Source organism: Gorilla gorilla, chromosome 4 (assembly GCF_029281585.2).
Source record: "Gorilla gorilla gorilla isolate KB3781 chromosome 4, NHGRI_mGorGor1-v2.1_pri, whole genome shotgun sequence".
Taxonomy (NCBI): Eukaryota; Metazoa; Chordata; class Mammalia; order Primates; family Hominidae; genus Gorilla; species Gorilla gorilla.
The window spans coordinates 153,916,202-154,038,097 of NC_073228.2; the positions used below are offsets into that span (position 1 = coordinate 153,916,202).

Below are 121,896 nucleotides of genomic sequence, written 5' to 3' on the forward strand. Positions count from 1 at the left end.
GAAGGCCCCTAAAAGAGCCCACCATGTGACCATCAGAGGAAGAATTTTCCAGGAACAGTGCATGGAAATGCTGTATTCTTGACATGGGAATGATCCTGGCAAGTTTGAGCTATAGGAAGGCAGCCATCATGGCTTGAGGGAAGTGGGGGGCAGGTTCCAGAAACAGGAAGGTCTTGAGGGCTATGATAAGGTGAGTGGGTTCCCTTTTGGGATTTTTTTTTTTCCAAGACAGGATCTCTGTCCCCCAGACTGGCATGCAGTGGGGGCAGTCTTGGCTCACTACAGCCTCGACCCCCGAGGTTCAAGCCATCCTCCCACCTCAGTCTCCCAAGCAGCCGGGACTACAAGCATGTGGCACCACACCTGGCTAATTTTTGTAGAGACGGGGCTTTGTCGCAGCCTAGGCTGGTCTTGAACTCGTGAGCTCAAGCAGTTTGCCTGCCTCGGTCTCTCAAAGTGCTGGGATTACAGGCATGAGCTACCATTCCTGGCCGGGCAGTGAGAGACCCTGAGAGTTTGACACAGGTGAGTCACCATCTGACTTTTTTTTTTTTTTTTTGAGACAGAGTCTTGCTCCTTCACCCATGCCAGAGTGCAGTGGCATGATCATAGCTCACTAGGCTCAAACTCCTGGGCTCAAGCAATCCTTCTGCCTTGGCCTCTCAAAGTGCTGGGATTATAGGCGTGAGCCATCACACCCAGCCTTGACTTTACCTTTTTGAGAGAGAAAGAGAGACGCTGCCCACTAGATAGATTCTGGAGGACCAGCACCTTTGGAAAGACCCGATTTCCTTCCTTAGGCTCTCCATGCTGTTACCACCCAGCCACGGGAGGCAAGCCCTGGGATGTGGGGAGGAGGAATGGCTGCCCCTGTTTCTTGCCCAGGGGTCAGCTGCTGAGGGGGAGTACCATGCTAAGGGTTGCCCATAAGAAATGCTGATGGAAGACCAAGTTGAGGGGGAAAGTGGAAGCTGGGCTGGGGCGGTGGAGGACACTGAGGCCCTGGGTCAGCAGAGCAACTCTTTCCGGCCAGGCCTTGGGGATGGGACAAGCTTGGCTGTGCCTGCAGCTGGGCTCCTTCCCTGGGCACCCGAGCTAGAAACTTAAAGGAAGTGTGGACCGGTGCTGGGGAGGAGGCTGGCCTTTAGCTGCAAGTCCTGGTTGAGAGAGAAGATTCCAGTCATGTCCTTTGCAGCAACACGGTGCAGCTGAAGGCCATTATCCTAAGCAAATTAACACAGAAACAGAAAACCTACATACCGCATGTTCTCACTTATAAGTGGGAGCTAAATATTGAGGATGCATGGGCATAAAGATGGCACCAACAGACACTGGGGGCTACTAGAGCAGGGAGGGTGGAAGCGGGCGAGGGTTGAAAAACTGGGTGCTATGCTGAGTACCAGGTGATGGGATCCATATTCCAAAGCTCAGCATCACGAAACATACGCATGCAACAAACCTGTACATCTATCCCCTGAATCAAAAATAAAATGTGGACATTTTTAAAGAGAGAGACAGGGAGAAAGCTTCCAGCTAACCATCAGGAAGAACTTCTAGCTGGTAGTTAGGGAGAAGAGACTGCAATTAGAAATTGAAGGAACTAACTTCCAGGCTCTGATTCTGAAGGGCGGACTGCAGGTGAACTTCAGAGCCTCTGTGTTATAGCTTGGGAGAGAGTCTGAAATGGGACACAGAGAGAAGAACTTCCCAAGCCTCTGAGGATGCAAATCCTGCCCGTCGGTGCCTTCCCAGCCCAAAAGACAGCAACAGGGCGAGGAGGGGATTCTTCAACCTCTCCTGGCCACTTCCATCTCTAGGAGCCTCTGTGGCTAAGACTGTTTTTTCTCACCACTTCTTGTTCCTCTGTCCCTCTGCAGCTGGGCTGAGTCAGCCCCTCCCTGCCCCCAGCTGGGCAGGGGGCACTGTTGAAAGGGAGGGGATCAAGGAGGAAGAGGTTTGGCTGGATTCTCAGATTTCTGAATCCTAGGCTCCTAATTCCTGGAAGTGGACCAAGCTGCCTTCTGCCTGCCTCAGGAACCCTCCCCTGCCCCTGCTGGGCATGTAAACCTCCCAGGGCACCTGTGCCATCCCTGGAAAGGGCTCATGGGCGTCTACCCAGAGGCAGCCTCTCTTCCAAAGAACTATGAGTGAGAGGTCAAGAGGTGGGGATGGGTGAGGCTTCCTGAGAAGGGTGGACGTAATTGTCATGATGGCAGCGAGTTCTTCCTGAGCTCTTCCTGGGAGTGGGGCGCTGGGCTAGATGCTTGAAGCACATCACCCCATTCATTCCTTGCAACGGGCCTAAGCCCCAGGCCCACCCCCCAACTTCTTCCCTTCCTCCCGTCCTCCCCACCAAAGGGGGCATGGAGACAAAGTCCCGGTCCCCTCCCCATCTAGGCCTGCTGGTTCTGGGTGAGTAGATGTTCTCCATCCCAGGAAGGTGGAGATCTGAACAATTCCCAGCGGAATCTTTGGGGACCCTCCTGTCGCTCCTCAGAGCTCAGTTCCAGCCCCCAGAATCGTAGTCTTTCCAGCAGCCTCCCTGGACCCTCCCTTCCCTGCTGCCTCAGCCATTTCCCTGTGCGCCTCCTCCTCCAGGGGAGCCTGCTGACTCCTGCCCTTTTCTCTTCCCCCACGGCCCCCCTTGTGGTCACTCTGGGGGACAGAAAGGTGATGACTCAGCCCTGAGGCAGAACAAACACTCCCCACAGACAGGCCACTTCTTTCCCCAGGCCTGGGCAATGAGGAGAGGCTGGGCTGAGTCCCCAGTGAAGGGGCAAGGCTCCGAACCTCATGGGGCAAGGCAGAGGAGGATGGGAGGGCAGGCACTTAGCACGGGCATGACCATCCTGACCCCTCAAAGTCCGGTCCCATGGGTGGACACCTCGGCCTGGAGCTAAAGGGTCTGTGAATGGGTGTAGGGGAGGAGGGTAGCTGCAAGTCTTCTCGCAGCCTTGCATGGGCTCCAGGGGCAGCTGAATTTCCTGGACAGGAAGTGTGGAGGTGACATGTTCCAAAAATGGTCCCGTGGAGAGGGGATACAGAGTTCCTAAACCACAGCCAAGGGGGGCTGGCCAGCCCAAGGTAGAAAGGGCCACAGGGGGCCCTAGGCCCTTCTCTGGAATCTCTGCATGACTGTCCTGGCAGCTCTGTGGGCACTGCGAGGCAGTTTTCAGTTCCATGTAAGGAAGAACTTTGCAAACATTGGAGCTGCTCAGAGAAGGAACGGGTGGCCCCGAGAGTGAGTAAGGTCCTGTCCCTGGAGGTGGGTGGGCTGGGCCAAACAACTGCTTTGGGTATGTAGTCAAGGAGATGATGCCCAACCTCAGGCCTCCCCCTCCTTCCACCATCCCAAGAGGCATGAGCTAACTCTGGTTCCCCAACGAACTTCCTCCTGGGACAAGAGTGTGCAGCTCCCATCACAGAGACTGTCTCGTCCAGCACCCCGCTCAGTCCTCTATGTGCGTTGTGGTACGGAATCCCTCACAACAGGCTGTTAATGATCCCATTTTACAAATGGAGAAGAGACTTAGACACACCAACTTTCTCATCATTCCATAGCCAGAGTTTGGCAGAGGCAGGATTTGGACCCAGATTCACTGAAGTCCAAGTTTCTGGTTCTTAAACTAGACCACCAGTGGGCTCTTGGCATGTCAGAGGAGGAGGGGCTGTTAAAGAGCACCCAGACCCATGGTACAAGAGGGGAAACTAAGGCCCAGAGAGGACAGCGAGTCAGCTGAGGTTACATGGCAAAACAGTGTCAGAGCTGGACCTAGATCCGGAGGTATTGACCAGGGCTGCCCTCAGAGCAGCCTTCTCATGCTGGGTGCTGGCAGGAGTAGAGATCCCGATCCATGTGCCCCTGGGGCTCCCCCAACATCCTTCCCACCCTGCCCACTTCAAGCCCTCTTCTCACAAAAGCCCCAAGGGGGTGTGGGGAAGAAAAGGTAGCCAAGGGGACACAAGACGGGTCATTCAGTCCTTGATCACACCACTCCCTTGTTCAAACCCACTGATGGCCTTGGACCGACAGGGTGGGGTCCAACCCTTCAGACCCCCAACCCCACCCTGGTCCTCCCCTCACCTGCACCTCTGCACACTCTGCCCTCTCCCCCAGAGATACCCTTTCCCTTAGTCTCATCTCCCCTGCTGCATCCCTCATCCTCCAAAGCCCATCCCACCAATGCCAAGCCACCTCCTCCAGGCAGTCTCCCTTACCCACCAGCCTGAAAAGTCCGTCCACCTCTGAACTCCCACAGCCCTCTGGCCTGGTCCTCTCAGCTTCTGATCACATTGCACATGGTCTTTGTGTGGGCAGGCAGGCAGTGGAGGCCATGGGCTCTAGGGACAGAAGCCCCTGGGGCCGAGTGCCAACCCTATCCCTCAGCCCCTTGGGGTTTTTTTTTAAACCTTGCTGAGCCTCAGCTTCCTGATGGGTAAGATACTGACTAGTATACTTCCTGCCTCCAGCTTCTTGTGAGGGTAAAATAAGATGAGTCAATGTTTCACATAATGATTGGGACATGCTTTGGAGTGAGTCCTCCTTCAGGGTTAAAAACCAGACTCTGCCTTTGACCAGCTGTAGACAAGGGCAACTGTCCCAACCTCTCAGAACCTCAGTTTACAACTCTGTAAAATAGACTAATGCTAGCTGCATACAATGGTTGCTGAGGGCATTAAATGAGATGATGTAGGTAACATGCTATAGAAAAATGCCCCTCAAGTCACTGTCATATACTGAGCAGGCAGTGACAGGAAGCACACTATACGCAACATGCACTAAATTGTGGCTTTAGCTAATAGGACAGTAACATGAAATAATGAAGAGGATGATGGTCTCAGGCCCTCGTCTTCACTAGACCATGTGCTTCTTAGGGCAGGGCTCAGGCCTGGCCCAGGGGACACCACGCTTGTATATCCATTTCCTCTGCCCCGTGCTGGGTGCCAGGACACCCCTGGGCTGAGACAGGATCCCAGGGCTGCGCTGCCTCAGAATGCCATTCCTCTCCTCATAGCCTCTCACTCTATAATCCATGCTCTTGCTTTCATGGCTTTTTGTTTGTTTTTTGAGCTGGGATCTGGCTGTATCACCCAGGCTGGTCCCTAACTCCTGGCTTCAAGCAATCCCCCTGCCTCAACCTCCCAAGTAGCTGGGATTACAGGTGTGCCCTTGCTTTAATGGCTATTTGATTAGCACCTGTCTCTCGCACTAGACAGTAAACGCTATGAGGGCAGAGCCTCAGAGGCCACCCAGCAGCCGGCTCATGTTGGCATACAGTAGGCACCCACTAAAGAGCTGTTAGCTGATGGACTGGCTGAGGAGGAGGAAGGGTGAATCCATGCAGCCTGGGGGTACCATCCAAATCTGGCTCACTCAGGCACCTGGCAGCCCCGCTTCGCTCCGGCTCACCTGCTTATACTTGTACAATAGCAGCAGGAGCAGCAGCAGCAGCAAGGCCATGATGGACATGCAGGCAACCACCACTGGTGTGAAGAGGAACTCATCCAGGGGATGCGTGTGGGCTCCTGGAAGGCATGAAGCAAAGCAGTGAGCAGGCAGGGGTGCCTCCGAGCCCCCTGAGGTCAGGCCTGCACACTGCCTGGAACACAGTGGGTGCTCAATAAATGCTTGTTGACTGAATGAAGCATCCTCCACTGGAAGCCTCTGGAGCCTCTCCTGCACACCCTCCCAGAGAAGGGCAGAGAGGACGGCCTCTTCAGCTCTGCTCATGCCCAGCCCCAAACCCTGTCCAGAGTCACAGCCTCCTGTGGCTGGGGGTAGGGAGCCTCTGGGGTCATGCAGTCTCACCCTCTGCCAGTGCAAGAAACCTTTCTGCAGCGGCCTGGCCTGGTGCCCAGCCATGGCTTGCATGCACACCCCCAGTGACGGGAGGCAAAGAGCATGCATTACACCTCCAGGAAGCTCGTTCAGAAAGGCCTTCTGGAGGTCACACAGCAACCTTCCTCTCCTGCATTTCCCCTGCAGCTTCTCCACATGCCTTTGGAATCATACAGCCCTTCTGAGGGCCTAGCAAGCCAGGCTTGTGGCCCCTGAGTCTCCTCTTCCCAGAATCTCTACTCCTAGTTCTAGCGATGTTTTGGAGAACATAATTTCCACTTCGTTGCTCAGATCAGTAACTTAGATCTGCAGTCAAGTTTCACCTGTGCCACTTGGGAGCTGTGTGACATTGAGCCTAGGGAAAATTCTATTTATTTCCTAGGTTTGTAGGAGTTAATCGAGATAATTCCCATAAAGAGCTTAACACAGTGCCTGGCGCAGCAGAAGCCTTCAACAAAATGTTGGCTTTATTATAATATACAACCTCCAGCAGTGAGACCCAGCGTGGCCGCAGGCACCTGCTTGCAGTTGGACCCTGGTAGCAGTTGCTCCAAGGCCAGCAGCTGGGGACATGAGTGACCACCTCTGAGCCAGGCAGATGCCAGGGTCTGGCACACAGTGGGTGCCAGAGCCTGGTTGTCAAAAGCCTGAGGATGCTGTGGGCCTCTGAGAATCACAGAACTAGCTGGTAAGGAGTCTTTGTGTAAAGCAGAGAGGCAGCCTGTGTTGTGCACAGGGCCGGGCATCATCCCCCGGGGCAGCCTCTTGCACAGCAACCTCAAATGGATAGACTGTGTCTGGAGCAAGAGGGGAGAGTTGGAGAAGGCTGTCCTGAGCTGGCCCTGAGCTGGAGATGGACTGTTTCCTTGCTCATTGCCTGCCTCCCTCATCAGCCTCTAAGCTCTGGGGAGGCACTGCTTCCCTGCATAGGGCACGTCCCTGGCACACGGTGCATAATGCCTGCACATACTTGTGAATAAATGCATGAGTTAGAGTGCAGGGACAAGAGTGGGGGCCAGTTTCTTCAGGCTGCTTTCTCTCTGCTTTCTCAGAGACTACCCTGTCCTACTGCTTCGGGGGACCTGCCAGGCAGGAGGGGCTTGGACTGGCCCAGAGAGGTGGACCTTGGTATTGCTAGGATCTGCTCCAAAGGTGGAGCTGACCCCAGCTCCCTCGGTGGGGGGTGGGGGAGGAGCCGCGTAAAGGAGCGGGGGCGGGGGGCGGGGGGGCGGGGGGGTGGTGCGGGTGGGAAGGCTCCCACTCACCCGCAGAGATGGGTATGAAGGCCCAGGAGTCACTCCCCACGCTGTTGTGGGCCCTGCACTCGTAGGTTTGGTTGTGCTCTAAGGTCTCAACAGTCAGCAAGCTCTGCACAGTCACCTTGTGGAAGGGCTCCTGGCTCAGGACCTCAGGGTATGGGTCATCCCAGACCTGCAGCACTTGGGCCTCATCACACCTGGCAAAAGCAGAATGTGGCTCAGAGCTTCAGGGTTGCCAGCGCCAGCATGTCCCTCCCACTCACAGGGTGCCCAGCCCCTGAGCCCAGGTGAGGGAGGTGAGTGGAGCCCACTTACCTATCAGTGTGGCCACTGCACTGCAGCCATGTCACGTTGGGCTGGGGGTACCCAGAGGCAGCACACAAAAGGGTGCCAGAGCCGTTGATGAATGTCCATATGACGCTTACCTCTGGGGGGTCTGAGGAAGAAAGGAGGAGCCCCAAGTCACACTCTCCCCGCCACCTCCCAATCTCCCAGTACCTACTTCCCTGTGCCCTGCCCCAGTCAACCCCATCCCTCCAGGCAGTCCCAGGGCCTCCGCCCCAGGCGGCGCTCGGCCCCAGCACTCACATCGAAGGGTGAGCTCAAACGTCAGAGCTCTCCAGCCTCCTGGGTTTCTGGCCAGGAAGGAGTAGCGGCCAGCCTCAGAGGGCTTCAGGCGGGGCAGAGAGAGGGTGAAGGTGTGCCTGCAGGAGAGAATCAGGTGGTGTTGGTGAGCCCCAGCCTAGTATGTCCCCTACCAGGATTGCAGTCAGATAACAGCCTTAAAGGGGTTTATTTTATTTTTGGTAAAATATTCAGGGCCCAACGGCCTTGGGTAAGCCAGATACTCAGGCAGGGTGCCATTGAGACATGCAAAAACCACCAATCCCATTTCCTTAGTTGGTTTTCTTATCTGAAAGTGTTTTTTTTCCTGAGGTTTAATAGAGATGATGTCTTCAAGGTGCTGGGAGGCATATCACAGGTCACCTACGCTGACCACTGTCACTGGACTAAGCTTTCATGAAAGCTGCAATCCCTGCTAAAAATCCCTGAAGTGCCAACCTTGCCAAGAGGGACTGAGAAAGAGACAAGAGGCAGGATGTAGGGCCCTGGGTTCTGAGCCATGTTGCTGCAGAGACTGGGGTTCAAGTCCTGGTGCTGCTGTTTCTTGGCTGTGTGATCTTAGACAAGTACTTAACCTCTCTGATCCCTCACTTCCTTTGCTTTGAGAGTGATATCGATGGTCATTAATTCACAGGCTTGGCCTGAGGATTAAAGGGCTTTTTTAGGGTGCTTGACACAGAAGTTGAATCTTTGTGGGCACTCAATTTAATGGTACCCTTTATTACAGAAAAGGCCCGGGAGCAAAAACTAACAATAAAAATCATCTTTGGCTGATTCTGGGAAATTTTTTGTTTTATTCTTTCTTTAATCTCTATTTTACAATTTGTCCATAATGAACATGTGTTGTTTAGGTAATAAATACATTTTTTAAAAAGTCCCCCAGTTCACTGTCAAAATAAATAAAATTTTAAAAATTATAGCAAATGGCCAGTTCTTGCTTGGGAAATGTCTGCGGCTACTACTAGACTAAAATCTATGGTATTCAGAGAGCAGTCTCATCCAGCCAGACCCTGGGCATATACAAGCCCTCTGCCCAGGTCACTTCTTGAGATAACTAACCCCTTTAACTAAAAATAATTTGACTTTTTTGGATAATTGAAAGTCACCATTATGAACAACCCATCACATGAACTAAAATTCTGTGGCTGTTTGGTGTCTGGGCTTGTCTGCCTTGTGCTGAATGGGCCCAGACTACTGTGTTTTAGGGGATCTCGTGTTCCTTTCCTCAATGTCTCTGTGGCTTATGGACCCATTAAACCGACCCATGGACCAACCCCCTCCAAAGGGCCTGCAGATTCCAGATTCAGAACTTCTGCTTTAAATGAGAGGAAGACAGAGACCTGGCCAGAAAGGACCAGAAGGGAACTGAGAGGAGGAAGATGAGGACAAGAAAACATCCTTGTTGCTTCTGACAACTGACAAGCAAGATTGTGGGAATCAATGAGGTTTGGGCTTCCAGAGCTAGAACGAGAATCCCAAAGAGTTTTGGAGTTGTCTAAGGGATCCACACAGGGATGACAAACAGATCTCTCACGAGCCAACTATGCTGGAAATACTGCCTGGGGCCTGTGTTGAGGAGGACTCTGAGGCCGCATCTACACTCTGCAGAAGAGAGTTGCAGAAACAAGAATGAGAGTGAGTGTGGCATGCACACCACGTATTTGCTGCCCTTAAGCTGTACTGTCTCGTTCTGAAAGGGCAGGGTATGAATGATTATTTCAGGCCAGGCACGATGGCTCACACCTGTAATCCTAGCACCTTGGGAGGCCGAGGCAGGCAGATCACCTGAGGTCAGGAGTTCGAGACCAGCCTGGCCAACATGGTGAAACTCTGTCTCTACTAAAAATACAAAAATTAGCTGGGTATGGTGGTGGGCATCTGTAATCCCAGCTACTCGGGAGGCTGAGGCAGGAGAATCACTTGAACCCAGGAGGCCGAGGTTGCAGTGAGCCGAGATTGTGCCATTGCACTCCAGCAAAAAGAGCAAAACTCCATCTAAAAATAATAATAAAAAGAAAGGAAAGAAAAGAAAGAACTATTTTAATACCTGAGTTAATACCTGATATACCTGGTATGAGTGTTCCTCTTAGGCACAAAGCTTTCTTATTTAGAACCTACCTGCTTAAGCCACTTTGGATGAGAAAGCAAGACCCCAAGAACACAGTTCACAAGCAGACAGGAAAAAGATTTCTAAAATGTGTGTGGAATACACAGGATTGTGGGAGTGGAGAGACGGAAGAAGAGGGGTGTGGAGTTATTATAGATTGCACTTCATGGGAAGAGTTTTGAGCTTGCAGAGAAGAGCAGCCAGTGAGAAATTCTTGGGGCTGGGTGATCACAATCCTTTAAAGAACATTTCATGTATCTGTGATTGTGTGATCTTAATTCCCTCTTCCCCTCCCTCCAAGCTTTTGTATGTAACAGATAACTTGTGCAGTCATTATCAGGAGTGTGTCTATGAGTGGGGCTGTTTTCTGCATTTAGATTGGCCCCAAGAGAGGAAAATGAATGAGGCTGAGGGTTCTTGAGGGACCAATGAGAATGCACACTCCCAAGAAACGGTAGAATCCTTGGGTGGGGCATTGACTATCCCAAGGATGTGGGATGGAGAGGTAGGTCAATTTCATCTAGATCTCAAACACAGATGACCAATATTGGGATTCCATGAAGTCAGGGAAAGCGAAGCCCAGAAAGGGGCAGGGACTTGCTCAAGGTCATACAGCAAGGTTGGGACATGAGCCAAGTGTCCTGATGCTTGCTGAAGCATACCCCATCTGGTTGTCGGGCTGTGTAGACGGGAGCTGATAAGTGGTACCTGTATGTGTCCTTGGTGGTAGCATTAGCAAGCTTGGGCTCAGGCTGGTGGTCAGAAAAGGGTCCCAGGTAGGTCCAGTTAAAACCTTGCAGGCCTGGGTAGGCCTCCACCATGACTTTGAGGTTGAGCCCCTCCCCCACGGTCACCTCCTGGATGAGGTTCTGCTCAGAGCTCAAGTTCAAGTAGGCACTCTCTGGAAAGCAGAACACACAAGCATCTGGCATTAGTGGGAAGATGTCCTTGTTTATTTGTCCATTTTGTCATCCACCCATTGATCCAGTCCCTGAGCAGCTACGTCATAGGTACATAGTCGCCACCACCCAAGACAGGTCCTCTGACACCCCTCTTCTCACCACCCCCTTCAGAATCCCTGGATCAAAACTTTTCTCACTGAAGCCCTAGGAGAACCTGGGCAAATTCCTATCCCCATTTGTGCCTCCATCTCCTTATTTGTGTAATGAAGAGATTGAATATATCTGTGATTTTCCAAGTTTTTGAAAAATTTTTGGCAGCAAGAAAACACACACACACATACACACACAATTTCACATGTCCTCATCCATTTCCCTTTCTTCTGGTCATAAATCAGTCAATGCAGCTTCCAAATATAGCTCTGGAGTAGGTGTGTAACCCAGGCCAACCAATGAGGGTACTCTGTCCCCTCTGGCCCGGTGATTGGTTTGGGTTATCATGAATCCATGAGTCCATAACACTCAATTCTATGATTTTTGTTAAGACTCTGGGTAAAGAGAAGCCCTCATTTTACTGGTGTTGCTAGATCAGATACTACAAGGCGGATAGTCGGAGTCCTACAAGGGGAAAGCCTTCCTGGCAGAGCTGAGAGTTGGGGAGTCATAGATTCTTTCCAGCATCAGCTGAACACCTGGATCCAAGTGTTCCTGAAGCTGATATCCATGAGCTTTTTAGCTATAAGGAAAAAAAAAATCCTTTTAATTAGGCCAGTTTGAGTTGGTTTCTATTACTTGTATCTGAAAGAGTCCTGACTAGTTTTTTTTTTTTTTTTTTTTTTTTTTGAAACAGAGTATTGCTCTGTCATCCAGGCTGGAGTGCAGTGGCACAGTCTCTGCTCACTGCAACCTCCGCCTCCCAGGTTCAAGCGATTCTCCTGCCTCAGCCTCCCGAGTAGCTGGGACAACAGTTGCATGCCACCACGCCCAGCTACTAACTAGGTTCTCCTAATGAAATTTTGCACAGATTGTAATCCAGCTGCTCTTGTTGAATCTCAGGCAAGGGAATTGTGGCAAGAACCCCAATTCACTCAGCCTCTCCATGCCTGTCATGGTAGCCCCTGACATGCCTTCTTAAAACCTCAGGGCTCTGCCACAAGCCCTGGACTAGATGATTTCTAAGAGCTCCTCTCCTTACTCTATTCTGTCTAAATATCTGAAATTCACCCTTCTACACTGATATATGTCTACTCAAAAGCCCTCTATGGCGTCCCATTGCCTCCATTATTCAGCGTGGCATTCAAGGCTCTCCTCAATCAAATCAGGTCTCACTGTGCTCATCCAGCCACCTCCCCTCTTCCTTCCTACACACACACACTCAACGCTCCACCCATCTGGGTCTCCTAACATCCCTGAACACACCATAGTCATTCCAACCTTGGAGGTTTTGCTCAAGCAATTTCCTCCACCAGAAATCCCATCCTCCTTTTCATTATAGAAGCCCCTTTATCCTTTAAGATTCACCCCCATGAGGGAGTCTCTACTCAGTGCTCCAGGACACAGGAACCTCTCACTCCACTCGACTTTTGCTGCCCTTCCAGACTACACACTCATTAGGCACCACATCTGCACTGCTTCATGCATCTGGTTCTCCCTCCAGGTAGCTTTCTTCTCTCTCCAAGTAGTCTGTGAGCTTTTGGGGGCAAGGCTTTTCTCTTCTCTGTCTCTCTCAACAATCCATCTATCTATTATTCATCCATCCATTCGTCCATTCATCCATCCAAACACCAACCACTTCCTGCTGCCTTCACCATTACCACTCTAGTCCACCCACCATCAGCTCCAGCCTGGACCACTGTGGTAGCCTCCTCCTTTCATCTCCCTGCTTCCATCCTTGTCTCCCTACAGACAGTACTCAACAACACCCAAGAAAGCTCTGTTAATTCTTATTACATCCAACCCCACCATGTCACTCATCTGCTCAAACCCTCCCACAGCTCCCCATCTTTCTCAGGAGAAAAAGCCCAAGTTTTTACAGTGGCCTCCAAGGCCCTGTGGGATCTACCACCTTCCCACTTTAGCTCTCTGACCTCATCTGAGACCACTTTTTTTCTCACTCTCTCCCCGCAGCCACACTGGCCCACTTGTCCCCTGAACATGGCAAGCACAGTCCTGCTGCAGGATGCAGCTCCCTTCTCCAAAATGGCCGCATGGCTTGCTCCTTCAGCAATTTAAGGCTTTGCTCAAATATCAGCTTTCTAGTGCGATCTTCCTTGGTGAACACCCTATCTGAAGCTGCAAATGCTATATAATTTGTTTTTTAATAATTTACTTGGCTCATTGCTTGCCCACTCCCAGCTAGAGCACACACTTCATGAGGTCGGGGGTTGTTGTATCTGTTTCACTTGCAGCTGTATCCTTGATGTCTAGAACAGTGTCTGGCCCAAAGTGTGAATGAACATAAACATTTATTGAGTGATGACTGTATGCCTGTACTAGAAAGCAGACAGGATTAGAAGCTGTAACTGAATTCTTGTGCTTTTGCTCTTCTTCCCCTTTACCCTGCCAAAGCTCCCAGTGCAGATTGGGGTCCACAGCAGAGCTCACAATCTGCTGCAAGTCCAGTGCCTTGTACATACTCTAGGGGTAGTGATGCTCATGATTCTCATGCTCCTCGCCACCTCCATCTCCCATAACATTCAACACATGAGGCACGGCCAGACCTAAATGTCTCAGAGCCTGCTCCCACTCCGATGAGCTCCTGCCTTGCTTCAGGGTCTGAGTCCAGTGACTGCCACTGCCTGCACCCAATCACCATAGCCAGAGACCTGGAGGTCATCCTTATCTCCTTTCTCTTCCTCATCCCTGCATCTCAGACTCTTCCACACACCACTGGCCATCTTCAGCCCATTCTCCAGCCTCCAGGTTCCCACCCAACCCACATGGTGCCAGACTGAGCCTTCTCAGATACTATCTCCTGGTGCACACTTGGACAGCATTTCCTGTGTCAGACCCTGTTCTAAGTACTTCCTATCTATCTATCTATCTATCTATCTATCTATCTATCTATCTATCTATCTATCTAATCTATCTTCTATCTATGAAGGCAGTTACTGTTAATATCTTCATTTTACAGGTAGGAAAACTGAGACACAGGGTGGTTAGCAACCTGCTAGTCCTTGGCAGACTCAGGTTGGAACACTGCCCTGGAGTGTGTGCTCCTGACCACCACGCAGTGCCTCCTCTGTACAATCTGACCCCATCACTCTCCTCTTTACAATGACCTCCCAATAGGTTAAGATGCAGTTATTCTTTCTCACTTTAAGATACCTTTACCTCCGGCTTCTGCCGCCTCCTCTGCTCCCCTGTGGCCACTCCTCACACCACTCCACATCCCAGCTGTTGTCAAGTTCTTTCAGTGTTCCAAATGATCTATGCTCTCTTTGCCTTTGAGCCTTGCATATGTTCCTCCCTCTGCCAGAAGCGTTGTTCCCCTTCCTTTCCCACCCTTCTGCCCGGCCAACTCACCTTCTTTCTTCCCATCCCAGTTTAGAGGCCACCTTCTCGAAGCCTGGGTTGGGGGGACTCTTCAGTGTTCCCAGGACACCTTGTGCTTCCCCCATAATCACTGGGTGATCATTGTCTTTTCATGTTTCCATAAAGGAATGCATGAAAGAATGAACAAATGAAGTCCAGTAGGGAGCTACTGGACCCCAATCCCCAAATAAACAAAAAATGGCGCTAAGGTGCACCCAATGCAGCCATGCACTGTAAGAGCTCCAAGATGGGAGAGAGGTCCCAGGAGAGGGTAAGGGAAAGCTCCTGGAGAGTGGCCCTTAGCCAGGCCTTGGATAAACAAACTCCAGCAGAGATATCCTCGGCAGGTCTCCTTCCCTGACATCAGCTTCCTCCTCAAAACCCTTCTGCTCACACTCCTGCAGGATCCCTACTGACTGTCCACCATCACCCTGATGCTTACCTACCACCCGGAAGAACATGGAGGTGGAGTGCTTGCCCTGCACGTTGCTGGCCACGCAGGAGTAGTTGCCGGCATGTTGGAAATCTACTCGATCCAGGTTGAGGGTCAGAACTTTTTGGTAACGGTTATTATGAAAGTCAGATTGTTGAGGGATTGCGAGCTGCAGCCAGAAGGAATGGAGATGTTATACCAAGGTAGTTTAGGGATTAGAAAGATCTGGGTTCCAATCCTCAGCCTTTAAGGATTACTATCTGCCTTTCCTCTGAGCCTGTTTCTTCACTTGTAAAGCGGGGCTAATACTGGCTCCCTGCCCCAAGACTGTAGTGAGGAGTAAATGAGATATGCATGCAAGTGGCTTAGGGCTGTGTCTGGAACACGGCAGGTGCAGTGGGAAGGGAGGAGGCTCTTAGAGGCAGCCCAGCATGATTCCCTCGTGGAATCCTCCCTCCTCCTCCCTCTCCCAAAGTCTTTCTGAAATAGCTGTTATATTCCTGGGCTTCAATGGTGGCCTAGGAAACCCTTGCTAAATCAGAAGTGAGCTCACCTCTGGCTTTTGTCTAAAGGCTGGGGCAAAGGCCATGTGTCAAGGCGACAGAGAACCACCTCCCCCCACCCACCCCCACAAAGTTCAGCGGCACAAGCATGAGTCCTGGTTCTGCGTCAGCTACTGACTGGGAGTGAGATCTCGGGCAAGTCTGCACCCCTCTCTGGAGTCTGAGCTGTGCCTTCAGCTAAGACAGCCAGTTTGGAGTTGGGGTCCCAGGACTCCACTGTGGGAAACCTGGTGTACTGGAAGGATGGCCAGACTTCACCTTGTGATCTGCAGGGACTGACCTTGGTGTTGTTGTGTTGGAGGAAGACATCAAAGTTAACATCAACGCTGCTGGCTGAGCACACGATCTGGGCAGCCTCCCCTTGAATCCGCACCAGCTCTGCAGGCACCAGTGTCAAGGCTGGGGGCCCTGGGATGACTGAGACCGGGGGAGAGACCCCTGAACACCCAGGCACCCTGAACATGATAGAGATATTGCTCTCCTCCGTGCCATGGGCCAGGTCACACTGGCCAGGGTCCCCACCACTGCCCCATCCCAAATCCTGGGAGGCAGCCTTGATGCTCCCAGTCCCCCCACTGCAAGGCCTGTCCTAAAGAGACCTTGGAAAGTCTACTTTCTCCATCACCTCTACCCCTCCCCAGTCCCATCACCATTCTCCACTCTGGACTTCTGCCCCAGCCTCCTCAGAGACCTCCCTGCCTCTCTCCAAGCCCCCTACACCTGGATTCTTCACCAAAGTGACCTCTTACAAATATAAATGGGACCATGCCTCTCTCCTCTGTAAGCATTTGGGGCTTCCCATTACTCTCAGAAAAGAAGTCAAAGTCCTTCCACACCCCAACCTGTTTCTGACCGCCCTGATAACCCCACCCCTTGTTTACTGCACTGCAGCCCACTAGACCTCTTTCCTACCACAGGGCCTTTGCACCCACCTTTCCCTCCTGGAATGCCTTTCCTCCCACACTTCAAATGGGAGACTGTTCTCATCCTTCAGATCTTTAGCTCAAAAATTCCTCAGCAAGGCCTCTGTGACCAGCTGATATGAATTAGCCTCCCCAGCACCTCCATGCCCGCCACTCCCCAGCTTGGTTTCTTGCTCATCACATTTGTATTTACTTTCTATTTAATAGTTAGACTCTAGTCGAATGTCAAATCCGCAACAGGAATATTCCAGCAGCCAGCAAGATGCCTGATGCACAGTAGGCCTTGAATTCATGTTTATGCCTATTGCTGCTGTTGAAAGATAATCTAATCTAGATTCCTAAGGCCCAGGGACATGAAAGGACTCACCGAAGGTCCCTGAGGGGGGGTCAAGGCAGAACTAGGGCCCAGGACCTTTGGCTCTTGGCCAGCCCAGGGCTCTGCAGGATGAAATGCCAGGAAAGAGCCCTAATGGCCTCCTCTGCCCACACAGCTGGGGTCCTTTGACCCCCTGGGCAGGTTTAGTGGCTTCAGATCCCAGTGGCATTGGGCTAGCTGCTTCACTCTGACCCTGGCCCTCGTTACAGGGACTGATTGCTGTCTCAAGCCCAGGTCCTCAGCCTGGGGTCCTGCTTGCTCTCACCAGTCCTCCCAGAAACCAGAATCCTGCCTGCCATCCCAGCAGGGTGAGACTCCACCTCCACTGTTACCTGGCCACCGCGAGAGCCGTCACATGCGCCCACCATCTCCTCCCTGCCTCTTGGCTCAGCATCCCTCCTACACATGCCCAGCACCTGGCCTTAGGCAGGCCCCCAGTGGGAAATCCATGTCTGAGGCTGAGCTTCCGTCCTCTTTCCACACCTAGAACATTCAGAGCCTGTCCCCACCTCACCACTTGGTACTCACTGTCCCCCTGCTGAAGCAGATCTTTGCACAGCCACCTTCTTCATGTCATTCAGATTTCCGCTCTAATAAAGTGTTTCCTTCTCAGTGAGGCTCCCCCGCCCCACACACTCCTTATTCAGCTACCCTGTTGAATGTTTATTTTTGTAGCATGTCTAATGACCTGAGATGACCTTGCCCACAGAGTTATTTGCTCACATGTGGTTTGTCTCCCTGCCCCGACACCTCGTCAGTCCTGCCCCATAGATGATCGTGGACCCATTGAGGGGAAGAAGTGAAAGAAAGAGGACATCCCACTACCCCCCCATCACACCCAGTCCCCAGTCACCACCCATGTGGCCGCCGGCTCTGTCCCCACTCTTCAGGCCTGGCTGCCAGTCCCCATGCCCCACGCACCTTTCTGCACTTTCAGCCGGATGCTGATGGACATCACCTTCCTGCCACCCATCAGGGCACTGCATTGATAGTCCTGGCTCTGAATGAACTTGGCCTTGTGGATGGTGAAGCCATGCCAGGGCGAGAAGGAGTAGTTGGTGTGGCGCATGAGGGGCCGGCCACGCACACGCACCAGCGAGACGCCTGCTTCCAGCACCGGGTCTGTGAGCAGACAGGGCAGTAGTGCGTCCTGGTCCTCGAACACGACCACCTCCTGTGCTAGCACGTTCCAGGGCCGGGCAGGGTCTAGAGTAGAGGAGGGCACAGGGTTACAACTGCCCTCCCTCCACTGGGCCAAGGAGTACCTGGACATAGGTGACAAGGAAGCTCAGAGAGGCTGATCATTCATCTGAGGTCACACCACGCCAGGACAGTTCAGCGGATGCTTCAGCGTGGTGGCTCCAGAGTCAGACGCACCTGGGCTCCAGTCTAGTCCCACTATGTGAGGCTGCATGACCTTGGATAACCTCCCTGCACTTCTAGAAAATGCATCATCATAGACCCGACTTGCAGGGTTGTTGTGAGGACTGCATTACATTAGCAGCTCTTCCAGGTCCTTGCTCATAGCCAGCACTCAGTAAATGCAGAGCTGAATTGTTACGATTGTTAATTTTAGGGCCCATTGTAGTGGGGCCTGCCGGGCCAGGCCTCTTGGGAGGAGGCTCAGACTCCTCACCTTTGACGTAGAGGTGGATGGTGGCGCTGCCTCCCAGGGGGTCTCCAGGCTCAGTGCAGCGATAGGTCCGCGTGTTTTGGAAGGTAGCGTTGTTGGTGCGGAGGATGCTGCTGGAGCCATCAGAGTACAGGGTCCAGTGAGGTGATGGGGGGCCATCCCATTCCACGCTGCCGTTGCCCACACATCGCAAGGTCACCGTTGCTCCTGGCTTCACGACCAGCTCAGGGACACTGGGCTCTATCACTGGGATTCCCTGACCTGGTGGGAGGGAGGGACAGCAGACAGAAGTGAGGTCTAGGATGCGCCCCTTGGGCCGTCCTGACTCTGAGATGGGTGGTAGCTTAGCAGGGATGGTGCTGTGCCATCAAGGGACCACCTTGAATGAGCCCCTGCCCCCTGGTCATTTGCTCAGCTCCTAACCCTCAACCTGCTCTGAGAAAGCAGAGCAGACTGATGTCTCTGATGTCCAGGAGGTCCCTCCTCTGAGAAAGGGGGCTTGCAGCTTGCTCAGCCTCTCACCCAGGCCTCTGTCCCCCTGGGGTCCTCAGCCTCCTGCCTCAGTCTTCCCTGCTGTGATGCCATCTTTCTTCTCCCCAGGAATGGACTCTTTTAACCCTGTGTACAAAGTGGACATATTTCTACCACCGAATGAAGAAACAAATGAATGGAATGTTCACGGCCAAGTCCTCAGCTTAATTCATATGGGAAAGAAAAAAAAGAGATGTAGGATCTTAGCCCAGCAGAGTTAGAGAGGTCCCAAGAATCTCCTGGTGTGCCCACTCCCACCAATGGACATCTGGTCTGCAGCACGGTGGGATGGGGAGGTGCCATGCCTCAGTTTCCCCACCTATAAAACAGGGACAATCATCGTACCCACTCATTGGTATGTTAGGCATTTTAAATGCATGGGAAGCCTTTAGAACATCACCTGTCACCAAATAAATGGCTCAGTAAGAGTTAGTCACTATGTTTATTACCTAGTCTACACCCAGCAGCTCACTCCTGCACCCCCACACATCTGTGTTTACTGGGAAGCCAATCTCTTTTAAGGAAAATTTTCTTGAAGGAGAAAAGAGAACTTGAAACCCCTATCAGGCTGTCCGGGAAGAAGGCCCGTTGCCTCTGCAGCGTCAGCATTTTTCCAGGGCCTAAAATAGGGGCAAAGGAGGGAAGTGAGAGCTGATTCAAGCCTCCGAGGGGCTGCCAGGCGCCCCCCAGCCTGTGTGGGCGGAAACACATTGTTGGCGTCAGGCTCAGCCCCTGGTTTCCGCTCAGCCTGTGGCCCTTCTACAGGGATGTTCTCACTTCTGCTTCCCCAGCCTCCTAGCCACTGTCCTCTCTCCAGGCAGGGAGAGGGAGTGCCACTTGCGGGGCAGCTGCGAGGCTGGGCTCTGACGCTGACCCACTGGCTGACCCTGGCCATCCAACTCCTCAGCTCTGGCCCTTCCTCTTCCCAGTGATGGGGGCACAATGACAGGCCAGCCCCGAGGGCTTTCAGTCAATTCAGGGTTTCTCCATTGTTCTCTGCAAACCCCCTTGAAATGGAAATTCCCCCTGCCCCACCATAGATAGCCCAGAATTGGAAAGGTTTCCTCTCTCAAGTCCTTTCAGGATGGCTTAATTCATGTTTTGATTTTGTATTCATCAGAATGTGCATCCCTTCTCCCCAAGACTCTGATCAGCAAATGGGATTGAGTGAATTGTGAATACTGCCAAGCCTGCCACCTGGGGTTGTAGCCCTCCTATGCAGTGCAACTGCCAGGAAGAGGGACAAGTGTCATTTCTAGCAGCCTTTTTAGCAAATCTCAACAGAGCTGGGGCTGCCCTATTACTGCTGCAGCAATCTAGGGCCCCCAGGCCGGGGTTTTACAGCAGGAAACAGCTTGGAGTGTGGGCTCACACCAACTTGGGTTTGGATCTTGGTTCTTCCCTTACCAGCTGGGTTAGTTTCTTAACCTCTTTGAGCCTCAGGCTATTCTTCTGTCTGATGGGAATAATCCCAGCTCCCACCCCAAAAACTTCAGCTGGAGGTTGAGTGAGATGATGTATAGAACTACTCCTGCCCTGGGCACCTGCTTTAATTGCTACATTTCTAATGTCCCTTCTGGGCCAACTCTGATCGCTCAAGATTTTAACCTTGGATTCTGTGATTCCATTTGTTCCTTTTTTACACCTGCCTCACGCCTCACAGTGGGCTTCTCCCATCCCTTCCCCCAGCCTGTCTCCCTAGACCCTGCCTTGGCCTCCAGGAAATGTGGTCAGGGAGCAGTGTCTGCCCTATTTTGTCCTATCCTATTGTCCCAGATATTCACGCAGGATAAGGCTGATACCCGCAACTTCCGCAGCCAACTTCCCCTGCTGGCTTGGCTAGCAGGGAAGGAAGCCGGCTTGGCCCCCATCCTCCTCGGGGTGGGGGCGTGGGCTTATGAACATTAACTGAGGTCCCCTTCTGTGCCTGTCCATTCTTCTCCCCTCTCATCTCCACTCCCCAATTCTCCCCATGCCTCACACCTCTCCACTAGCTCCCACTTGCCTGGAATCCCCTCCCTCATCACTTCCAGAATGTGCCCCAATCTCTACTCTTCTCTCCCAACACACACACACATACACACACACACACACACTGCACACTAAGGCTGGACACAGCCCCTCTTCAGCCCAGGATCTCATTGCAGTAATGAAGAGAGAGCCCCCGTCTCTCTCTAGGGTCCTCCAATACCATCCCCAGTCTCCTCACAGTGGCCCCTCATCCACTCCTCATTGGTCTATTGGGCTGAGAACTTAGGTTTCCAGCCTCCCCATCTCTTCTTTCTCTTGGGACTGGACCCTGGACAACCATCTGGCCCCCCTCCCACACACCATGCCCCTGTGAAGGGAAGATAAAAACTCAGGACCCTAATTCACTCTGCCAAAAGGAAAAACTCAAGCTGAAAACTGAGTCATGCAAGAAGCTCCCTTGCCTTTTATTCCTAAGCAGATAGCGACAGATAGAAGGTAAAATATCCCACAGGCAGCTCATCTATGTTCACTTTCCCTATGTAAAGAGCCAATTTACTGAACCGAGATAATTGACTGTTCCCCTACCTGCTGCTTTTCTTTTGCAACATGTGGATTACCACAACCTCCCCTTTTCCCCTCCAGCCCACTTTCCCCTTTAAATATTAAAGCCCTCGAATTCATCCAGAATGGCACAGACCACAGAATGCTTTTGTGACTCCATGTTTTTTTCTCGCCAGCATGTCCTTAACCTTGGCAAAATAAACTTCTAAATTGATTGAAGCCAGGCACAGTGGCTCATGCCTGTAATCCCAGCACTTTGGGAGGCCAAGGCAGGGGGATCCCTTGAGTTCAGGAGTTCGAGACCAGCATGGCCAGCATGATAAAACCCTGTCTCTACCAAAAATAAAAAAATTAGCTGGGTGTGGTGGCAGGCACCAGTAATCACAGCTACTCAGAAGTGGCAGAATTGCTTGAACCCTGGAGGCGGAGGTTGCAGTGAGCCGAGATAATGCCATTGCACTCCAGCCTGGGCGACAGAGCAAGACTCGGTCTCAAAAAGAAAGAAAAAAGAAAGAAAGAAAGAAAGGAGATGGAGTCTTGCTCTGTCGCCTAGGCTGGAGCGCAGTGGCATGATCTCAGCTCACTGCAACCTCTGCCTCCTGGGTTCAAGTGATTCTCCCACCTCAGCCTCCTGAGTAGCTGGAACCACAGGCACCCGCCACCACACCCAGCTAATTTTTGTATTTTTTAGTAGAGAGGGGGCTTCACCATATTGGCAAGGCTGGTCTGAAACTCCTGATCTTGTGATCCACCCGCCTCGGCCTCCCAGAGTGCTGGGATTACAGGTGTGAGCCACCATGCCTGGCCACAAGACTCCATCTCAATAAAAAAAAATAAAATTAAATTGAGACCTGGCTCAGATACTTTTCGGTTTTCGCCCCACAGGCAGGTTCTGGGTGTAAGGATAGGACAAGGCAGTGAAATCAAACCTGTGGGACTCTCTGAGATGAAGGGGGTGGCGGGTACACTGTGTGTGCATTTGTCAGACCTCATTGAACTTAAGAACCTGTGCTTTCTACTGCATGTAAGTTACATTGCAAAATAAGAAGTCCAGGCCGGGTGCCGTGACTCACACCAGTAATCCCAACACTTTGGGAGGCCAAGGCAGGTGGATCACCTGAGGTCAGGAGTTCAAGACCAGCTTGGCCAACATGGTGAAATCCCATCTCTACTAAAAATACAAAAATTAGCCAGTCATGATGGTGTGTGCCTGTAATCCCAGCTTGGGAGGCTGAGACAGGAGAAACACTTGAACCCGGGAGGTGGAGGTTGCAGTGAGCCGAGATTGTGCCACTGTACTCCAGCCTGGTGACAGAGAGAGACTCTGTCTCAGAAAACAAAACAAAACAAAACAAAACAAAAACCCAAATACTCAAGCTCAGTGTGATTGCCTGGGCCAGAGAAGGATGGTCAGTGGGCCATCTCCTCCTCATCAGGGACCAGAAGCGCCACGGCCCTAGGGTCCTTCTGTGAAGAAGCCAGTATGAGGCTGTCCTTTCTCCCCTTCAATCCCCATCCTCCCCCAAGGTCCCTTTGAATAAGCAGGCAATAGAATAGAAATGTGTTTGTTGGGCCAACAAGCCAAGCACAGCAGCCCCTCACCTCTAGTCATGTTCCCTCCCAGATGGAAATTCTGCAGAACTGCTGCAGCCTGGGGACCTCCTGAGACTTGGCAGCCTGTGTCTGGGAGGGCTCTGGTCCAGGAGACCCTCGCTGGTCTCTTCCCAATCCCTCCTCTAGCCCTATACCTATTTCACCCCGAATTCCCCTCTCCTGAGCCCTGGGCCAGAGAGGCCAACCTCTTGTCTCTCCCCTCTGACCCCTTACACAAGCCACCCAAGGAAGAACCACCACCCCTATCAGGCCCTTCCAAATCAGATCTTGCATAGAATCATCGAATCACAGGCTGGCAGAGCTGCCAGAGCCATCAGGAGCTCTCCAGGTCCTCCCAACTCAGTGTAGGTCTGGACCAGCAGTGCCGGCATCTCACATCTCCCAGGAGTGTGTTGGATATACAGAATCTCAGGTCGCACCTGAGACTGACTGAGTCTGAATCTGCATTGTAACAAAATCCTCAGGTAACTTGTATGCACAGGAAAGTATGAAAAGCACTGCTCTGGTCTAGTCTATCACTGTCCCCCTGCCCCCAACACCTGCAATTGAATAGAAGTGGACACTGAAGCCTCAAGAGTATCAGAGGCTTGCTCAGGACACACAGTGAGTCGCTGGCAGAGCTGGGACAGATCCACAGCACCAGGTGGACCAATTCCACCACACCCATCTCTTTTCACCCCACTACCTCTCCAAAGCAGATACCCACAAGCCCGCAGTCCAGTGCTGGGGAGACTAAAACAGCCTGAGGACACCCAGTGAGGGGCAAGGACTGAATCCTTTCACAGGGGTCTTCTCCGTCACACCCCAGCAAAGTCCCCCACCCCCTGTTCTGCTCTTACCATGCCAAGCTGTGGCCACCAGCAGGAGCAGCAGAACTCCTGGGCCCATGGCCTCGGTGGGGAAGCGGCAGGCAGGTGCAGGGCTGCAAGGTGCCCAGGGCACAGAGCTCTCAGCTACTAGCTCCGCAGGGATCGGGACACTGGACACACGTTCCTCTCCTCTGCACCGGCTGTTTGTCTTGTTTTCCTCTTCCTCCTCCTTGGGCTGATCCTCTTCTTCCCCTTTTAGCTAGGCAAGGCAACCACAGAGTTTGGAAATCTTGGGTCTTTAAGAAGAAAACAAAGCCTTGAACCCAAGAGGGAGGGGTCGCAGTCTGGGGCAGGGCCAGCCTGAGCTTGGGGGGAGCTAGCTAAGTTTGGGGCCCTTCTAAAGCCATCTTCGAGGGGTCTTGGGAGAAGAGACATGTCCAAGAGCAGCCAGACAGTTAGTCAGTAGCACAAATGAGGGTCTTCAGAGTGATCAGGTGGCTCTGGCAGATCCCAAAGAGAAGTTAGGTTGCATGATATTGTGACATATATATTTTTTCTTTACCCCGATGTCCTGGCTTACAACTCCTAAAATCCTTGGAATCTCCAAAGTAATACATATCTTTTAAAAATTTATTATTATTATTTTAGAGATGGAATTTCACTCTGTTGCCCAGGCTGGAGCTCTGTGGCTCGATCATAGCTCACTGCAGCCTCAAACTCCTTGCTCAAGCCTTCGAGCTGTGAGATCTGACGTTATCTCTAGGTAAATATAGTGTTCAAATTGAATCGGAGGGCACCAAATTCGTGTCTGCTGCAGAATCTGAACAATTGGTTGATTGCTTGGTGTATGGGGAAATATGCCCCATCCTCTACATCTGGGGTCAGAAGTATTTTGTGTTGTGAGACTATAGGAGAAACAGAGTTTGTTTTCTTCCTGTATACAGGTTGGTCTGGGAGAGCCTGATAATATTGGCAATAAGCTTCCTTTTACAGGACATTTACTAGCCAAACCTTTTACATTCACTGTCTCCTTTAGTACTGCAAAACTTTATGTAGGTAAGTACTATTGTCATTCTCATTTCACAGATGGGAAAACTAAAGCTCAGAGAGATCAAATGCCTTAAGCTTGTCCATAGTCAAACAGCTACCAAATGGTGGAGATAGGATTTGGATTCCAGCAGTCTGGTTATAAAACTATCTTTTGTGTGTTACTTACATTGTTTATTTATTTTTACAAAGAATCTAATTGTTCTGCATAACTCTTAAAATATATAGCATTCCTTTGCTCCCTCTTTTCCTGGAGGCAATTGCTTTTACCTCTTTTAGTTGATTCGCTTAGTATTTTACTTCTTATCTCTAAAGAACATGGTCATTTCTTCTTTTTTTCTTTTTTTTTTTTTTTTTTTTTTTTGAGACAGGGTTTTGTTCTGTCACCCAGGCTGGAGTGCAGTAGTGTGATCTTGGCTCACTGCAACCTCCACCTCCTGGACTCAAGCCATCCTCCTACCTCATCCTCCTGAGTAGTTGGGACTACAGGGGCATGTGCCACCATTCCTAGCAAATTTCTGTATTTTTGGTAGACATGGGGTTTCACCATGTTGTCCAGGCTGGTCTCAAACCCCTGAGCTCAAGTGATTCGCATACCTTGGCTTCCCAAAGTACTGGGATTATAGGTATGAGCCACCATACCCAGCCTAAAGTTCCTTCTTGAAATTGAAAAATCCTGATATAACATTGATCCAGGAAAATGATCATTCCCATGTACTCAGGTGTGTGTGTGGTGTGCATGCGTGTTTGTATGTATATTTATGAGTGTATATATGTACTTTCTTTTTCAGAAAAGTGTTTTGAACCTTTAGCAATCATGAATGTCAATCAAAGCTGACTCAAGAAGAAAAAGAAAATCCAAATAAACCTATAACAAGAAAAGAAATTTAATCAGTAATCAAAAACCTCCCAACAAAGCAAAGCCCAGGACCAGATGGCTTCACTGGTGAATTCTCCCAGACATTTAAAGAAGAATTAATACCAATCCTTTTCAACTCATTCTATGAAGCCAGCATTTTTCTGGTACCAAAGCTAGACCAAGACATTGCCAGAAAAGATAACTACACACCAATATAAATGCATGAATATAGAAAGCAAAAATTTTCAAAAATGTACTAGCAAACCAAATCTTTTTTTTTTTCTTTCTTTCTTTTTTGAGACAGGGTCTCACTCTGTCACTCAGGCTGGAGTGCAGTGGAGCAATCTCGGCTCACTGCAACCTCTGCCTCCCGCGTTCAAGTAATTCTCGTGCCTCAAACTCCCGAGTAGCTGGGATTACAGGCATGCGCCACCATGCCCAGCTAATTTTTGTATTTTTAGTAGAGACGGGGTTTCACCATGTTGGCCAGGCTGGTCTTGAACTCCTGACCTCAAGCAGTCTGCCCATCTTGGCCTCCCAAAGTGTTGGGATTACAGGCGTGAGCCACTGCACCCAGCCACCAGCAAACCAAATCTAACAGCATATTAAAATGATTATATACCATGATGAAGTGGGATTTGTCCAAGAAATACAACGGTGGTTTAACACATGAAAATCAGAGTAAAACATCACATTAATAGAACGAAAAAAATCCTCATATGATCATGTCACTTGATGTAACTGTAAAACCCAACATGCTTTCATTAAAAACAAAACAAAACCCACCCAACAAACTAGCAATAAAAGGGAACAGCCTCAATGTGATTAAGGGCACATGTGAAAAAGCACAACTAATTCAATGGTAAAAGACTGAGAGCTGGTCCCTTTAGATCAGGAACAAGACAAAGATGCCTGTTCTCGCCACTTCTGTTCAACATAGTACTGGAAGTCCTAGCCAGAGCAATCAGGAAGAAAAAGAAACAGAAGGCATCCAAATTAAAAAAGAAGAAGTAAAACTATCTCTGTTCACAGATGACATGATCCTATATATAGATAAATCCTAAAAGATCTACAAAAAGCAACTATTAGAGTTAATATACAAATTCAGCAAACCTGCAGGATACAAGATCAACATACGTAACTCTATAGTACTGGCAATACTCCAATAAGGAAATTAAGAAAACAATTTAATTTGCAATAGTATCAAAAATAAAATATTTTGGAATAAACTTAACAAAGGAGATGCATGACTTTACAATGAAAACTACAAAACACTGTTGAAAGAAATTCAGAAGACCTTAATAAATGAAAAACCACCTTGTTTTCATAAGTTGGAGGATTTAATAAGACAGCGGTACTCTCAAAGTGAGACTGATTTATAGGTTCAATATAATCCCTATCAAAATCCCAACAGCCTTTTTCTGCAGAAATGGAAAAGCTGATTCTCAAATTCATATGGAATCTCAAGGGACATTGAATATGCAAAACAATCTTGGAGGAGTCACACTTTTCAATTTCAAAACTTACTATAAAACTACAGAAATCAAAATAGTGTGGCATCAGCATAAGAATAACTATATGGATCAATAGAATAAAATTGAGAGTCAGGAAGTAAACTCTCACATTCATGGACAACTGATATTCAACAAGGGTGGCAAGACCATCCAATGGAGAATGACCAGTTTTTTCAACATAGGTGCTAAAAGAACTAGATAGTCACATGCAGAAGAATGAAATTGAATCCTTATTTTACATCACATATAAAAATTAACTCAAAATGAATTAAAGACCTAAATATAAAAGCTAAACTTATTAAAACCTTAAAAGAAACCATAAAGGTAATATTCATGACCTTGGAATTGGAAATGATTTCTCAGATATGTTTCTAAAAGCACAAGCAACCAAAGAAAAATTGGACATAATAAAAATTAAACATTTTTGTGCATCAAAGGACACTGTCAAGAGAATAAAAAGATAACACACAGAATGAATATTTATATCCAGAATAAATAAATATATCCAGAATATATACAGAATGAAAGTTGTAGTGTTTCCTCATCAAAAATCACTCTTGGTGCATAGTTCTATGAGTTTTGACAAGTATATATAACAATGTAACCACCACTGTAGTCAAGATATAGAACAGCTCCATCACTCTAGAAAATGTTTCTCATGCTGCTCCTTTATAGTAAAACCCTCCCCAAACCCCTTACACCAAACAACCACGGATCTGTTCTCCATCCCTACAGTTTTGCCTTTTCCACAATGTCTTTGTGCTTTACAGGATAATGTCATATAAATGGAATCATAGTGTGTAGCTAAAGAATGTATGTAGATAAGTGGGAGCCAAACAAAGGGTCCACATGGATATAAAGATGGAGAGAATAGACTCCAAAAGTGGAAGGATAGAAGGAAAGGGGAAAGGGCAAAAAGGAAGTGAAAAATTACCTATTGGGTATAGTGTTCGGTATTTGGGTACTGGGTACACTGGAAGCCAAATTCACCATTATGCAATGTACCCATGTAATAAACATGCACATGTACTCCCGAGTCTAAAATAATTTTTTTAAAAACCAGGCAAAACTTTGAATAGATATTTCTCCAGAGCACACGAAAAAATACTCAATATCATTAGTCATTAGGGAAGTGCAAATCAGAACCACCTTGAGATACCACTTCATATCTACTAGGATCATCATAATAAAAAAAATCGGATAACAAGTGTTGGTGAGGATGTGGAGAAATTGGAACCTTTGTACAATGTTGGTGAAAATGAAAAATGGTGCAGCTGCTATGGTAATCAGTTTGACAATTCCTCAAGAAGTTAAACATAGAATTGTCATATGATCCAGAAATATCACTTCTAGGTAAAACCAAAAGAATGGAAAACAGGGACCCAAATAAATACATGCACGCAAATATTCAACGCAGCACAATTTACAGTAGCCAAAAGGTGGAAACAGTTGACAGCTAAACAAAATGTGGTGTGTCCATACAATTGAATATTATTCAGCTATAAAGGGAATGAAATACTGGTACCTGCTACACTGTGGATGAACCTTGAAAACACTGTGTTAAGTCAATGAAGCCAGTAGCAAAATGTCATACGACTCCATCTATATGAAACATCCAGAACAGGTAAACCTGTAGAGGCAGATGGTTGACGAGTGGTTACCAGGGGATGTGGCAAGGGTGAATGGGGAGTGATTGCTTATGAGGAGGTGGTTTTGTTTCGGGGTGATGAAATGCCTTGGAACTAGATAAAGGTGATGGCTGCCCAGCATTGTATTTGTCCTAAATGCCGTTGTACACCTTAAAATGGTTAATGTTTAATTTTATGTTATGTGAATTTTATCTCAAAAAAAGAGAAGGGATAAAGATTATCTTAGACAAACAAAAACTAAGAGAATTCATTGCCAGCAGACCCACACTACAAAAAAAAAAAAAAAAAAAAAAATCCTAAGGGAAGTTCTTTAGGTAAAAGGAGTATGATACCAGCTAGAAAGTTGGATATACATTAAAAAATAAAAAGTGCTGGAAATGGAATAAAGGTAAGCATAAAAAATATGATTGCTTTTTAAATGCTTGAAAAGATAACTATTTAAAACAGACATTGAAAAATTTTTTTCCTGTCAAGGACCAAATAGTAAGTATTTTAGGTTTTGTGGCCATACGGTCTTTGGGGCAACTGCTTAATTCTTCCATTGCAGTGCAAAAGCAGCCATAGCCAATACATAAACTACTGAGCTTGCTATGTTCCAATCATACCTTATTTACAAAAACAGGAGGCAGGCTACATTTGGTCCACAGGCTATAGTTTGCCAATCTCTGATTTAAAGCAAAAGTAGTAGCAATGCATTGTATATTTATAGCAGATTAAAAGTGAAACATATTGTTGTCATACATTTCACTTTTACATATGCATTTACAGCAATCTCCACAGGGGATACATTCCAGTAACCCTGGTGTATGCCTGAAACAGCAGATAGTACTAAACCCTGTATATGCCATGTTTTTTTTCCCTATATCTACTGTATTAGTCTGTTCTCATACTGCTAATAAAGACATACCCGAGACTGGGTAATTTCTAAAGGAAAGGAGGTTTAATTGACTCACAGTTCAGCATGGCTGAGGAGGCCTCAGAATCATAGTAGAAGGCAAAGGAGGAGCAGATTCACATCCAACATGATGGCAGGCAAAAGAGTATGTGTGGGGGAACTCCCATTTATAAAACCATCAGATCTCGTGAGACTTAATCACTCCCACGAGAACAGTATGGGGAAAACTGCCCCCATGATTCAATTATCTCCACCTGGCCCCACCCTTGACATGTGGGAATTATTACAATTCAAGGTGAGAACTGGGTGGGGACACAGCCAAACCATATCACCTACATACCTATGATAAAGTTTATCAGTTAGGCAAAGTAAGAGATCAACAATAATAACTAATAATACAATTAGACAATTATAACACTACATTGTGATAAAAGCCACGTGAATGTAGTCTCTCTCTCTCTCTCAAAGTACCTTCATATTTTTGGACATGGATTGATCACAAGTAACTGAAATTGCCAATAAGGGGGAACTACTGCACTACGAAAAACGGGAAGAAAGGGTGTGCAGTCTTCTCTTGTCAGGTCCTCATGTTATATTTATTTTTCTTGTTTGTTTTTTGAGATGGAGTCTCACTCTGTCACCCAGGCTGGAGGGCAGTGGCGTGATCTTGGCTCACTGCAACTTCCACCTCCCAGGTTCAAGCGATTCTCACGCATCAGCCTCCCAAGTAGCTGGGATTACAGACACCTGCCACCGTGTCTGGCTAATTTTTGCATTTTTAGTAGAGACAGGGTTTCACCATGTTGGCTAAGCTGGTCTCGAATTCCTGACTTCAGGTCATCTGCCTGCTTCGGCCTCCCAAAGTGCTGGTATTACAGGTGTGAGCCACAGCACCGGCCCTCATGCTATATTTAAAGTCACATTTTCTCATTTAAAGGTAGACTTTGATTAATTTACGATGTAAGTTGTAAAACCCAGGACACTCCCTAAAAATTTTTCTCTCTTTTTAATCACTTAAAAATTTTTGAAGAGGTATAAATTATAAGCCAATAGTGGAAATGAAATGGAGACATAATACATACTCAATCCAAAGGAAGACAAAGATGGAAAGAAAGAAGACCAGATAGAATGAATAGAAAACATCTAACAAGATGGTAGAAGAGAGGATTTTGAATGTTCTCACCATAAGAAATGATAAATGTTTAAGGCAATAGACATGCTAATTACCCTGATGTCATCATTACACAATATACACATGTATCAAAACATCATATTGTACTCCATAAACATGTACAATTATTGAGGCCGGGCGCAGTGGCTCACGCCTGTAATCCCAGCACTTTGGGAGGCCAAGGTGGGCAGGTCACCTGAGGTCAGGAGTTCGAGACTAGCCTGACCAACATGGCAAAACCCCGTCTCTACTAAAAGTATAAAATTAGCTGGGTGTGGTGGCAGGTGCCTGTAATCCCAGCTACTTGGGAGGCTGAGGCAGGAGAATTGCTTAAACCTGGGAGGCAGAGGTTGCAGTGACCCAAGATCAAGCCATTGCACTTTAGCCTGGGCAACAAGAGTGAAATTCCGTCTCAAAAAAAAAAAAAAAGTACAATTATTATGTGTCAATCAAAAATAAAATAAAACTTGAAGAAAGCTGGAGTAGCTGTATTAATATCAGACAAAATAGACTTCAGAACAAGAAATATTTCCAGGCATAATGAGGGACATTACGTAGTGAAGACAGAATCAATTTTACAAGAAGACATAACAATCCTGGGTGTATATGCACTTTAGAACAGAGCTTCAGTTTTTTTTTCCGGCTGGAACCATGGAGGGTGTAGAAGAGAAGAAGAAGGAGGTTCCTGCTGTGCCAGAAACCCTTAAGAAAAAGCAAAGGAATTTCGCAGAGCTGAAGATCAAGCGCCTGAGAAAGAAGTTTGCCCAAAAGATGCTTCGAAAGGCAAGGAGGAAGCTTATCTATGAAAAAGCAAAGCACTATCACAAGGAATATAGGCAGATGTACAGAACTGAAATTCGAATGGCGAGGATGGCAAGAAAAGCTGGCAACTTCTATGTACCTGCAGAACCCAAATTGGCGTTTGTCATCAGAATCAGAGGTATCAATGGAGTGAGCCCAAAGGTTCGAAAGGTGTTGCAGCTTCTTCGCCTTCGTCAAATCTTCAATGGCACCTTTGTGAAGCTCAACAAGGCTTCGATTAACATGCCGAGGATTGTAGAGCCATATATTGCATGGGGGTACCCCAATCTGAAGGCAGTAAATGAACTAATCTACGAGCGTGGTTATGGCAAAATCAATAAGAAGCGAATTGCTTTGACAGATAACGCTTTGATTGCTCGATCTCTTGGTAAATACGGCATCATCTGCATGGAGGATTTGATTCATGAGATCTATACTGTTGGAAAACGCTTCAAAGAGGCAAATAACTTCCTGTGGCCCTTCAAATTGTCTTCTCCACGAGGTGGAATGAAGAAAAAGACCACCCATTTTGTAGAAGGTGGAGATGCTGGCAACAGGGAGGACCAGATCAGCAGGCTTATTAGAAGAATGAACTAAGGTGTCTACCATGATTATTTTTCTAAGCTGGTTGGTTAATAAACAGTACCTGCTCTCAAATTGAAAAAAAAAAAAAAAAAAAAAGAACAGAGCTTCAAACTACATGAAACAAAACTGACAGACCCGAAAGGAGAGATATAAAAATCTCTTGTAACACCCCTCTCCCAGTTGTAGGTGGTACAAGTAGAGAGAAAATCAGCAAGGTTATAGAAAACCTGAATAAAATCGTAAATGATTGAGCTAATTGATTTTTATCCACCTAACAATTGCAGAATACACATTCATCTCAAGGGCATATAGAACATTCACCAAGATATACCATATTCTATCACTTAAGATACATCTTTAAAAGTTTAAATAAGTTATGCAAAGTATTTCTTGCATCACAACAGAATCAAACTTGAAATTATTAACAAAAAGGTATCTGGGAAGTTGAAAATATTTGGAAATTAAACACACTTATAAACAACCCATGAGTCAAAGAAAAAATCACATGAAAAATTAGAAAATATTTTGAATTGGATAAGAAAACAATGGTCCAAGGCTACCACCTTAAGAAACTAGAAAAAGAAGAACAAATTAAATCCAAATTGACCGTAGGAAGGAAATAAAGACACAAGCAGAAATCAATAAAATCCAGAACAAAAGAGTTAGGGAAAATTAATAAAACCAAAAGCTTTTTCACTGGAAAAAAAAGTAATAACATTTACCAAGAAAAAAAAAAACAAGAAAAACACAAATTGCAAATATCAAGAATGGAAAGTGGACATCAATACCAACCCTACCAACACTAAAAGAATAATAAGGGAATACTATGAGCTACTCTATGCCAACAAATTCACTAAGTTGCATAAAATGGACAAATTATTTGAAAGGTACAAACTGCTAAAATTCTCTTAAGAAGAAATACATAACATGAACAGTCCTGTATCTATTTTTAAAAACTAAACTTGTAGTTAAAAACCTTCTAACCAAAAACAAACAAAAAAACTCTTCAGGTTCAAGTGGTTTTACTGGCAAATTCTACCAAACAATTAAGAAATAAATAATACTGACCTGGCCCAGTGGCTCACGCCTATAATCCCAGCACTTTGGGAGACCGAGGCGGGCGGATCATGTGAGGTCAGAAGTTCGAGACCAGCCTGGCCAACATGGTGAAACCCCATCTCTACTAAAAATACAAAAATTAGCCAAGCATGGTGGCAGGCACCTGTAATCCCAGCTACTTGGGAGACTGAGGTAGGAGAATTGCTTGAACCCGGGAGGCAGAGGTTGCTGTGAGCTGAGATTGTGCCATTGCACTCCAGCCTGGGCAACAAGACTGAAACTCCATCTCAAAAGAAAGAAAGAAAGAAAGAATACCAATTCTACAAAAACTGTTTAAGAATATAGCATAGGAGAGATCACTTTTTAATTCATTGTATGATACCAGCAGTATCCCAATATCATGACCACACAAAGATATTGCAAGAAGATAAAATTATGGACCAATATCCCTTATGAAAATAGATGCAAAAATTCTGAAGAAAATCTTAGCAAATCAAATTTAAGTATATATAAAAAGGATAATGCATCATGTCCAAGTGGTATTTATTATAAGAGTTAAAGGTTGAAACGTTCAACACTCAAAAATCAAGCAATATAATTTACCATATCAAGATTTAAAAAATCACATAGCCTTCTTAATAGCTGCAGAATAATGCTTTGACAAAATTCAATGTTCATTTCTAAAGGAAATTTCTTCAATATGGTAAAGGGCATCTGTAAAAACCCTACCACTAACATTAAACTTAGTGGTGAAAGATTGTATATTTTCCCTCTAAGATGAGAAACAAGGCAAGGATGTCTGTTCAACATTATACTGAACTATTCAACAGTGTACTGGAGATCCTAGACACTGTAGTAAGGCAAGAAAAAGAAATAGACCAGGTGTGGTGACTCACAACGTAAGCTCCGCACTTTGGGGGGCCAAGGTAGGAGGATCATCTGAGTCCAGGAGTTTGAGACCAGCCTGGGCAACATAGGCAGACCCTGTCTCTACAAAAAAATTAAAAAATAACCTAGCATGGTGATGCACAACTATAGTCCTAGCTACTTGAAAAGCTGATCACTTGAGCTCAGGATGTCTAGCCTACAATGAGCAGGGACTATGCCACTGCACTCTAGCCTGGGTGACAAAGTGACACTCAGTCTCAAAAAAAGAAAGGGAAAGAAGGAAGGAAGGAAGGAAGGAAGGAAGGAAGGAAGGAAGGAAGGAAGGAGAAGGAGAAGGGAAGGGAAAGGGAAAGGGGAAGGGGAAGGGGAAGGGAGGAAGGGAGGTAGGGAAAGAGGAAGAGAGAGAAAGAGAAGGAAAGAAGGAAAAGAAAGGAAAGAAGAAGGAAGAAAGAAAAAGAAAGAAAGAAAAGAAGAAGAAAGAAAAAAGAAAGAAAGTGAAAGAAAAACAGTTCAAAAGAAGAAATATAATGGTCTCTGTTTGGAGATGAAATGATTGTCTTCATAGAAAATGCCAAAGAATCTACAAAAAAGTTACTAGAACTGTAAGTAAACTTAGCAAGATCACAGAATACAAGGTCAATATCAAAAATCAGATTAAAAGTGAAATTTATTTTTTACAAATACTATTTACAATAGCACTGAAAAAAAACATGAAACACTTAGGTATAAACCTTACTAAATATGTGCAAGATCTGCCTACTGTGTATAAAACACTGAGGAAAGAAAATGAATGAGACCTAAATAAATGGTTAGATATACAATGTTTGTGGGTTTGAAGACTCAATATTTTTGAGCATGCTGATTCTTCTCCAGGTTAACCTACAGATTCAACAAAGTGCCAATCAAAATCTCTGCAGGAATTTTTGTGTAAATTGACAAGCTGATTCTAAATTTATATGGAAGCATAAAGGAATTAGATTAGCCAAAATAATTTAGGAAAAGAACAAAGTTGAAGCCCTCATACTACCTGGTTGACAGACTCTATAAAGCTATAATATAGTACTGGTGAAAGGATAGACATGTACATCAATGGAACAGAATAGAGTCCAGAAATAGAACTGCACATATGCGGCCAATTGATTTTTGACAAAGTTGCAAAAGTAATTAAATGAATAAAGAATAGGCATTCCAAAAAGTGGTACTGGAACAACTGGCTATCCACATGCAAAAAGAAAAAAATAAAAATCAAACAAACATAGAAAACATTGATCTCTAACTTAAGCCTTATACAAAATTATCTCAAAATGGATCAAAGACCTAAATGCAAAACCATACAACTATTACAAGAAATAGAGAAAATCTTTGTGACCTTGAGGGTTATGGAAAGATTTCTTAAACACAACATTTAAAAAGATCCATATAATCCATAAAAGAAAAAAAATATATAGGCTATCTGAGTGCAGTGGTGTTTACAACAAATTGATCACAGCCAGTTACAGGTTTCTTTGTTCCTTCTCCACTCCCACTGTTTCACTTGGCTTACCTTAAAAAGTAAATCTATAAATTGGACTTCATCAACATTTAAAACTTCTACTCTTTTAAATAGATTGTTAAAAGACAAAATACAGACCAAGAGAGAATATTCAACATTGCATATCTTATAAAGGACTTATATCAAGAGTACATAAAGAACTTTCAATACTCAATATGAAAATAAATGATTCAGTAAAAACAAGGAAAACATTGAACAAATAATATATATAAATGATAAGATAATTTGCCATATAAAAGATGCTCAATATCAATATTTGTTAGGAAAATACAAACTAAAACCACAATGAAATACACTACATACTTAATTAAATGGCTAAAACCAAAAATCAGAAAACCTGACAGTTTCAAGTGCTGATAAGGATGAGAATACAAACAACTTTTTTTTTTTTTTTTTTTGAGATAGAGTCTTGCTCTTGTCATCCAGGCTATAGTGCAGTGGGATGATCTTGGCTCACTGCAACCTCCACCTCCCAGGTTCAAGCGATTCTCCTGCCTCAACCTCCCAAGTAGCTGGGATTGCAGGCGCCCGCCACCACACCCGGCTAATTTTTTTTTTTTTTTTTTTTTTGTATTTTTAGGAGAGACATGTTTCGCCATGTTGGCCAAGCTGATCTCAAACTCTTGACCTCAGATGATCTGCCCACCTCGGCCTCCCAAAGTGCTGGGATTACAGGCGTGAGCCACTGTGCCTGGCCACGAACAACTATTAATAGAACTCTCATATATGTATTGGTAGTCAGGATGCAAAAGAGCCACCACTTTGGAAATCAGTCTGGCAGTATCTTATAAAGTTAAAAAGGAAACCTTTACCATAATTCATAATTTTAAAAAGAAAACTCTTACCATAATTCAGTAATCCTACTCCTAGGCATTCCAAGTAAAATGGAAATTGATGTTCACAAAAGGCCCTCTAAGCAAATGTTTTAGTGGCTTTATTTGTAATCAGCTCAAACTGGAAACAACTCAAATGTCCCTTAGCTGTTAAATGGATAAATAAACTGTGGTATATCCATACAATAGAACGCTACTCAGCAATTAAGCGGAACAAACTTCTGATGTACACAACGATGTGGATGACTCTCAAATTCTTTATGCTAAGTGAAAGAAGCCAGATTCAAAAGGCTTCATACTCTTTGATCTTACTCATACGACACTCTTGTAAACAGATAGAAAATAGATCATTGGCTGTCAGGGGCTGGAGATGGAGGGAGGGCTTCAAAGAACAGGTGGGGGGGGGGGTGGGGGGTGGGGAATTTTCTTGGTGATGGAAATATAGCTTCATTGTGACAATGATAGACATGACTATATACATTTGTCAAAAGTAGCAGAATTGTAGACTAAAAAGCGTCCATTTTATTGTGTGTAAATTAAATTTTCATAAAACAATGGGAAAAAAATGTAAAGGGCCGAGAATAACCAAGACAGTCTGAAAGAAAATGAAAAAAGGGGAAGTCTTTCTGTAGTAGGTATCAAGAAATATTATAAAGATAGTTAAGACAGTTTGATGTTGGCTCACAGATAGACAAATAGACTGGTGGTAGAAAATAAAGGTCCTAGTATCTGGGCACAGTGGCATGCACAGGTGCCAGTTATCCAGGAGGCTGAGGCAGGAGGATCCCTTGAGCCCAGAAGTTCGAGTCCAGCCTGGACAACATAGTGAGAGCCCACCTCTTAAAAAAAAGTTCCTAGATATGGATCATATGGACACTTGACAGATGATAGAACCAGTGGGGATGGGGGAGGGAAAGACAGTTTTAAGTGAACCTAAGATCATTGGCTAACCATTTTTTTTTTTTTTTTTTTTTTTGAGACAGAGTCTTGCTCTGTCACCCAGGTTGGAGTACAGTGGCCCAGTCTCGGCTCACTGCAACCTCCGCCTCCCGGGTTCACGCCATTCTCCTGCCTCAGCCTCCCGAATAGCTGGGACTACAGGCACCCACCACCATGCCCGGCTAATTTTTTGTATTTTTAGTAGAGATGGGGTTTCACCGTGTGGCTAACCATTATTTTTTAAAAGTACTGTTCATTTCCGGCTATACAACATATACAGAAATGAACTCCCTTACCAAGTGCTGGCTAAGATTTGGAGCAACAGGAAATCTCATACACTGCTGGTAAGGGTATAAATTGATACAACCACTTGGGAAAACAGTTTAGCATTATTTACTTAGATTGACGAAAATGCATTATCTTACCATCCAACAAATTCTACTCCCTGGCAGGCATACGTGCAATAGAAATGTGTGCACAAGTGTACTAAGATACATAGCAACATTTGTCATAATAGCTCAAACTGGAAAAAAAATGAAATATCCATCAATAATAGAATAGCAAAAAGTAGTATTTATATAATAGTATAATATAAACCAAATAAACAAGTGAAATACAGCTACGCACAATTATACGCATGCTTGGTTACATGGTGGCAAATGCCTTCTCCCATTCTGTGGTTTGTCTCTCCCCTCTTTATGGTATCCAAAGGAGATCGCATGAATGGTCCCAATTCTTCATTCCTTTCAGTACCCGATCTCTTTGCCATGTGACTTAGCAGTTGCTCTCAGAAAAAAAAAAAAAAGGTGATACCTATTGGCTTGGTCGCGCAGGTGCTGCTTTGGCCGATAGAATGAGACGGAAGTGAGGGTGTTCCAGTTTCAAGCCTAGGCCACAAGAGGCATTGCATGTTTCTCCTTGCCTGCGGATGCTGCTAACATCACTATGAGAAAGACGCGCCTGAGCTGGCATGGCTAAGGTATCCTAGCCAAGGCTAGATTAAAGCAGAGTCCCCAGCTGCCCCAGATGCATGAGAAAACCCTAGCAATCCAGCCAGATCAGCTGAATACTGTAGATGAGTGAGAAATACGTGTTTATTGGTATATGTCACTGCAGCTTTGTAGGGTTGTTTGCTATGCAACAACAGCTAACTGATAGAGTGAGCTAGGGGAAGAGGTAGGCCTGGGAAGGTTGGATTTTGCCAGGCAGAGGCAGGGAAGAGAAAGAAGGGCATCTGAAAAGAAATAAACACCAAAGACAATCAGCAGGTCCACCAGTCTGCCACCAGCCGTCACGGGACCCAGGCAGAGAGTGGCGGTGCTGGCAATCCCCTCCCACTCCTTGCTTGCTTTCCTTGCCTTCTTTTTTTTTTTTTTTAATACTAGTGGTCACTGTAAGATATTCATCCATAAAGAGATACACTGTCCCCATAAATGGAAGGCCCCCCAAACCCTTATTCTCCTAATCACAGCCTCTCTCCCCGCCTCAACTGCTTGTAAGAGTGTGTGTATACTCTTCCCAGCATTTGCCTGGGCACAGACGAGCTCATCCATCTGTCCACCCATCCATCCCATCCCTACTTTATAGTTTTAAAAATAGTATCATATGCTATTTAATCATTCAACACATCTTAGAAATCTTTCCATATTAGTTCATAGAGATTTACCATATTTTTAAAATTGCTTCACTCTATCTCATGGCATGGATGTACCATAATTTATCTCACCATTCCTCTAACAAATGGACACTCTAGTTCCTTCTAATTTTTCTCCATTGCAAACAATGCTCAGTGGACATCCTTGCACATGAATCGTTGTGCAAATACGCTGTCAGTGGAGCAGGATCCATTCATAGAAGTGGGATCGCCGGGTCAAAGGGTAGGTACGTTAAAACATGGAGATATTGTTAAATTGTTCCCCTAAGAAGGCCGTGTGGATGCGCATTCTCACCAACAGTGTGGGAGAAATGCAGCATCACTGTACACTTGCTGACATGGGATATCACTGATCTTTAAAACTGTTCGCAGTCTGATAGGAAAAAATGTTAATTCGTTGAGGTTTCATGTGCATTTTCTGTCTGAGTGATGAAATAAACATTTTTTCCATGTGTGTATTGGCTATTGGTATTTCTTCTACAGATATCTTTTGTCCGTTTTTTTGTCTTTATTGATTCATTGGACTATTTACTTCTTTATTTTTGAGACCGAGTCTCGCTCTATCATGCAGGCTGGAGTGCAGTGGCGCAATCTTGGCTCACTGCAACCTCTGACTCCCAGGTTCAAGCGATTCTCCTGCCTCAGCCTCCCGAGTAGCTGGGATTACAGGTGCCCACCACCACGGCCAATTAATTTTTGTATTTTTACTAGAAGTGGGGTTTCACCATGTTGACCAGGCTGGTCTCGAACTCCAGACCTCAAGTGATCTGCATGCCTTGGTCTCCCAAAGTGCTGGGATTATAGGCATGAGCCACTGCACCCAGCTTATTGAACTATTCGTTATCTGTATTATGTCTGCTAACCCAATTATCAGAAATGCTGAAAATATTTTCCATCAGTTTTCCACTTCTCTGCTAATGTTCTTTTGGTTTGTGTATTCACACAGAAGTTTTTACTGTGTGTAGTCAAATCTGTTGTCTTTTCATTTCTGACTTCTGGGTTTCATGTTTTGTTTAGGAAGGCTGAGCCATTTATTGTTTACGAGGCACTTTCGTTTCCATTTTCTCATACAGGCCTGGGTCACAGGCAATCAGTGAAGTGCATATCTCTACTGCATAGATAAGAAAAAGGAAGGTCAAGGAGGGTTTGTGACTTAGCTCACACAGCTACTTTGGGGAAGACTCAGAGCCGAATCCGAATTTTCTGAGTCGAAGGCCTAGGTAGCTGGGCGCCACTCCCCACTACCTGGATTGTCTGGCCAATACCATTCCCTGTGCCCCTTGGAGCATTTCTGACAGGTCACCTGCATCCATCTGTTGTGGGAAGCAGTTAGCCCATGCTTCCCTATCTGGCCCAGATCTGCCTCCCTGTGACACCCACCTGTCACTCTGGACTCTCAGGCAGCTCTGTTCCCTGTCCCTCGACAGGCCTCCAGTGATGCAGACAGCACTTGTGGTCCCCGGAGGTACTACTTCTCCAGGGTGAGCACTCTGATTTCTTAGTAGTCTTTCCTGGGACATGGTCTCCAAGCACATCTGGCCTCCCTTACTCTCATCAGATCAACAACATGCAAGATCATCAATGTGACATTAACTTCTTAAAGTCCAACACATTTGGAGGCAAGTCCCTAAGTGTTGTAACATAAGCACAATCAGATGGCGCTGGGGAACAGAAGATGGAGAGTCTGTGAGGTCTTCCAGAGCAGTGGCATTGGAGCTGGGCCTTGAAGGAGGAGCAGCAACCCTTCAGGCAGAAAGGAAATCCCAGGAGAGGGAATAGCATAGGGGCAGAGAGGGTGAAAAATCAGGACTCTCCGGGGCCAACCAGAGTGTGAAGGAATGGAGTGGAGATGGGAGTAGAAAGGGGGTGAGGTCCAAGTACTAAGAGTCCCTGACCACCTGGCGGGGTGCCAGGGCTTGATCCTATAGGCCATGGGTCCTTAATGGCCTGGAGGCCTCTAGAGGGGTGCACCTCCAAGTGCAGTTCAGGGACCCCAGCCTCAGAATCACAGGGGTAACTGTTAAAATGAAGACTCCAGGACCATCCCAGGCCTGCTGACTTAGGGGTGGGAGGTGGGTACCTGCACAAGTAACAAGCTCTCTAGCGGATTCTCATGCTCCCTCATGGCTGAGGCCACTGCCTTTGAAAGTCCCTGGATGGCCTTGAGGAAACCTGGGCACCCCTAACATGGATGCAAAGTTTGTGTGTGATCTTGCCCAGCTTTCATGAAATTCTCACCAAGTCCCTGACCCAGGCTGGCAGAGACCCCTCTCTGGTGGAACATGTTTAGGTGGAGGAGGGGTATAACCAGCAAGAGGGGTGGAGGCTACAGTAGTCCTGAGGGATGGCCTAGGCCACCTTGGCAGGACCTGTCTCTGTCCCCACGATCAAAGGATGCTGCTTGTCCTGTCATTTCTATCCATCCAGCTAATTCCTATAGCTCCTTCAGACTCGCTGCCTCCTGGAAGCCTCCCTGTTCCTGCCAGATGGGCAGGTATCCTTATTATGCATCCCAGGCCTTTTGGGCTCAACCGCATCCCAGCATTTTCCTTGCATGGCAGGCTTCAAAGGTTTATCAGGTGCTCACTATGTGAAAGGCAGCACACCCAGCGCTCTTTGGAATTTTCTCATTGAATCCTCAACTCTAGAGGTACGTGTGGTTATTATCCTTGTTTTACTGAAGAGCAAACCAAGGCTCAGAGAAGTTAAGTCACTTTCCCAAGATCACACACAGCTGGTGAGGGCATTTCTGCCTCCTGTGGTACAGGTATACCTGACCATTCTGATCCACTGATTTTAGATGTATGAAGAGTGAATGAGTTAATGAATGAATGCTGTATGCCAAAGCCCCGTGAGCAGGAAGGTACTCTGTCCTCCTGGAAAAAATGGCATTTAGAGGCCTAATCCTTTCTCTTTTTTTCATTTGTTCTTTTTTTTTTTTTGAGGTGGAGTTTCATTCTGTCACCCAGGCTGGAGTGCAGTGGCGTGATCTCAGCTCACTGCAACCTCCACCTCCTGGGTTCAAGTGATTCTTTTGCCTCAGCCTCCTGAGTAGCTGGGACTATAGGCACCTACCACCACACCCAGCTAATTTTTTAATATTTTTGACAGAGGCTGGGTGCGATGGCTCACACCTATAATCCCAGCACTTTGGGAGGCCCAGGCAGGTGGATCACGAGATCAGGAGTTGGAGACCAGCCTGGCTAACACAATGAAACCCCGTCTCTCCTAAAAATACAAAACATTAGCCAGGCATGGTGGCACGTGGCTGTAGTCCCAGCTGCTCAGGAGGCTGAGGCAGGAGAATCACTTGAACCCAGGAGGCGGCGGTTGCAGTGAGCCAACATTGTGCCACTGCACTCCAGCCTGGGTGACAGAGCGAGACTCCGTCTCAAAAAAAAAAAAAAAAAATATATATATATATATATTTTAATAGAGGCAGGGTTACCATGTTGGCGAGGCTGATCTCGAACTCCTGACCTCAAGTGATCTGCCCGTTTTGGCTTCCCAAAATGCTGGGGTTACAGGCGTGAGCCACTACACCTGGCCTCTTTTTTTTCTTTTTCCCTTTTTTTATAGGCAAGTCTCATTCTGTTGCCAGGCTAGAGTACAGTGTCAGAGTTACAGCTCACTGAAGCCTCAAACTCCTGGGCTCAAGCAATCCTCCTGCCTCAGCCTCCTGAGTAGTTAGGACTACAGGCACACACCGCCCACTTGACTAATTTTCTATTTCTTTTTGTTGAGACAGGGTCTCACTGTGTTGCTCCAGCTGGTCTCAAACTCCTCCTGGCATCAAGCGATCCTCCTGCCTTGGCTTCCCAAAGGGCTGAGATTACATGTGTGAGCCACCACACTGGACTCCCTAATATTTTCTGAGTGCTGTTTATGTGCCAGGCACCACAGCAGGCTCTTTCCATATTTATCTAATTTAGTGCTTTTAACACATGAGGCTGATTCTATTAATTATCGCCATTTTGCCGATGAGGAAACCAAGGCTCAGAGAGGTTAGTTCGCTTGCCCAAAGTCCCAGAGCCAGGGAATGACAGAGCTGAGACTGGAAGCAGGCAGCCTGGCTGCAGAGCCTACGCTAATGACCAGCACACTGCACAGGGCGATCCTGACCTCCCCCAGCAGTGGGTGTGCTGACCGCTAGTGGACACGGAGTGGGGAAGTGCCATGGGACTCAGTGGGGTAAGCCCTGACTGAGGAAGCCTTGGTGATGCTGCCGGGAAGGTGACAAACAAGAATCCCAGATTGACATTACCCCTTCCTGTGGCAGAGGAACTTTGAGAGGAGTTTGCATGACAGCCCAAGGATTAGGAAATTCTGAAGCAAATGTGTGGGCCATGTCACACTTCACATACTAAGAGCCCAGTTTTCATCTCCCTGCCTGACTCCTGGACCCTGGAACCTCCAGACCCCAGGTCAAGGACAGCTTAGCCCCCACCCTCCTGCCCAGTTAACCCCAACTGCAGCCCATGCCCTGGGACCCAGGAGGTTCCCCACCAGAGAGTGGAGTGGGCCCAAGCTAGGAGCCAGGGACCCAGACAGAATAATGGCAATTTGGCAACTGGTTCCTCTTTGACCCTGGACCACAAAGGTTCGACCACACCTATCTCTAGGCCTGAGGATTGAGCTCTAGTGTCTGAATTGGAGTACTATGGGGTAATTGCTCCCATTACTATTCCAGCTCCATAGAGCAGATCAAGGCCATACCCTGTAGCAGGGCTTACAGGGGTCTTTGCAATCTGATCTCTGCCTCTTCTCTCTCCATCCACCCTCCCTGCTGTACTGAACACTTGCAGCTCCTGCATACACCCCCACACTCCTTCTTCCTGTTCCACATACTTCTGCTTCCACCTGGCCCATAAGCCTCCCTTTGCCTGACTGAGTCCCTGTCTTATAGTCTCTCGTGGCTCCCTGAGTTTCCTGGCACTTCTCGCTGTCAACAGAAGCACAGTTATGAGAGTGGTTATTGGTGTGATGCCATTCTGACCCCTTTGTTCTGCAGCAGGAGTTTCCTGGTAGGGCCAGTCTCCCTTCTGGTCTTCTTTATACCCTCTACACCTGGCCCTGCCTGGCAGATGAGTGCTCAGTCAATGCCAGATGCATGAAGAAATGTATAAACAATCCAATGAATGAATGAATAAATGAAGAGCAAGGAGAAGCTCTCCACCCTCCAAAAGCAATTTATTCAGCAAATGCTTCATGTGTCAGGCCTTGTTCTGGGCCCAGGAAGGCCAAGGCTCAGAGCACTTTCCTGCGTGCAGGGACCTCACCGCCTGGTGGCAGGTAAGGCAAGTAACTAAGTGGTGTTATACAGTGCAGCTGATAATATCTGACATCTATGGACATTAACATGATTTGTCATCCAATTTGGAACCTTTGAGACTGGAAGGGGTGCTATTAATAATTGCATTAACACAGGGGCATGAAGGACTGTTCTGGGTCATCCATTGGGCACACTCTTCATGCCAGTCTCTGGACTGAGCTATTTGCACAGATCATCTCATTGATTCTCCCAGCCACCTTAGGGGAAAGCTGTAATTACTCCATGTTACAGATGAAGAAAGACAGGCTCAAAGATGGTAAGTAACCTGCCTGGAGTTATACAGCTAAGTGGCAGAGCTGGGTTTTGAACCCTGGAACCCAGAGCCAGAGCCCGCATGTTCAACCACTGACTTTCATCAATGGCAGGGGCTCTCAGGAGGATCGAGGGTAAAGGGGAACAGCCTAGGCTTTGGAGCCAGATAGACCAGGAATTCATTCCCCACTCCTAACCACAGCCAGGTCCCCGGCCTCTCAAGGCCTTGTTTCTTCATTATGTAAAATGGGGAAGGGGCTATTGACTCAGATCCAGTGAGACAATAATGCAGGTGAAGGGCATGCAACAGATATTTCTCAATCACTGTCCCTGGCCCTGGGGACATGGTGGTGAACAGGTCGGCTGTGGTCCCTCCCTTCTGCAACTCACAGCCTATTGTCAGAGCCAGGAGAAGAACCAGGCCACTGGGGGAGTTGCCTGGAATCACCGGAGAGAAGAGTCAAGGAAGGCCCTATCTGAGTTGAGAGGAAGTGAGAAGGGTGAGGAGTTGGGGGAGAGATACAGGGAGGAGGAAGGAATGTTCCAAGAAGGAGAAACAGCACAGTAAAGGCCTGGAGGCGTAAGAGTGCACAGGGTATGGGAGGCTAAGAATGCTGAACAGATGTGAGGGCCCATAAGAGGCACGGACAAAGGAATGCGAAGAGAAACCACTTTCAGCTGAAGAATGAGGAAAGCTTCTTGGAGAAAGTAGCTTTTGCTGGGCTGGAAGCTTGAGCAAGACTTTGACCTTCAGCTATAAAAGACTGGGCATTCTAGGTGGTGACGGCAGCACCAAAAAAAGGGGCAGAGGTCAGGAAGCTAGTGGCCCACACAAGGTGGATGGACCTTGGAGGGCAGATGTGGGAGAGGCAGTAGGAGAGGTTGGAATCAGATCAGGGAGGGCCTTAAAGATTCCATGAAGGAGTCTTGACTTTGCTGGGCCACGGGGAGCCACTGAAGATGTTTGAGCAAGGGAACACCAAGACCATCACTATGCTTCAGGAAGATCAAGAATGAAGAAGAAAAATTTTCAGATGTGGAAGCTTCCCTCTTGTCTCTTCAGAGGGGAAAACAGGGACTTAGAATTCTGTGATTTTCCAGAAACTGTGTTACTTCCCCATGTTTGTGACTTTTCTAGTTCCTGCAGTGAAGACCCACAAAATCTAAAACCAGAGACTGTGGATCTGCAAAGGGGAGCTGGGCAAGGGCAGCCTGCTGTGAAGCCCTGCAGGAGAAGCCGAGGAGCCCTGAGCAGGTGGGGGGTGGGAGCTGCTGGAGAGGGCAGACCTGTATGCCAAGAACACATGGGTGAGGGAAGAGCCAGCTGGGAGGGGGTGGTACAGGGAGACAGTTTGGCTTCTGTGATGTCCCCAGGTCCCTGCCCCAGGCCAATGGTCCCTTGCCAGACCCCTACACAGTGGTGGCAGATTTTCTTCCAAGCTGTGGGAAACTTTCATGGCCCAGAGCGGCCCCAGAACCCCATCCCAAGGAGAAGCCCGCCCCCCGCCACCCAAGAAATTCCAGGAGCCACATTCTGTGTAGGCAGCTGGCCCCTGACCCCAGGGCTCAGCCTGCTGGCCACTCTGAGATCTGGAACTGGACCTAGACACCCCCGGGGAAGGTAGGAGCAGGGAGGCTGGAAGGCAAGAGCCTCCCCGCAGTGACTGTAGCCAAGCCACTTGATGGCTCTGAGCCCCAGCTTCCTCATCTGGAGGCTCCTCTCACAGGCTGATCATGAGGATCCGATGGGACCCCTGGTAAGAGCACACCCTACACCATGAGGGACTGGGGCAGAGCAGGGTGGTGAGCGTAGGCTGGGTTTCCCAATGGGTGGGATGCCCTGTCTAGATGTGGGATGATGGATTAGTAGAGCTGCAGCAGCACTGAATGGCACTGTGGGAAGCTTCCTGCCTTGCCAAGTCCTCTTGGTGTTTCTGGTTATGCCAAGGAGAATGTTTCAGCTTGGCGCATTTCTGTCTTCAACTCTTTTCTGTCACCCACTTATGACTTTTCTCAATAAACCAAAGAGGGTCCATACTTCCTCCACCAGTCCAGAGTACTTAGCTAGAATTAAATAACGTTGTTTCTGTTGTTTGTATGTTTGATTTTCTTAGCCGCCCAGGGCACTATATGTACTTAAAAGGGAATTTTTAGACTTCAGTAACATTTTAAATGTTTATTCTCTTTACTCAACAACTCAATGTCTAGGAATTTATGCTATGGAAACAAATACTTAAATATGCAAAAACAAACATATTTTATAAATAATGGCCATTGTAGCATAACTTATAACTCTAAAAAATGGGAAATAGTCCAAATGCCCCTCAGTAGGAGATTGGTGTTAAATATAGTGAACCCCAAGTTTCTCTTCAAAGAATCAGTATGTCAATATGTTCAGCTCTCTTATTCCTTGATTCTCCATTTTAAAGTTTAACTTCCTGGATCTCTTCGCCCCCTTGCTTCTGGTTTCAGTAAACAACTTTCCCACCAGTCCTAATCAGTAGTTCACATCTGTTCCCCTGGTCACCTGCTTTGACCTGAGTCACCTGCTCCATCCTGACTCATCCTAAGCCACCTGTTCTGTATCCACCCTTCCCACCAAACTACTCACCCCCGCACTCCAGCTCATACTCCTGCTCTTTTTTTCAAATAGCCAATTGGAATTAGCTTAGACTATGCGGTCCAACCCTAGCCAATAGGGGAACAATGCAGCAGTAGAGGCTACCTGTGTCAGGAATAAGAACCTCTTCCCCTCCCCTGTGAAGGTGTGCTCTCACCATTGTTCCATCTGCCAGGATGGAACATTTTCTGCAGAAAGTAAAAATTTTACTTTCTGCAGAAAGTAAAAATTGCCTTGCTGAGGAAATTAAATTTATGTTCGAGTGCTATTTCTTTGTGGCACTGGGGAACAAGCATTTTGCATTTCTGACATTGGTTAAATAATGTCTGGCACAGGCTTGCTTTTAAACTATGTGCATCTCTCAAAATGGATGCATTAATATCTGTATTTCCCATGGACCTATGAGTATGCCCATGATATATTGTTAAGTGAAAAACAAAAAGTTGCACAATGACAAATGGGAGTTTTGTTGAAGATTATAGCCATATTCTATGTAGATAGGTACAGATAGAAATATTAGTATGGATATAAAGAAAACAACTTTGAAAAATATAACTAAACTATTTATAGTGAGAGGCAGAATTTCAACAAGATAAATTTGTACACACAGAGTTGCTGAATAAAGAGAATAAAGATTTAAAATGTTACTGCATTTAACATATAAAAATACACAAAGAAGACCTTCTCTTTCTATATTATGTATTTTGGTAATGGATTTTTAAATACAGGCATAAATGACATAAATACTTGTATCAAGTTGTTGTTTTTTTTTTGTCAGATCACAGGACCTTATTAAGATAGAATCACTGCTAATTACGTAGAAGCCACTTGCCTAAGCCAAAATCCATGAGGTTCACGTGAAGTTATAGTTGCACAAATTAGAAACAAAAGGCATATTCAAAGACAGAAGGAAATATCCTGATGCCCATTAAAAATAATTTTTAATTGCAAAACCGAACATTATAACTAAAATAAAAGGGGCCTGTTGGAGACGGTGCCCTGATTCAAAGAAGAAGGGACGTGAATGGGAGCTGTGAGACCCTCATCAGCTGCAGGTCAGGGCCCCGGCAGAAATAGCTCCTTTCAGTCTTTCCCTCTTTTTCCAGGAACAAGAACCCCGGCCGTGAGTGGGGTGGTGGAAGAATTGTGTAGTCCAAGTGGCTCATCTGTCTGGGAGGAAAATCCCAGCTCACCCGTCTTCCCTGGGCCCGCCTGAGGGGAGAGACTGGGAGGCAGGAGCCCAGCAGGGGCTGACCTGTGGTTACCCCAGACCCTGCCTGCCCTCTGCACAGGGGCCTGAGAGGCCTAAGCCCTCCCACAAATGAGTTTTTATTATTTTTCTCTAGCTCTCAGATGATGTTAGCTTTCCTTTCTCATCCAGTCCTTTCCTATCCTTTCTCTTGGGGAAACACAGCACCAGAAGGTCTGGAGACAGAAGACAGGAGTTTTGTCGCAGGCTTCCCCAGTCCCTAGCTCTGCAACTTTGGGTGGGTGCTTTACCTCCCTGAGTGCTGACTTGGGAGTCAGTCTGACCTGGGCTCCTCTCCCATCCCTGCCACACTGACCAGGTGATCTTGGGCAAGTCACTTCAAAACCTCCCTGAATGCACATTTGATTTGGTTTGAACGCAAATCAAAATTGTGAAAATAAAATAAAATTTCAGGAGCTCCCCAATTCATTATGCCAATGGGAAAAGTTAAGCTCTGGAAACTGAGTCACATCACAGGACTCTCTGACCATTGCCTCTTGATTTTTGTGTTGAGAATGTTATACTTTAACCAGGCTCCCCATTCTTTATTCAAACCTGGACTAAATGACACGCTGGTGATCATTACCTCTTTACAAATGAGTGTTAAGCAGCCCCCTTAAAGTGTAGTCAATAGTAGCCAATCAAATCTTGTAGCTCTATGTTAACCTTTGTATGGAAAACGTAATTGTGTTACCCACCCCTGTTTCTGGCTATATAAACCATCCTCACCTTGCCCCACACAGGGAAGCACTGATCACCATTCTCTGGTTTTCCTGTTTCCTGACGACTACCCTCACACTTTGCCCTTGAATAAACTTCTTTAACTAGAAAAACAAAAACAAAACAAAACAACAACAGCTTGGACTGGTGTCTCATCTGTAACATGGGACAATAGTAGGACTCAGGTCACTGGGTTTTAGGGAGGGTAAAATGAGCTAATGTGTGTGAAGCAACCAGACAGCCCTGGGGCATAGTAACTGTTGGATAGTGGTAGTCAGATTTTTATCATCCTTTGTCTTAGTGTGGCATCTAGCTCCATTCACCCCTGGAGAAACTGAGGCCTGATGTGGTGTAATCCACTCAAGTTCCCATAAGGAGCAGGCCTGAGACACGGGGAGCTGAGATCTTCTGACCTCCAGACAGAGGCTTTTGCATCAGCAAAGATAATCCCTGTCTGGAATGTGGGCTAGTTATTTTCTTTACAAGGCAGATCTGGGTATCACCTCATTCAACTCCTGCCACAGCTAGAAGAGAAGTCACAGGCTCTGGGTGTTTTCTGAAGCCAGGATCCCTGGGACGGTGGGCTTTGTATGGCCAGGCCTTATAGCTGTCGGGTATTTTCCCTGGTGTGGCTCAGCTGCCCCTGAGTTGGCGGCTGGGCCTGTGAGTCAGAGCTGTCCCATGGCTCCATTCTTTTCCCCACTTGAAGCCACAGCCCCAGACTCCTGGAGGCAGTCCAGGGAGGCCTGTGGTTCTAAAATGAGGTCCTTCCCGCACCCACTCAAATGAAGATGCCGTTTCCCCAGCTCAGAGAGAGCAAGGGAGTGGCTAAGGACACACAGTGATGGATCTGAGGCTGACACCTGGTCCACCTCAAGTGAGCCAAGTACAGGACTCTGGGTCCAGGTGGGAGGGCCCTAGCACTCTGTCCCCTGCCCCCAGCAACCCTATTGCCCCTGGCCCTGTGTTGCTGCCGGGGTCCCACAGGCCTGGGCTCGGCAGGAGAGCCTATGACTCATGCCGGCCCCACAACCCCTGAGATGCTGCAGCCGTGAGGGGTCTGGGTCCTGCCAGGTCTACACCCCTCTGCCCTCAAAGCCACAGCCTGGTCGCCACCCTATTCCCTCCCCTGTCCTTACCCTGGCCGCAGTTCCCTCCGCTTCGTCTCTTCCTCTTCCTCTTCTCTCTTCTCCACCTTCTCCTCACTTCGTGCTCTCACGCTTTTGGACACTCTGTCTGCCCTTCTCCTACCTGGGGCCTGATCATGACTCACCTGGACCTGGAATCTGGGCTCTAGCAGCTGCCTGTCACAGAGCACGCCGGCCTCAATCCGGGCCTGTGGGCGGAGTGGAGGGGAGGGTGTCCCAGCTGATAGCCAAAGCCAAAGCACATGGTGGAGGCAGTGAGACGCCTCAGCACCAGAGCCTTGGAGCAGCCCTGCAGCCCCACACCCTCCTGCCCGACTCAAGGCCAGGCTCTGTGGAGCCAGAAAAGCCTGCTCGCTTCCCACCTTGGGAAACCAAGCCCAAGGTCTAGGCCCCCCAGCTTCCAGCGAGGGGTGGGAGAGCGAAAATCCCCACTTTACAGATGAATGAAATGAGACTTAGAGCTGAAGGGACCTGTCTGGGGGTCTGCGTCTGGGTGAGCCTCATGTGCCCCACTCCACACTCCCCACGGGCAGGAACCCAAACCCGAGAGAGACCACAGAGTCTGTGAGTGAGAAGCACCAGGTTTAATATTAAAATCTTTCCCTTAAAAAAAAGTACACAGATAGAAAAACTTAACAGCATACAAAATAGCATTTCTGCTGTATAAATGTGAGTTAACGTGAGTCCTAAAAATATTTGTAAACCTAGGTGATTATATCTTTGGTACCGTATTGAGAACCCACTCTCCCTCCTTGGACCAACTCTGGGGATCCCAGGGAAGTAAGGTGCCAACCTGCAATGCAGGGCTGGTGCCCAGAGGGGTTGAGCTTCCTGCACCCCCTTCCCAACCCTCCCCGTGCGGGGGCGTCTTGGCTACAACCCTGACTCCCCTGGCACCTCCAATGCCCACTGGGCTGGGGACAATGAGATGTCACTGCTAGGTGTGGGCAGTGACAAAACCATACCCCCATGGAGCGCTGCCTCAGGGATGGGGCAGCTGGTGGGTGAGGGGCAAACCTCCAAAGCGCCCACCGCCCACGTCTCACATCCTTCTTGGGGTACCCATCTGAAGCTTCTTGTCTTTTACAAGACATAACTGTCCTCACTGTCCATTCTGTCTCCGACGCAGACCTCGGCACAGGTGCTGGAGTGGTGGGCTGCAGGAGGTGATCTCATTTGCCCTCTTTGTCCCTTTTGCCAGGATACCCCCGGAGGTCATCGTGGGTAGTGAAAGAGGTCCCGTGGTCTTCCCATGTCCCTGGGGCAGCTGCTGGGGGCTTTCCAGGACACCGGCTGTCACTCTAAGTCAAGGCCTGTGCAGCTGTGTTCTTGAGACTTGCTGGGGGCCTGGGGAAGGGGCATGGTTCCTGAGTCCCCAGAGTGTGATGTGTCATCTGGAATCTCCCAGGAGCCCAGCTGACCCCCAGGATGGAAGTTTAGGGTATATGCCCTTGCTTCATCTGGACAAACGTGCAACCACCTGGAATACTCTAGAATGTTAGTGCTGGCAAGGCACACAGAGTTAATAAGTCCGACTTATTCATTTTTTGAAGGGGAAAACTGAGGCCCAGAGAGGGTGAGGGATTCCTCCAAAGCCTCATAGCAGGTCCAATGCAGAGCCAGGGCCATATACTGGCACACACACGTGGCCACTCCACACTGGCACATTTACATTCTCATCACAGATGCGGGGCCCGTCTGGCCTTCTAGACTCTGGTGGATGGATGAAGACTGAGGGTGATAAAGAAAAAGCCCCAGGACTGATGGGCCTGAAGGACAGGGACACGGGCACTTGCTATGGCCACGTGTGCTCCAAGTGCCCTGGGCAAGGGCTGCAGGCTGGGGGTGTCCTGTACTTGGCTCAGCCTCCAGCATTAATTAGGCTGCCTAATGGCCCCAGACCAGCTCGGGCCAGGGAACGCAGGGACTGGCATCATAGGGAGGAGACTGGCTTTCTTCTGGATGAGGCAACACTGCTCAAGGCTAGGTCCTAGCTCAGCCAGCAGCCAGGGATGCTAGGGTCTCTTCCCTAGCTCCTGGGTGGATAAAAGTGCGAGGAGAGAGCTATGATTCCTTGAGGTGTAGCTGGCTGAACAGAAAAAAGTTAATTTACCACCTCAGTAACTCCAAGAATCTTCCCAGGGAGGGATTCGGTCTCCCCACCTGTCAGCCAGGGAGAGAATCCTAGATTCTGGGTCACCAAGCCCAACTTTCCCATCTTACATATGAGAAAACTGAGTTCCCTGGGGGGAACCCTGGCTCAGAGTCAGTTGGCCTCCCTGGAGGCAGAGGGCTGGTCACGGCCCCTGCAGTTTTCTTGCCTCCTAAGCCAGCCCCAGGGTTTGGGGCACAACACGTCAGGAGCAGAAAGCTTCCAGAAGGGGACAGCTGATAAGGGCAGCCTGGCTGACAGGAAGCCCGGCCAGGCCAGGCCAGGAGATGCTGGGTGCTGGCAGAGGGGGAGCTTCAGGCAGGGCAGGGTAGGGGCCAGCCCCCTACAGGAAGCTATCCTCTGCTTCCGCCCGAGGCGCAGGGCACCCCGAATCCGGCAACTGTTCCAGCTCCGGCCCCGGCTCCACCTGGAGCTCAAGCTGGGGCTCTGGCTCTGGTTCGTCCTGGGGCTCCAGGGGGCTGTCACAGGAGATGGTTGAGGAGGTGTTGACTTCATTCAGGGTGGAGCTAGAGGAAAGAGGCAGTGAGTGAGGGGCTAGGAAGGAGCCCAGGAGGATTCCAGCAGCAGTCATGAAGAGCCTTCGGTGTGTCCACCCCTGCACTGTAGGCTTCACACACTCCGGCTCATTTAACTCTTGTGAAAACTATGCAAGGCCTGCACTGTGAGGAAAGTGTGGCTCAGAGAGGTTATATCACTGCCCCACTTCACACAGCAGGGAAGTGCAGGAGCTGGAACTTCGGAGCAGGATCAGCTGGCTCCAAAGCTCATTTCTCACCCACCAGCATCTCCCTCCTCTGCACTCCTAAAGGTGTATGCTATCTCATTTAATCCTTGCAATGACCGCCTAATAGAAGTACTTTTACTGTTTGTATTTTACAGAAGAAGACACTGGCCGGGCGTGGTGGCTCACATCTGTAATCCCAGCACTTTGGGAGGCCGAGGCAGGCGGATCACCTGAGGTCAGGAGGTCGAGACCAGCCTCAACATGGAGAAACCCCATCTCTACTAAAAATACAAAATTAGCCAGGCGTGGTGCTGCATGCCTGTAATTCCAGCTACTCGGGAGGCTGAGGCAGGAGAATTGCTTGAACCTGGGAGGCGGAGGTTGCAGTGAGCCGAGATCATGCCATTGCACTCCAGCCTGGGCAACAAGAGCGAAACTCCGTCTCAAAAATAAATAAATAAATAAATAAAAATAATAAAAAAAAAAAAAAAGAAGAGGACACCAATGTTTAGACAGTGAAGCAGCTTGTCTGAGGGCACAAAACAGGGTGAGCATTCACACCTCAAGCTGTGTGAGCGCTGCACTTCACTCCTCTGCGCCATCCACTGGGACTCTTGGATGGTTGGCCTCTTCAACAGTTAGAGCAATGAGGGCCTTCGGAGCCTTCTAAGGCCGGTGTGCACTCCTGGCACATATGGAGAAACTGAGGCTCGCAGAGGAGAAGCCTTCCCAGGTCTCAGCGGCTAGTGGCAGAGTTGGGACAGTACCCCAGCCTGGGGCTCCCGCCACTTCACCTTGGGCTGGATCTCGCTTTGGAGGTGGGCGTGGCCTCATGGGGAGCCCTTCTCTCCAGTTAAGGGGAGATCCTGTGTGGACATCAAGTCCACGCAACAGCAGGGTCCTCCTATAAAGCCCCCTCTGAGCTGTAACTTCACCACTTCCCAAGGCAAAAGAAAACCACGAATCTCCTTCCCAGTCTGAATTCCGTCCTGAATTCCTTTAGACACCTCTGACTCCTACAACCAAGCAGGCTCCCTCTGGCCCCAGGGCATGGTGCTGAAGAACAGAACATAGGCCTCAGGCTGGCCATGAGTAACAGCTGGGGTGCTGGGGATGCTAAGTAGGTTTGCTTCTTCTTCTTGGGGCTAGGACAGGACCTAGAGATAAGAGAGTATAGATAACCTCTGGGGGCTCCTTTAAAGGAAATAGCTACCTTGCAAGTAAGTCCCAGCCCATACTTTTGTTTTTACTAGCCTGCCCTTTCCACCTCAGGGCATCAAAGTTCAAATGAGTTCCATTCTCTCTTCTATTCATTGATAGGGATAAGTACTTACCCTACGTAACTTACCTCTGAGGCAAACCTGACAGTGCGCGCACACACACACACACACACACTGTGCACAATTTCCTTGGCCCCAGGCCAGGGTGGCTACCTGGCTAGGCTGGGGGAACCCTCCAGTGGGCCCTCGTCAGCAACCTCGGGTTTGGGGTCAGGCAGGGGGATGATATAGTCGTTGTCACCCTCATTGGGCTGCACGGCAGTATAGAGGACGGAGCTGGTGTCCAGGGGAGATCGGAGGCCATGGAACCCAGGCAAGCGGGCCTGGGACCGAAGGATGGCTGGGTGGTCACTCCTCAGAAACTCCTCATCCACCTGCTGGTACTTCTGCTCCCGGGGCAGGGAGAACCAAAGAAACAGGGATGGTCAGGCCAGAAATGCCTTCAGGGATCTTCTAACCGAGCCCATCCCCCTTTGTATAAATAAGACCCCCGCTGCTCAGAGGGGAAAGGGATTTGCCCAAGCCACACGGTTGAGCTGCCCTCCTACCTCACATAGAATCTTACAAGGCATGGTGAGCTCAGGACCACCCAGGGAGGGGCAGTTACCAGACCAGCACCCAGGACTCTAACTCTTCCCCCACTTCAGAGCAGACAGGCACAGGCTCTCATGCTGCCTCAGCGTCCTTCTTCAGGGCCTCAGTTTCCTTTGCTGTGAAGTGGTGATGACCTTACTTCATCTCCCAGGTCCCTGGGACCATCCCCGGGGGGCAGTGGGGGTGAGAAATGGACCCAAAGAAGGAGCTGCCTCTGTGTCGAAGGCCATGTGTATTTCCTCCTCACTTGGACCCCTGTTGTTGGACGGGGCAGGGTTTCAGGGCCCTACTGGCTCTTTGGGCCTTGGACAGTCCTGTGACAGGATCCAAGTGGTCAGGCGGTTCATGGTCATATAACCTGGGGTTATTCACACTTCTGAAGGAGCCCCACGGTTCGGTATGGATGTAAAGGCCTGAGGGAGGCAGCAGGACAGACAGTGCTCTAGGACCCCTCCCTGCAACTAACCGATCAGCTTCCATGTAGGATTCCACTTCATAAAGCTCTCTGCTGCTAAAATAAACTCATAGCGCCAGCCCATCCCCTCCTAGAACCAGCAGGGAAACTGAGGCCCAGAGAGGACAAAGGGTGGTCCCCTAAATGCCAGCCCATCACACAGAGCCTTGTACTCGGTGTCTGACTTCTGCACCAGGAGCTCTCCGTGCTCCACCCCTACCCTGCCTCAACATACCTTTTTGTAACCTTCGCCCAACAGTCTCTCGAGAAGCAGCACCAGCTGGGAGAAGGGGGGCCGAATCTCAAACTTCTCTTCCCAGCACTTCTGCATGATCTCATAGCTGGGGATAGGGAGAAGGGTCAGGGCCTCTGGCCCAGGGTTCAGGGGACAAGGCAGGGCTGGGGGAGCAGGAGGCTGCTGCCTCTCAGAACAAGGTGAGCCATGGAAAGGAGCTGGAGGGAAGTGGTGGCTGGGTGTATCCAGAGGTCCTGTCTCTGGATATTCCCTTGGGAGGCCCTCTGAGAGCCCCCATTCCACATGGTTCCACAGGTTGACTACGCCTGGGTGAGCACAGTACCCAACCTTCGCCAACAGTTTTCAGCCCTGCAGCTTCCACGGTTGGTTCTTGATGGCATGTGACCCCACCTGAGCCCTTGAAGGTCAGCTCTGGGACTTTTGCTGGCACTATGGAGCAAGCAGTAAGACATGAGACTGGCACTGCTGGTAGCCATTTGGGCAATGCTGGCCTGAAAATGAGGCCACACAGAGCAAAGCAGAGCTCAGGGCTAGAACAAGAGGTTCCTGATGCCATCCTTTGAATGGCTGGATCCAGTTACACCAAGGCTTTCTAGATCTCTGAGCTAACAAATCTCTCATCTTTGGTTTAAGCCAGTAGAGTTGGATATCTATTGTTTGCAGCACAAAATCCTCCCAAATGCATGAGACTCCACTCACATCTCGTCGGAGGCATGGGCAGGCTGGGCCATGCGGTAACCCCGTTTGATGGCATTGTAGAACTGCTCGTTCATGGGCAGCTCTGGGTAAGGGGTGCCACCTGTTGGGGAGCAGAGACAAGAGATACACAGGCTCAGGGGTGGAAAAGTGGCAGGGCACCCTCTTCTACAGGACAAGGAGAGCCATGCTGGCCCTGGTATGGGTAAGGGGGCAGTGCCCCTGGCATTTGGAACTGTGGGCTCCTTCATGGACTCTGAACAGAGACCACAACCCTCCCCAGGATAGACAGCCAGAATGTGAGAGCCAAGCAGGCTTTCTGATGTCACTGTTCAAACCTGTCAATACTCAGACAGGGAGATAAAGAGACCCAGAGAGGGCAAAGAATTTGCTAACATCACACAGCAGGGAGAAGGTAGCAGAGCTGGGACCTGAACCAGGATCCCTGTATCAGGGCTCGTCCCATAGCCCCACCAGGCCAGAGGCATGAGTGGTCGAGGTAGACACCAGGCCAGGATGCTGAGGGCTGGAGGAGGAAGCAAGCATACCCAAGGTGAAGATCTCCCAGAGCAGGATCCCGAAGGACCACACGTCACTCAGGGTGGTGTAGAGGCTGTTGAAGATGCTCTCCGGAGCCATCCACTTCAAAGGCAAAAAGGTCTGTAGGGAGGTCAGGACAGGTGCTGAGTGCAAGGAAGGACCTCAGCCCCACTCTGCACCTGGGACGGGAGAAGGGTACCTGGCAGCTCCCACCCACAACCACTTCTCCCTCCCATTCCCTGTGAGGGCCCTGGTCTCTGCGCAGCACAGTTCCCATGTCCATCCCAGGGCTGGCCAGAGGACCAGAGGCTGTTTCTTTTCTCACTAGCTGGGGACAAGGCAGCCCCTGTCCCTGGGGAAAAGCCCCAGGGTCTGAGTAGTGAAGTGTGGGAGCCAGGGACTTGTCAAGGCACCCCCCAAGCTCTTATCCTGGCTGCCTTTGATCTCTGGGCCTAGCGTCCCTCCATCTGGGGTTTGCTGAAAAGTGGGGAGATGAGAGACAGGCAGGATGATCACGTTTTAACCAGACCAATCCCTGCTACTGCATGTGACCTGCTCATCTTTCTTGCCCTGTCACCTGGGCTTCTTCCTCCGCCCACCACCACTGGAACAACACATTCAGCCTGTTCCCCCTTCCCCCACCCTGGACCCATTATAGCCAGCCCTCCCCGCCGCTATACTTGCTCCATGCACTCCTGGGCGGCTCCCCTTCCTGTCCCTGCACACATAGCTGGGCAGGCACAGCCCATCACCGCTGTCAGGGCAGGCCACAAGGAGCCCCACACAGATTTGCTATGAGTTGCAGCCACACTGGTCAGGAGGGAATCTGTTCCTGCGGTCACAGGCACTGTGACTGCCCTGCAGGGGCCAGGGAAGGTACTCACGCTGCCTTTGGAGATGTAATTCGAGTCCCGCATGATGTCTCGAGCCAGGCCAAAGTCACAGATCTTGACCAGCTTGCCTTCACAGATGAGCACGTTCCTAGCTGCCAGGTCTCTGTGGACGCACTGGGTTTGGGGAGAGGGGAGCTGAGGCCTTGGGGACAATTGTGGGGAAAGACCCTTCATGTCAAGGACTTTGGGAAAATACAACACTGCCCACGTGCGAGAGGCCATCCTGGTGTGCTCTTGGAGGATGCTGGCTGGCTGGGTGACCCACCTCCCCACAGCCCCCACTCTGCCCCACCAAAACCACACGTACGTTCTTGGAGGCCAGAAACTCCATGCCATTGGCCACCTGGTAGCTGAAGCCCACGAGGTCCATGTAGCTTAGCAATGGAGACTCGTTGATCAAAGTTGCCCGACAGGTCCTCTCCGGGGCTAGAGGAAAAGCAGAGGGTCACCTGCTATCTTATATCCCCTTCTGGCCCACAGGACCCCTGCCCTTTGGCTCCTGGGAGACTGAATGTCCAAGACAGGTGGCTACTGATTGTCTAGGTCTCCCCTAAAAGGAGAATGATTTCTTAATATCAAACTCAAAGTTCTCCTGCTTTATCAGTGCCCTCATTGGCCTTTTGGCATTAGCCCTTGGGCCACTTTTGCCCAGCCTGGCCTGCCTGCCTCTCAGGGACACTAGACCAGCCTGGGGCTGAAGCTGAGTAGATCACTTTCCCTATCACGACAAAAGGCCAGGTCCTCCCACATCCCTGCTCTCTCCCTCCCTGAGGGTTCTATGCATGTTTCCGGATCCATAACAGGGCTTCCGTTTAGGGGTCCACTACAGATCAGTTTTGGCCAGGTGGCTAGCCTCAATTTCTACATCTATGAAATGGGCACGAGGCTCCCTTCTTCTCAGGGTTTTTTGGCAAGGCTGGGCACGTGAAGAGCATCAGCCTGTTTGGGTGTGGGGTACTATGTCACTATGTCCACCCACCAGAGGGAACGTAGTTATCGTAAGGGGCCATGTAGTTGGAGGACTCGATGTCTGCATATTTGACGTCTCCTTTCATGTCCAGCATGGGCACATAGTCCACCGACTCATCCTTGCTCATGTCCATGTAGCCACCGTCGCTCTCCCCGGTCAAGGACACATGGCTGGGGGTAAAGGAGCATCACAGGAGAGCCTGCAGGCTTTGCCTTCCCCTCCCCTCCTGCCCCTTGCCACTCATGAATTTCTTCTCTCACTCACACACTCACTCATCTTCCTTCAGTCTATCCCAGTAGGAAATCCTGTGGATCAAGCCTTTTCAACCAACCTGCTGGGCCAAGCTGGGCACTGAGGCTACCAAAATGACAGTTAGAACCCAGAGAGCTCACACCCAGAGGCGATTACAGCACCCCAGGGCAAAGGTCACAAGATGGGTGTGTTCAGAGGCCCCTTCCTGTGGCCTCCCCAGCGCCACCTGGCCATGGGAGTGCCTGACTGCAACCCAGCATAGGCAGCCAGGATTCACCCCGATATCTATGCCTGTAGCATCAGCTCCCCAAAGAGCTGTGGGGCTCTACACACATCTGTCTCTATAGGCAGGAAAAAGATGGGAAGGAAATTGATCAAAACATTGGAGAGGGCAGGAGTGGGTTTTAAGGTCTTTTATGCTTTTCTGAAGCTACTCTTGTCTTTGTTTTTGTAATCAGCAAAAGAACTAAGAAACGTTCTTTTTGGAAAAGACAAAGACCGGAGTTGAGCTCCCTGAGAGGCAGTGTGGAGGCTGATGTGTAGAGGCTGCAGAGAGGAACACAGCCTGGAGCACCACTGTGCAAATTGGGAGGCTTGGCTGTCATCTCACCACAGCCTCTGCCCCTTCCTCCATCACTGCCTGCCCTGGACTGAAGGGCAAACACCCACGACACAGGGATGACATATCACATCTGTAGAGAGCTTAGCAGCACAGGGCCTGGCATTACTGTTATTCCCTCATCTGGGGTGGACCATTTTGTGGAACAGCCCTAGCTCCAGGAGTGATTCTGTCCCCTGCCCTGTCACAGCCTCAGCTTCTCCTCCTGGACAAAAGGAGGGGAAGGAGTGGTGCTCCTCAGGTATCCCAAAGATTCAGTCCCTGGCCTCCCTCCTGGTACCTGGGCAGGGGGAGCCCAACGGGCAGTGCATTGCTGTAGAGCTCTGCGCTGGGCGGGCGGCGCTTGTCGGAGTGGTGCTGCAGGAAGGTGTGTTTGTTGCGGTGCAGGTAGTCCACCAGGTCTCCGTAGCGGCAGTACTCAGTGATGATATAGATGGGTCCTGCGGAGGGACAGGCTCAGGGACAGTCCCTACGGAGGCCTCAGGCATCCCCTCAAGGCCACGAGGCTAATCAGGGGCTGGATGTGGGAGAGACACTTTGGCATGACGGCTAGGAGGCTTTAGTGCCTTGCAAATCTGGATTCTTTTCCTGCCTCTGTGGTGGAGAGCAAGGTACTTAGTCTCCCTGAGCCTTACCTTCCCCAGCTGTTAAGTGGGGCTAATTAAACCCACCACAAAGCACTGTCATGAGGATTAATGAGATGATGTCTTTATTGGCTGGGCACGTGGTGAGCCCACAGTGTTGGCTCTTACTGATATGTTTTCAAACTAAAGCTTACTTTGGAGCCCAGTATAGAAAGCAGATAAAGGCCACTGTTTACAACGATCACTTTAGTAGTTAAATTCAACTACAATGCATTTACTTAAAGTCAATCAGTGAGAACTTGAAGATATCTACGCAAACGAAAATGTTGAAATGAGTGATCATTGCAAATGTGAATAAGTCTATGTACCCAACATACTTCTGTATTTTATTTTGGTTGCATAATGCTGAGGAAAATCCCAAATCTCACAATAAGCAGCTGCAAATGGTGATAACATTTTTTTTCAGCCTAACTGGCAATCAGAGCTTCAAATAGACCCAGTTGGCCACAGAGACTTTCTTCTATGATCAAATGAAGGTAGCTCCCAAGTAGCAAGCTGGTGGTCTCCAATGGTGGGCATATAACTCATCTTAATGTCATGTGAGCTGTTATTTATTGGTTTTCAAAATGTATTGGGAAAATAAAAAAGTGTCAGCCAACACCATGGTCTGGAAGCTGCTGGGACTGGTGACCTGACTAATCCTTCAGCCTTGAAGGTGTTGTGATTCTGTGAGTTTCTAAACCCCACCGCCTCTGGGACCGTGCAGTGAGGGCACTGGAGCGGGTGGGCATGGACCCTCCAGCAGGAGTGCTGTTGTGTGAGGCCTGAGAAGGGGGTAGGCGGGGCCTGGCCTTGGTGGTGGGCGCTTTCCCTGAGTCCTCTGGGGCAGTGGGTTCGGTACCTCCTTTGGTGCAGGCCCCCAACAGGTTGACCACGTTCAGGTGGGGCCCAAGGTGACTCATGATCTTCAGCTCCGACATAAGGGCTTGCTTCTCACTGCTGCGGGCTGTGGCTGAGGAAAATGGGGGCCCCAGGCCAGGCCCTGTCATGGAGGCTCCACGGAGGCCCCACCACAGGAGCCTATTCTGACTCTTCTGCCCCGCCCTGTGCTGCAAGACCCAGGCAGCCTGGCGGGGGTGAGCACCCACACTCTGAGGAGGGGAAGAGGCCAGGGTAGGGGGAAGCAGGCCGAGGAGGCCAGGGTGAGGAACGCTCTTTCCCAAACCAGACCCAGACTCGGGAGCAGTGCCTGCTGCAGTGTGATGGCCCCTCTAGTGCCTGCAAATCAGCATCAGGCCACCCTGGGAGAGGCTAAGTGTGTGGGGAGGGGCAGGGAGAGGTGAGGGCCCAGATGTGGAGGGCTCCAAGGACTACTCACATTTAAGCATCTTGACGGCCACTTTCATCGTGGCCTGAGAATGGCTCAGGCCATGAGCCGTGGCCTCCACCACCTGCCCAAAGGCCCCAGAGCCGAGGGTGCGTCCTGGTGCAGAGATGATCCATTAGCTCCTGGCCTACCAGGAAGCTGCACCGCTCCCCCAGCTGCCCCCCTCCCCCTGGCCGCTATCACCCTTCCTGCCCAGTGAGGGGAAAGAGCCACTCTCTTAGGTCAACCTAGACATTACTTAAACCACCTTGGACTCAGGGTATTCCCTAAACACACTCCTGCAACCACAATGCCTCCCTGTCTTTCCTGGTATCTCATCTAAGTCCTGCCTGCTTTCTGCCCCATCTTTAATCTCTGGAAAGTTTCTTCCCTCCCAAGGGAGCACGCTTCTCTGTACCTCCTCAGCTTCCCCAGCCAGACCAGGCCTGCTACTCAGCCTGTCCTCAATCCTTCCACTTTTGCCACATAGGGATCCCGTCTCACAGGGTCACAGGATCATAGAACCTCAATGCTAGGCAGTTCCTGGGGGATGGTCTTGCTCTCATTGTACATAGTAGGAGATGGAGGGCCAGAGAAGGCAGGACACCAGCCCTAGGTCTCATAGCTAGTCATGGCAAGGCTGGGACCAGACCTCAGAGAGTCTTCCCACCCAACTTGAGTCCCCACACTGCCACATGAGGCCTCTCAGGACTGACCCAGCACAAGCTGGTCCCGCGGCAGCTCCCACGTGGAGTCATAGGGCAGCTGCATGGGGTCCACGTAGATGTACTCATGGCCGTCAGAGCTCACAGACTCAATCACCTTCCATCGGATCTCGTAACGTGGCTTCTGGAGGACCAACCCCAGGAATTAGTTATCAGAGGGAGTCTCAGGCCCTGAGGCCCATTAGGTTCGTCCGTCTAGGACACATGGGGCAGGAGACCCTGAGGCCCAGAGAGGGGCAGGGGCATATTTGAAGTCACACAGCAAGTGCTCAACTGAGCCAAGGTCTTCATGGGCTCGGAGGGAACAGGGACCAAGGGGCCCCAGAGGAGGCTTCAGGACTTGGCAGACTGAGGAGCAACTGGCAGCTGAGGGCCTGGCTCATGAGAACCTCCTCTCTAGCTTCTCTCCCAGCCTTCGCTGCTCCTCAGATGGAAGTAGTAGAGCAGGTGACCCCAGAAAGTGACACCAGGTAGGGTACTCGGCTGGATGTGGATGGCTCTCCCCATGCTGGGCAAGTCAGAAAGATGTAAGCTTAGAATGTTGACATCTTAGGGTGTTGGAACGACAGGACTGGAATTTTAGAATGATGGGATCATGAGGTGCTGCAATCCTGATTCAGGAAGCTTAAAATGTTGGAATCACAGAATGGTAAAATCTCAAAGCAGAACACTGAAATTACAGACTAATAGGATCAGAATGCATTTCAGTAGAATCACAGGTTCTCCGTGGGTGAGAGCTAGAAGAATCCTGGAGCCCATGCAGTCCACCTCAAAGGTCCCATGCTCCATGGCTAGGGTGAGAGGAATGGTGTCTCAGCAGGACCCGGGGACTTAATGACACAGTAGGGGAAGGGAATCCTGGATAGCTCGGGCCAGGCTCAGGTTGGCCCAGACTGCTGGGGGTGGAGGAAGCTGAGACAGCCAGCGTCACAAGTCCCCACCTGAGTTCCATGCTGAGCCCTGCATGTGGCCAGATCACGCAGCATTCAAGGAGGGCAGAGGGGTGGAATTTATGCAAAATAATGATGCGCCAGTCTTCACCCACTGGGCCAGGGAGGGGCTTACCTTCTGCCAAAGCATGATGAGGATGATAAGGGAGATGACGGTGAGCACCACCAGGGCCAGGATGGCTGAGATCACCACCACCTTAAAGGGCAAGGCTGGAGGCAGAGATGAGAGCAGGCCATGAGCAAACTGGGCAGCTGCCCTCCCCTCACCCCATCTTTGGCATCATAGATCCCTCCGTACACATCCTGTCCAGAATAGAAGCGCCCACCTCCCCACCAGCCTGCAGTGTCAGACCCTCAGCCTCTCGCTCTAGGCCACACGTTCAGACTGTCCTGTAAATACTCCATCCCCTCAGTAACTACCCCCACTCAGATCACTGCTGTCCTCCACGTCCCTTCAGCCCTGCCAGTCAGTCTGGCCTTGCTGCCAGAGCTCTGGACGGGGTGCAAATCCTGTTCTGAGTTCCTGTCCATTGCCTGGACCTCCCATTAGCCCTGGAGCCCCTGAGGGCTGGGTTGTGGCTTACCTCTCCTCTGAGTCCACACCCTTGCTGGGGCTGCCACAGCTCGGTCAGACTCCAAGCTCCATGCCTGACCGAGTGGCCGGTGGACTGAGTGAGTGGCCACTGAGGGAGCAATGGCTGAGACCCCCAGCCTGATGAATCCAGACCTCAGCACGGAGGCCACTTCTCCCCACTTCACCCAAAGGGCCCAGTTGGGGTTGGAGTGGTGACGGTAGTTAACAAAGTGGGGCTCACACTGGCCCTTACAAGCCTCGAGTCTCCTCCACCCTCAAGGCCTCAGCCTCTTCGCTGTACAGCTTCCCACTCTCCTCATCCAGCCCCGCCAGACCTGCCTCTCCCCTGCCCTGCCCCGCTGGCCACCCCTGAGGTCCTATGGAACTCATTCCCTCCTCTTCTGTCCCCAATCTATGCTTCTTTGCTCCCCAGGAAGTCCTGTCCCACCTCCTCCTCCCCATCCATTGCTATAACCTCAGTCCCTAAAACCACACCTGGCACATGGTAGGTACCTAGTACTATTTGTTGAATTACTAAGTGAATGCCATTGTTATGCTTAAAATCTTTGGATGCAGGCTGGGCGCAGTGGCTCATGCCTGTAATCCCAGCACTTTGGGAGGCCAAGGTGGGCGGATCACGAGGTCAGGAGTTCAAGACCGGCCTGGCCAATATGGTGAAATCCCATCTCTACTAAAAATACAAAAAATAGCTGGGCGTGGTGGTGGACTCCTGTCATCCCAGCTATTCGGGAGGCTGAGGCAGGAGAATTGTTTGAACCTGGGAGGCAGAGCTTGCAGTGAGCCGAGATCACACCACTGCACTCCAGCCTGGGCAACAGAGCCAGACTCCGTCTTAAAAAAAAAAAAAAACAAAAAAAAAACTTTGGATGCTTCCCCATGTTATCAGTAAAGGAAAAAGGCCAAACTCCTAAAACGGCACATAAGGCAGAGGCTTCATGACTCTACCTCTGCTTCCCTCTCCAACTTCGTCTCTCACCCCTTATCCATTCTCCCTTACCCTTACCCATCCTCGCCATGCCTTCCTCCTCAGGGTCCCAGACCAACATCCCTCTTCTCCTCCCTCCTCCTGCTCATCACACATCTCGGTCCTGGGAAGGAAGCCTGCATCTTCTAGGCAGCCATCGCTGGAGGCATGAAGGAGCCCTCTTGCAGCCATCCTAGGCCCTGTGTGCTGGTGCTCAGCTTCCCGCTCAGGCTTTAGTCACACAAAAGTGTCACATCTGCCTTGGCTCAGAGCTGGTCTTCCACTCAGGCTGTCCACACTGTCTGCCCAGATACCCACTTGCTCAGAGAATGTGTATGCATGTGTGGGAGCGTGGGTGAAATGAGGGGATGAAAGAAGCCCACCCATCCACCACAGGGCAGGGGACAGGAGGCAGCTCTAGACAGGCACGTGCCTGAACACACCCAGGGACCTGCATACACAGAGACCAAGACGCCTCACATGGCCTTTGGAGCCCTGCCTGCTCTAGATCTGCCGACCCCTGTAGCTCCATGCCATAGCACTTCCTTCCCCTTTATCTGCTGCCCTTCCAGCCCCTAAGTATCCACACACTCGATCCTCCAGCCAGATTGAGTTGAATTCTTTTCATTTCTAGGAACTCATTTTGCCTCTGGGCTTTTACACAGGCCCTCTGAGTGGGACACCATTCCTTACCAGGCTAACTTCTAGTCACTTTTTAGGTTTTCACCTAAAGGTTCCTTTTCTAGAATACTTTCCTGAATCCCATAGCTGGGCATGGGACCCCTTCTCCCTCCAGGCTTTGCCCCTAATGTGGTGATCCCAGAGGGAATTGCCAAGTTCCTTGTCTGCCTTCTCTCTCTGGACTATGGGTACTAGGAGGTCCAGGCAGGGCTGAGCCCTTTGACCTTTATACTTCATTGAGAAGTTGGGTCCTCATATTTATTGAATGAAGAAGAAAGGTGAATAAATGAAGCACACTCATACAGGTGCATGTATGCATAAGGATGGGCAGGTAGATACACAAAAGCATCAAGACACTGGTAGGCATTGTTCATATGCACAGAAATTACACACGTATGTGTACCTGCTAACAGATGTACATTGTACAGCAGGCACATGTGTATGGGAATTATGCTTGTACACTTTTCTAGAAAGGTGTGCTCCAATTATATGCTTACAGACATGCACTATGCCAGTTTGCACGCATGCAAAGGAATTGTACATGCATTGCTTGTACACATGTACAGGAATTGTGTACCCACAGGTACATGCATACAGACATACACTGTGGGGTTTAAACAGATGTCTGGGAATTAGGCATGCTCACGTACATGGCTTACAAACACGTGGTGGGTTTACACACATGGACAGGCATAGTGCACAGGTGTATGCTTATACACATACACTCTAGCTTTACAGGAGTGACTGGAGATTGGGCATTCTTCAGTAGACGATTTACATATCTACACACAGAGGATTTGCACCTATGTTCAAGGAACAGGCATGCTCATGTACATGGCTTACGACATACATATAGTATATGTACACCACACTGAAGGATATTCATATCCATGGCTTATAGACTTGTGTTTGTACACGTGTGTACCCATATTGTGTTTGCCAGAATGTGTTCCTATGCATGTACACAACAGGGTTTCACAATGCTCCTGTTTGCCCCTGGGCATGCTAACTCCTTTGGCCTGCTGTGGGTACATGGGCACATTACCAATTAGGCAGGGTTAAGGTAGGGATTGGGATCGTCAGGGGCCACCGAGGCTGGGGACTCACAGTGTGGCACCACGATGACCTCCTGCGTGTCCTGGCCCACAGCGTTGCGCAGCGTGCAGCGCACCGACAGTGGCCGATCCACGTGCTGCAGACGCAATGTGCTCACCACCTCAAACTCCTGCTCCTCCTCCCAGTACGTCACGTTAGTCTCCAGCTGGCTCTCCTCTTCGGAACTGTTCCCCAGCAGCGTGGGTGGCAGCTCGCGTGGACACCTGCCAGGAGAGCCGGTAGGGTTGGCTGCCAGCCCCTTCCCCTTGCAGACAGGGAAACTGAGGAGAAACTGGTGGAAGGAGGCAGGACGTGTCCAGTTCCTATGTCCCACTGCCTGTTTCCGAACGGGCTCCTCCTGTGCTCCCTCTACTGGTCAGCAGGGGGTGCTCCCATCCCAGAACTGACGACGCGGATTGCAAAATCCATTCTTATTTGACCCACGGGGTCATACAGCGTATCGGGTAGAGGCAGAACCTGCACTGAATCGTGCCTCTGTCCACTACATTAGAATCGACCTGGCCAGGAGTGCAGAACTGATCTACAGGGCGGGTGAGTTCTCTGGGGCTCAGACCCTGCACTTTGCTAGGCCAAACTGCCCAGGGGTAAAGGTAAGGAAAAGGGACCATTTAGGTCATACAGAGTAGGACCAAGGAGGTGGTGACCTGGCCTCCTAGGATGCAACTCTATGCCTGGAACAATATGCCAAGAAGAACGGGCGGGACTAGATAACCTTCACGAGCTTTTTCTAGCCAGCTGGGGGACACTGGGAGACTGAGGCCCGGGTCTGCTCACCTTTTGAGGTCTCTGCAGGCAGACCAGATGATGTTCGGCTGGGGCATGCCCCGGCCACGACAGCGGACTGTCTGTTCCCCACTGTCAGGGTGGCTCTCACTTAGCTCCAGCACTCGGACAGGGACTGCATGGAGAGAGCACTGAGTTAGGAGGCGGGAGGGTCAGGACAGTTAACAGGACAGGTCCTCAGGGGAGGACCTGGCCCAGAGTCTCTCTTGGGGGAGGAGGGCTGTAGACTGCAGGTGAACATTAAATACCAGGAATCAGTGTGAAAACCGATGGGTTCCCTTCTGAGTACTTCAAAGGGAACGCCTCAGCAGGGTGCTAGTCTGTCTTTAACACCTCTCTGAGACTTGCTAATCTTCCCTTTTAACAAAGAGAGGCTAGGCCTCAAGCTCAGAGCCCTGGGCCACCAAGCTCATGAAGCCAGCATTTAATAGCATTGTTTGGTCTTCTCTGAGTTTATTTTAGTGGTTGCTTTATATTTATGACATGTGATGTCGATTTTCCACCTACAATAGAGAGGTTACATTTTGTCTTACAAAATAAATTTGTTTTTAGAAAGTCAGTTAACAAAACATTAAGTCATTATCATGTCATTTCTCTGCTCAAAACCCTGCCATGGCTCTTCATTTCAGTCATAGTAAAAGCCAAAGTCTGCACCAGGCCCACAAAGACCTATGCGATTTGCCCTTCTCCCAGCCCCCACTGCCCTATCCCCGTTCTGACTTCATCTCCCACCACTCTCCCCAACAGCCCTGATCCAACCACACAAGCCTTTCAGTGATTGCTCTGGCCTTTGCACTGCCCGAGGTACCCTTTCCCCAAATATCCACTGAGCTAATGTCCTCACCTTCTTCAGGTCCTCATGCAAATGTCACTTCCTCAGCCCTGATCACTGTATCAAAAATGCAACTCTCACCATCACTCTGTGCCCAACACTCTCAACCTTCCCTACCCGGCCCCTGTTTTTCCTCTCCCGCAGTGTTAGTTACCTTCTAACCTATGTAATTTGCTAGGGTTTTCCTCCCTACTGTTAGTGTTTGTCTTCCCCTACTTGGATGCAAGCTGCACAAAGGCAGGGAGGGAAGTTCAAGAACCTTGAACAGACAGGCATATGGTAGTTGCTCAATAAATACCTATCGAGTTAATAGTACAGTATAAGTGGAATATGAGAAGGGAAAATCATGGCCTTGGTACCTAAGTGCCTGAAGTTTTGGAAACACCAATCTAGCCAGATGGCCTCCTTATACAGCTGGGGAAACTGAGGCCCAGAGGCCAGGTTCACACGGCAGTGGGTCAGTGGCCTAGAATCCATCTCCTGAGTTCCAGGCTCCCTCTCCCACTCCTCCCATGGGTGGGTGGACAGTGCAGGAAGGGAGAGGGAACAGGGGCAGGGAGGAGAAGGAGAAGGGACATGGCAAGGGGCGTGCTCATCACCATTGATCTGTAGCTGGAAGGAGAGCTGGACCTCAGCATCCTCATGGAAGGCCCGCATGGTGTAGTGGCCAGCCTCTGCCACCTTCACGCGAACGAGCGTCAGCTCTGACACATACCTGGGGAGCAGGAAAGGCAGCTGTCAGAGTCGGAAGGACTCTTACAGTTCTCCCCACCCTCCTGGTATAAAGAGGAACACGGCCCAGGGAGGGGAAGGGCTTGCCAAGGTCATCTCGGCATTGGTAGCAGAGCCGGGACTCAAACCAGGTCTCCTAAATCCTCACCCATAGGCAGTTCCCCTAGGCCAAGAGGGAGGGTTCAGATGAACTGTGGGTGGGGGTGGGGAGCATTGAAGGAAAGTCCTATTTCTCTCCCCTTCAGAAACGTGGACACTGCTCCATCCTAACCTACCACAGTCTCTGTCAGCCAGCAAATCTCCAGCCTCAGGGATACCACAGGCCATGAGTGGCCTGCCTGGCACCCTCTTCCCCAGTCATCTGCCCGTTTACTTCTTGGCTGCTACTGCTGGCCCCACCCATCACAAGGACAACTAAACATCTGGGTGATCATCTGACCGGCGTCTGTTTCCTCCGCTAGACTAGAAACTCTAGGAGGGATGAACTGTCAGCTCTGGTCGCTGCAGCATCCCCAGCACCTGGCACCTAATATGCTCTCAGAAAGCTGGGCCTAGGTTTGTGGCTGAAAGCCGAGGGCTGCCTGGCGGCGGCAAAGAAAAATAACTTCAAGAATGGGGTGGGAGAGCGAGCTGCTCACCGGGTCTCCGACACGTTGCGCGTGGACAGGGCGATTTCGCCAGCGCTGGAGTCGCCCAGGGTGCGGTTGTCTTTGAACCACAGGACAGTGGGCGGTGGGTAGGCCTCGAACACTACCTGCAGTGTCCGGCTCCGATGCAGCTCAGCAAATTGTAGTGTGCCCACCTCTCCCAGGAGCCGCACGTAGCCGCTCTCTGCAAGGGGTGACCGTCAGGGGCGGGGCCCTGGGGGCAGGGCACCAACTGAATCCCAAAGGAGGCCAGCCTGTGGGGTGGGGCTTCAGGCCTGGGGACCCTGCCGGCCATGGAGTTTCCGGAGCTGAGGTTGAAATTGGGCTGGGGACGGGGCCTGGAGAAGGGGCCAAATTTGGGGCTAATGTGGATGCTGGGGCCGGCTCCCAGGTTGGGACCAGAGTTGTACTAACAGTTCTCTGTTCTGGGTCAGTACTGTGGCTGATGCTGGGACTAGTGATAAGGTTGAACTAGTGATAAGGTTGAATTTGGGGATGGGGCTTCCCGGACCTGGGATGGCAGTTGGGCTTGGAAGTCAGGTTGGGGCTGGGGCTCTGGCTAGTCAGAAAGTCTAGGTTGAGATAGGGTTGGATTTGGGGCTGACACTACATTTTGGTTTGGGTTTATCCTGGAATTGGGGTTTTGGTTGGCACAGAGGCTAGCTAGGGTTGCACTGGAGTGTGGCTGACTATACCCCGGGGCTATGACAGGCACTGGGTCCAGCTCAGCCCTGATCACTGTATCAAAAATGCAACTCTCACCATCACTCTGCGCCCAGCAGAGTGGGTGAGGGTGGGGAGTGTTGAAGGAAATGGAGATTGGGCTGAGCCCAAGGCACACACCAACCACGGTGATGTTGATGGCCTTTTCATCCTGATGGTCATTCACACTCTCCGTCACATTGCAGGTGTAGGTCCCCGAGTCTTCTAACTCGGCACTGGGGATGTGCAGGATGGAGCGGATGTGGTAAGGCATATCCAAGAGGAAGTCGGTCACCGGCTCCACCAGCCGTCCACTCTGCAGCAACAGGTTGGGCAGGCCCCCCAAATCAGGAGGGGCCGGGGAGAAATCAGCCTGCAAGCCAGATATCCACCCGTTCCTGGCCCCTCCTCCGACCCCTGCCTGGCCCCACATTACTTCTTTGCGGGGGTATGTCCACTCGAAGTTGACCACCTCATTCCCGATCACAATGCACATGAGGGTGATGTTCTCACCCTGGCGGACCACAGTCTGCACTGCGTTCACAGAGACGTTGATGGATGACACTGGTAGAGAGAGATTGGCTTAGGTCTGGGGAAGTCACCACCAGCCACTAGCACTTCAGCTTGGGGATAGGGTAGGGGGCTAGAGAGGGAAAGGATGACTGATGTAGAAGATTCATTCATTGAACAAATATTTACTGAATACCTACTACATGCCAAGTACTATTCTGGACACTGGAGCAACAGTAGTGAACAAAGTGGACAAAATCTCTGTTCTTATGGAGCTGACGTTCTAGAAGGGATAACAGTCTGGAAATCAAAGTACCCTCTGGAGATCTATGTACAGGAGAAATGTATTGAGCACATACCATGTGCCAGGTACTCTCCATCTTTTATTTAATCTTCACAATTGATCCTATGAGGTAGGCAGCCATTGTTATCCCCACGTTACAAGAGGGGAAGCAGGCTCAGAGAGATTATGTGCTTTGTGTAAAGTCACTTAGGCAGGAAATAGCAAAGCTGGGATTTCGACCCAGCTGGCTCTGAAGCTCGTGCCCTCACCGACCATGTTACACAGGCCAGCTCTGCCACTATCGAATTCTGCGACAGGGGACAAACTCCATCCTCTCTCTGCACCTGAGTTTCCTCTTCTGTAACATGGGGAAAACACTATCTTCCTTCAAAGGCTGTGGTGAGAATCCACTGGGAAGTGGAGTCCCACACTTTGTAAACTGTAAAGGGCTATTCCTCTGCGGAGGATTATACTTGCCTCTGCTGAGCATCAGGCCAGAAAGGGGGCTCACCCTGGAGTCTGTAGACATAGTAGGCATCGGAATCCACCTCCCTGTCCCCAATGGTGGTTTTGCAGATGTAGCTTCTGTCCTCAAAGATACCAGAAAAGCCACGTTGGTGATCATAGGGGACAGGCAGTGCAATGTCCCCTTTCTTCTCGTGCAGTGTCACCACCAGCTGTGGGTCTGTTACTCGGCATGGAATGGTGATCTCAGTTATTTCCGTGAGAAAGATGAATAGTTCCTCGGCATCATTAGGGAGGAAGCCCACGGTGGGATCTGCCAGGAGTGGAGCCGTGAATGAATCAGGGGAACTGGGTTTCTGGCCATCCCCTGAATTGCTGTGTGGCAAGTCATTTGTCATCTCTGGCCCTTTGTCTCCCCATTACAGAATAGGGATGCTCCCAGAAGAGCATAAATCAAATGTTAGAGCTGGTCCCTTCCAGCTCTAATGTTTGATATTGACAGTGCCAGGGTAAGAAAGAAGGCAAGTCACAAGTTGAAATGCAGCTGATATCTGGAGCTTGGAGAATGGGGAAGAAGGGATGTGGGGTCAAGAGGGAGCAGATTGGAAGCAGCTGAGAATATAGAGTTCTTGGGAGGCAGGAATAGGGTGACTGGCAGGGAGCAGGCAGATCATCCAGACCAAGGAGTTGGGGCGAACACACTCCCCAACTGAGCCAGGCTGGTTCCATGATTGTCTGCTTTTCTAGGATGGCTGCATTTCACAATAAACTAAAGCACTCTCTGGACTTCCCCTGATGCCTCCAGTTGACAAGAGGGGTAAGGAGTGGGCACACAGGCTGGGAGCCCTTACCTGGCACAAAGATGTAGAGCCGTTTCCGCTCATCGGTCTCCAGTCCACGGGAGTCATTGTGGGTGCAAAAGTATTCTCCCGTGTCTAGCCCAGTGAGGTTGGTCAGTGTGAGCACGCTGGAGAAGGTGCCGTCCTGGGCCTTGGCCATTTCCTGTGGGGGCTCCTGGGACATCCGTTCCCATACCACCGGAGCTGAACCCAAGCAGGTCAGAACGAAGGTGCTGGAGACATTGAGGACAAGCTCTGGCCCCGGGGGTGTGACGACCAGGCCCTGAGAGATCTGTGGTTCCAGCAGTAACAGGAGGGGCAGCAACAGCAGCTCGCCTTTGGGAGAGGAGGTATCAGACATCAGGAAACAGGGGCTTCAGCACCTCTCCCAAGGCTGAGCCTGCGAGGAGGCCACGTATGCACAGCCCTCAGGTCCTTGAGGAGCACAGCTCCTTTATCCGACAGGCTGGGGCTCTCCAGCCATGGCTCTGAGGACCACTCTCCCAGCTCCAAAGCCCCAGGGATTCCTCCGGACTGCCTATGTCAGTCCCTTTAGACCCCAGCCTCTGAGTCCTTCAGCAGTGCCGTGTGAAGGCAGTAGGCACCAGAAGGGGCCAGGAAATCCTCGGGAAGCAATTCCCTGGCCTCCAGTTCCTGCATTGCTTCCCAGGTCACTTTCTGAGCCTCTTCCCTACAGCTCTCTGCCTCCTCCCCCGACTGCCCAGGTTCTGCCCAAGGCCCAGAGGTGGCTCTGGGTGGGAGAGAGATGAGAGGGAGGGGCTCAGGTAGCTCAGAGTGGGGCCAGAAAAGATGCTGAGGCCCTTTTGGGCTGGAGGGAACTGGGGTTGGGTGTGTGTGTGTGCCAAGTGATTGGTCCCCCTCCATGACATCCCCTGGAGAAGGATTTTTCAGGCCACGCCCTCCATGCCCCCTGGTGATACAGATCAGGAGGGGAGGTGGGCGGTCAGGCAGCCAGTCCATCTTATGGCCAGCTGCCGGGCAGGCTGCTGGCTGGTCATTAATTGCTGGGTCAGTCGCTCAGCCCCTGCAGAGCTGAAGACATGTTAACGGGCAGGAGTGAGGGGTGGAGTGTGCTGAGAAGCCCAGCAGGGACTTGGAAGCTCCCAGCCAATGAGGGGTCCAAGCCGAGTGCCACAGATCCACCAGACCGAGGACAGGAGGCCAGGGGTGTGTGCCAGAAGGTGGGATGGGGTCTGGAGGGCCAATCAAAGGATTTGAGCTGATGGTTCTGGACAAGCAGGGGCCCACTGACGCTTTCTGAGCTGAAGGGCTGGCAGCTGGAGGCCTCCACAGAGCCCACTGGAAATCCTGAAAACTAAAGCCAAAGAGCAGGGCAGTGTGCCTGGTGCTTCACGCCCTGCCGCCAGCACACATCACCCCTGCCAGCTCCAGGGTTCCACTCCGCAGCCCCCCGGGTCCCCTACCTTATCTCCCATCTACCCACCTTTGAGGGCCAGAGCTGGCATCACACCCGGAAGCCGCATGGTGTCCTGCAGAGTTAAACAGGAGTCAGGGCCCAGGGCAGGTGGAGGCAGCGACAGGGGCTATCTCACCACCTGGCTCCTGCAGAATGAGCCCCAGCTTGGGCCACCCAGCCTTCATGTCCGAGGGGCTGAAGTCAAAAGCCACCACGTCCCAAGCCTGAAAGGGCACTCATGACCACAGGCTGTCTCCTCTCCATCCCGGACTTAGCCTTGGGGTCCTGGCCTTTGCTTTGGCTCTGCTTGTGACTCTCACGTGGCCTCGGCTGCGTCCCCAGACTCTCTCCGGGCCTTAGTTTCCCCGTCTGTACAGTGAGTTGGGGGAAGTTGGGCTGGATGGTGTCCAGTAGCCTACCAGCTCTGACAGCCTGTCCTCCGGGTGACAGTTCCAATACCAGGCTCTTATCTGCCAGGACAAATATTTGGGAAAGTGTGATGAAAGGCATGGGAGGAGGAGGGGGAAGGCCAGAACCCAGAGAACTCCCGCAGCTCCACAAGCACAACAGGAAATGGAGGAGGCTGTGGGCTGTGGGAAGGGAAGCGGGGGAGCCGGGGCTGTGGAATGTGGGAGGTGGGCCTGGACACCTTTAGTCAGCCCAGAGCATACAGGGAGGCCCAGGGGACAGCAGCTAGGGGCTGGGCCCAGGAGAGGTCCCATCGAGCAGCCAGGCCTCACAGGTCCTTGGAGACCAGTGAAGCCAGGCTCCCCACCCCCACCCCCAGGGTGCAGATGGGGAAACTGAGGCTCTGAGAAGGTGAGAAGTTTACCCAAGATTCCACAGCAGAGCCTGTCTGAGAGGGAGACAGAGAGAAAGAGACCTGGAATGATAGAAGTAGAAAGAGACAAAGACACAGAGACAGAGAGGAGGTGCCCAGAGAGACAGCACCCGAGGCACTAAGAGACAGAAGCAAGGACAAAGACAGAGACAGAAGCAAGGACAAAGACAGAGACAGAAGCAAGGACAAAGACAGAGACAGACTGAATGGGGTGGCCCTTGCTCTCCTCTATCTTGGAAGACACACCTCAGGTCCCAGGAGACCACCAGGAGCCAGGTATGCCAAGAGTCTGCCTGCAGCATTGGCAGGAAGGACGCCAGAGGACAGGGGTCGCAGAGCATGAGCTTTGGGAGGTGATGGCATGATGAGGCAACAAGGAGCCTCCTCTGGCTGTGGGGCTGCCCAGCCTGGCCTGCCTCTGAAGGCCATGCCCAGCTTGCCCCTACCTCCCCATCTCACCCCTTTTAGTTTTCAGTTTAGGGCTGCAGACCGGGTTCAGGCCCCAGCATGCCACCTCTTGTGCCATCGCTCTGCCTGTGGCCTAAGTCCCCAGCTCTGGAAGTGGATGATGGTGAGTACCTCACCTACCAGGGCTGCATTCACATGTCAGGGGTGGGACAGAAGCAAGGCTCCTCCCGCCTATGGACCCCCAATCTTAGCTCTGCCCAACACCCCAAGAAACAGTCTGAGCAAATCAGCTCTTCTCCTCCCTCCTCCCTTTCAGACTGCCTGCCTGAAGGTCTCCTCGTTTCTTCCTCTCCCCTCTCTGAACTGCTCCTGACTCAAAGCCCAGCCCTTCTGACGCCCCCTCCAGCCTCTGCTCCCCACCATTCCTCTGCCCCAGCCCCTCCAGCTGGATGCCAGGCCTCCTTGGTCAGGAGGCAGCAGCGCCAAGGCGGAGCCAGCAGCCCCCACAGAGGCCCATCTGCCCCTCCGTCGGTGCCCCTCTGGCTGCCCCCTTCCTGTAGAGATCTCAGCCAAAGAAAATCATTAGCAGAGGCTGGGGGAGGGGGTCACTTCAGCTTCCCTGCCCCTCCTCTCCCAGTCTCCCTGGCTGGCCACACTGTTTATTATTCTAAAGGAGGAATTTGGCCGGCTGGCCAGGAGAAGGGAGGTCACTGCAGCAGGGCTGGCCTGGCTCTGGAAGGCTGGGCTGGCTATGTGGGCTGGGCCCTCATGGCATGCAGCCCCCGACCCTCCTCCCATGTGGCACTCCATCCTCTCCCCTTCAGGCTCTCTTCTGCTGGGCCTGGGGCTGGGGGTGGCTTAGAGACTCTGAGCTAGGAGGTATGCTTTTTGAATGGGCAGCAGAGGCCCAGAGAAGGACAGAAGCATGCCCCAGTCACACAGCAAAAAGGCAGATTCAAGCTGTGGGGAGAGGACAGGCAGGCAGTGTGGATGCCGTAGGGAGGGTGTAGGCACCCCAGGGATCTCGGACTGGCTTCACTATGAATAGAGCAATCAGCTCCCCTCATAAGCACCCTGGGACCCACTGTGAGACTGAGCGAGTCTCCAGCCTCTCTGAACTCTGCATCCCCATCCATATAGAGAGGTTGGCAGGTGTCGTCTCAAAGAGCTGTCCCTATAGTGAAGCTCTGCCTTTCTGACAGGCCAAAGAGAAGATTCTAGTCACCACGAATCTTACCAGGGTGTTTTGAGGAGGTGGGGGCTAGTAAGCAGGAGGGGGCTACATTCCTGAGGCTAGAGTCACATAAGAATCCACCAGCCATCTCGCTCCACGAAAGGAATTTCCATGACTATTCAGCCACAGACTTGCTCTGCGGGCTTTGACAAGTTGTTTCCCTCTCTGGGCCTCAGTTTCCCCATCTATACAATTAAGAGTTAGGCAACAGGCTGGGCACGGTGGCTCACGCCTGTAATCCCAGCACTTTGGGAAGCCGAGGCAGGCGGATCACGAGGTTGAGAGATCGAGACCAACCTAGCCAACATGGTGAAACCCCGTCTCTACTAAAAATACAAAAATTAGCTGGGCATGGTGGCAAGTGCCTGTAGTCCCAGCTGCTCAGGAGGCCGAGGCAGGAGAATCGCTTGAACCCAGGAGGCGGAGGTTGCAGTGAGCTGAGATCACACCACTACACTCCAGCCTGGTGACAGAGTGAGAATCTGTCTCAAAAAAAAAAAAAAAAGTTAGACAACAGTGTTTCAACAGTGTTTCAGGGGACTTTCCGCTGGTGACGTGGAACCCCAGGAGGTGGCAAGGAAAGAGTGGTAGGGACAAGAGGCTGGAGGGCCAGGGAGGGCAGAGTAGGGCTTAGGGCACCCAGACATGACTTCCCAGGCCATCCTGGATGACTCCCTGATACCCGACATTGTCCACCCAATGCGTTAGGCCTCTTTGTGCTTCCCAGAGGCTGTTCTGGTTCCAGCCAATCCCAGGGAGGCCCAGGCAGCTGACTTGGTGGTAGTGGGCTTGCCTGTGACAACTTCCCCTCTTTAGGAGGACTGTACTCTAGGGAAGGGCCACCTAGGACAACCTGGATGTCACAGTCAGAGAGCAGGCACTCCCCCTATCTGCTGTACTCTCCTGCCCAGGGAGGCCTCTAGAGCAGAGAGAGGGAGGGCACCCCTAGGTGTCCCCCTTTTGCCCATGAAGAGAGTGCTATGTGCCAGGAACCCCTCCTGATTCCTCCTATTCTGGCCAGGTTGTAGGCTCAGAGGCCCAAAGTGGAGATCATGCCCAGCTCCTCACGTGACTCAGAGGGACCCCTTAGGGGAGCAGAGTGAGGACCCCAAGTCCGGGGCACAGAGTGGAACCCCAAGTTCAGGGGAGAGGAGTGGGGGGCCCCAAGTCTAGGGGAGCGGAGTAAGGACCCCAAGTCCAGGGGAGCAGACTGGGAACTCCAAGTCAAAAGGAAGCAGAGTGGGGACCCCAAGTCCAAAGGAGCAGAGTAAGGACCCCAAGCCCCGGGGAGAGGAGTGGGTGCCCCAAGTCCAGGAGAGCAAGCATGCTTGGGGAGTCATTCTCAGAGGCCCAGACTTCCCTCCTCCCAGCACGTACAATTCTCCACTCCTTTCCCACCGCCTTAATCTAAATAAATCCAGCCCATCTTGGCCACATCCGCCAGCAACAGCTTCCCTCCCTCAGGGTCCTGAGGCTCCCACGACACAGGCAGGCCAGGGAGGGGGCCCTGCATTGCTGCGGGGGTTGATGGGGGGAGCCTGCACATGGTCAGCACATACACACAGCACAGATGCACAGATGCCTGCCTATGCACTTCCTCGCACGCTCCTCTGAAACACATACGTATGCAACAGGCCATGTGGGTGCCAAGCCCTCATGCAGGTACTAAACATGTACACACCCACACGAAACACATGTGCGCAGCTCCCACTGTGCCCAGCACCCGTGGAGATGCACCCGTATGCAACAGTTCACATGTGTATGCAGCACATACAACATGCACAGAACATGTGCACATAGAACCCCAAATTCACCTGAACACACAGCCATATGCATGAACAGACAAGCCAGAAAGCCCGTGTTACTGCACCAGGAACCATTCTGAGCATTTGGCACGTATTGGCTCACTTGATTCTCCATCAACTCTATGAGGTAGATACAGTGATCATTTCCATTTTACAGTGGGGAAACTGAGGCAGAGAGCATTTAATAACTGGGCTAGGAACACAGAGCCAGAAGGGGTAGAGCAGAGATTAAAGTGAAGTGGTGTGACTCTGTGTTCTATGCCACCAGCTCCACCGCTTCTCTGACCAATGTGCATGTTTGGTTGGGTCTGGGGAGAAGGCAGTGGGGACTGATAAAAACAGACGGATTTGAGAGTTACTTAGCTGAGAATCGACAGGACTGGGTGACTTAATATTGAGGGGCTGGAGAGGGAGGTATGCACCTCTGTGTCTGGCTTGGAATACTGGGAGGCAGAAGTGTGTGTGTGTGTGTGTGTGTGTGTGTACACGCGCACATGCTGAGGGGACGATGCCATTTTCTGAGATGAGAATGAGGTCAAAGAGCAGGAGTGAGAGCTGCAACTGAGCAGGTTTAGGATAGGGAGGGTCTGTGGGCACTGAGGGGACAGTGGGATGTTCAGTCTGGAGGCCAGGAACAGGCCGGGTAGAAACAGCAGTGAGATGAGAGAGAGAGGGCCGTGCTGCAGGGAGAGGGGGGTGCTGGGGGCAGGCAGTGTCAGGCCTGGGATGCTCTGAATAAACCAAATGCCTGAGGGAGGAGGAGGCCTGGCCATGGGGTTATGGGGTCAGAGTCTTGGAATGTCAGCAGGCCAGAGCCCTCAGGGATCATCTATCTAATCTAACTGCCTTCCTGTGCTCCATTGTGCTCTTGGGGAAACTGAGGCTTAGGGAAGGAAAGCAAGAGGGCCCATTGTTTTGGCCTAGACAAGATGGGTTCGGGTGGTCAGTGGGGCTGAAGCTCACCTGCCCGCGCAGCTCCCCGCCTCCAGCCCCTGCTAAGATGTGAGGCTGGTGGCTCAAGGCCCCAGGCTTCAGGCTATAGCTGCCCCTGCCCTCTCCACAGCACACCTCTGTCCTGCCACACATTGACCTTTGTTTCAAAGTCACATTCTCTGCACGAGCCCAGCCAGGCAGGGATTGGCGACTGAGACTCAGAGGAGGTAATTTGCTAAGTTGTTGGGAGAAGTGAGCCACAGACTCCAGGCTCCTGACCCAGTCCAGTCTTCTGTTCTCCGTACCGGGGCACTTTACAGGCCTGGGACAGACTTTGGAGAGGGGTTGGGGTGGGAAGTAAGAAGACCTGGCTCTAGTCCCAGCTGTGACACCCACTTATAGGATAGTGGCCCCCCCTATCTGCAGGGAATACATTCCAAGGCCCCAGTAGATGCCTGAAACTGTGGATAAAACCAAACCCCATACATACTATGTTCTTTTCCCTACAAATACATACCTATTATAAAGTTTTATTTATAAATAAGGCACAGTAAGAGATGAACAACAATAATAGTAAAATAATAAAATAGAACAATGATAAAAATATACTGTAATAAAAGTCATGTGACTGTGTTCTCTCTCTTAAAATATCTTACTGTATCGTTCACTCTTCTTGTGAAGACGTGGAATGACACGGTGCCTACGTGATAAGAGGAAGTGAGGTGATGGCGTAAGCATTGTGAAGTAGCGTTAGGCTACTACTGACCTCCAGACATTATCAGAAGGATCAGGTCATCTGCTCCAAGTGATCCTGGACCACCGAGCCATGATAGTGTTGATGGCTGGATGTCAGAAGTGGACTTTGTTGATGACTAACAGGTGGGTAGCGTATATGGACAAAGGGATGATTCACTCCTGGGCGGGACAGACAGGACAGTGCAAGATTTCATCACACTACTCAGAACAGCACAAAATTTAAAGCTTGTAAGTTGTTTATTTATGGAATTTTCCATTTAATGTTTTTGGACCACAGTTGATCTGGGGTAACTGAAACTTCAGAAAGTGAAACTGCAGCTAAGGGTGACTACTGTACAGTCCTGACCCTCTCTGAGCCTCAGTTTCCTTATCTGTGCAAAAGGGTGGGCAAGACTGTCTTGGGAGCACTTTCAGGGCTGACATGCTGTGGCCCTCAGGGCTCCACTCTGGGAAGGCAGCTGTGCTGAGCTGGAATGCTGGGCTCGGGGTGGGGGTGCTGGGGAGGGACCCATGTCATGACTCAGCTCAGAGAAGGCTGCCAGTTCCAGGCCTGGGAGTCTGTGGGGGCAAGAGGCATCTGGAGCCAGGGATGAAGTCCTCCCGCCAGCAGCTAAAGAGTAGGAAAGGGATAGCAGCACAGCCTGGGCCTGGCGGCAAGTCTGGTCCATGTGGCTGTCCCCAAGCAGGCTGAGATGTGGGTGTGATTGGGTCATGTGATCAGGGAGCCCCATCCTGGGAGCCAGAGAAGAGAGCAGGATCGGAGGGTGAGGAGACAGTTACAGGTGGAGGGGAGAAACTGGGGAACTGGCCGAGGCTCCCACCGGCCCCCTTCAATCCTATGCTCGCTCCACTTCCAGTTGTTGGAGAAGGCTCAGTGCTCCACCCCTGCACCACGAACCTCCCCACCAGCCTCGGGATCACTCTAAGGGCTACAGAAAGAAAGCAGCCCAGCGCAGGCCACTCGGTGTTGGAGCCATTCTCTGTGCCATGCTGCTTCTAGGCCCGGGGTCCTCTTTATGTTTCTCCAGGTACCTACAAAGTGCCCTGAACAAAGCAGCAGAAATCGACTAAGATGGGGCCTGGCGTGTGCTCCCGCTGCTCTGGAAGTCCAAACTGGATAGAAGAATAGCGCTGGTTCCCTGGAAGGCTGCTAAGCCCCCTGCACCCACCCCTCCAGCACAGGCTCGGCTGCCTCTGGCTGTCCCACCGCCAATCTCCTCACCTCCAATCTGTCCCCTCCACCTGTTCTCACACCCCAGCCAGAGGGACCTTTCTGAAATACCTATGTGACCTCTCCGGCCCTCCTCTGTTCTCCATCCCCCTCAGGCAAAGGCTGGCTTCTCTGCCCAGCCTTTCAGAATCTTCCGGCCCCGGCCCTGACAGCTCCCTCACAACTGAGGGAGGAAGGCGGCTGCCCCTCCAGCTCCCCAGGGCCCAAGCCAGGCCCTCACACTCGTCACTCACTGTGTGCTCCTCTCCCCATGAGGCCTCCCCAGGGAACACAATGGAAAGAAATGACCTATTTTCTGGAAGTCCAAAATAAGATGAAACATCTGTCTGGAATGGAGCCAGGCTGATAAAGAACGGGCTGATCTCCCCAGCCCGAGCCCCGCTCTCCTGCAGCAAACACCCCCTCACCCATTAGAGTGCGTGTGCTTGGGGGTGGGGGCAGCGATGCGGCTGGCTACTTGGAACAGTGCGTGGGAAAGCGCTCAGTGTGTGCCTCACGGCTGCTGGGGGGCCCAAGGGAGGGGGCCTGGGTCCCCAGGAAGGCTGGGAAGCAGCCTGAGAAGGAGGTCAGTGAGGGAGGGAGGCCTGCTGCACACCCCTGCCCACCGGCTGCAGAGCAAGCACTTCCTGCCTCCTGCGGTGCCTTGAGGGTTACCCCCAGGGCCCTGTGGATTCCTGGCCCAGAGTCCCCCCACCCACCCCGGCCCCATCTGGGCCTCCAACAGCCTTAAAAATAACAATAATAATAATAGCTACCTCTGATTTAGTACAGTTGACCCTTGAACTACACAGGTTTGAACTGTGCAGGTCCACTAACACGTGAATGTTTCACACATGTGAAACATCCACCTCCTTCCCACCCTTCCACTCCTCCACCTCTTCCACCTCTGCCACCCCTGAAAGCAAGGCCAACCCTTCCTCTTCCTCCTCCTTCCCAGTCTACTTAACGTGCAGACAAGGGTGAAGACTTTTTCAGTGATCTACTTCCACTTAATATAAACTGAATGTATTTTCTCTTCCTTGTGATTTTCTTTCATCTAGCTTACTTTATTGTAAGAACATAGTATATAATATACATAACAGACAAAATATGTGTTAATTGACTTTACGTTATCAGTAAGGCCCACAGTAGGCTGGCTATTAGCAGTTAAGTTTTTGGGGAGTCAAAAGCTATACATGAATTTTCGACTTTGCAGTTGGTGGCTGTCCCCAGCCCCCTCATTGTTCAAGGGTCTGCTGTACTTATCACCCACTATCCATGCTAAGCTCCTTATATGAATGATCTCACCAAGTCCTCAGAACAATCCCATGACATCAGTACTGCTTCCTCATTTTACAGATGTGGAAACTGAGGCACAGACTGTTTACATTGTTTGCCCAACAGCTTGCCAGTGGTGTCTCCAGTGTTTAATACTGGGCAGACAGGCTCCAGAGCACACAGCCCAATGCCCATGAGACAGCCCCTCTGTGGCAGGAGGCAAAGATAAGGAGCCCCGCAAAAAGGACAGCCCAGTACCTGGCACAGAACAAGCTCAAATAAAAAAAAAATAAAAGTTAATTAGCCGGGCGTGGTGGAGGGCGCCTGTAATCCCAGCTTCTCGGGAGGCTGAGGCAGGAGAATTGCTTGAACCCGAGATCGCGCCACTGCACTCCAGCCTGGGCAACAAGAGTGAAACTCCGTCTCAAAAAAATAAATTAAAAAATAAGGTCGTCAGCCTTATCTTTTCGCCTTCTTTGTCCCAGCTTCTCCTTTCACTCTTTCATGCTGTCTTTTGAGCTGGGTAAAGCTGAAGCTGACAGTTGGAGTGGGAAACAGTCACTCCATTTTTCACAGAGCCCTACAATCTTAGTACATTCCCCCTATTCACATCTCCCCCACCTTCTCTGCAATTGCACACCTCCCATGACAGGGCTCTCACCACCTCACCTGTGGCCCATTTCATTCTTAGCCAGCTTAGAATCTTCAGAGGGCAGACTATTGAGAATTGTTAATTACACTGAGTACAGTTTATCTCACTGCATTCTCTGCTTATTGGTCTTGCTTCTATCCACCAACCACCCTCTCCCCAAATACAGGACATCTTTCTAGTTATTGTTCTGATCCCCCCCAATCTGGAAACAAACAAAAAGCCCCTACTAATTTAGAGCCAGGCACTCTGCTAAATGAGATGATCTGGAGATTTTGTTTCATCCTCACGACCACCCTGTGAGGGGGGTACACTCATTATTCCCATTTTACAGAGGAGAATACTGAGTCTCAGAGACTTTTGGTAACTTTCCCAAGGTCACACAATAAGTAAGATGCAAAGGAACGGGAATGCAAACTCAGGCCGGCCTGACTCCAAAGCCTATATTCTTTCTTTTTTTAGAGACAGGGTCTCGCTCTGTTGCCCAAGCTGGAGTACAGTGGTGTGGTGGCATGATCATAGCTCACAGCTCACTATAGCCTCAAACTCCTGGGCTCAAGTGATCCTCCCACCTCAGCCTCCTGAGTAGCTGGGACTACAGGTCCGCATCACCACGACTGCCAAAACCTGAATTCTTGCCCGTCATGCCAGACTGTCTGTCTCCTGACCAGAAACAGTTCTGTCCATCTGTCCACAGAGAAACGTTCTCCCTCTAATGGCGTCCACACGGAATCCAGGATCTCAGGGATGAGAAGATCCTCAGGGATCTGGGTCCCGCCTCTGCTCTGACTGAGGGGCAGTGTATGCGGGGGGCCTGCCCCGGGTCACCAATAATTTTAAAGTCGAGCTAGGGATAGAACCCAGGACTAGGGATAGAACTCCACAACTTCGCTGCAGAGGCTGAGGGTGAGCACACAAGGCTGAGGAGAGAGTTTTTGCTTAGGAAAGCCAGGGTCTGGCAGGGGCAGTGCTCCCGCGGGATACAGCATCCAGGCAATCAGCCCAGGTGTGTGGCCGGCTCTGCCACAGGCCTGCTGTGCTCAGGGTCCAGGCCTGCCCCTGTGGGGGCCCCAGCACCCCCTTCCACTGTTTGCAGAGGGCCAGGGCCTCTGTAGCTGCAGAGTTCCAGGCCTCCACCATCCTGCGGCTGCCCTCCCCACCCCCACCCCCCAGAGCCTCATCTCCGGCCGGTGCCATGGCAACAGAGAGTGCCAGGCCCTGGCAGCCAAAGGAGCCCCTGAGAGGGGTCCCAGGCTGAGACTGAGGAGGGGGGTGCGGCAGGCGCAGACAAGCAAACCTTCTGTTCCCCGGGCTGCTGCCAGCCCGGAGCAGCCATGGGCTGGGGTGGGGGCCGCAAATAGAATGGGTTCTCAGAGCCAAGTGGGCAGGGGACAGGCAGGCCTTGGGCCATTCACACTGACCCACCAGCACACAGCCTTCCCCGACAGGCTCAGGGCCTGTAAATAGGGGAGGGGTAGCTAGCTAATGAGTAAACCCTTCACTTATCAGTGCCAATTACCAAACATTGAGATTCCCCTCAGAGCCCTCCTGGGCGGCAGAGCAGGAGGGCAGAGAACCTCCATGTTTCACTGACCCTCTCACTGTCTCAGCATCTGTCCTCCCACCCCTGTCTTCGGTCATTCACTTAACCACCCCTCTGTGCCTCAGTTTTCTCATCTGTAGATTGAGGCTCATCACTAGGTTGTCAGGGCTATTGAAGGAGTTAACACAAGCAAAATGCTTAGAATAGGGCCTGGCACACAGCCCTCTGCAAAGTTGGTGGCCACATTATTATTATTCATTCACTCGAGGGAGAAGAAGTCACTCACTCACTCGGCCTTGCGCGCACAGCCAAGACTCCACGGGACTAGGCTTCTCAGCAAAGGGATGCGTGTGATAAATGAGACGGTGCAAGAAGGCCTCTCCCAAAAGACGCTCCTCAGGAAGAGGTAGCTGCTGATTATTGGTACAATCAGTAGCAACAGCCCTTTTCAGTGTCCTGAGGCTCAGTGAGGAGTGTCTCATCCTAGCACACTCGGGGATTCGGTGGCCAACCTAAGGCCAGACCCATCTAATCACCACTGTCTGTCAATTACTTCTTTCCTGAACTTTTGTCTTAGTCCTTTAATATGACTTCCCACAAATCAGGATACCTACCTAACAACGATCTGGACTCTCTCCAAATTCCTAACATGGAATTAGGCCTACAGTAGGTGCTCAGTAAATGCTTACACGATATGAGAGATTAAATGGCTCTGTAGGGTCAGCTCTTCAGTCCTGGGCCCTCGGCCGTCTCCTAATAACACAGGGATTCACTAGGCTAGGGAACTGGCATGGATAGGCAATGGTGACTCTTTCCTTCCAGGGAGGTGATGGAGATGAGCTGGTGAGGGCAGAACAGACATATGGCACTCTGAAGCCAACAGGCTGCGCCTGATGCCATCCAGGGCAGGGATGGGAGCCCCGCCAGGCTGGGAGCAGTGGTTCCAGCTGGAAGCCACTTATTCCTGGGTCCAAGCCCCAGTTCTCTGAGTTTAACTTATCTGAGTCCCAATTTCCTGGGAAATGGCATGGGAGACCTCCTTTTCCATTTCTGGGAGGGCCAGAGATGATGACGCACAGCACTTGGCACATCATAGGTGCCCAGTAAATGGTAACTAATAACAGTATATGATTACTCCAGTGGGGAGAGCGGGTATGGCTTCCTGAGGGAGGTGGCCTTGAGCTAGGCCTCCAGGGTTTCTTGAGTTTTTTGGCAGATGATGCCAGGGAAAGGTATGGCCAGGGCTCTGTGAGAGATGAAAGGCATCTGGGAGAAATGGCAGGGAGAGATCTGTTGGGCTAGAAACTGGGGCTCTTCAGCAAACAGGTAGGTGATGGCCTGGGAAGGAGGCAGCAGGAGGCCAGGGAAGGAGGCAGGGAGACTTCAGGAAAGGTCTGCAGTGCTGTGTGAGGATTTTCTCTGGACCACCAACTTTTCAAGGCATTGATAGTGATGGCGGGTAGTAGCTGCTGGCTTGGCAGGGCAATGCTGTAACTCCAGGCACTGTGGGGAGGGGGCCTCCATGCAGGAGGATGACACCAGCAGGCTGGCATTTAGTGGGAGGCTGTGGATTAGGATGGGGACAGTGGAGGCTGCAAGGCCAGTGTTGGGGATGAAGCTGTCCCAAACTCAGCCTGAACTCCCTGGCAGGACAAGCTACATAATTTGTGGGGCAAGCACAAAATGGAAATGCAGGGCTCTTTGTTAAAAATTATTAACAATTTCAAAATGATGACTGCAGAGCATTAAACCAAACATAGGCCCTTCTAAGCATGGGGCCCTCAGGAGGATGAGTGCTCATGAAGCCATCTCTGTGCCCTGGACTAAAGGGGAGGCCATCTGTCTGTCTCCATCGATTTATCCATCCATCCATCCATCCATCCATCCACCCACCCACCAATCCATTTATGCATCTCTATATGCATTTATTTATCTAGTGATTATTTCACTATCCATTCAGCAGATAGGCCCTGGGTTGGACACTGATAAGGACACAAATACAGGTGAGATGGGAGCTACCCACAGTCCACCAGGTCAAACCTGCACCTTTACCTTCAATGCTCTGGGCCAGGAGGGGCCAGGGCTTCTGTGACATGTTTAGAAAGCTGAGCCCTACCCCTCTAAGGCTAACTGGAAACCCTGCCCCACCCTATAACCACTGAGGCTCAGCCTCAGAAGTGAAGAAGCTGGTGGTGTCACTGCCCTTGGGTTTCCACTTCTCAGAAGGGAAGGTAACAGAGCAGCAGCAATGAGGATGTGGCAAAACAGTCACAAGAAGCATGGTAGGAACTCTCAGGGGCTAAGGGCAGAGCTGGATGGACCTCTGGGGGCCACTAAACTTCTCCCTTGGCTTCTCCCCACTTTATTATAAGAGGAAACTATGATTAGAATGAAGAAGTGGTATGGCCAAAAGCTCGGGGGTCCAGCAAACCACCCAGGAAGATTCCCATTTCTTGTTGGGACGGCTTTGCTCCTTTTCAGCCCATAGCCCAGACAGACCTGGAGGCTGAGCCCTGAACCACAGAGGTGGAGCTGGGTCTCTCCAGGCCTTCAGAGAGATGGTAAAGACCCAGCACCTGTGGTGGAACAAAGGCGAGCCCAGGTCCCAGGCTCAGCGTCATCACCAATTATCTGTAGGGACCTTAGGTGCAACCCTTCCCCTCTCTGGACCTTAGTTCCCATCCATACAATAAAGCAGTTGAATCAGGTGACCCCCAAAAGTCCTTTTCATCTCTGACATTCAGGAACTTTCAGACCCCCCGACCCTCCCAAGGGACAGCCCTCTCCATCACAGGGCGGAGAAGCTGGTACCTCTGGCAGATAAAAGGTTTCAGCCACCTGAGACATCAAATAGCCCTGATCTGAACTGAGGAGAGAAGGGGATTTTAATGCGGTTAAAGCAGTACACTTTGATTTTCAGCCTCCTGCACCAGGCTGGGGGTGGGCTACCCCAGGAAGCATCTGGTGGATGTAGGGGGCAGGGGCAGGGTGGGCTCTGGGGCTAAGGCTTGGAGGTTCAGGAAGACTTTATCCTGAGGATCTGGGCCTGAGGGCTCAGGAGGGATGTGAGGTGGGCTTCCACACTGGAAGCAACAAGCATGCGAATTTCACACCCACTCCCACCAGAGGTAGGTCCCTGTGTCCATTCCCCCCCTCACCTCTGGATCCCATCACTCATCTGGGCCAAAGCCTTGCTTCCTCTTGAAATTAGAGCATATGAGGTTCGAAAACGCAGCACTGGAAGAGACCTAAAGGGTTACAGCATCCACACACAGCCCCTAGTGGGCCTTCCTCCCCGACCCTCCCTGCTCAGTATCCCAGGAAAATGGGCATGTGGGAACTGTAGGAGCCCTCTGAGCTCCTCAAGAAACTGAGCACGTTAAGGGGCCACACTAATTGTCAGAAAGTTCCTCATTGTTATTGCAGGTTAAAGTTTTCCATTAGTGGTCATCGATCCTGACCTCTTTCTGTAATGTGTAGAAAAAGGGTAAGAAAAAAACCCTTTCATTGTGAAATTAAATATGCATGATCCCTGAGTACACAGCAAGGCTTGTGCAGCTGCCAATCTGGGCTGGCATGGCTTGGAATCCTGAAATTGTTTTAGGGCTGGAAGAAAGTTTTACCATCATCTGGGTCAACCTCCTTGTTTGACTGATGGGAAAACTGAGGCCCCAGAAGGGAACGATTTGTGCACAGTTCCATAGGGTTCTAGGGTCTGATGACTACCTCTGGAATGCTGAGGGCCCCCACAGCTGAGGCACATTCTCAGGGTTTACACTGGATCCCCAGGGGCATCCCAGGCCCCATCCAGCCTCTCATCAAGGGGATCTGGAGTCAGAAACACCCAGGTGCAAATCCCAGCTCCGCCACTTCCGAGCTGTGGGACTTCAGGCAACTGACTCTGCACACTTTCTCACCTGTAAAATGGGGAGAGTTTAGCTGGGTGCGGTGGCTCATGCCTGTAATCCCAGCACTTTGGGAGTCTGAGGCAGGCAGATCACTTGAGGTCAGGTAGTTCGAGACCAGCCTGGCCAACACGGTGAAACACCATCTGTACTAAAAATATAAAAATTAGCTGGGCATGGTGGCACACACGCCTGTAATCCAGCTACTTGGGAGGCTCAGGCAGGAGAATCACTTGAGCTTGGGAAGCAGAGGTTGCGGTGAGCCAAGATCATACCATTGCACTCCAGCCTGGGCAACAGAGTGAGACTCCATCTCAAAAAAAAAAAAAAAAAAAAAAAAAAAAAAAGTGGGGAGAGTTTATATATCTAATTTTGAGGTTGCTGTGACGGTTTTTTTGTTGTTTTTTTTTTTTTTTTTTTTTTGAGACAGTCTTGCCCTGTCGCTTAGGCTCACTGCAATCTCCGCCTGCTGGATTCAAGCAATTCTAGTGCCTCAGCCTCCTGAGTAGCTGGGATACAGGTGCGCGCCACCACGTCTGGCTAATTTTTGTATTTTTAGTAGAGACAGGGTTTCACCATGTTGGCCAGGCTGGTCTCAAACTCCAGACCTCGGGTGATCCACCCGCCTCGGCCTCCCAAAGTGCTGGGATTACGTGTGTGAGCCACCGTGCCCAGCCTCGATGGTTAAATTAATCCAGTAAATATTTATTAAGAATGTCCTGAATGCCCAGCATGTTCCAAGTGCTGAGGAATACAGCAGCAACTTTGAGGTAACAGATGTAAAGCACAATTGAAGTAGACACAGAAAGTGCTAAGAACGAGTTGGTTCCTGTTATATCATCATGCTCACACTGCTTCCCAGCTGAGGTGCTACAAGCCCTGACCCTGGGAAGGGGCCCAACACCCCCCTTTCCTTCCCTCCTAACGCTCTGGGTCAGAAGACAGGGGGCACCAAAAAGATTCCCATTCCCACTGCCCACTGGGTTCTGAATCAAATGCAAGAAATGGGTGGGCATTTCAGAAGACCTTTTCATCCCTTTCTCCCTTCCCACTGCATTCAGCAGCAGCCTGTTCTGAGCCAATGCCCAGAGCACCCTCCTTTAGCCTAGAAGGCAGCTGGTCTCAGAGTCAGACTGTGGCCTGTGCCTGGAGGATGGACACGGATCTTTGGAACATACATGGTGTCCAGGTCCCTTCCGTGGGCAGAGCCTTTTGCAGGTTGCAGATTAATTTCACAGCCAAGCGTTCCAATGCAGGAGGCCAGGAGAGCAGTGGTTCTCTCAGCCAGTGGCCAGAGGTCCAACTGTGAAGTGCAGGAACTGTGGTAAGCACCTTGCCAATGCTGTTGTCTCATGGAGCCCACACACGGTCCTGCTGCTCACAGAGAAGGAGACTGAGGCCCAGAGAGGCAAGGTGCTGCCCCGGGGTCACACAGTCAGCCAGAAACTGACTCGGGGTCAATGCATAGTCATCTGATGCCCAAGCCTGGTGCTGGTTACCCACAGCGCTCACTGCCTCCCAGCTGCGGAAGGAGCCCAGAGATGGGATGTTGGGGGTCTGAGGTTGGCCACACAGTGGATTTAAATCGAGCCAGGGCAAGCACTGGGTCTCCTGACTCTGGATCCACGGTGCTTTCCACTGCCTGCCCCACATCTGTGGGCAATTATAAGTCCCAGCTCTTCTTCCCGCAGAGGAGGGGGGCTGCTGATAACTGCTGTCTGGGAGGAGGGTGCTGACCAGATGGTCTCTTTCCTCTCTCAAGACCAAGCCAGGGCCCAGGCAGACCTTGGAGCAGTCAGACCTGAGGCTGCACTTTCTGCTGGGGAAGGTGCTGAAGCCAGGAGCAGGCTCTGCAGGAGGATGGAGATTCTTCCCTCTGACTGGGAGCTTCCCGGGGAGCACGAGGTAAGCCTTTAGAGTCAGGCAGACTTCAGCCTAAACACCATCTTAACTCACCGTATGGCCCTGGGAAAGTCACTTAGCCTCTCCAGATCTCAGCTTCCTTATCTACAAAAAGTAGGTAATAACATTGATTTCAAAAACTTGCCATGAGGACTCCAAGGTGTGTGAAGTACCAGGCTCTATGCCTGCATGAGGTAGGTGTTCAGGGACTGTATGTCCCTGAAGGCTGTGGATTCAGGGTCTCCTGCTTGGAGACAGGGGAGGACTGCATGACTTCAGAACTCGTCACTAGAGGCCTCTGTGCAATCGGGAGGTCACAGAGGGAAGGAGAGATACTCCTCCCTGCTTGCAATGGAGGAATGCTGCCTGGAGGAGCCACACGATGTCCTGGAAGGGCACCTGTGAGAAGGCTGGAGGCCTGGGTTCTAGTCTCACACTTGGGAGCAGAAGGTCTTCAGCGAGCTCCTCCTCCCTTTCACCAGGACATTTTCTCAGCTGCACTGCCTATCCAGGGCTGGGCACTGGGCGCAGAGCACAGGATGGGGAAACCTTAAACCTTTCCCCAGCAGAAAGTGCGGCCTCAGTTCTGACTGCTGGGGCCTGAACAATCTCTGATGAACAAACAGAACATAAACAGATCACCAACAGGGGAGGGCCAAGTAACATGGCTTCAGCACAAAGTGCATGGCTAGCACTTGGAAGACAGGAAGAACCTAGGAAGGCTGCCTGGAAGAGGTGGTGTATGGAATATCCCTGAAAGAAAAGTGATGAGGAAGGGCATTCCAGAAAGGGGGAAGAGGGAGGGCAAATGCCCACAAGCAGGATGGTGCGCATTCCTTCTGGGAATTCTGGGATCTGACTGGCGGGAACAAAAGGCCCAAGTTTGGAGTAATGGGGCACGGGGAGATTCCAACCTCTCCAGGCTGTGCCACTTACTAGCTGTGTGTCTACAGTTATGTGGCTGTGTGAGCCTCAAGTTCCTCATGTATAAAACGGAGGTAAAAACAGTCACTGCCTCTGGGGTTGCTGGTGAGCATTACATGAGATCAGTCTCATAAAGCACTCAGCACAGTTGCGGCGTGCAGTAAGTGTCAAGCAGTGGCAGCCTCTGTTAGGAGCTGGGACTTTCTCCAGGCACTGGGGAGCCATAGGCGGATCCTGGGCAGGGAGGTGGTGTGATTGGATTTATGCTTTAGAATGGCATGGAGAAGGGGTAGAGTCCAGAAGGAGGGAGACAACGAGGAGGCCTGAGCAGCTGCCTGGGACCAAAGGAAATGGCCCAGTGGCTGACCCCTTCTTCACAGAGGAGCCCCCAGATCTGACAGCCAGGTCCCAGCCCCCAGACCCAGCAGCATGACCGCTAGGGGGTTGCCATGGCCGCCCGTCACCGTCACCCTCGAACTTTCCTAGCCCTCAAACTTTTCTAGCTGCTGGGGGTTTAGAAGGATATCTTAAGAATCTAGAAAATTTGCAAATCCATTTAAATCCCCAAAGGTTGCCTGGCGGCTGACTGGCCTAAAGCCAGACTGGTTCTTAGAAACAAGGCTTGGGCCAAGGAACAGCGGCTATGGTCCTGAGGTCCCCAGTCCCCTGCTTTCTGTGTACCCTGCCTACCTTCTCCCAATTCCCCTCTCCCGCTCTTCCAGCTCTCCCCACTCCCCATTGACTGTGCTGTGCTTTGGAGGCCCCCAGTCAGCACCCAGAAACCCCTGAGGGTTGTTTAATGAAGGCAGGAGCAGCAGGGATGATGAGGTGGAGGCCACTCACCCCAGAGCAGGGGAAAGGAGAAAACTGGCTCCTCCAGCCCTGACATCACCCACAGTCTCCCAGCCTCCTCTCATCTTGTTTTGTTAAAAATATCTTCCTTTTTTTTTTTTTTACCTACTCGAAGAGATGCAGGTTAGGGCAAAGGGACAGGGCATGGGGCTGGGGTTCCCACTTTTTCCAGCACTTACCTTACTGCTGATGGCTTCTGGTGTGGGCACAGTTCCAGGCTCTGGACAGTCACCCCCTCCAGGAAGTCCTCCTTACTGCCCTCTCCCCGTTATCAGAAAGACTGCTGGTCCCAGAGTGGGTAACAGCTGGGTAGAAGGACAGGCAGGACCGGTGCAGGCTCCTGAAGGCTCAGGAGAACAGAGGGATGGAGGAAGGGGGCTGCTGCAGGGGAGAGGAGCGGCCCAGCTTCGCCTCACTCCCCAAGCATCCTTCGGGAGGAGCAGAGCCGCCAGAGGGGCCGCCCTGGGTCTGGCTGTCTGCGTTGGGCAGGGCGAGCGCAGGCTGCTGCTGGGCAGCAGGGCTGAGGGGCCGGCTCTCTCCTCCTCCTTGTTGATCTCCTCTCTGGCTCCAAGTTGCTCACAGAGCGATCCTGGGTCCCAGATAGGGCGGGCAGTCACTGCTGGCTGCTGGCAGCCTCAGGAGCTCACACCACTGTGGGCTTCCATGCCCCCCCACTTCCCCCGCCACTTTGGGGGAAAGGCTGCAGGGTGGCTTCTGATTGGCCCAGCTGGGAGAAGGGGGGGCGGCGGGGCAGGGAGGGTGGACGCGTGCGTCTGTTTTCAATTTCAGTTTTTTTCCCCCTCTCTCTTTCTTTTCCCCCAAGTTTCTTGTTTTTCTTCTTTTCCCTCTGCTTACTCCCTCCCATCGCCCGTTCTCTCAGGATGTGAGGGGATGCTTAGAAATTCCACAGCCCACGCCAGCCGCCAGCTGCTGAGTCACTTTTGTCAAAGAGTGGCCTCGGCCCCACTTTCCCGATGCCCATGTTGGGTGGCGGCCTCCCCTTGCCATGGCACCCAGGGAGATCATTTCTCAGTGCCTCAGTTTCCCCATCTGTAAAGGAGACTCTGATCATCTCTGTGGTTGATTCAGTCAACCTTCATTCATTGAACAAGCATACTGAGCACTTACTACATTCTAACACTGTACTGAGTGCGGGGGACAGTAGCAAGACGTGGTCCTGACCTCAGAAGCACCAGGCTAGTGAGCGAGATATTCATTGGGCAAGCAGGTGCCTGGTGGGCAGACAGGAGGCTGAGAGTGCATTTAGAAGGACCCCTAATGGAAGCCTGAGAGAATCAGAGAGCACTGCTGAGAAGAGGTGACATGGAGGAGATGGAAAGATCCTCCAAGATGATCAGCCATTTTTCAGAAGGACAAACCAAGGCCCAGGGGTGAATTGGCACAGAGAGGGAATATGATTTGGTCAAGGTCATCCAGCACAGATCGGATATCTCTGGATATTGACAGATACATTCCTTTTCACGTCTCAAAGCCCCTGGGGTGCAAGGAGAGGATTATTTGCCCCATTTTATAGATGGGGACACTGAGGCCCAGAGGAGCAAAATAAGCTTCCCAAGCTTACACAGCAATGGCAGAGCTGGGGCAGAACTAGGTCTCATGAGACACGTGATGGAAGAGACACAAGTCATCTGACCCCCACCCGAGACCCCTATTCCAGTGTAGATGAACCCCCTGCCCTGCTTTCTTCCTAGGTTCCCCCTGTGGCTCTTTCATTCAGTCACTCAACAAGATACTTTCTTTTTTTTGTTTGTTTTTTTGAGACGGAGTCTTGCTCTGTCTCCCAGGCTGGAGTGCAATGGCGCAGTCTAGGCTCACTGCAACCTCCGCCTCCCAGGTTCAAGTGACTCTCCTGCCTCAGACTCCCGAGTAGCTGGGATTACAGGTGCACACCACCACACCTGGCTATTTTTGTATTTTTTGTAGAGACCGGGTTTCACTATGTTGGCCAGGCTGGTCTCAAACCCCTGACTTCATGATCCACCCACCTCAGCCTCCCAAAGTGCTGGGATTACAGGCTTGAGCCACCGCACCCAGCCTCAACAAGATACTTTCAAGTATCCGTTTTGTTCCATTTCCATTCTCTGGCTCTCCTTTCCTACCAGGGTCTGCCAAGACTCCTCCAGTTCCCCCAGCTGGGTCTCTTCTTCCACCCTCAGCTTCTCAGATCAGAAGACATCTCCAGTTACAGACTCCTAGCCCTCAGATGGCAAAGGGCATTATTTTAGAAGGGCATATAGAATGGGCTTACCACCCCTGCTCCCACTACTGCACCCACGGGGCAACTGAATTCCAGAGGGTGAAGAAAGGTGTCCCAGGTGACACAGGTAGAGGCTGGCTCTGCCCTCCTTCCGTCTGCGCCGCTAAGTCTTTCCTCCTCAGCTTCCCCCAGGCCCCTGTTCACAGAGCAGAGGATTTGCGTGAGCTGGGATTCCATGCCCACCACAGTCAACTATCTTGCATTTCTTGGTCTAGTCCCAGTCGGGATTGCCCAGCAGAGCATCTGGGCTGGACCACATGGAAGGAGAAGTGTTCTCAGACTGGCTCCCTGCCACGGGTTGGGGACCATAAGAGTACCCCGAGAGAGGGGGCCTGGCCAGGTCTTTGTGGCAACAGGGAAATAGGGGAATGTGAAAAGATCCCACAGGCCACAAGGTCAGGCTTGCACAGGGATTTCTTGTGCCCAAAGACTCCGTCAGAAATTTACGACTCCCCTCCTAGCATCTGCCTGGGCCATTCACCTCTGAATCCTTGGCTGACCCTCTGCAGCCAGGCCAACCTGGGGGAGGCCAGGAGACACACCAACCCCCTAGTCCCTAAAGAAGCTAGTCTGGGAGTCAGAAGACCCAGCCACAGACTTATCAGGAGAACTTGAATAAGTCCCTTGCCCTGCCTGAGCCTCGGTTTCCCTATCTGTACATAACAGTTGTGGACTCACTGTGCTACAAGGCCCTTGGGATGGTCTGTCTGCAATTTCCCTTAGAGTTGGACTCTAGCAAGGGAGAGGAGGCTGGTGGGCCCTAGGGCAGGGGTACAGCTGGGGGCCAGAGATGCAGCACAAAGGGGAGGGGCAGTTGGCGGTGGCTCCCCTGGGAAGCTGGCGGCCTCCAGTTTCCGGCCAGCCCAGCCGTCCTGAGGCCCATCTGGAATTACTTAGCCCCTACCACCATTAACCCTTGGTGGGCACCAGGACTGTCACTCCTCCTATCAACTGAGATATGGGTGGGAGGCGCAGAGCTACAGGGAGCACCCCAGGGCACTCACCAAGGGGCAAAATTGTCATGATTGACAGAGGAGGTTGGAGAGCTAGAGATAGAGCTGGGTTTGAATCCCAGCTGCTCCAGTTTCAAGCTACATGAGCTTAGGCAAGTCACTTAAACTCCTGGCCTTGGTTTCCTCCTCTGGAAAATGGAGACAAGTCAAAGACTGATTCATAAGACTCTCCGGTTTGTACAAAGGACTTAGTACATTGCCTCGAAGTGTACTAAGTGTACACTATTACTGAAATAGTGAGTTTCCTCATTCGAGCAGCATTCCATCACTGTGTCTTCCTGGGCGGAGCCCTCCCTTTTCTGGGTCTTGGATTCCCCTTGTGCACTCTGCCTTCAGCGGCAATGGACGGGGCACACGGGCAGTGCAGCACCATCACCCTGGGGTGGTCAGCATGGCCCCCAGCCCCACTGTGGACAGGACAAGCTATGAACATCCTCACACCTACACAGATACTGGGAACCCAGTCCAGCCTTGGACAATGCTGTCTTGGGGAAGCCTGGGCTGAGAGTAGGTGGGCAGAGCATGGAATGTGGGGAGCCCTGCCTGAAGTGGACTGGGATGGGGTACAGTGGGAGAGGGGGGCTCTGGGCCTTAGGGTTCCACACTGCCTTCCCCCACAGCACGGTGGCACACTCAAGAGTTAAATGTCTGGACTCTGATGTTGGCAGCTCCAACCCAGCTCCACCACTTCCCAGCCATGTGACGCTGGGCGATGATATGACCTGAGCTCTCTGAGCCTCAGTACCTTCAACTGTGAAATGGGGACACATGTGCCTACCTCACAGGGTTGTGGAGAGACCTGAATAAGCCATGCCCACAGGCATTTTGTCAAGCCCTCGAGCAAAACAAGAAAGTGCCACAAAAGGTGACTGATCCAGCTGGGCATGGTGGCTCACGCCTATAATCCCAGCACTTTGGGAGGCCAAGGTGGGTGGATCACCTGAGGTCAGGAGTTTGAGACCAGCCTGGCCAACATGGAGAAACCCCGTCTCCACTAAAAATACAAAATTAGCTGGGTGTGGCGGTGCATGCCTGTAATCCCAGCTACTCGGGAGACTGAGGCCAGACAATTGCTTGAACCCGGGAGGCAGACGTTGTGGTGAGCTGAGATGGCGCCATTGCACTCCAGTCTGGGCAACAAGAGTGAAACTCCGTCTCTAAAAAAAAAAAAAAAAAAAAGGTGACTGATCCTCAGGTGTTACCAAGAGCTGCTGTCATAGAAGTCCACCACCAGGGCTGGAGGGAAGCTCACCAACATGCTCATTTCACAGCCGGTATGACTGAGGCCAGTGATGGAAAGGAACTTGTGCAAGGCCTTGTGATGTGTCAGCCACAGACTGGGACTGGAACCGAGGCTTTCTGTCTAGACTCGTAGGCCCATGCTCTTCCCCAGAGGAGGGAACCAGGCTGAACAGACCCCCGTGCTGAGACCCCCCTCCCCCACCCACGCTTGTCAGAGCCGGAAGTTGCTGCTCTCAGTGGGGCAGGGGGAGGGAACCGGAAAGGGAGCCTGAGTGGGAGAATTCCCAGGAGGCTGCTCAGCCCTCACTCAGGCAGGCCAGCGGCCACCACATCTGGCTCTCCCACGCTCCCGGCTCTGCCCCCACTCCCAGGCTCCCCGGCAGAGTTGTGGGGTGGGGGTGGGGGGTGATGAGGAAGCAGCACACATACCCCAGGCGCTGACACAGTCATCTTAGACGTCAGGACCCTAAGATATGTCCCTTCTGCTGGCATGGAAACTGAGGCCCAGAGAGTGGAGGGGACTTGTCTGAGGTTCACAGTGGGGCTGAGGGAAGCTAGAATACAGGACTCCTGATCCCCAGCTCAGTGTCCTTCCACCCATGCATGCCCTGAGCAGAGCACGTAGATCCTTGTGCCTGTGGCCGGGGAGCCAGAGAGGCACAGAGCGGGAACGGTCCCCCTACCTCCTGGACACTCAGTGTAGTGGCTTTCTGAGTGGGCAAAAGACCAGCAGGGGCCTTGGGCCACATTCCCTCCCTAGATTCTTAGGACTGTCTTACTGAGCCAGACTGTAGCCACCGAGGTCTGCCAGGATCCCAGGAGATAAAGGCTTCAAGACACTGCCCATTCAGCCTCTCCTCGCCCCCTTGCTGGCCTCCCTCTCAGCCCCAGCACCGTGGGCAACTTGAGTGTGTCCATCTGGTACACGCAGATGGCTCATAGATCCCCAGAAGAGCAGGGCCCTCACCCTCACTGAATACACTGGCTCCTAAGGTCCGGAGAGCACCAGAACTTTTTTGAGGGCACACAGCAGGCCTAGGGTGGGGCCTCTCCATCTAACACCCAGTTATCACTAAGATAACTGTTCTTCCAACCATCCATCCATGCGATAGAAGTTAATTGAGGACCTACTATGTGCCCTGTCCTCCTGTCCTCACAGAGTTCACAAGCAAACACCGAGGAAACCACAAATTAATAATATCAAATTGTGATGAGTGTGATGAAAGAGACAGAGAGAATAATGAGCTGGGTGGATGGGAGTTCTTGTTCAGGTACAATAGGGCTTCTGTGGGGAGGAAGCAGGCCTGTGAGGCCACACACATTCAGGAGTAGGAACAGTGTTCGAGGCAGGGGGAAAAGCATCTGCAGAAGCTTGGAGGCCAGAGAGATCTTGACGGGTTCGAACAAAGAGAAAAGAATGGTTGAGGCAGAGAGCCGTCAGTGGGATGGAAGATTGGAGAGGTGGTCAGTGGCCAGGCATCAGGGCTTTGTGGGCTCGAGGGAGTCTGACTTTTATCCTGAGGGTCAGTAGGGGCCACTGCAGGATTTTAAAGAGGGGACTGATGAGACCAGGTCACCCAAGTGCACTGTGGAGGATGGACCAAAGGGGGCAGGAGGGAGGCATGGGACGAGTGTGGAGGCTGCAGTGGCCGATCATGGACTGAACACTGCACACACACACACCCCTACTCCGTGCTGCCCCCAACTCTTTATCCACCTGAGAGGCTGCAGGAATGCATCTCAACAGGGAGTCTGGGCTTCTGTGTCCCAGCCTGTGCCTGGCCACTTGACTCACAGTATGGCCTTTTTCCTTCCCTGGCCTCTGTATCCTCCTCAGCACGGTGGGTCAGACACAGTGCTTCTCTGATAAGGACATCTATGCCCTGGGCCTCTGGTTCTAGCATCCCCTCTACTATCTAAGTGTCTGTGTCCTGGGGACTGCCACCCTTCCCTATACCTCTGTTTCCCTAGGATAATCAGTGGCATCCGGGCATTACTGAGACAAGGCAACAGTACGGCGAGTCCTCCAGCAGTACCCAGGAGTGCCAGCAGGTGGCGCCCCCAGCCCCTGGAGGGGTAGGAGGAGAAGAAAGGTGTTGGGAGGAGAGAGGCTTCTGGAAGGCAAAGATGCCTCACAGGAGTCCCCCGCATCTGTCCCTACCTGGAGGTAGGCAGGGCAGGAATTAAGATCCCCGATTCTGAGGTGGAAGCAGGGACTCAGAGAGGGGAGTTAATGTGTCCAAGGTCACAGAGCGAGACTAAGGCTTGGCTGGGATGGGCCCCCCGTCCAAAGCCCTTGGACTACAGTCCAGAGACAGCTTCAAGAGGCTGGCAGTGCAGTGCAGTGGGCCTAACACTGGCCCTGGTGCCCACCAGCTTCTCTTAGGCAAACTATTTGCAACAGAAAGCTGAGCCCAGAAACTTTTCTCTTCTAGGGCCATAAACCTGATTGAAAAACCAAGTTATCACTAAGATCTTTATGAGGCCATCAGCTCTGTGCCCCACCCCAGGAGGCCCTGGCTGGGTGTGTGAGAGCAGCCTGGAGGGAGGGCTTCCAGGGGGAAGAGGGGCCTACCCAGGAGCCAGAGGAAGGAGGGGTCCAATAAACAGCCACTCCTAGGGGCAGGCAATATCAGAGAGGAAGAGGCTGCCCACAGGACAGGGTAGACAGGGCCTTCTCCACGCACAGAGCCACGCTGGACTGCTATCCCAGTCCCAGTGAGCACAGGGGGAGACTGAGGCCCAGGGGCTCAGGGTCACAAGGCGAGTCAGAAGCCAAGGTGGGAAGACCTGCAATTTCAGACTCCCAGCCTGGGTCATTTAAACAAGGTTACAGTGTCCTGGTTGGGGGGAAACTGGGGATGCCACATCAGGGCTGGCTCAGGACTTCTACAGGGGGTCCACCTAGGGTTGAGGGCGAAAGGAGAGCAGAGACTTTTTTGCATGAAGAAGTCAGAGGAGGAAGAGGAACCAGCTATTTGTTTAAGCAAAATCCCAACTAACAAACTAGGGGGCAGGGAGGCACACACAGCTCGCTATCCTGGCAGCGGGGGCCAGATGTAGAAGAAAGAGAAACTTTGGCCCGGCACGGTGGCTCACGCCTGTAATCCCAGCACTTTGGGAGGCCAAGGCGGGTGGATCACCTGAGGTCAGGAGTTCGAGACCAGCCTGACCAACATGGAGAAACCCCATCTCTACTAAAAATACAAAATTAGCCGGGCGTGGTGGCAGGCACCTGTAATCCCACCTACTCAGGAGGCTGAGGCAGGACAATCGCTTGAACCCGGGAAGCGGAGGCTGCAGTGAGCTGAGATTGCTCCAATGCACTCCAGCCTGGGCAACAATGGCAAAACTCTGTCTCAAAAAAAAAAAAAGAAAGAAAGAAAAAAGAAAGAAAGAAAGAAAGAAAACTTCCAGCTAGGATATTGACTTCTGTGTGACTTCAGGCAGATGACTTTGCTTCTCTGAGCTCCAGCTTCCTCCCCTGCAAAATGGGGTAACAATCAACCCCACCTCGTTGTGCTGCTGTGAGGAGGAACTGAGATAACACATGCAAAGGGCTTGGGATGATGCCTGGCACTTAGTAAATGCTTAATACACAGCAGTGCTATTGTTGTTGTTATTATTACTCCAGCAAAATGTCAAGGGCCAAACCCTGAAATCTCAGAGAGAACTGAGCTAGGAGTCAGAAAGCCTAGTACAGGGGAATCCACAGGAAGTGTGGGGACCCAATCCAGGATGTGTCCGTGGAGTGGGAGGGACATCCACCCTGGGAGGGCACACTACTAATGGGACCACAGAGCAGCTGGAGGGGCTCCCCAGGTCGTGCGGGTCCCTAGCTCTGCCCTCTGCCTGATCAGGAAAACAGTCTTTGCTCTGCTGGGAAAGGACTGCCGCTTTGGCCCCCATCTCTCAGCCACCACCTAGTCCTGGCCACCATCTCCACCACTCCTGGACCCCTTCCCGGCTTCCTGCTGCTCTCTGGCGCCCCGCCTCTCCTCTGGCTCATTCTCCACACACCAGCCACAGCTGTCTTCCCGCCACTGCCCTCCGCCACTCTACCCCTAGATAATACCCTTCCACACCCTCATCAGGCTTGTCCCACCAGGGCCTGCTCTGCCCCTTGCCGGACTCCTCTCTTGCCCCTACCACTCCAGACTGGCCTTTAAGTGCTAAGGGAACAAGTGTCCCCTCAGGCCTCAGGGCCTCTGTTCATACTGACCCTTGACCCCTGCCGCCCTTCTCCACTCCCCAGGGCCTTGACTCACGTGTCACTTCCTCCTGCAAGTCTTCCCTGACTCCTCCCTCTGGGTCAAATCTCCCTATTCCTGGCCCTTGCCAAGATGTAACTTTACCTTTATTTGTGATTATTTGATTCATACCTGTCCACCCCTGCCAGACCCCAACTGTAATTACTGCAAGGGCAGGGCCTCACTCAGTACCTAACATAGTGTGAGCACAAAGGAGGTGTGTTAATATATATTTTTCAAATAAATAAATACATAAAGAAATGAATTTGTATGCCTATTTCCAACCTTTAAGCCTACCATTTAGGCCTGACAGAGCATACTCTTGAAACTAGAGGGCACTTAGAGAGCACCCTTCCCTCGGGATAGGCATCCTTTCCCCAGCATCCCTAACGTGAGACTGACCTCCAGCACTCACTTACATACCTCCTGTGATCATGAGCTCACTCTCTCTCATGACAGCCCATTTCCTGACAGATGGCCCCTTACAGAGCACTTTCTTACGTATGGGTGGGCTGAAATCCACATCTGTAGCCTGCAGTTTCCTCCCTGAGGTCCCAAGTCTGCCCTGTCTTCCTCCCCAGACTCAGACCCCACTCCAGGTTTTCTCTTCCTTCAGTCCAAGCAGTCCCAGTTCTCTCAGCTCAGAAAGCGGAGTTCAGTCCTCTTGGGCCTCTTCTCCCTCCTCTGTGTACTTGCCAATTTCCCACCAATTCCTTGAAAACTTGAGTCCTAAGCAGAGCCCAGAGCTCCAGAGAAACATTTCAGCACCGCATCCACTTCCTGACCTGGGAAAGTGGGATCTTCCCTGCTGAGGCAGCCATGTGCTCATCTGTGTCATGTGCTGATCCACACACATGTGGACAGCCATGTGCTCCTGCAAGGTAGCCAAGGGCTCCACCCGGTCAGCAACAGCCAGGATCTCCCTTCCCCTCTCCTACAAGCAGCCTTCATGTTGCTGCAAACACTGGGCACTACTCCGTTCCTTTCTGAGCCTCAATGCTTCTACCTGTGCAATGGAAAGGGTTCCTCTGAGCAGGAAGCGGAGGGAGCCCTGTGCTGGCTGAGTCTGTGGCTCTATCACATATCAGAGCCCCAGAAGAGCAAGAGTCTCACCAGGGCCAGCTTCCCAGGCGGGTCACCATTGCAGTCACACAGAGCCCAGTGTGTGGAAGGGCCCCAGGCTCAGGTGAATGCTCTGCTGCCACCATCCTGAAATCCTTAATCATTTTTGAACAAGGGACCTTATATTTTTTATTTTGCTCCGGGCCCTGCAAATTATGTCCTGATCCCGAAACATCTGCCCAGCCCTGAGATGATACTGACCAGCCCCCGGCTAATATGGTGACCCAAGAGAGAGACGGGTTGAACAGATAAGACCCTGATTCTGACCTTCTTCTGGGGACCACACATCCCTGCACAATGAGAGGAACCCAGGAAATGTGGGCCCATCCAATCCCACAGGGTGCTTCTGCACAGCTCCCTAGCACAAAGCCCTTGTGGGGAGGGACCCCATCTGACTTCCTGACCCAGAGCCCTGTCCTTCATGCACCCTTCCCCAAATCCCTCCGCCTTGTCCCCACTCCCAGTTCACTGACACCCCCTCAAGTGTTCCCAGCCCCCACTCCCCCTTAGGTAGCTATGAAATGTTTGCCAGTCCTTCATATGGGGTGGAGGAACACGTGATGCATTTAAAATCCCAAGGGGGCTCCAGCCATAATAAATGGATCAGGGCTTTTGGATCCCGATTCACACAAACCGACTGCTAAAAAGACATTTTTGAATCAATTGGAGTACTTTGAATACGAACTGTGTGTTAGGTAATACCCAGGAATTTGTGTTAATTTTGCTAGATGTGATAATGGCATATTATGTAAGAAAATGTCCATGTGTTTTAGAGATGCGTGCTGAAGTATGTAGGGGTAAAATGACATGATGTCTGGAATTTGTTTTAAAATACTTCAGAAAAGCGGGGAGTAGGTGAAATAAGTGTGACAAAACCTTAATAGTTGTTGAAGCGGGGTGATGGGTACACAGCAGTTCATTATACAATTCTACTTTTGTGTATGCTTGAAACCTCTCAATTAAAAAAAGAGGGTAGAGAGTCATCAAGATGATTTACTAAAAGTTTCCTGTAATGTCCCCGGAAGACCCCCCTAACTCACACACACACACCCCCACACACACACTGCCTTTTGAGAACTTTCTCTAGAAGGCCAACCCAGGCAGTCCCCCAACTGTAAGGAAGACTCGTGTATGTATGTGCATATGTGCATTTCCCCAGGGAAAAACATCCACAGCTTCCATGACGAGAGGGGTCGTGACCCCTCCCCGCCAAAAGATTAAGGACCTGCGATCCTACAGACCGGAGCCCTGTTTGAAGTCTGCGTTGCCCCTCACCTCAAGCTGGTCACTGTGTGAAGTTGGCCTAGAATCCCCCGGCCCCTGGGAGCTTGTTCCTCCACCTGTAAAATGGGGCTGCAGGGCCGTCCACGCGGCCACCGGAAGGACAAGGTGTTCAGGCCGCTAGGCCGCTCGCTGGCAAGCGATTCCCACTCGCAGCGCGGCCTCGACCCTCGCCCAAGACGCGCCCTCCGCGCCCCCACCCCCTCCAGGCCCAGGCCAGTCCACCTCCCGCTTGGGGCGGCAATTTGTCTCCTTTTGAACCCCCCGCCCCCGACGGGTTTCCCCCTTTGATTCGCGGCCCGGAGGCTTCCCCCCGCTTTGAAATGCAAACCCGCCTCGGCTGGGGCCGCGGGCTGCCCGGAGCTATAAAAGGCCTGGGTGGGGCGGGCGCGGCGGCAGGACAGCCGAGTTCAGGTGAGCGGTTGCTCGTCGTCGGGGCGGCCGGCAGCGGCGGCTCCAGGGCCCAGCATGCGCGGGGGGCCCCGCGGCCACCATGTATGTGGGCTATGTGCTGGACAAGGATTCGCCCGTGTACCCCGGCCCAGCCAGGCCAGCCAGCCTCGGCCTGGGCCCGCAAGCCTACGGCCCCCCCGCCCCGCCCCCGGCGCCCCCGCAGTACCCCGACTTCTCCAGCTACTCTCACGTGGAGCCGGCCCCCGCGCCCGCGACGGCCTGGGGGGCGCCCTTCCCTGCGCCCAAGGACGACTGGGCCGCCGCCTACGGCCCGGGCCCCGCGGCCCCTGCCGCCAGCCCAGCTTCGCTGGCATTCGGGCCCCCTCCAGACTTTAGCCCGGTGCCGGCGCCCCCTGGGCCCGGCCCGGGCCTCCTGGCGCAGCCCCTCGGGGGCCCGGGCACACCGTCCTCGCCCGGAGCGCAGAGGCGGACGCCCTACGAGTGGATGCGGCGCAGCGTGGCGGCCGGAGGCGGCGGTGGCAGCGGTAAGGACCCTTCCCTCGCCCTGCGCCTCTGGACCTGCAGGTGCTCGGGCGCGGCCCAGGCCGCCCCCTGTCTGACCTCTGCTCCGGCCCTGCTCGGGTTCCCGGGAGTGTGGCCCTCCTGTCCACTCTCGCCCTGGGGGGCTGCTTTTTGGCTCCCTCTCCTGAGCCTCAGGCTATCGGAGCCTTCAGCAGCACAGCCTAACCCTCTCTCTGTACAGATAGGGAAACCGAGACCCCCTGCGAAGTGCGGAAATGCGCCTGCGGCCGCGGAGCAAGACCCGGACTAGAACGCAGGCTCCCAGACTCGTGTCCCACACTCATTTAGCAACACCGACTCCGTGCTCTTCATCTGCTTCTTCCACTCCTAACCCAGCCCTAGGCAAAGGCGGCAAGTTCGCCCCAGAAGGGACGATTAACTAACTGTGTGAATAGGGCAGGTGACTTTCCTGGCTAGGGCTGGGTCTCCCCATCACACAGTCAAGAGATTGCTGGGTCATATCCTTCAGGCTGAAAAAGAGCCCTTTTTGGCCAGACTGGGGCAAGGGGTCTGTACCTTACCTTCCCAGGGTCCTCCCTGAACTCTTGACCCCGGGGGAGGGGAAGCGGGAGCAGTGGGAAGGGGGGCTACTGTTTGGCTCCTGAGCCTGTGAACCTCCTGCCCCCAGGCAGGCCTCTCTGATCCGCCCTCTTCAAAGGCAGGGTAGGGGGCAGGACAAAGGGCCCAACTTTAATGAGGGGCGGCTTGACCTCCGTTATGGGTCCCCCCTTTGTCATGCAACTGGCTCTGCCTTGGCTCGGTAGTGACTCCTGTTGGCCGGAAAGTGAACACGACGTTCCATTGTCCGGACTGTGTCCGGCCTGTCCTGACAAAGGCCACCTAGCCTTGGGGGCGGGAAGCTGGCCTGCCCACCCTTTGATGTCCAGCCCCTCCTCCCCTTATCCCAGCTGCGAATAATCCTGGGACTTCTCCTACCTCCTCGCACTCTTCACCCCCATCTCCCCACACACACCCAGCTTGCCTCGGGGCAGATGCTGGGTTGGCCTTGATCAGGAGCTACGGGTTCTGGCCATAATCATATCCCCTTTTTGGAAGTCCCAGGGATACAGAACCTCCTATCTGCCTCCAGGGAGATGCAGGGAACCAGACTCTGCCACTTGCTTCTGTGGCCTTGATTAAATAACAGCTAATGTTTTGGAACACTTAACTAACGGACCAGGCATGACCTAAGTAAGATCTTGCATGCATTAACTCCTTTAACTCTTAAAACATCACTGTAGGTACTATTATCACCCCCATTTTAAGATGAAGAAACTATGGCATAGAGAGTTTAAGTACTTGCCCAAGGCCATATAACCTGTAACTAGTGGGGCTGGGATTTGAACCCAGGTGGACTAACCACTAAGTCTGTGCTCTAATTCTCTACACAACAGCTCCTCTTAAATCAGTCATCTTTTCTGGGTTTCAGTTCTACTGTCTGTGAAATTAGAGAGAAGGGAGATTATGCAGTGGTTTGTACCCTTGTTTAAGTTACAAAAGGACTCCTTTGAAAAATCTGCTGAAAGGTACAAATGTTGCATCATTGGGCAATTTCAGGGGTTCTGGAGGTAGGCTACCAGAAGCTTTATCCATAAATCCGGGGTTAAGAACCCTGTGTTCTATGAGAGGAGGTGGTGGCAGCACCAGTGCTCAGGATCCTGCAGTTCCCAGTCTGTGAGGCTCTGGAGAAGGAAGCCTGTGTTTCCTGCTCCTGTGTTCCACTTTCTGCTTCCTGCTCATGGGGTGACTTTGGAGATGAATGGGGAGGTTCCCTATGGGTAGGGACTTGGAGAGAGGCCATCACCGTGTAAGGGAAAAGGAGTGTGTCAGTGGGGGTCAGGGGACTGGGTATCCTGGAGGAGATTCCAGGAGCTTCCATACAAATCACCTCGTGTCTCTGGGCACGAGAGCTGCTGAACCCGGCTCATCCTCTGGTCTCAAAAGTCGTTTGAAAACTGTTGTCTGCAGGCAGATGAGTCTACCCCAGGCAAAAAAGCATTTCCCCCTCCTTGCTCTCCGAGAGTAGAGGGAAAGGCAGAAGGAGGTCTGGGGGTTCCCAAGGCTCCAGGAAAGGGACTTCCCTGGAGCCAGGTTAGCCCTCTTCTGCAGAGGATGCAGGAACCCTGACCTTCTTGAAGCCAGAAGGTGCTGCCTGTCTTCCCGGGGCATCTGACTGTCTATTCAGTGCTCCTGAAGTGGGGGCAGAATTGGGTTGGCACTGTTGACTCTCCCTGAGAGAGAGGCCAAGCCCCTCCTGTCTTTGGCCTCAGTTTCTCCTTCTGGGCAATGAAGGCATAGGGTTTCCAGGGGTGCTTCCTGTGCAATGCTGCTGTCCAGGACAGCTGAAGGAGGATCAGTGCATGCCACTGCCCTCCTAATCCCCACTGGCACTGGCCACCAGGTCTTCAGCCTGCCACCAATCCTGGCTAGCCCCCTTTTGCCCCACTTCTGAGCCTCCAGCATTCGAGAGTGGACAAACTGGACAGTTAGAGACCACACATGTAGATGAGGGAACCAAGGAACAGAGACTGTGAAGAATGTTCCAGTTTCACACAAGCGGGGCTGAGCTGGGCTAGATGTCAGAAGAATTGGTTTAGAATTTTCCTATGGTTTCCCATCATATGTAGGATAAACCCCACATTCCTTCCTGAGGTCTACAAGACTACAGCATTTGCACCTGCCTGCCTCCCTGACCTCATCCCCGGCTGCTCTCACCTTGGCTTCCAAGCTCTAGCCATTCCAGACTTCTTTTAGTTCCTCAGACCTGCCAAGTCCTACTGCAGATCTTGTGCACATGCTGTTCTCTCTTCCAGGAAAGCTCTTTCCCCTGATTCTTTGCAAGAGTGGAACCTTCTTACCCTTCAGATCTTAGTTTAATCGTCACCTCCTCCGTGAAGCCCTCCATCATTTCCCAAAGTGGACTCCCCACTACACCCATCACGAATCTTTGCTGTGTTTCCTTCAGAGCACTAATTCCAATCTACTCACTTCCTTACACTTGTTTGTATGTTGTCCATTCCCATGAGGTCCAGAGCTATGTCTGCTTAACCCACTACTGCATCCTGGCATCCAGCTCAGTGCATGGCATTTAGTAGGTGCTCAATATATTTTGTTGAGTGAATGAACAGGGCAAGTGTGAGGGACAAAAGGCATCTCTGGGGAACAGGGAGTGGGTGAGATCTTGGCTTTCACACAGGTTTCTGAGGTCCCAGCCCTAGGATTGGGACCTGTGACTGTCCAGCCAAGCAGTTCAGGTCAATGGAAACCTGGCTGCCTCTGTCTCTCCACTTGGATGGTACCCCAACTCACCTGGGGAAGTGGGGTTGCTGAGGCTGGGACTAAGACTTCAGTTTCTTCTAAGGAGGGGGCAGTGACAATGGGAAAGATGAGAGAGAGGCTGTTGGGCTTCAATCAGTCTCCGATTCCAAAAGACAATATTAATCAGTTATGAGTGATCAGCATCATTTGACTGAGGCCAGGATAGGAAATGACTACAAGACGTTCTTTTTTTTCCTTTTCTCTTTGCATTTTCATGAGAAAGGTTTTAAATATCATCATTTTCATTAGGATGGTTACACATCATCCTTCCGTGGAAGGCTCAGCCTCCAATTCCTTTGAATAAACCTGCTCCACAGGTTAATGGCCCATTGGGGTGGCTGAGGTCTCAGGACTGGGGAGATGTTCACGTGGATGAGACTGTGGGAGCAAGGTTGAGATCTTGGTCCAACCCTGTCAACTTTCAGATGGGGAAACTGAGGCCCATGAAGGGTATGAATCCTCCCCTCCCCCCACATTGCAGGTCCTCTCCCTTGGCCCATTGCCACAGCCACCAACCTGCTGTCTCACCTTCAGCCTTTCTGTACTGCTCCAGCTGTCTTCTAAAACCATTGCCATATTTACCTTCTCAAGGCACATGCCCTGCTCAAGAGCATTCTGTGGCTCCCTACTGACATGGAATTGCCATTTCATTTTATGCCATTTCTTTTTTCTTTTTTTTGAGACAGAGTCTTGCTATGTCACCCACGCTGGAGTACAGTGGTGCGATCTCGGCTCACTGCAAGCTCCGCCTCCCAGGTTCACGCCATTCTGCTGCCTCAGCTTCCCCAGCAGCTGGGACTACAAGCGCACGCTGCCATGCCCGGCTAATTTTTTTGTATTTTTAGTAGAGACAGGGTTTCACCGTGTTAGCCAGGATGGTCTCGATCTCCTGACCTCGTGATCCGCCCGCCTCGGCCTCCCGAAGTGCTGGGATTACAGGCGTGAGCCACCGTGTCCGGCCTTTTATGCCATTTCTTTGTTGTAAAATCCAGCTCCATTTCTATGGCAATCAGAGCCTTCTTGAGAACTGGCCTCAACCATCTATTGAAGCCATTCTCCTGCTACTTTGCCTAGATAAGGCAAGTTAAGAGCCAGGGCTTGGGAGTCTCAGAGCTGGGATTGCATTTCCATAAGAAGCTGTATAGCTTCGGACAAGTTAATTTGGATCATTTCTCGGAGCCTGGGCTGCTTCTGCTGTAACAGGATAATAGTAGGATTGCATCTCAGAAGAGATGCCTGTAAAGCACCGCCCTGCAGCTGGCACACAGTAGGTGCTTAGGGCATCGGTGCCTGTGACCACCTCTACCAGTCCTCAGCAGGTGCACTGGAGCACACACCTCACACTCCCAGCCTCTCTAGTCTGGTCCCTCGACCTGCATTGCCCTCCCTTCCCTCTCCTGCATCTTCACCAGCTCAAATGCTGCTCCTTCTCCGAGGCTGTCTCCTGTAGGAAGCCCTCCCTGATTCCTCCCTCCCAAGCACTGTATCAGGCCCTTGTTTTCATGACACTTACCACTGCCTGTCTACTTTCATTGTCTTGTTTATCCCTGCCACTGACCATCTGTAGTTCCTCAAGGACCAGTCCTAATCAGTCCCATCCTCACCCTGTCTTGCACATAGTAAGAGCTCGTGATAGAGCAAATAACTGTGGCATTGGCTAAATCTTTACTGTGTGCCAGGCACTGTGCCAAGAACTTTGCATGGGTGATCTCACTTAAGTCTCATGATAGCCCTGAGTGGTGTAAGGATCTAGTATACTCATTTGATAGATCAGGATAATGAGGCTCAGAGAGGGTAAGGTGGCCTGCCCAAGCTCATACAGCTAGGACATGGCAGCACAGTGTTTACACCCAGTCTACAGCCCAGCAATTGTCTGTGAAATAAAGACACACTCACGAAGGGGAGCCTGAGACCCCCCTTCCCCATGGGCATCCCAGCCAGGTTGGGGGGAAAGGAGGCCAGGCAGGGGATGTACTGTAAGAGGCTGGGGGAGGAGGGGGCCCAGCAGGGGCCTGGCTGTTTAGAACCGATTCTCCAGGCAGAAGCTACATTTGACACCTCATCGCTCAGATGTAGCTGGGAAAGGGAATGACCCAGTTAGAAGGTGGCAGAAGGCTTTTTTTTGGTTGGGTGTTTTCTCCCTGCTGCTTTGGCAGATATTGCTGCTCAGAGCTTAGGGAATCATTGTGAAGGTCCAAAATGGTTTGTTAGCAGCAGGGTCTGGTGTGTCCATAGGAAGTTATCTTAATGGGCCGGCCTCTCAGGTTTTTGTGTTGGAGCTCCTGAGATATGGAAACAGCATTCACATCTGGAGTCAAGGCCGTCACCATGTTAGCATGCCAGACCCTCCCCATGCCACGCTCACCCCTCAGGCTTGTGGGGGCACCCCACATGGATTCCCCCCCCATCAACAGAAAGAAGGAGCAAGCTAGGCTCCACACCCTCCCATGGCTTCCTTTTGTTCTTAAAACCAAATCCATATCCCTCTCCTACAGAATCTGCTGGCCTCTCCAGCCCCATCTTGTGCCTCTCTCATTCATTCATTCATTCAAGCAGGCAAGCAGTAATATTCTCTGAGTGAGTGTCTTCTGTCCTGAACTTGCTCCTAGGCATTGGAGATGATGGCCTGAACAAGGCAGACGGGTCCACCTGCACGCAGAGAGCTGCCCTCTCTGCCCTCACTCTGCTCCTCCCTGCCTGGGGGCCTTTGCACCTGCTGCTCACTCTCCCTGGAATGTCTTTTCCTGTTCATGACATGGAAGCCTCCTTCTCAACCTCAGGTCTTGGCTTAAATGTGGCCTGTTCCTGGAGACCTCCCCCAGCTAAGTAAAGTAGCGTTCTTCCCCCCACCTCACCAGTCGGTTTAGCTCATTGCTCACTTTCCTTCCTGCTACTAATCCCAGTTTGTCATTATTTCATTTGTTTGTTTTTAGTCTACCTCCCCTGCCATGAAGGAGATAATGAACTATTTATCAAGTAAGTACTGAGCAGTTATTATGGTAATCATAATGCGAACCAGCATCTATTGGGTGCTCAGTGTGTTCAGCATTTTTTCAAATGCAAGATTTCTGTCCCCGGAACAGCACATTTCTTCTCCATCAAATGAGTGGCTTGGACTAAGCTTTAGGAGCAATGGAGATGGACAGAAGGCTGTGCTTTGGAGGCTGAGCCACCAGCTGCTGGAGTGGACGTGGGGAGCAAGGGAGACAGGACTGAGAGGTGCCACCTTGGCTTTTGATCTGAATGGCTGGAGGATGGAGGTGCTGTTTATTGAGTTAAGGAAGCAGAGGAAGTAGCAGGTTTGTTTTATGTATTCACCAAGGATTCATCAAGTACTCACTGTGTGTGTCAGGCACGTGATAGGTGCTGGTGAGCTAAATGGCATGGCCCTACCCTCAAAGAGCATTCAGGGAGCCAAGGCCTAAGGGGAGGGTCTTCTCCAAGGTCACACAGCCAGCTAGGGGTAGGAAGGGGCTGGAGGCAGAGCCCCTCACTGCAGCCCCGCCTCGAATGTGAGACTTCAGGAGCCACACCTACAGTATAGTAGCAAGGGCTTCACTCTCAGACTAGTCTAGTGGAAGATGGCCAGGGGGGCAGTGGCCTGGTAACTCCACCAGGAAACAGTTAGAGAGGCCTCAAGTTCTTCGGCCTAGGAGAAGACCTGAAGGGATGCAGTTGCTGTTTGTAAATCTTAAATGGCTGTCTTGGGCTCAGGGTGCCCCTGTGGAAAAACTCAGGAAGGATATAAATGGGTGGCAGATGCAAGAACTGGCTGCTTTGCAGCTAGTAGGCGTGTGCTGCAGTGTGGGCGTCCGGACCCTGGTAGGAGTTTGATCTAGCAGTGTTTGTCCAGTAGGACTTTCCGCCAGGATGGAAATGCTCTGTATCTGTGCTGTCCAGTAGGCAGCCACCAGCTGCACGTGGCTGTTGAACACTTGAAATACAGCTAGTGTGACTGAGAAACAGAATTTTATATTTTATTTAATTAATGTGGCTAGTTGCTGTCATATTGGACAGTGCAGAAAAATCTCTCTCAAGAGTTCCCAGAATGGAAATCCATTCTGCATAAGCTCCTTGTTCTTGCATTGAGGAATCTCTCCTGCCTTTTTTTTTTTTTTTTTTTTTTTCCTGAGTTGGAGTTTTGCTCTTGTCGCCCAGGCTGGACTGCAATGGCGCAATCTCGGCTCACTGCAACGTCCGCCTCCTGGATTCAAGTGATTCTCCTGCCTCAGCCTCCAGAGTAGCTGGGATTACAGGCACACGCCACCACGCCCAGCTAATTATTGTATTTTTAGTAGAGACAGAGTTTCATCATGTTGGTCAGGCTGGTCTCGAACTCCTGACCTCAGGTGATCCACCCACCTCAGCCTCCCAAAGTGCTGGGATTACAGGCATGAGCCACCTCGCCTGGCCTCTCTCCTGCCTCTTTCAGCTTCTTTGTCTCTGTAGTATCATCATCATCATCATAGTTTTTATTAATAAGTACTTTGTTAAGTAGGTTATTACTTTGGTCTCCATAACTACCATATAAAGAAAGTATTCATGTCTTCATTTTAAAGATAAATAAACTGAAACTCAAAGAGGTCCAGCAACTTGCCCAGGGACATACCACTGGCACATGGCCAGACTTGGGGAGAGCCACCGGTCTCTGTCTGACTCTAAAGTCCCTTCCTCTTTGCTACCTCCCAAAGCTGGGTCAGATTGTGGACCTTGATGAAGAAGATAGGGCAGCAGATGATGCAAAGGTGGCCCTGGAGGAGGGGGGTGCAGAGATGATGAAGAACTCTAACTAGGAAGGAGGGTGACAGTGGGGAGGAGAATCTGGCTAAGGCTGTAGGACTCCCAAAATGGCTGGCCTGGCCATTGTGCCCCTTTCCCCGCCCCCATGCCAGCTTCATCCCTGCTCAGGGCTTGAGTGACGAACCATGATATTAGCAGCCTGGGACTGCCAGATCAGCCAAGACAAGGACCCAACTGTGGGTCAGGCAGAAAGCCTGATGTCCCAGGAAGGGTATCCATCCATTGTAGAGCTGGTGAGGTTAGGGCACAGTGGAGAGCCCTCCCCCTGGTGGTACAGATGGGGAAACAGGCCCAAATAAGGGATCACATGTCCAGCTGGTGGGCCAGCCAGATCTCCCCACTCCCAGGCCAGTGTGTTCTTGGCCCTATGGCTCCCCATTAGGCGACATTCCTCTCTCTCACGAGGGACTCCACCAACATGCCCACTTCTGCAAATAGCTCTGTTTTCTCCTTTTTGTCTCCATAGCTTTTTACCCTTTCCAGACTGCTCTCACAGCCATTCTGTTCCCCAGGCAGGGGAAGGAAAGCCCAGGGAAATTCAGTCACTTGTCAAGTCCTTCAACTAAGATGACCAGGCTGGACCACAGCCCAGGTCTCTGCCACCAGGCAAGGTCTAGAAGCTCGCCCCAAACACCCAGCCTTTCCCAAACCTCAGTAGAGTGTGACGCTGCTACAATTTAGGCCCCTCACCAGAACTGCCACCACCTCTGAGCTGGCCCACAGCCTGCCACCCTTGCAGCGCTCCTACAAGTATTATCTGGGGTGAGATCAGTCCTCCTGAGCCCCTCTTTCCCACCCTTTCCTTTGCCTATCGGCCTTGCAGTCATCCACAGCAAGTGACCTATAAGCTCTCTGGACTTGCTTCCTTATCTTGGAAAAGGGGACTCTTTGCAGTAGCATTCTATGGCTACCCTATTCCCATCTCCCCTGAGCCCCCTCCTGCCAAAAGCCCTATGCCCTTCGTTTGTCATTCCTAGGCTGGCATCACAGACACGGGTGAGCTCCCCATCGCCTGTTGCTGCATGCAGTGTGGGTCTCTGAGGGACTTGGCTGGAGGGCGTGTGGGGCAGGTGCTCCCTGTGGGGGTTGCCTGGGGTGGCAGGCAGCAAGGTGGCAGGGGGGGCCAGGAGGTCTGATCTTTAAGGGAAGGCTCAAAGCTGCACAGAGGGCTCAAAACTGCAGAGTCTTGAGGGCACTTGGACTGGTGCACAGGCTAAACCAACGCCCAGAGGAGAGGAGGAACTAATTCTAGGCCACACAGATGGCATGGAACTGGGACCAGGACCCACTGACTTTAGCTGGTGGTTCAGAATCCACAGGGGCCTCGTTAAAGATGACCGAGAAATTAGGATGCAGTAGATCTGGAGTGGGGCCTGGGAATCTGTATTTTTAGCAAGCCCTTGTGTGTACAGACGTGCATGCCTGTGTGCACGTGTGTGTTGGGGTTAGGATCTTGAAGCACAGCCAGCTGGGGCTGGACCACCCAGGGAGGAGTCACAAAGGTTTTCGGAGCTGGATTTGTGGTCCAGGCCTGGGGGGCCAAAGCTGGTCATCCCCCAGGGCCACACACCCGGCAGGAAGAGGGCAAAGGAAGTGCTGACCTAGGGGCCATTTGATTGTGCTGGAGCAGAGGCCACACTCTGTCCTTGCCTGGCCCAGGCTGGATGGGGAGCCCCCAGTGCAAGCCACTGTGGCTCCTGTCCCCATCCTCCCCCTGGGCAGGCCCAGTGTCTAGACTCTCAGACTGAAATTGGTCTTAGAATTCTTTCAGCTACAATAACAAACACAATCAGAGAATCAACAAACATTGGGAGGTTCACGTTTCCAAGTTGGAAGGGACCTTATAAGTAAACGGTCATTTCTAGCAGACCACCCGTTGCACAGATCCATTCCCTGGCATTCCTGCCAGATGGTCATCCCACAACTGTTGGAAATGAGTAAGATCTGCCCTTCCCCATGCACCTCCTGCATGCTAGACATTGTCCATCTATCTCAAGTGAGCCCCTGTATGCCGCAGGGTTGGAGAGAACTACAAGAAACCTTGTACCATTTGATTGATAGGTTCTACTGCTGTTTCTGAGGCCAGATAGACCTGGTTTTGAATCCCACCTGCCTGATTCATGGTCCTCTCTGACCCTGAGTTTTCTCATCTGTAAAATAGAGTGATAGTTGCCCAGCTCCATGGGTCATTGAGAGATGTATACAAAGGGCCCAGCACATGGATGTGTTGGCTATTATTAGAATATTAATTTTCCCCATTTTACAAATACAGAAAATGAGGCTCAGAGAGGTGGGGAGACTGTCCTAGGTTACCCAGCCAGTGAGCAGCTGCACTCCACAACCCCAGAGGTTTAGTTTTAATGACATCCAGGAGCTCTGGGCTGGAACTCCTGACTGCCCCGAGACACCTCTGGAGTCACAGAGTGTACCTCTGTTGGGCTCCACAGCCCCTCTCCAGAGCCCAGAGAAGTGTGACAAGGTCTGTGGGCCAGGTCTTCACCGGCAGCCTTGCCAGGACAGAGAGGAGTAATTATGGAGCTAAAGCCCAACCAACCACACGTTAGGGTCACCTGGAAAACTATTCAAGTACCAAATTTTGAGACCCATTTTAGCGCCACTAAATTTGAATTTCTGGGGCCAGAATCTGCACTGTGAAAAAGCTTCCCAGGCAGTTCCAAGGCTGCTGGTCAGGCACTGGGAGCCATTGGCCCGTACCGTGCATGCGTTAGGGGACGGGAGTGTGCTACCTCTCATGGTGGCCTAATCCACATGGATGGGACATTCTGCGCATCCCAAAACTGGAGAGAGAAAGCCTCCCATTTCGGTGAGTTACCCAAGGCTCTTCCCCTCTGTGCTCACCCCTGAAGAGCTGAGGGGGCTCCCCATTCTCCCTCCCACCCATTCACACTGGCATCTGGCCCAGAGGATTACTCATTAGGTGGCTGGGAGTGGCCCGCCCCTCAGCAGACACCTGTTATAGGAGCCTGGACTTCCCCCTTAGCTCCAGCGTCCCAAGGGCCTGTAAATAATTCATCCCCAGCCCTCTCCCCACCCCACTGCTCTCACACACCTCCCTGCCCCCTCCTTCCCAGGCTCCAGAGGTATCTTGGGGCAGTTGGGAGTTCCAGCCCAGAGCTGGGACTGGAGCCCAGGGCTCCCGGCTGTCATTAAAAATACAAATTAACACATACACTTGATAAAGATGTAAAAAAACCCAAAGTCTCCCTCCTACCTGTGGCTTTCCAACCTCCAGTGCCCTCTCCAGAGGCAGCCCCTATTACTGGCTTCTTGTATATTCTTTCAGAAAGAACTATATGGGTGCAAAGATGTTTGGGTATGTGTGTGTCTCCCCTGTTTTTATACACAAATGGTAACATACTATTTACACTATTCTGTCTTGCTTTTTTTTTTCACACGTCTTAGAAATTGCTCCATACTGGGACATATGGGGTTTTGAAATTTGTTTTTAATGACTGCATAATGCTCCTCTCCACGAATGCACCATCCCTTCTCTCACCAGCTCCCTGCTTGTACACATGTACATTGTTTTTTGTCTTGTGTTATCAGAAACAGATGGAGCTTTGGGCAGCTCTTGGTTGGATCAGTTACTGGAAGTGGGATTCTTGGGTCAAAGGGTATGTGCCTGTTAAATGAGGCTAGATATCGCCAAGTTGGGCGCTAAGGAGGATGTTTCAGTTCTCACTCCTGGAACAGCATATGGGATTCCCTGGTTTCTGAGCCACACGGTGTGATAGCAAACATTTTGTTCTTTGGCAGAGCCATTTTCTTGCACGAAAATTGTGTGTTTCAAGCAGCTCCACCAGAGAGAAGTTGGCCAATGGGTTCCTGAGCCCACCAGCTCCTCTCCAGAGCCCAGAGAGGAGTGACAAGGCCTGTGGGCCAGGTCTTCACTGGCAGCCTTGCCAGGAGAGAGAGGAGTAATTGTGCAGCTAAACCCTATCTCCATCTGGTCTCACTCCTGACCCCCTCCCTTGTGGAAGAGCTGGGCCTGAGGTCAGAAACCTGAGTCCTGGTTCATACCATGACCAGTCAGGACGGCCCTCTGCAAGTGCCTTTTCTGAGCCCATTTCCCCCACCTATGAAATGGCTCTCATGGGTCTGGGCTTGCTCATCAGAAGAGGTAGGAGTGGGTGCTAGGACTCTAAGGAAAAAGCACCTTCAGGACCACTGCCTGTGATCTCTAGGCGAAGGTCTGGGTGGGCAGGGAGCCTCATGCCCTACCTCAGGCCTGTCCTCCAGGGGGTGGCTGTGAGTCCTCTGGGCATTTTAAGGGCCCCCAGCCTGGGGCTCTCAGTGGCCTTCCCTCACCATGGTCTGGGCTCTCCTTTCCCAGAAGTGGCAATGGAAGGGTGGTCTGCTATTTAAGCTTATGTTACCAACACTTTGGGGGCTCCATGGCAGGCTCAGTGGGCCCTAAATTTGGCAGCATGCGGAATTGTACCCTGGAGAGGCAGCAAGAGCTCTAGAGCATGGGGCATGGCCTTGGGCAGGCCCGTGCCTGCTTGGGCCTCAGTGACCCTGACTACACAGGGAGGTAGGACTGGAAGGGCTCACCAGGCCTCTTCTTTGGCCCTCCAGCTGCCATGCAACCATTGTGAACCCCGATCTCTTCCTCAGTAAAGTGCGAGGAGACTAAACTCTCACAACTGCTTCCAGCTTTAGCCCAGTGAACCCAATGGGTCTGTGGATTCAGAGCCATGTTGGCCTCCAGTGCTGGTGGCATTAGGCAGAACTGTTTTTGAGCCGGCGTTGCATTTTCTAGGCCAAGGAGGGGCCCAATCTGGAGCCAAGGCCTGGGCAGCCACTCCCTTATCCCTTTCCTGGGGCCAAACCTGGCTGAAGGCCGAGGCTATCCCGTGCTATGCTGGGCAGCGGACTGAGGTCAGTGGACATGGAAGCGTCCGGTGTGGTTCCTCTGCTCTGGCAGGAAACCCAGGGAAAAGCTGCCCAGGAACATCTGCTGCCTCCCATTCTCCACAAAGCCATTTGGCTCATGGAGAGCCCAGTGGCTGTCCTGCCAAGCTGCGTGGGCTTGGTGGAGGGGGACAGGCGTCAGAATGGGGGCGGGTGAGTGGTTAGTACAGGGGTGCTGAGGGACAGGCAGGGCCAGGGCTGAAACCCAAGAAGGTGAAGGCTGGACTGTGGTGGGGACACTTGCGAGAGGCGGGAGGGGTTGATGGTCTTTCAGAGACCCGCCATGCCCTGGTGGGAGCGTGTGTGGGTCTGGAAGTGCTTGCGTGCGCCTCCTATTTATAGCCACGTGCTCAGCTTCTTATAAAGGAAACTGGTGCTTAGCCAGGCCCCACACAAGCCCAGGCCAAGCATGACTCTTAGTATTCTCTCCAGACAGACCTCTGATCCCAGTCCCAAAGAAAGTCCTGACATTAACCTCAGCTGGTCCTCAAATCCAGCTCTGGGCCCCAGGCTGAGCCTCATAAAGAAGCCAAGGCACCGCCCTCTCTCCTGGGTTACGGCAGCTCTCCCTGCACTTCCCCTTCCTCTTGCAAATCTGTTCTCCATGCAGTAGCCAGAGTAATATTAAAACCTACATCAGACTTCATGTCTCCTCTGCTCAGAATCCTGCAATGGCTCCTGTCCCAGACAGAGGAAAACCCAGAGTCCCTCCCCTTGTCTCCTGTCCTGTCCCCCTTCTCACTGCACCTCAGCTCCACCAGCTTCCTCACAGCTCCTCACTGTCAGACAGCAGGCAGACAGCAGGCATGCCCCACCTCGGGGCCTTTGCACTTGCTGTTCCCTCTGCCTAGAAGCCTCTCCCCAGATGTCTGCATGACTCTTTTTTTTGTTTATTTTTCTTGAGACGGAGTCTCTCTCGATCACCCAGCCTAGAGTGCAGTGGTGTAATCCTAGCTCACCACAACCTCCACCTCCCAGGTTCAAGCAATTCTCCTGTTTTCCCGCCTCAGCCTCCTGGGTAGCTGGGATTACAGATGTATGCCCACCATGCCCGGCTAATTTTTGTGTTTTTTAGTAGAGATGAGGTTTCACCATGTTGGCCAGGCTGGTCTTGAACCCCTGACCTCACGTGATCCACCTCCCTCAGCCTCCCGTAAAGTGCTGGGATTACAGGTGTGAGCCACCGTGCCTGGCCCTGCATGACTCTTTCCTGTACCTCCTTTACACCTTTGCTGAAATTCCCCTTTTCAGCAAGGCCTTCACGGCCCATTCTATTTAAAATCACAGACCACCTCCTCCCTAAATTCCCAGTCCTCCTTCCCTGCCTCCTTTTCTTCTGAAACACTTATCAACTAGTGTATCAAATATTTTATATGTTTATTTTTCTTTTCATCATCTCCCTCCCCTAGAAGCTAAGCATCATGAGGGCAGGGGTTTTATTTTGCTCAGTGCTGTAGCCCAGTGCTTGGCTCACAGCAGGAGCTCAGTGAGGATCTGTGGGATGAGCTGCATCTCTCCTGCCCGGTGCCTGGACACAGGGGGATGTGTGGACGGCTTGGGCAGACCAGCCTCCGGCCCCTGGTGCAGGCCCGGCTCAGGGCTTGGTATCGTGAGCCAGAGCCTTTGAGGTAACTGGCAGGTCCTAGGGGTCCATCAGCAGCCCCAGTCCTCCCTGTCTGATGTTGAGGCCATCCCCAGGCATTTGGCAAGAACTAGGGAGCCCACACCTGGGACAGTTCCAGATTCTTTCTGCTTCCACCTCTACCTGTGGTGGCTCTTCCCTTCTCTCTTCTCTTGCACAGGAGGAAGGAGCAGCTGCCATCTCATTAGTCTTGATCACCCTTGCCTGCCCGGTATCCCCTCCGTGTCTCCAGCATTCAAACCTATCTGATATCTGACCACAGAGTGGAGAGTTTGTTAAAAATGCAGATTCCACCCCCAGGCTTTCTGACTAACTGGTCAGGGATGCCCAGAACCTGTGTTCTTCACAAGCTCCTGGAGAATGGCTGCTGTGCAGCCACATCTGGAAGCTGCTGGTTTAAAGTTGTTGGAGCTGGCCTTCAGAATAGGGCTCTGGGTCAGGAGACCTGGGCTGAAGCTGCAGCTCCGTCAGCAGCCTGCTGTGTAACCCTGAGCTAGTTGTTTTCCCTACCTCACTGCCTCCCTGATGGGCATGGGAGGAGTACTTGCCTCCCAGACTGGGAGTCTGTGGGTCTGAGTCTGGGAAATGACTGTTTCCCCTGAACCTGGAGTGTATGTCTCTCCCCACCTCAGGGTCCTACTTCAGGGAGCCTGGATTGTCTTCCTTCTGGGGGTCCTGCCTGGGCCTTTTTTGCAGCCTCCTCTCAACTCATCTTCCTTCCCGGCTCCTTCTGCTTCTCAGGTAAGACTCGGACCAAGGACAAGTACCGCGTGGTCTACACCGACCACCAACGCCTGGAGCTGGAGAAGGAGTTTCATTACAGCCGTTACATCACAATCCGGCGGAAATCAGAGCTGGCTGCCAATCTGGGGCTCACTGAACGGCAGGTGTGTCTGTCTTCCTATCTCAGCCATAGGAGCAGTGCAAGGACTCTGGTCTCCAGGCTGCCAGGCAGAGTACAGAGCTCAGTAGAAGGAAAACAGAGAGGTTGAGTCTCCAGGCCATTGTCACACAGCACAGCAGAAACTGAGGTGCTACCAGCACCCTCCCTTACCAAAACCCAATATCCTTGCCCCCAAAAGGCAGGGGTAAGGGGATCTGATTAGCCACAGGCTACAGCAGGCTATGATTAGTGCTGTAGGAGGTGCACGTGCTATTTACATTAGGGGAGCAGTCACAGGGATAACAAGGAAGGCTTCCTGGAAGAAGCATGGCCTGGGAAGATGGAGAGGGGGAAGGTTACAGAGAAGGGCATCTCCAGGGTAGGGGTGCAATGTCTAGAGGGGGAGAATGAATTCAGGGTCCATGTGGTCTGGGAGGCTGGAGAGGAGATAAGCCACAAAGCCACATGGAGAAATAGGGGCTCACTGTCCTCGTCTCTCCTTCTTGCACTCTCTCTTTCACTCTCTCCCCGCTGCCCACTCCATCTCTGTCCTCCAACCCCACAGGTGAAGATCTGGTTCCAAAACCGGCGGGCAAAGGAGCGCAAAGTGAACAAGAAGAAACAGCAGCAGCAACAGCCGCCAACGGCCCAAGACATCACGGCCACCCCAGCCGGGCCATCCCTGGGGGGCCTGTGTCCCAGCAACACCAGCCTCCTGGCCACCTCCTCTCCAATGCCTGTGAAAGAGGAGTTTCTGCCATAGCCCCATGCCCAGCCTGTGCGCCGGGGGACCTGGGGACTCGGGTGCTGGGAGTGTGGCTCCTGTGGGCCCAGGAGGTCTGGTCCGAGTCTCAGCCCTGACCTTCTGGGACATGGTGGACAGTCACCTATCCACCCTCTGCATCCCCTTGGCCCGTCTGTGCAGTAAGCCTGTTGGATAAAGACCTTCCAGCTCCTGTGTTCTAGACCTCTGGGGGATAAGGGAGTCCAGGGTGGATGATCTCAATCTCCCGTGGGCATCTCAAGCCCCAAATGGTTGGGGGAGGGGCCTAGACAAGGCTCCAGGCCCCACCTCCTCCTCCATACGTTCAGAGGTGCAGCTGGAGGCTGCTGTGGGGACCATACTGATCCTGGAGAAAAGGGATGGAGCTAAAAAAGATGGAATGCTTGCAGAGCATGACCTGAGGAGGGAGGAACGTGGTCAACTCACACCTGCCTCTTCCTGCAGCCTCACCTCTACCTGCCCCCGTCATAAGGGCACTGAGCCCTTCCCAGGCTGGATACTAAGCACAAAGCCCATAGCACTGGGCTCTGATGGCTGCTCCACTGGGTTGCAGAATCACAGCCCTCATGATCATTCTCAGTGAGGGCTCTGGATTGAGAGGGAGGCCCTGGGAGGAGAGAAGGGGGCAGAGTCTTCCCTACCAGGTTTCTACACCCCCACCACGCTGCCCATCAGGGCCCAGGGAGCCCCCAGAGGACTTTATTCGGACCAAGCAGAGCTCACAGCTGGACAGGTGTTGTATATAGAGTGGAATCTCTTGGATGCAGCTTCAAGAATAAATTTTTCTTCTCTTTTCAAAAATGTATAAAAATCATTATACATAGCATTAAAGAAACATTTTTGAGAAGTACAAATCATCCTCACCTTCCCCAGCAACTGTGTATTCCTTTCCCGTTTGTTTAGGCCCACAACAAGGTCACCTTTAAAATACATTTGAAAGATCAAAACAGAACACCATTCGTGTAGGTCTATGAGACTACGTAAAAATGTGAGTCCATTTTGTAAGTGGAATCATCAGACTCAACGT

General features: G+C 51.3%; 4 protein-coding genes across 23 annotated transcripts in view; 2 read left to right on the forward strand and 2 right to left on the reverse strand.

Annotated features, from left to right (window-relative positions):
* Positions 1-28,726, reverse strand: part of CSF1R (colony stimulating factor 1 receptor) — a 38,354-nt gene extending 9,628 nt beyond the window's left edge. The window contains exons 1-11 of one of the 2 annotated variants that reach the window (XM_055386196.2): positions 28,622-28,726; positions 23,707-23,935; positions 18,194-18,451; positions 17,479-17,763; positions 15,539-15,675; positions 14,705-14,864; positions 10,538-10,730; positions 7,687-7,802; positions 7,414-7,534; positions 7,105-7,295; positions 5,411-5,526 (exon numbers count right to left, since the gene is read on the reverse strand). In XM_055386196.2, coding sequence (XP_055242171.1) covers positions 5,411-5,526; positions 7,105-7,295; positions 7,414-7,534; positions 7,687-7,802; positions 10,538-10,730; positions 14,705-14,864; positions 15,539-15,675; positions 17,479-17,763; positions 18,194-18,451; positions 23,707-23,755 — 1,626 coding nt within the window. In that variant the 5' untranslated portion in view covers positions 23,756-23,935; positions 28,622-28,726. Of the gene's footprint in view, positions 1-5,410; positions 5,527-7,104; positions 7,296-7,413; positions 7,535-7,686; positions 7,803-10,537; positions 10,731-14,704; positions 14,865-15,538; positions 15,676-17,478; positions 17,764-18,193; positions 18,452-23,706; positions 23,958-28,621 lie in introns of those variants that run through there. The other variant, XM_019027186.4, reaches the window with a different exon arrangement.
* A 2,721-nt stretch (positions 28,727-31,447) lies between these two features.
* Positions 31,448-32,296, forward strand: LOC101152267 (large ribosomal subunit protein uL30-like). The gene has a single exon (XM_055386197.2). It carries the CDS (start codon positions 31,463-31,465, stop codon positions 32,207-32,209), a length of 747 nt encoding a protein of 248 aa, XP_055242172.2. The 5' UTR covers positions 31,448-31,462; the 3' UTR covers positions 32,210-32,296.
* An 18,716-nt stretch (positions 32,297-51,012) lies between these two features.
* On the reverse strand, positions 51,013-93,231 carry PDGFRB (platelet derived growth factor receptor beta). Of its 19 annotated transcripts, none has more exons than XM_063706872.1 (25): positions 92,526-92,998; positions 80,094-80,242; positions 74,526-74,576; positions 74,134-74,179; positions 72,681-73,004; positions 71,876-72,142; positions 71,008-71,135; positions 70,713-70,887; positions 69,861-70,053; positions 69,090-69,205; positions 67,650-67,773; positions 66,867-67,078; positions 63,635-63,729; positions 62,561-62,693; positions 61,857-61,961; positions 61,380-61,490; positions 60,175-60,334; positions 59,033-59,193; positions 58,361-58,479; positions 58,045-58,167; positions 57,169-57,280; positions 56,624-56,723; positions 55,904-56,009; positions 54,774-55,006; positions 51,013-53,122 (listed from the first exon to the last, which is right to left on the reverse strand). In XM_063706872.1, exons 4-25 carry the CDS (start codon positions 74,171-74,173, stop codon positions 52,939-52,941), a joined length of 3,321 nt encoding a protein of 1,106 aa, XP_063562942.1. In that variant the 5' UTR covers positions 74,174-74,179; positions 74,526-74,576; positions 80,094-80,242; positions 92,526-92,998; the 3' UTR covers positions 51,013-52,938. The 19 variants fall into 19 exon arrangements, with proteins under 19 accessions (XP_063562942.1, XP_063562936.1, XP_063562943.1 ...); XM_063706866.1 differs by lacking the exon at positions 80,094-80,242 and adding an exon at positions 88,681-88,814; XM_063706873.1 differs by lacking the exon at positions 80,094-80,242 and adding an exon at positions 88,681-88,819.
* A 10,695-nt stretch (positions 93,232-103,926) lies between these two features.
* CDX1 (caudal type homeobox 1) lies at positions 103,927-121,670 on the forward strand. Its single transcript, XM_031011327.3, has 3 exons — positions 103,927-104,470; positions 119,944-120,089; positions 120,651-121,670. The coding sequence occupies exons 1-3, from the start codon at positions 104,026-104,028 to the stop codon at positions 120,846-120,848; spliced, it is 789 nt and encodes a 262-aa protein (XP_030867187.1). The 5' UTR covers positions 103,927-104,025; the 3' UTR covers positions 120,849-121,670.
* The last annotated feature ends 226 nt before the right edge of the window (positions 121,671-121,896 follow it).

Excerpts from the sequence above, each read along its gene's own strand:
- CDX1 (XM_031011327.3), top strand. The coding sequence starts at position 104,026 with ATGTATGTGGGCTATGTGCTGGACAAGGATTCGCCCGTGTACCCCGGC. Across the intron at positions 104,471-119,943 it reads CGGAGGCGGCGGTGGCAGCG|GTAAGACTCGGACCAAGGAC; the intron begins GTAAGGACCCTT and ends TCTGCTTCTCAG. Across the intron at positions 120,090-120,650 it reads TGGGGCTCACTGAACGGCAG|GTGAAGATCTGGTTCCAAAA; the intron begins GTGTGTCTGTCT and ends CCAACCCCACAG.
- PDGFRB (XM_004042801.5), bottom strand. The coding sequence starts at position 74,173 with ATGCGGCTTCCGGGTGTGATGCCAGCTCTGGCCCTCAAAG. Across the intron at positions 72,143-72,680 it reads GCTCTACATCTTTGTGCCAG|ATCCCACCGTGGGCTTCCTC; the intron begins GTAAGGGCTCCC and ends CACTCCTGGCAG. Across the intron at positions 67,079-67,649 it reads GCCTGCAGAGACCTCAAAAG|GTGTCCACGCGAGCTGCCAC; the intron begins GTGAGCAGACCC and ends CTCTCCTGGCAG.
- LOC101152267 (XM_055386197.2), top strand. The coding sequence starts at position 31,463 with ATGGAGGGTGTAGAAGAGAAGAAGAAGGAGGTTCCTGCTGTGCCAGAA.